General features: G+C 38.6%; 2 long non-coding RNA genes across 3 annotated transcripts; one reads left to right on the plus strand and one right to left on the minus strand.

The window, feature by feature from the left end:
* Nucleotides 1-29,270: 29,270 nt before the first annotated feature.
* Nucleotides 29,271-73,645, minus strand: LOC112656042 (uncharacterized). Of its 2 annotated transcripts, XR_004808302.2 has the most exons (5): nt 73,321-73,645; nt 70,347-70,475; nt 45,099-45,209; nt 32,939-33,157; nt 29,271-31,137 (listed from the first exon to the last, which is right to left on the minus strand). It is a non-coding gene; the product is annotated as an uncharacterized LOC112656042 (long non-coding RNA). The 2 variants fall into 2 exon arrangements; XR_003134058.3 differs by lacking the exon at nt 29,271-31,137 and having other exon boundaries at nt 31,654-33,157; nt 73,321-73,644.
* Nucleotides 73,646-74,212: 567 nt separating this feature from the next.
* LOC112655757 (uncharacterized) lies at nt 74,213-101,966 on the plus strand. Its single transcript, XR_003133866.3, has 6 exons — nt 74,213-75,128; nt 78,526-78,621; nt 78,830-78,996; nt 81,910-84,943; nt 95,827-95,902; nt 96,550-101,966. It is a non-coding gene; the product is annotated as an uncharacterized LOC112655757 (long non-coding RNA).
* The last annotated feature ends 42,213 nt before the right edge of the window (nt 101,967-144,179 follow it).

Raw genomic sequence — 144,179 nt, forward strand, 5'->3', positions numbered from 1 at the left:
GATGGAAGGCACCATCACATCTTACTGGGATAACTAAAATAGGTTTTCAGATAGTATCCTTATACCTACTCTTGTCCCCATCCGATTATTTTCTATTTATTTATTTATTTTTATTTATTTATTTATTTATTTATTTATTTATTTATTTATTTAAGATTTTATTTATTCACTCATAAGAGAGAGAAAGGCAGAGACACAGGCAGAGGGAGAAGCAGGCTCCATGCAGTGGACTCGATCCTGGGTCTCCAGGATCAGACCCTGGGCTGAAGGCAGTGCCAAACCGTGAGCCACCAGGGCTGCCCTGTATTTTCTACTTAGCAGCTAATGTGATTTCTTAGTATATAACTATATTTTTCTTAAAACTTTTCACTGGGTTCCCTGTGTTCTTAGAATAAAAGTCCAAAAAGCTCTGCAGCATCATTGCTATGAGTTCAGAGTCAACATTTCTATAAAAGACGTAGTAGAGGGGTACCAATGTCAGGGAAGGGGTTTGCTTCTCCAAAGCTATACTTGTCCCATATCCTTATCTGGCTAAGTCCTACTGATTATTCAGGAGCCACTTCATAAACATTTTTCCTGCTCTCTCCACCCCTCCCCTTGTCACCTCACACATATACTACTGGTTTCTGTCTGGTATGGGGGGAGAGGCTACTGACTTCTTTCTTGGTTAAGAACCTGAGTTTGAATGTGCCTCTATCTCTTACTAGCTGTGTGATCATAAGCAAGCAACTTGGCATCTCTGAGTCTGCTTCCTCGTAAGTTGTTCTGAGAATTATTATAGTTATATATATTATTATAGTTATAATAAATTTAAAGCACTTAGAACATCACCTGGCAACAGAATGGAATTCAGAAATAGCCATCACTATGCTTTAGTCTGTTCTTTGTCTTTATAGCCCTGGACACAAATATAATTAATGCATTGTATCGACACCACTGAATTTCTAGTGTCTAACCAAAGTATTTTTTGGGAAACTGTTGTTTCCTTTGTCTGGAATGCCCTTCAACTCTTTATTCTCACCCTTCTCTGTGTTGTCAATCCATGTACACTCCTTATTCCCACCTCTACTTGGGTCCACTTCCACCAAAAGCCTCTCCTGCTCATGACACTCTCCTGTGAAACAGAGATTCCTCCTCTGGCACCATAGCTCCTATTGTACCTACTTTGTTAGAACTGCCTGTCTCTCCCATTAGACTGTCAACCTTGTGAAAACTATAAGCTCAGGGAAAACAAAACAAAACACTCCTGATGATTTTGAATTAATGTATGAATGAATGAAGATACATAATTCCAGAATCACCATGCTGTTGTGAGGAGCAGATGATAAATTCTCAGGAGTTTTCCTACCTAAAAAGTCAGTCTAAAGTGTCTCAAGAACAGTGAAAAAATCAGCATATTCTGATATAATATTGGCAGTCAGTAAAGACTTACAAGTCAGTGATATCAGGGCTTTTGGCAAAGGAAAATGGAAACACATTTGCTAACTTATAGGTGAAGTATGGACAGGTCATAAAGCTGGGGTAATTTAGGAGGCACATAGGTTGTCTATATAGGAGTAAAACTGTAGATAAAGAGAAGCTTCTTGGGCAGCCTGGGTGGCTCTGCAGTTTAGCACTGCCTTCAGCCCTGGGCATGATCCTGGAAATGCGAGATTGAGTCCCATGTCAGGCTCCCTGCATGGAACCTGCTTCTCCCTCTGCCTGTGTCTCTGCCTTTCTCTCTCTCTCTCTCTCTCTATCTCTCATGAATAAATTTTTTTTTTGAACTCACATCATAGAAGACTAGAGCAAGAAAGAATCTTAGAGGCATCAGGTCCACCTTCATGATGAATGAAACAACAATTCTTAGAAGGTTTCCAAATGAAAGAGAAAAATGTTCATGTTTCAGAGATATTGTTAAAAAACTAACTAGGACTTCTCTAGACCATGAGCAGTAATCGTTTCCTGAGCTCAGAACTTGAAGGACAGAGAAAGGTCAATTTTTGGGTTTTCCTCATAAATGGAGGATGGTATTTTTGTATTCCAAGGACCTTGTTCTTTGAATTTTTTAAAAAAGATTTTTATTTATTTATTAATGAGAGACACACAGAGAGAGAGAGAGAGAGAGAGAGAGAGAGAGAGAGGCAGAGACACAGGCAGAGGGAGAAGCGGGTTCCATGCAGGGAGCCCGATGTGGGACCCAAATCCAGGACCCCAGGACCATGACCTGAGCTGAAGGCAGATGCTCAACCGCGGAGCCACCCGGGCCTCCCAGTTCTTTGAATTTTTGTATTGCTCCGAAATGGTCAGCTAATCCTAGATAACAAGAGGAAATTAAGCTCACATCTTTACCGATTGTGGCTAATTGTCAACATCCTATGAAGAAGTCTTTAAACACTGAATAGTTCTGGTCTATTGGGATTGCTCCAGTGTGAACTTTTCTGCCTATGGGGCAGTTTTGGAGTGACCTGTGATTTACTTCTGTTTTTGTTTTCACTCAACAGTAGAGAATAAAATTCAAGCCATATGACCATGTGAGGCCAAAACGATTTAGAACCATTTTAATTTGGTGGCTAATTCTAGCATACAACATATAAGTCTAAAAAAACAACATATGAACAAACCAACCACATTTTTGGCTCTGGTATACCAAAGGAAGATTAAAAGAATAGATTACTTACTTATTAACAATATGAATGTATGTCTTGCAACTAAGTCACTTATGAGTAAACATTGTTTCTTGAGAAAATTTTTAAAAATTCAATATAAAAAATCTATCTCAGATGGGCAAATATCCAGCACTGAAATTTTGGTTTTTATTCCTCTCTATCCCCTTTATGAAGGAACAATCAGTTGATTGGAACTTTGATTAACTTCCTATTTGCAGTATGAGCAATAATGTCTACATCACAAATACCAGCACAGTATGGTTGTTGTCCATCCATCTGTGTGCTAAGCACACAATTGAAAGTGGACCGTATTTAGGGGAAGAAGAGTTAAGGTGCTAGCGGGCAACCTCAGCCAAGTTATAGAGAACTTTCTTTAAAAGTGAGATCAATCTAATCACAAAAGATTATGTTACTCTGAGATTTAAAAATACTTTTCATGGAAAGAGACTGAGAAACTGAAATCCGAGAGTGCCAGCTCTCCCAGCAGGACAAGCATGAGGCCATATGGAGGCTTAATTTTCTTTTGAATACTTTAAATGAGAATTCGGATTTACCTGAGAGATTTAAATCTGATTGACAAAGCCCTTGAGGCATTCTCAGCTGCAGAAACAAGAAGAGTTAATTGGGCAAGATAATGGAGTCAATTTTGTTAATTCTTCAAGTAGTACAGTTTCTTTTCTTTTTCAGTCAGTTTGGGAGGTAATTATAAAAGCAAGAAAAATCAGATTTATAGGCTATAAGTCTTACCAAGTGATTTTTAAGTGATGACTGGGCAGCATAATGAACCCCAAGATTTAGAGACTCAGGAGTCCATTGAAATGTCTAAATTCTCTTACATACTTTTTGTAAAAAATAGTAGCATGTTAAGTTTTGCACAGTATTTAATAAGTATGTGCTATTCCTGAGCATGACATGAAATTATTTGGTAAATTATTGTTACTGTGGAATATTGTTTACATGATAAAATAGGAAGTTGATTTATTTTTCATGTTTATAGTAGAGAGAGTTCTTCTATTTTATTCACTGTAGTTATTAGTAGGAGATTTTACACAAGGAATGTAGAGGGGAAGATCTACAAATCTAGAAAAACAACAACAAACCAACCATATATTTGGCCCTGATAATACTGGAGGAAGATTAAAAGAAGAACGATATTGCTTATTTGGTAGTAATATCAAAATGCAAAACCTGCATTATTACTGACCCTATAGAAATATTTGCACAATGACACAAGGGTATCAGAACAAAGCTGTTTGTTTCTGTGTGGTTTACAATAGCAAAAAATATCACAAATGCCCCAATTGTCCCTCAGTAGGGAATTAATAAGATGTATTATTTGTTTCCATAAAATTGGATAGATCCATAGTATAGATATAAAAAAAAGCCAACCATGTATTATTCATTAATTCATTCACAAGATTTTCTTGGCTATCAACTATGTACTAGTTAAGATGATAGGGATAAAGGATATTAGGGATCAGGATACCCAAGGTAACAGTTCTTATAGAGCAAGTGTGTGGAAAGAAAAAAAGAGAAACAAGTAAGATTACTTCAAATAGTTATGGTACCAAGAAATAAAACCAGCCGCTATGGTAATAGACAGTGATTAGACAGGCTATTAAAGAAGGCCCAGGAAGTGATGTGGGAAATGGACCTGGAGACCAATATTCTAGGCTAACCGAAGAATATATTCAAGGGCTTTTTGATGGAATGGGTTTGGTGTGCTCCCAGAGAGGGCCCGTGAGGCTGGACCATCTTGCAGTTGGGGAGGTGCTGAGGAGATAAATCATGGAGGATTTCATAGAGCACAGAAAGGACTTACAGATTCATTCTCCATGCAACAAGAAGGAAGCCATTGAGGATTCCGAGCAGCGGGTGACAGGATCTGATAAATGATATGAAAAGTTCAGCTGGAGGTGCATGCTGGAAGGGTAGAATGGGGTGTGGGATGGGGAGATCACATCATATCAGACCTGCAAAATGATGTGAATGATGACAATGACATGGGCCATTAATGCCAGCCATATGGAGATGATAAATAAATGGATTCATTTGGGTTTTCTTTTGGAGAATGATATTTTATTTATTTTTTATTTTTTAAGTTTTTAAAAAGATTTATTTATTTATTCATGAGAGACACAGACTGAGAGAGAAGCAGAGACACAGGCGAGGGGAGCAGCAGGCTCCTCTCAGGGAGCCCAATGCAGGACTTGATCCCAGATCCTGGGATCACGACCTGAGCCGAAGGCAGATACTCAACCACTGAGCCACCCAAGTGTCCTGGAGAATGACATTTTAGTCCTCCTGCTTTATCACATACTGCCTCAAGTCTCTTGAAACAAGATCTGGGTTCTTACACAGCATCTCTCTAAAGTCTCATTTTTCTCCTCTGAATATGGGAATGAATCATGTCTGTGGTATCTCTTTCAGGGGGCCATTGTCAAGATTAAATAAGACAAAACCTGTGAAAGCATTTGGTAAACAGTAAGAGTGTTTTGTAAATTTCAGGTATTATTGTTATTATTTCAGAGAGATTCCAGATGGAAAGCACAACCTTCTGGAATCAGGGTTGTGTTCTTCCCCAGCATCACAGAGCTCACACTGAGGACTTCAGTGAAGTCTTCTAGATCCAATTTTCTATGTAAAATGGATAAAATACATCTCAGAACCTCAGTAAAGGCATAGCAAGGAGATGAAGCTGAAGGAGGACAAACTCATTAGTAATTACAAAATAATTGGCTGCTATATAAGTGATAAAAATAATAAAATATTTTCCAAAGTTTTTCTGGCATGCTGGAGTGATTTCATTAAACCAAGTTTCTCCCAGGGATTAAATTCTTCCTACTTGTCAATCAATCCTTTTGGGGACAACTTTCTCTCTCAGGTATTAGGGGAAAGTTCAGAAAGTTCTGGAGGTCCAGGATTTTAGTAACTTCTAAGTTTCTTCATTGATGAATGGGGAAGGGCTAGAACCTTCAAGGGATAGAGTATCATTCCTTTCACACTTTAGGAACTACAACTTCAGGGAAACAAGAACTTCAGTCTGAGGCAAAATTGTTGTTACCATAGACATATGAAATATGGACATTAATGAAGACATCCTGTCAATTCACTTAATATATTTTTTGACTGCCTTGAAGCAGTAGATATTAAAGGACATTCAGTTCACATTTTATAACTGATATAGAGAAGTATTTGAAAGCACTTTCTTTTTTCTTTTTCTTTTTCCTTTTTTTGGAGGAGAGGGCAACTCAAGTCACTCAGGGTAACTTTTACCAGAAAGGTCAGATGAAGGGAAGAGGAAGGAAGACCTCTGTGATCAATAATGATTTATTAATCCTAAAGCCACAACTATAGTAATTTCTTCTGTAAAAGTCTAATTGACGTCAATGACTTTGAACATTCATACTCATTGCTTTTGAGTTCAATCTTATCTTGGTTTCATCACACCACCCACCAGCTGCCTCTACCTTCAAACAATGGCCCTATCAAGCCAGTTCTGAGCATGCCCCAGGCTTACTTTCCTAGGAGAAAATTGAGCATTACCTCACTTCCTGAAAATGTGTCCAAAAGTAACAAAACACTTTTCCCTATGAAAAGCAGACAGCAATATTAACATTTGCTAGTTTGGTTGGTGATTTGCTCAATTCAAGGACCATAGATTGCTTGTAGTAGGACTAAATGTGTACCAGTATAGCCTTTGGAAGGCTTTTTTTTTTTTTTTCCTGTTGTATATATTTTTAGCAAGTGAGAAATAGTGATCTTCTATAATAAAACAGATGTGTGGTTTGCACAAAATTAACATGATTTGGCCTTCGCTAGGCAAAATGAAAGTCATGAGTGATGCAATATTTCAACTCCAAGATATTTTATGGAACATTAACATATCAAGTTAGAAGAATGTTCTTTGTAACCAAAAATATTGATTCATTAAAAAAAAAAAAACTTGGTGAAATAGAATTGTTCATAAGTTATTATTGCTGTTCCCATAAAAATATTTTCTGTTTAAATTCATAACAAACGTTCTGAGGAGGAGAAATGTCTTTTCTATGTCCCATTTAACAATATAATAACTTTGTTTTCAAAGTCTCATTTTATTCCAGCTGGAAGATATATGATCTTGTTATAAAAAACAACCACTTCATCTCTACAGAAACTTATTATTAAAATATATGATTATAATGTTCTACAGAGGATGTAAGCCATAACCTTTGTCAAGTTGAGGCTACATGCCATGCAGCTGAAACCTCATCTTCAGGAGGATTAAATACAAATTACTTCAATAAAGTAATAAACACAGTTTGAATGTTAACCTATCTGCAACGTTTGATAGAAATGTGATCATTTGTATTATTTTGTAAAGAGACTACTAAATAATATTAATAAGTGATCCATCCTCATGGCATCTGTTTAATAAAGAAATGGGAAGACATAGAATGTGGGATAAAGTTGTGAGCATATGCTTTACAAAGGGAAAATGTGATTAAAGTGCAAATGCTGAAGGTTGAATGTATGACCTTTACAAAATCATGTGACAGGTGATTCCATGGAGACATTCCCTGAGATTCTGCTAATATTATCACATATGAATATTCCCAACCCACCATCCTCCTGCCTCTAGGTCTTTGAGTTGCCCTTCTCTCTGACCACAATTCTTTTTTTTTTTTTTTTTAAAATGGTCTTTTTTTTTTTTTTTTTTTTATGATAGTCACAGAGAGAGAGAGAGAGGCAGAGACACAGGCAGAGGGAGAAAGCAAGCTCCATGCACCAGGAGCCCGACGTGGGATTCAATCCCGGGTCTCCAGGATCGCGCCCTGGGCCAAAGGCAGGCGCCAAACCGCTGCGCCACCCAGGGATCCCTGACCACAATTCTTTTTCTTCCCTTTCTTCTGCCTTCCTCTGACAAAATCCTAGTATTATTTTGGGTCTTGATTTAGCATCTTTTCCTTTGAGGTCTGCCCGGAGTATCCCACGCCTCCCCTCCTGGTGACTTGATTGGGGTTTCTACTTTGAACTTCTGTTACACTCCAGCCTCTCCATTTGCATTACCTTACAGGGAATTTATTACTGTTTATATCCTCCAAACAAGGACAAAGATTTGATTGTCACGTCAACATTCTATCACTAGCTCTTAGCACAGAATCTGGAGTATGGTAAATGTTCACTATATGTTTTATTAATTGAATGAACATTTGTATAGAATTAATTATGGTCCCATTATCATTAGGCCATTAGATATTAATGCAACACTAAATCTGTTTGGTTGGAAGATGGATAGTTTAAAGGAAAAAAACCCTGCTAGTTTCCTGATTGCATTCCTTTAAACTTTGCTGGGCAGATATATTAAGTAAAGACTTTAGGTTGTGAATGACAGAAAAAAGTCACTTGAAATTAATTTTTGTGTGCATGTGTGTGTGCCTCACTTAATTGGAAACTCAATGCATGAACTTGGCTTTAAATGAATGCATCTAAGAGTTTCTATTATGCACTTATAAAGCCATTTCTACTTATCCTCTTTTATCACTACTTTCTTTGCATTGACTTCATTCTTGGGCAGGATCTCTGTAACATAGGGAAGCTTACACTGTTTGTACAGAGCAACAAAATCAACAATGCCTGAAGGCCCTGATTGGCACTGTTTGAGTCACACATCCATCCCAGGGTTTATTGTGTAGCCACAGCAATGACTATCTGCAGATGTGCTCACCTGGGAGGAGTGAGGATTCCCACAATAAAGAGGAGTTTATTACCAGAGAAATGGGGAAGGAGACTGTGTAGTGGGTAGACAAGAACCTTAGCTATCATGGTTCTCTGCCAAAAAAATGCTGGATATCTTGGAAAATCATCAACATTGGCTAAGATCAGATATCCCAACTTTACTTGATTGGTATGGAAGTTGATAGGAGAGCCCTTTAAACATTTGCTTCCTTTCATGTGTTGACTCATCACACAAAATATCTGTGCGAAGGTCTAAGGATGCAAGAATGAACAGGACAGACAAGAGTCCTTGCTCTGATGGAACTTACATTCTAAGCAAAGAAGCAAATATAATTAAAAATTGTAATAAAGGCTATAAGGGAAACATACTTGGAGGCCTCCATGGGACAATTCACTTTCTTTGTCTTCGCCCAGTGTCATTTACTCCCTCCTGCCACTCCCTCCTGCCCCATTCACTTCCCATTTCTCCTCCTTTTTTTCATAACTCTTCTGATTTTTTTTTTACTCCTCTGATGTTTTAACATGATATTCTGACCTAACATACTCTGTATTTACATAAGACTTATGTGTAAGTTTGCATATTTTGTTATTATCTGCCATTCTCCTCCACTAGAATGCCCCCTAAGGATAGAGAGGGTTTTTCCTCCATTTTTTCCACCAATCATTCAGTGCTTCACACACAGTAGATGCTTGCTACAAATTTATTAAATGACTGACTGAATAAGAGAATATTGAAAGCGTTAGGGATTTACTTGAGAGATGGAAGTTAACAATGGCTTCCTTGATGACATGAAATCAAAGCTGAGATGTGAATAATGAGGAACTAGCCATGGGATATGGAACACAAGTGCTTTAGTCAGAAGAAGCAGCAGATACAAAGAAAGGAGCTTGGAGAGTTCAAGAAACAAAACACAGATTGGTCGGCTATATCATAGTGAGCTGAGGGTTGAGCAGAGTTGGCAATGTTGGAGGGGTATGTGGTGGCCAAATTATCTGAGGCCTTGGAGCCCATGCCTCCAGTTTCGATTTTTACAGAACCATTGAATGGTTCTATAAACATGATTTGAATTACATTTCTATGTAGTATTGCTTGAATCTGTTCAATTATATTCCTTATCCAAACCACCTTCACCTCTTACCTGAATTCCATTTTATGGGTTTTTCCTCATCCACCAAGTTCCTTTCTAATCTTTTCCCCACACAACAGCTCTAATGGTCAAAGCTGAAGCCTATTTTCTGCTAAAACCTGAATAGCTTCCCATTACTTTAAGACAGAGACTAAGTCTTCTTGAATATTATAAGCCCTGATTATCTGCTTCTCCTGCTCTTCTTACCCCCAGCTCGGTCTCTTTGCTCATTTTTCCACAGCCACATTGGCCTTGGTGTAATTCTGGAACTCACCAAGCTGTTTGCTTTTGAGAACACCCCTGAGAGCTCCTCTCCTGCCCCTTCCATGTCTGGTTACTGCTTCTTCCCACTCCTGGTTTGTCACTTCCTCTCAGAGATCTTCCTGGAGCACTCCCCATCCCATTAACTCTGGTTTTATGCTGTCATTGCATCTTGGGCTTTTCTTTGCTAATATTATATAGGTACTTGGATAATTATTTTCTAATGTCTCTTTCTCTCAAGACTATAATCTCCTTGAAGGTGGAAACTGTGTTTGATTTGCTGTCCGGGAGAGAAGCCGATTATTGATTGTTGGAGCTTAATGTGTATATACTGATTGATACCATGAATGAAATAGAATAGCTTAAACAAAATGCAATTAGATTTGGCTTTCAGTCGATCTAATGGACCAACTTTTATAATTAGGCCCGTTAGATCCTGTTCTTTCTACTCCTTTCTTTTAGCATCTTTATTTTCAGTTTTATAATACTTTTTCTTGTTTGGTCAAGCGGCCTCTCTTTTTCTATTGTCTTTCACAATAACATAATATCCTCTGTTAGGAATTCTCAGGATCACCTCTCTTCACAGGAGGTGACAGTGCAATCATCTCCACTTCCTCCCTGCCTTGGGAGTAGGCTCATTCACTGGGTCTGAGCCACTTCCTCTGCCACACACTGCATGCCTCCTATTCTGGAAAAGACTGATGACTTTACAATGGCAAAAAAAAAAAAAAGTGACTCCCTCTGACATTCTTGATTTTTAACAAAAATTTCCCCATCCCTGCAGTTAAGGGAGAAACTCGACGGTGGGAAGATGTTATGTGACCTTAGTGTCTCTCACTGGGATGGTTCAGACAGAGATGGTGTGAGATTCTCTTTAATGAAAGAACCAGGCCAGGAAAATGGTGAGTGCAGTGTAGCATGACAAGGCCAGATTACCTTTTTCCAAGGAGAAAAGTGGAAGTCATTTTAATAGGAGGAGTAAGTAGTCCTCACAGAAACTAGATTAGGAGTGGCTCTAGCTTCAGGAGCTTTGGTGAATGGATATTGAAGCACCACCAGCCTTTCCCCTTAGTGGGACCTTGACCTGCAAGGTCCTTTTCTGAGGAGTCACCAGGAACTCCATTGGCATCCAGCTGAGGTAAAAGAACTGGCTAGCCGAATGAGACCAGGACGATGAAGAGAGGTGACGTGTCCCTCAGCAGGGGGCTATCAAATATGTCCTACTAGAGAGGATTGTAGGGGGCCACAGAGAGGTTGGAAAAGGAGATAGGCTCCTGTGGATTAGTTGAGTTAGTTACACAGGCTCAGCCATCACTTGAGAGACTTGGCTACACAACTACCCCACCCAGCAGGGGATGGGGCTCCTAATAAAGTTTCATGTGATTTTCTCTTTACCCTCAGAACAAGGTTACACATGAAACTTGCATGGCAGAAAGGGCCAGCTGGTTTTTAGTGAAGAGCTTTTGACAAAGCCATAAATAGGATGAATCAGCCCTCCTCAGCTTCTCTTTTCTTCCCCTGTGTAATTTTAATCCTCTTGTTTGTTTCTGAGCTAATTTTATCATTTTTAGCTATTTGTCCAAATTAACCCAAACCCCTCAAAAATTTCAAATTAGTTTTGTTAATATTCAATGTTTCATGTCGGGTATGAAATGAAATACCATTTCATTTGATTCAGGTATGTTGCAAACAACAGCAACAACATGGCCAATGGTGTGAGCCATCTAAAGCTGCTCTTTCTCAGGAAGGAAGGCATGTGGGGCAGGGTCCCTGGAGATCAGTGGGTAATTCTTCTATTTTAGGGGCTTCCTCATTGTGACACTTGAACTTTTAAATAGAAACTTTGTCTACGAGAAGGTGATATAGTAAGAAACTTAAAATGATTAAATGTTTCAACCTAAGTGTGTTTATTGTAGGACCTGAAAAACTGAAGAAAGAAAAGCTAATTGGAGTTCACTGTTAAGAGGAAAAATAGGATAAAACCATTACCAACAAAAGGCTCTTAATCCACTTATCACTTATCTATTACCTATTTACTTACTTTACTTACTTTCTCTGTGGGAAGTAGATGATTATTTTAAAATACGGTTACCCTTGAACAATGCAGGCGCTAGGGGGACTGACCTGTGCAGTCAAAATCCACATAGAATTTTTACTCCCCCCAAACTTAACTACTCCTAGCCTACCATTGACCAAAGGCCTTATGAATAATTTAAACAGTCGATTAACACATATTTTGTGTATGCATTATATACTGTCTTGCTACAATAATGTAAGCTGGAAAAAATAAAGTGCTATTAAGAAGATCATAAGGGGGGATCCCTGGGTGGCGCAGCGGTTTGGCGCCTGCCTTTGGCCCAGGGCACGATCCTGGAGACCCGGGATCGAATCCCACATCGGGCTCCCGGTGCATGGAGCCTGCTTCTCCCTCTGCCTGTGTCTCTGCCTCTCTCTCTCTCTCTGTGACTATCATAAATAAATAAAAATTAAAAAAAAAAAAAAAAGAAGATCATAAGGAGGAGAAAATACATTTGTATTTGTATTGTACTGTATTGTATTTTTTGAAAAAAATCTGCATATAAAATGGACCCATGTATTCAAAACTGTGTTGTTCAAGGGTCAACTGTATCTTTGATATAAGTGACTTTTATTTAGCCAAGGGTATTGCATCCCTTATTTCCATGTTTGAACATATGTTTAAAACTTGGTTTGTAGTAAAACAGAACATTTCTCCCTAGTGTGATTTTACACGGTGGCAGTTGGGCAAAAAAGTGAAATTTGGTATTATGTTTTAATAGAGGACAAAGAAAGATGACTAACTCTCCTTATTTGGAGAACAGGAAGTGGTCTAGGATTGAGATCCAAAAAAATCAAATTTTGTTTGATGTTACTAGTAGTGACCGGCCTTGATGTGGCTACTTCAGATGCAACTAGAACTAAAAATTGTGACATCCAGAAGGGGTGGGAGAGTTTGAAAAACATTAGTCAGCACCTGTTACCTGAATTTCAGCCTCTGAAGTCACTATTCCCAGGGTGAATGAATGGTCTTACAGAATATCTGCAATTATGGTTACCTGGAATGGACTGAGAAAAAGGTTGTCTGAGAAGAACCAAGAAGTTCTTGAAATGGCATTTTGAGGATTGCTTCTAAGCCATGTGAAGTTCTTTGTTTGATTTCTATAGCTACCTCAACACATTTGGGCAGTGGTTCTCATCTTTCTACTCTTTGACTGAATAAGAGAAACACCATTTGTGTCTCACTGGTGCCTGCATCAAGATTATTTGATGTTTGCTAAAGAGAGAAGTCCTGGACTCTATCCTGACCAATAGATTCTAAGTCTTAGAGACTGTGTTTTTAACACATTCCCCATGTGATTTTTTTGGCATCCTAAAATTTGGGAACCACTGGTCTCGAGTATAGGATCCAATAATATAGGAACCAATATAATGATGCTTTAGTTGATACTGATGTTATTACCTGAATTAGTTTAAATAGGAACTAAAGTTGATCATTTAAGATATTGTTACTGTCTGTTTCTACCTCTTTAGAGAATTCTTTTTAAGAATACGACAAATGGGGCACCTGGGTAGTTCAGTCGGTCAAGTGTTTACCTTCAGCTCAGGTCATGATCGCAGGGTCCTGGGATGGAGCCCCGCATCGTGCTCTCCCTGCTCATCGAGGAACCTGCCTCTTTCTCTCCCTCTGCTGCCCCCCTGCCACTCATGTTCTCACTCTTTTTCTCTCAAATAAATGAATAAAATCTAAAAAAAAAAAAAAAAAAAAGGAATATGACATCACTGGATAAAAGAGAAAATGTCACTTAGTGGCCTCCTCTGTTCTTGAGCTAGAATATTCTAGACCAGCAGTTCCCAAACTAAGCAGTACATCGAATCATCCAGAGATTTTGTTAAAAGACAGATTGCTGGGCCTCATCCCCACAGTTTCTAGGTAGGGTAGGGTTGGCCCTGAGGGTTTATATTTCTTGCAAGTTCTCATATATATTAGACCACTAGGGCTATTGTAGCAAAATCACCACCTCCTGGATGGCTTAGACAACAGAAAGTTATTTCTCAAAGCCCTGGAGACTGGAAATCCAATAGGAAGGTGCTGGCAGGCTTGATTTCTCTGAGGCCTCTCTCCTTGGCTCCCAGATGGCTACCTTCTTGCTGCCTCTTCATGGGGCTTTTTCTCCATGTGCATGTATCTTTGGTGTCTCTGTGTGTTCAAATTTCTCTTCTTGGGTTGCCTGAGGGGCTCAGTGGTTGAGTATCTGCCTTTGGTTCAAGTCATGATCCTGGGATCTGGGGATCGAGTGCCACATTGGGTTCCCAACAGGGAGCTTGCTTCTTCCTCTACCTATATCTCTGCCTCTCTCTGTGTGTCTCTCATGAATAAATAAATAAAAAATTTTAAAAAAATGTCCTTATAAGAGGAAAGGTTGGAGTAAGGCCTTAATGGACTCAGTTTAATTATCTCTTTAAAGGCCGTATCTCCAAATATAGTCACATTCTGAGAGGCTGGCAGCTAGGGCTGCAACATATGAATTCTGATGGGTACACAGCTCAGTCCATAGCACCATATAATGTTCAGGCTTGACCACTGGACTTGACTGGCAAGACCGGGAAATGCCCTCTGTGTAAACATTTCCCAATCTTGTTAGACAGTTCTTGGCTTTCTACTCCTTCTACAGACTTTCTCTTGACAATCTTTTTTATGTCTCTGTTTTAATTGTTGGCGGATAATTTTCCAGTCTGCAGTCTACCTCTCTCTGTTCTTAATGACTTCAAGTCTGTGTCAGACACCACCCTGGCTGTCTTGCCAGCAATGTGCTTATATATTCAGACCTAGACCAGAGTGTATCTTAGTTGTTACAGTTGTGCTCTTCCTCCTGCTTCCCCTGTTTCTGTTCCTGGTGTGACCACTCTCTATGCCATATACTCTAAATGGACCACGGAGTCATGTCTTTTGCTCTACTTCTCATGCCTCATCATTAAATTGAGCAGCATTTACCTGTGCATTTGTCTGTCCCCATCTTCTCTCATTTTCCCAGCTTCCAGCTTTATTTAGGTTTCATTAATTCTTCCTTGATTATGGCAGTAGCCTTTTAGCCAGAATCCCTTCTTTTAATCTCTTTTTCCTTTAATGAATACTATCTACTGTTTTAGAGTAATCTTCCTAAAAGCATAATTCCAACAAAAAACATCAAGTGTTTCCCACTGCCTGTTCGATAAACAACATGGCTAGCTAAATAAAATTCAGGGTTCTGTTACAAAAAGGAAGGGGGAGGTAAAGCTAGCACCCTCTATCAATCTGCTCTGCTTCCCAAATATGCATATATGTCTCTTCCCTCTCATATGTAGACCTCTTCCTCAGCAGAGACACCCCCAAAAGTGACACAGTTATAACCTCCAGCTCAAGGTTAGAGATCTCTGCCTGTGTGTAATCAGCTCCCTCAGAACCCAAGGTGGAGGATCCCTGGGTGGCGCAGCGGTTTGGCGCCTGCCTTTGGCCCAGGGCGCGATCCTGGAGACCCGGGATCGAATCCCACATCGGGCTCCCAGTGCATGGAGCCTGCTTCTCCCTCTGCCTGTGTCTCTGTGCCTCTCTCTCTCTCTGTGACTATCATAAATAAATAAAAAAAATTAAAAAAAAAAAGATTTAAAAAAAAAAAGATTTAAAAAAAAAAAAAAAAAAAAAAAAAGGAACCCAAGGTGGATCGTTATGGTCTGACAAAAAGTTTCTGCTCATGATACCCAATATTTAACAGTGCAGTAGGAACATAATGACTGCAATATAGCTTCTATACAGAAAAGGAGAAAATCAGACAGTAGGTTGCAACAACTTTTAAATCATGTTGGGCCAGAATAGTGACAACTCTAGCCTAGGCCGTGGAGTGATGTCCATGGTTATTGTCTGTAATGCCTGATGGCCTTGTGCTCTGGGATGCTTTTCCTGGTTCATTCTCTTCAATAGTCTTTCCAAGGTAGACATTAGAGGTAGACTTTTCTTGGGGGCTGCATTCCTATCCCACCTTTTTTTGAGGGTTAAGTTTGAGGACTCAAATTGTTTGGGAGATTGGATTGTGATGTTACTGGCTAGGCTTGGAGTTTTATTAGCAATACAATTCCCCAAAAACCCAAGAGGGCTTCCAATTTACTTGCTGCTATTCCATTCCACGTGTGAGTAACCAGAATCAGAGATCTTGTCTTGATAAGGTTCCTGAGCCTAAAGATTTATTACCTATAGGCCTCTGTGCTTTACCAACCTTCCCTCCCCTAAATTAACTTGATACTATTTGATAAAGTAGGCTAGTGGCCTTTATAATTAACTGCTTCCACATTTGACAGAAAAAAACTCCTAAAGGAAGTATTTGAAAAAGGCACAGGACATAGTCTTATCTCCTATGAGGGCTGCTTTTGCTCCTGCTTCTGGCCACTGCTTACAATAACTTCACTTTGAAATAGGAAGTAGTAAGATTTTCCAGCCTGAAAAGGCTCTAAATTAGGCTCACTGTTAACTTAGTGAGCTACTGACTCTTAACAAAGCTATATCCCTTCCCACCCTGCTGGCAGAGAGGCCAGATCTAGCCTGGGTCCACTTCTTTTGTAGGATATTGTTGACAGTGTCAGGAGTCAGCCGACACACATCACATTCTAAAAATCTCCCACAATTTTCATTAATGCCACAACTCTTTGTACCTTCCAATGCTTTTCTAGTCACTGTTTTACCAGGATTGCCAGCTCTCCAGCCTGCAGTAGTTTTGTCCTGGCTGATGCCACTCAATCATCTCCTTTCATCCTACATTTTAGCTAATGCAGCAGCCCCCTTTTGGTGTCAACATCTATATTTGTTACAATCTCATTTGGGTGCATGTGTCAGTGACTCAAATGATGCATCAATTTACTTCTCTTCCTGTAAAAGAGTTTGAGGGAGGCAGTCTAGAGCTGGTACAGAAGCTCTGCAGTGTCATTAGTGTTTTAGGATCTTCTAGCTTTCCTCTTCACTTGCCTGGAATGAGGAGGGAATTGACTGCAGGGATTCAAGACTACTGCTGGAATTCCAGCCGCCACATCCATTTTTCATACACCAAGATATAGGAAAGGGGAGAAGAAATGGGTACCTTTTCTCTTTCACTGAGACTCTCTATACTATGTTTTAGCTAGATCTCTAAATCTTGACCATTTAGAGATTTAGCTTCAAGAGAGGCTGGGAAATATGACCTTCCAGCTGGGTAAGATGTATCAGGGCATTTACCAAGGTTCTGTTCTTTAAGTAGAGGGGAGACTGGATATTGGTTTGAGTAGGAGACTAGCCATCCTCTGTCACTAGTAAGTGTGTGAGTAATTGGGGGAAGCCTGGGTGGCTCATCGGTTGAGCGCCTGCCTTTGGCCCAGGGTCGAGTCCCACGTCGAGCTCTCTGCATGATGGAGCCTGCTTCTTCTGCCTATGTCTCTGCTGTGCTCTCTCTCTCTCTCTCTCTCTCTCTGTGTTTCTCATGAATAAATAAATAAAAATCTTTTAAAGAAAAAAAAGTGTGCGAGTAATTATAAAACAGTGTAAACAGTGTTTCACGTGCCTTAAGGGAGCTTCAGGTAGATTTCAATGTGCATTCAGTGGGGAGCGGTGGCCTCCAGCTACAGAGGCAGTGGAAGGCTTTTGAAAGAAGATAGTACTTGAACTCATTCTTTGAGTAGGAGACAAGTGGGAAGTTCATGCCGGAGAGCCCGAGGCACTCAGTTTCAGGATCTGGCAAATGTGGGATGAGTGCAGAAATTTTGTGCTCTAGCACCTTGTTTGCTTAATCCTAGTCCCAGCCCTAGACTAGCATAAAAGTTGTGGTAAGGAGACTGGTAGTAAGCAAGGGTGGGATGTTGGGCTTACTAATTTCACGTAAAGAAACAGAAGGCTGCTCCCACACATGCCAGGAAGAAAGCATCGTAGGCCAGTTCCACATGACAATCTGGCAATCCTTCAACCAAAGGAGGAGTTTTATTGTTGTTAACTAGCAGAATTATTTCTTAGGAACCACACACCAAAAACAAATTACATTCATTTGGCATGATCATTCTGAGATTCTGAGTAGAGTTTTAGCCATTTTGTGATTAGATCCTTATCAGATTCTGACAAGACAAGCCTTTAAGACACTTGCTATGACGTTAATATAACCAACACTGGCTGTAGAGCCACACACCATGAGAATTGTGGGAAGGACCCAGAATTTTCCCTGTGTGGAGCTGTGGATCACACCCTCACACCAGTTAGCAGGAGTGATGCTTCATTTTCCCATCTAACCAGGCAGGGAGGACGCAGGGCGAGTGCTGCGTTCTGAATTACTCTAGTCTGAGAGTAGCTTGCCTCACTTGCATTAGGTAGGAAAACAAGTGATTACAAAAGCCTTTAATAAAAAAGGTAAGTTGAGAAATGTGAGAAGTTGGTTATGCTGCGTGGTTACAATATCGTGAAAGCAGTAAATGCCACGTCACCTCTTTCCTAACCCCTGTAATTGAGAAATTGGAGTTCTAGGCTTTGAATTCCTGTAATCACAAATTTTAGGTCCTGATTCTCCTTCCAATAACAGTTAAAGATATTGGAAACTCCATATGTTAGTTGATCCACCTGCAGCTTTCTGGTAGAGGGGGGCTGATTACAGAAAAATGAAAAGTAATGGATGTAATTTTTTGACATACTTTCTAAATGCCAACCTCTTGCCATATATTATCTCATAAAGCTCTTTGTTCTTACCTCTAATTATAGATAGAAGAAGTGGAAGTTTATAGAGGTGTTAATTTTCCTGTTCAGTTGTCATCCTGCTTACGTTGGAAAATGTTCTCACAGAGGGTAACTCACTTCCTCTTAAAAGTAACATCTTCAGATAACTTTGAGAGAAGGAAAATTATTTTTTATGTTTGATCCAAAAGTTAGTTCCTTATAACTTCTACTTACTGGTCCTAATTCTATCCCTACCACTAAGGGCCTTAAAATATGCAAAAATAGCTATCATGTTTGCAGGATTTTCTTGTCTCCTGATTAAAAATTCAAATTCCTTATATGATCTGATTTCAAACTTCTTTCTCACTGGGCTTGCTGTTCTTTGAATATGTTCCAGTTTATCTATAAGCTTTAAAGAACTGAACACACTAATCCACCTGTGGATTTCTAAATGCATATGCAAAAGGGAACTGTCACCTCTCCCATTCTAGATAATATACTTCTATTAATAGAAGCTAGGATTTTATTACATTTTGAGGATGTCAGGGAGGGGACATTAATATCTTATAGTTGATTTCCATTAAACACACTTACGACAAAATCCAGAATTCTTTTTTTTAATATTTACTTTTGCTACACCTTGTTACCTCTGTACTCTGTTTCTGCAGTTGGTTTTATTATATGCAAACACAAACTTTACATTTGTCATGGTGAAATAACATTTTATTAAGTTCAGTCCACTGCTCCAGGTGCTTTAGATCTTTTCGAAAGTTGATCTTGCCATCCATTGTACTCACTATTATTTCTAGCTTCATTTCATCAACTGACTTGAAAGCCTGCCTTCTGTGTCTTCTAAGAGAGCAGGGCAGAGATCTGACTGGTTATTGGCACTGCCCTCTGGCTGACATCGATCCAGCACTAGGAAACTGCCCCCCAGCACCCCCTACTCAGGCAATCCATTCTTCCTGTGCTCCTTTTTGTATGCAGATCCATATTTATAATGGTTTCCCTTCAGCAATGCCAGAAAGTCTTTCATCACTGAATGCTTCAAGGTCTACACTCTTCCCAAGGTCTATTTCAAACCCCCCACCCCCCACCCCCTGCATGAAGTCTGCTCTGACCCACTGTGATTCTCCTATCTCAAATTACCTTTGCCCAGTTTGACTCTTCATATCCAGCCTCTAGTGATTTCCAGTGAACGTAAACTCCATCTTTACCTCCATCCTGGGAAGGCAAAACCACGTTATTTATTATCCTCTAGCATCTGGTTAATACAGTGCCAGACTGGGAGTAGTGCTCAACTGTTACCTGCTTTTGATTGATTAAAACCAACACTTCTCTTTACGATGGTTTTGTCCACCTCCTTCTCTCTCCAGGGAACATTCAGCAATGTCCGGGGACATTTTTGGTTGTCCCAACTGGGGAAGGTACTACTGGCATCCAGTGGGTAGAAGCCAGGGATGCTGCTGAATATCCTAGGATACACTGGACAGCCCCCCACACCAAAGAATTAAGAATTACCCCAAATGTCAATAGTGCTGATGTTGAGTAACCCTGTATTAGACAGATGATTGTGGGTGAGTTAGCAGGTGTCACTATGGGCATAATGAAACTGATCCCACAAACTACGCCTAAAAATTAGTTTTATTAGTTTCTGGCTATGCTCTGTTTGAATCTAGGTTTTTGCTTCCATTTATGTATATATTAGAATGAGATAATAATAGCTTTCTCCAGCTATTTCATAAGCATATTTGGAAGAAAAAGGAGATAATGTAGGTGAGAAGTTTTGAACTCTCTGTATGGGAAAATTACTATTAAAGCATTATGATGATAATTAGTGGTGGTGATCTGGGGGATGGGGGAACAAAGTGTTTTATATATAGTGTGTTGTACTCCAAAGAAAAGAACTAATTAAGGCAAACACGTTGCTCTGGTTTTAACTCATATTTCTGTGGCTGGGGTTGATCTCCTGAACTATAAATATGCCTTCTGACTATGACCTTGGGATACCCTACTGGGTACTCTCTCCCTGACCCATGGAGCATGGCCAGGCCAAAAATAGTGGATGAGAAACAATAAGAAAATGTTTGTGGATCTTAGTATGCATGAGTGCTTTTATTATTATTTAAAATTAAGAACTTACTGGATGCAGAAGTTCATCTCTTGATGAACTCAGCTTGTTTCTGTGTTGTGTCAAGTAGCCCAGGAGGATTTTTCAACACACACAGGAATTAAGGGACATCTGAGTGGTGACAGTATGGCTGGTCCCAAGCATGTGTCCCTTTGGCATGTAGTCTCTAGTCTCTACGACGCCTGCCCGCCTCACCTACTATTTGTCTGTGACTCTGTGGCTGCTGTGTGGTTGGCATCCACCCCCACACTGGCATGCCAAAGGAGTGAATGAACAATGGGATACCCTGGCACTGATGGGTGTTTTAATAGCTGTGGAAAATGAGGAATTTACAGATGCATGATTCAAGCTCCCACTTCAAAGGTCCTCAACCGAAATCCTCCCAAAATTAGAAGCAATACTACTGAACACAATGCAACCTTTTGCATGGCTGCCCAATGTTACTATAAATCTGTGTGTGCAGTGTTTGGGAAAGTTACATTACTGTGAAACAGATGCCCTGCTTTCATCTGGAATTTATGTGTAATGTTCAGTAGGTAGGTCCTGCCTGGGAAATATGAGGTATGCAATGGGAAGCAATTTGCTTTTCATGGGCATCCAAGTACTAATGTGGGCCTGGGCTCTTTGACCAGGAGCTTTACCAGTAACCCTACATGGTTAGATGGTCCCATGTCTGAACTGCCTTTACTCTGAGGAGAGATCATTCTCTCCCACCTGGACCTGGTCTGAAACTCCACTGGGAAGGAGGTGAAATAAGTCATCTGTGTCCCACTCTTGTCTCAGTGTACCCCTGCTTCTTGCTACTTCTCAATAGATAGCCCAAACTCTTATGATGTATTTAACATGCACCATTTCTCCCACAATGGTTCCCTATTCAGGCCTATCCTACCAGCCAAACCCGCCTCCACACCCACTCTTTTTCCTTTCCTGAGTAATGACTACCACTCACCCAATGCTTAGCGTGTGCCACATGACATAAGTGTTCATTAAACCTCACCTCACCTGTGCAAGGTACCTATTTTTTATCCTTACTTTGTACATAAGGGAACAGCCTCGAAAGACGTAATAACTTGCCCAAGGTCATGCAACCAGTAGAAATTCTCACTCAGGTCCAAAGCCTAAACTCATATATTAGATGACATTTCTCTCGCTTCTCACCTTAAAATTTAATTTTACCTTTCACATTCTTTCAGATTAGTAGCAATTAACCTACTGAACATTACACAAAATTTGGGCACAACCATTTAACTTGAACCTATTTCACAAATAGCATTTCTATCTTAGCAGGGTCTTCTTGGACACAATGCCTGAATGCAAGGCCCAGTTGTTATTGCTAGATTTTTCCCACACTCTGACAATTGTTGAGGGGAGGGTGGAGTCTTTCGATGCTCTACCAAAAATGCCACCCAAATGGGGAAGCCTGTGGTTGGTTAGCCTGATTCATCCACGGTAGAGTTCTGTAGCTATTACTACTAGGACAAGAGAAGTCCTGTACAGTGTTCTTATGGGCACTGTTGATCTTTGCCCTGATGACTTTCATTTTTAACCACTGATTTCAAGGCTGATCCAACATTTCAGCTGATGTCTCTTTCTGATACACAAAAACCTTAATCCAGGTTGATGTCAATGTTTTCTAGATATTTCCTTTACAAGGCATCTCTCCGAGGCAGACATTGGCTGAGGAATAGGTATAACTGGAACTGTTAGCAGTAGCCACAGATTTTATGCTATATTTTTTTTATCAGCTCATCCTCACCAGAAAACATTTGAGAAATGAATGCAATTTTAATTTTGAAGGAATTAAATGAAGAAACGGAAATATTTGAAGTGATTTTTTCCAAGACTCATTGCTTAGCGACTTTACATTAACAAGGAAATTGAGGCAATGTTAGGAGTTTAGTTATGGCTGATGTGACATACAATTCATTATGTTCTTACTAGCTCCAAAATTATAAACTGGATGGTTATGCATGGTTGACTGTGGTGGAGATTAATGATAGTTCAGTTAAGGATCAAAGAAAAATCATTTTCCTAGTTCTCTACCTATTCATATTGTTTTTTTAAAAAATCCTTCCTAGTTTTCCCTCTTTCTTCTCTCCCAGATTAAGCGCAAGCCAAGAAACCTTTGGAGTGTAACTTCAGGGCCAGGCTGTGTCAGCGTCACATGACATCACACGTCAGCAACTGCTATTTCTGAGTCTCCTTTGGTGATTGGGGCATTCTTACTGGAAGTTGGAATCAGGGAGAGGGAGCCTAGAGCATGGATGAAGCTAATAGTAGTATTCTATCAAGTTGATACAGAACTTCTTAAAGCTCATTTATTTTCTGCCTTTCTTCCTGTGTATTGAAAATATTCTCAGACCTTGTATTTCCTCATGAGTTTTTGCTTTGTTAACAATATCTTTTTCTTCTTCCAAGTATTTTTAAAAATTCTGATATAATTTCTTCTTTGTCCTATGAATTATTTGAAGGGGCATGAATTTCCAATCACATGGATTTTTAACTTGTTTATTTTTGTGTTTAACTGATTATAGTATGGTCTGAGAAGAAGGCCTGTAGGTGCCGATCCTCTGAAGTACATTGAAACAAGTTTTATGACATAGTTTTTGGTCAACTTCTCACATGAGTTTCAGAAAAATATGTATTCATTAACAGTTTGGTACAGAGTTCTATATCTGCCTCTTAATTCAATCTTATTGATTTTGTTGTTGAAATCTTTTTTTTTTTTTAATTTCTGTTTGATTTGTCAATAAATGAGTTAGGTATGTTGAAAGCTTTAACTGCAATGATAGAAACGTTTTGCAATTTATTTTTACCTTATTTTGTACACAACAAATACATACTTATAATGCCATACTGGTTCATTTAATGTTTTAAAAAATATTTCGTAATAATGTATTAAAAATTATTATGTAATAAGACCCTTTTTATCTTCAATACAGCTTCCTGCTTTTTTTTTTTTTTTTAAAGATTTTATTTATTCATTCATGAGAGACACACACAGAGAAAGAGGCAGAGACACAGGCAGAGGGAGAAGCAAGTTCCATGCAAGGAGCCCGATGTGGGACTCGAAACTGGGACTCCAGGATCACGCTCTGGGCAGAAGGCGGGTGCTAAACCGCTGAGCCACCCAGGGTGCCCCCTGCTTCCTGCTTTAACGTCTGTTATTTTGTCTCAGTTGTTGTTATTTTGTTAGTTTTTGTCTGTATAGCTTTTCTTTCTCTGCCTTTGACCTGCCCATGTGTATGTATTTACAGATGAATCTCTTGTGAAGAACACATATCTTTAAAGAAATAGCAATCAATGTTTGTCTTTCTACTGGATAGTTCAGTTCACTTACATTAATTGTGATTTGGGATATATTTTGACTTGTTTCTACCATCTTATTTTAACTTACAATTTGTGTCATTTGTCATTTCATTTCTATTCTTTAAAAAAAATCATTTTTTTAATCATGATAAATGTATTCTTTAATCCCCATCACTTTTGCTCCCATGTTTCCACCCTCCTCCTCTCTAGTAAACATCAGCTTATTTTCTATTGTTAAGAGTCTGTTTCTTGGTTTGTCTGTCTCTCCCTCTATTTTACTACTTTGCCTGTTTGCTTAAATTCCACATATGAGTGAGAGCATATGGATTTGACTGACTTATTTTGTTTAACATTATACTCTTTAGCTCTATCCATGTTGGTGCAAATGGCAAGATTTCACTCTTTTCTTATGCCTGAGTAATATCCCATTGTGTATGTATACTACATCTCTTTTATCCATTCATCTGTCTTTGGACACTTTGACTGTTCCCATAGTTTGGTTATTGTAAATAATGCTGCTGTAAACATAAAGATGCCTGTGTCCCTTTTAATTAGTATTCTTGTGGTTTTTAGCTAAATACCCAGTAGTGTGATTCCTAACTCATTAGGGTAGTTTTATTTTTATTTTTTTAAGGAACCTCCATATTGTTTTCCACTATAGCTGCACCAGTTTGCATTCCCACCAACGGTGCTCAAGGGTTCCTTTTGCTCCATATCCTCCCCAACACTTCTTTCTTGTGTTTGGATTTTAGCCATTTTGACAGGTGTGAGGTGATATTTCATTGTAGTTTTGATTTGCATTTCCCTGATGATAAGTGATGTTGAGCATCTTTTCATGTATCTGTTGATCATCTCTATGATGTCTGTTCATGTCTTCTTCCCATTTTTAATTGGATTATTTGTTTTTAGGGTATTAAGTTGTATCAGTTCTTTATATTTTTGATATTAGCCCTTTATTGGATATGTCATTTGCAAATATCTTCTCCCATTCATGGGTTCACTTTTAGTTTTGTTGATTGTTTCCTTCATTGTGCAGAAACTTGTTATTTTGATGTAGTCCCAATACTTTATTTTTGCTTTTATTTCCCTTGTGTCAGGAGACATATCTAGAGGAATGTTGCTAAACCTGATATCAGAGATTATTGCCTCTTCTCTCTTCAAAGATTTTTAGGGTGTCAGGTCTCACTTTTAGGTCTTTAATCCAATTTGAGTTTACTTTTGATAGTTTAAGAAAGTGGTTTAGTTTCATTCTTTTGCAAGTGGCTATCCAGTTTTCCAACATCATTTGTTGAAGAGGCTCTTTTTCCCATTGGATATTCATTTCTCCTTTGTCAAAGATTAATTGACCATTAATTGACCATTATTTTTGAGTTTTCCATTCTATTTCATTGATCTATGTGTCTATCTATTTTTATGCCAGTACCACACTTTTAATTACCAATGCTTTGTAATATAACTTGAAATCTGAAATTGTGATAGCTCCTGTTTTGTTTTTCTTGGTCAAGATTGCTTTGGCTATTCGAGATCTATTGTGGTTGCATACAAATTTTAGAATTGTTTGTTCCATTCTTATTCTTTAGTGATAATACTTGAAATTTTTCTGTCTTTTCAGAAGATATAATCTTTAGCCATTAATAAGGCATAATGTGCCACTCTGTTCATATAGCCAAAGCTCATTTGTGAATCTAACAACAACAAAAATATGAAAAAGCTAGAATCCTGACTCCCAACATTGCCAAAATATATCGATCATTTGTTGGGAATAATTATCTCATGGTTGAAAGAACTCCTAAACTTTGCTTTTATATGTCTTTGCCTTGAGATATGCTTGGTAAGTAGTGAAAACATATAACTTCTCATCACCAATTGATTTAATAACAATTTCCCTTTCTTCTCTATTCTTTTTCCTGTTTGCGCACTCTCACCTTGTCTGACTTTGTCTCTGGCCATTTGGTTCCTAGAGCTCGGGGGCCATGCACCCCAAGACTGCAGCCCTTTCTTCAGTTCTCTACCTTAACCATTGCTCATCCTCTTGCCAGCAGTGACGTGGCAGCTCGCAGCCACTCACAACTCACAGACTCTAGCAATTAACATGAAGAAACAAGTGCACTTCTATGTTATAAACATTTAATAAACAAAAAGAAAGAAAGCTCAGACTTAGTTGGAGGTGGAAGGTCAGAGAGACAGGGACATTTTTCAGTTCACAGAACTTTTCTTAAACAATCAAAGAGGCCAATATCAATACTGTTTTATTTGTCTGTTTTGCCACATGTCCCTGTACTTTTTGATTCCCTGTTTATTTACCTGATTTTCACATCCCATCAGTTATCCCTGGCCTAAAGAATTCTGTGTTGCAGCTTATTCAAGAGCTCATTCTGTTCAGTGATGTTATAAGATAGCTCACACTTTCCATTGCTCAAGAGAAACATTTTTGAAAAGTCACTATGAGAATTAAAAATTGAAGTTGTGGATGGAGAGGAGGCATGGGAAAAGAGGCTTCTTTTTAGATATTCCTTATGGTATTCAGAGGTCTAAAAAGAATGGCACCTGAGCTTAAAATACCATCAAGGGTTTCTTTTTAAATTAATTACTTCATAAGATGATATTGTCCTTTCTTGGTAAATTTTAGTGCCAGCGCTTCACGCGATCTATCTGTCCAGACTTTTTACCTGTCATTGGCTTTTCTCATCTGTCAGCTGGTGTGTGCTCAAGAAATGTAAACTGACATTTTGTATGCATCTACACAGATTATTATAAGGGAAGTAAGTTTGTTGAGGAAAAATACAATGGGGATGACTACTGATCTTCCTTATGGTGAACAGTATATGGACTTCGGAACCATCTCCAATTACTCCATTGGTTTTGCTGGTTTTGGAACTCAAGTCCATTGGAGATCTTTTATTTTATTTTTAAAAAATAGTTTGAGGAGATAGGGATCGCAATTAAATATCCATAACAGGTGCTTGTCTGCAAATGTGTGCCTGCATTGGCACATAGCTATGTGAACGTGCAGTGTTTGCTAGCTTGGTAATTGTGAGTGGAATTTGGGCATCAGTTCTGGAAAACACAACCTGTAATGTTTTTATTTTTCTCAGCCAAACAAAAGCATCCAAAACTGTATGTTTTCTGTGTGAGCAAAAATCAGAAATGAGCATGGAGAAATGAATAGTTTCATGTGAGATAAATGTGTTAACTTCTCTCAAGTGCCTCTTTCAAATACAAATCTTTTTAAAACTATATCACACATCTTGCAACCTTCCATCGTGGAATAAACTCATCTAGATGGGTAAGGTCATTATTAGAAAACTGTTATTTTTCAGTGCAAGAATACAGGATACCTGTGGGGTTATTGAGTTAAATAGAGATGTGGGTCCCTCAGCCTATAGTTTTTTAGTTTTTCTTATCTGCTCTCCATTCTTTTTCTGTTTCTGTCTTATGGTAAAACTGACGTTCCTATTGTTAATTCCTGCCCTGTTGGCCATTGTTGACATTTATTGTTTGGATTGACAGATTGTTGGTTATTACTGAAAGTGTGCAATGTCTACACAATGCTTACTATATTCTCTCTACTTGGGAAATGTTTGAATAGTCCCAAAGTGGATTGGATAGGACAAAGGAGAAATCAAACTTCAGGTGAGGGCTGGTGGCAGGTTGCACCTCCCAAAGATGGCTGCCAACAATCTTCCATACCACATCTGCTTCTACACTGTGACCTTGACCTCAATTAAGAGATGGGCTTGATATATCCTACCTCTTCATATTTGAGTAGGTTTGTGCTGAATATGGCAGAAGTGAAATTATTGTCTTCTATGACAAAAATCATAGAAAATAGTGCATTTTTTGGTTTTATCACTCACTTTTGGAGTCTCGAGTCATCATATAAGAGATCTGACTTCTATGCTATGAAGAAGCCTAAGTCACATAAAGAGGCTATGTGAAGGTCGTGCAGTTGTCAGCTCCAGCCAAGGTCCCCATGACAGGCGTCAACCTCCAGGCACATGAGAGATTGTAATGCACACCTCCAAATGATTCCAGCCTTCACCAGCTGCATCCTTCTGAATCCCTCTTGCCCTAGCTGTTGAGTCTTCCTAGCTGAGGCCTGAAGCACCAAGGAGTAAACAGAGACAAAGAGTTCCTGCTGTGCCTTTTCCAAATTCTTGAACTACAGAATCTAGAGTGGTTTGTTATACAGCAGTAGTAACTAGAACAAAGCCCCAGGGGTTCTTGCATAAGTGGAGATTAAGAAAGTAAGTACCCAATCTTTGCAAAAACACTAAGTCATTAAGATGCTGGACTCTGGAGTTGGACAGGTCTGGATTCAAATCTTGACTCTATGAGCTGTAATAATTGTACCTGGGAAAGGTACAATTCTTATCCTCTTTGAGCTCTAATTTCCTCATTTATAAAAAGGGGACAATACTAGAATCCCACCATGGAGTTTTATGATAATGAGGTATTTGATATAAAGCATTTAGCAAAGTGAATAGCACAGAATAAATACTGTGACTTTTAGGATTGTATGTGTGTGTATGTGTGTGTGAAATGTTTAAATTCTCAAAGATTCCTGTTAGTGTTTTCTGATTCTCAGCTGGAATCCAAGCAATTGAGCTTTCCAGATAAATTAGGTTCACTATATTGGTATTAAGATTGTCAATGTTATTTTCATAACTCAAAACTTGGAGAGAAAATAGCAGAATATGTACCCTGAAGCAGTTGTTGCTAGATCATAAGTGTGAGGAAGGCAGAGACCATCTCTCTCTTTTTCATCATTGTATATCACCAGAGCAAATAGATTGAACACATAGAAAATAATACATACTGTTTGTATGAATCTCCATAAAATCCTATTTGTGTAGCTTTTGGATTACACAAAAGATAGAATTACTTCATCATCTGCTTATTTTCAGAATGGTCAAAAAGGAATTTTCTGAAAAAAAAATTTACTCAGAGGCCAAAATTTTAATATCTATTACAACTATTCTTTTATGTCTTATCTTACGTAGGGCCATTAGAAGCACATAAAATACTAAGATAATCCACTTTTCATATTTGTAGATAGAAAATATTTTCTCCATATTCTTGGAATATTATGATGGGTATTAAACAATTTGTTAAGTATGTAGCTTAATGCATTTTTTGCATAAATTCTTACAGTTTTAGCTTTAATGATTCAGAGGCCAAACTGATCATGTTGAGGCAGTTCTGTGATTTAAATTAATTATAACCTTAAACTTACTTCATAATTGCAATCAGACTAGGCAAAAGCTTGATTTTCTTGAAACAACATAGAGTTAATTAGAGTGAAAATAATGAACTATATAGCAAGGGATTTCACTATAGTCTCATAACTCAATTTTTTTCTCTTCAAGTTTTTATTTAAATTCCAGTTAGTTTACATACAGTATAATATTAATTTCAGATATAAAATTCAGTGATTCATCGATTACATACAATACCCAGTGCTCATCACAACAAATGCCCCCACCCTTAACCCATCACCCATTTAAAACATCCTTGAGTTATTTCACTTAGCATAATGCTCTCTAGTTCCATCCATGTTGTTGCAAATAACAAGATTTCTTTTTTTTCTTTTTATGGCTGAGTAATATTCTGATGTGTGTGTGTGTGTGTGTGTGTACCACAATTTCGTTATCCATTCAATGGTCAATGGACATTTGGGCTCTTTCTATAATTGGGCTATTGTTGATAATGCTGCTATAAACATTGGTGCGTGTATCCCTGCAAATCAGTGTTTTCATGCCATTTCAGTAAACAGTAATGCAATTATTCATGTCTTCAGCCCACTTTTAACTGGATTATTTGTTTTTAAGGTATTGAGTCTTATAAATTCTTTACATATTTTGGATAGTAACCATTTATCAGATATGTCATTTGCAAATAATCTTCTTTCATTCTGTAGGTTACCTTTTAGTTTTTTAAATTTTCCCTCACAGTGCAGAAGTTTTTTATTTTGATGAAGTCCCAATAACTTATTTTTATTGTTGTTTCACTTGCCTTAGGAGACACATCTAGTAAGAAGTTGTTCTGGCCAATGTCAGAGAGGTTACTGTCTGTGTTCTCCTCTAGGATTTTGATGGTTTCCTGTCCCACATGTAGGTCTTTCATTCTTTTTGAATTAATTTTCATATATGGTATAAGAAAGTGATTCCAGTTTCATCTCACAATTAAATTTTAATGGGAACACTAGCTTCTGATTTTTGTTAAATGAAACAGAATATAAGCTTCTATCTGGGAGTTAGATAACCTTGAAAACTTTAGCATTTTATTGATGACTAGTATAGAAGCTACAAAAGCAAATTCTGTTCTTTGGGATCTAAAGTTACTGTGTTATTCTTTTTTTTTTTTAATTTTTTTATTTATTTATGATAGTCATACAGAGAGAGAGAGAGAGAGAGGCAGAGACAGAGGCAGAGGGAGAAGCAGGCTCCATGCACAGGGAGCCCGACGTGGGATTCGATCCCGGGTCTCCAGGATCGTGCCCTGGGCCAAAGGCAGGCGCCAAACCGCTGCGCCACCCAGGGATCCCCCTACTGTGTTATTCTAATATAGGTTAGGTTATGCTATGGTGACAAACAATAGACATTTTTTTGTTATACCAAGACCACTTTAGGTTCCGGTGATTCACCAGATGGTGGCCCAACCTTATAGGTCCTTTAATCTCAGGGTACTTGCAATCTCAGTATTTGTGTCCACCATCTCTATCGCTGGGGAAAAGAGCACAGGGAATCTCATCCTGACGCAGGATTCTTTTACTCAGAAGAGATGCATGTCGCTTCCATTTCACAATTCATTGACCATGACAAGTCAAATGGTCATGTTCAATTTCACTGTGTGGGAAAGAGTCATTCTCCTATACGACCGGAGACAGTAACATAATGGGAAACATTGGTGAGTTCCAGGAATACTCCAGGAAGTGATGTAGTGGTTGTAAGAATCTGGTCCAACACCTTTTTTTTTTTTTTTTTAGGCAGAATCCTTTTTACTTCTCCATCTGATGATCATTGCATTGAATATAAATGGAATCTTTCTTCTGTAATTTAATCAGTACAAGCTAAAGTACAACAAAGTATGGCATAATTTACTGCAGTGGAATTTGGTAGGACAAGGTTCTGTCTTGGATTCCTTCCAAGGGGTGTGGGTACTTAGTTCTTAAGTGCCAGAGGGACTTGGTTACAATATTGCCTTGTTGAGAAAGCAGTTCTGAGACTGGACCTGGAAGATGATACCATAGTGAGGCTCTCACTTAATTATCTCCCTCTGGTGTGCGGCCCTGAGATAAGACACACAGTTGGAAAAGTAATCACAAGCTACTATAGTAGAATATCATTACATTTCAGATAGTTACTAGATGGATTTAAATATCCACCTTTTTTTCTATGAATCAGTGTGACACCACTTGTATCCCCTACTAGTTACTGACCTGACCTGTTGTTAACGAAAAGAATATATACACATAGTGAAGGTCTGATAAGATGCAGTAGGCAAGATGCGTTAGCTGTGATCTTTTTTTTCCCCCTCTAAACCAACCAGGGTATATTATCCATTTGCTGCTTTTAAGGCTAGATAGGATTTTCTGTCATGATTTTTTATTGCTGCATATAGATTCCTAGTTTGTGCAAGGAAAGTGTCAATAATTTGAACCTATTGTCACTTTCTTTAATGACCTTTGGCCATTATGAACTGAGAAAACTTTGTTCCAGCATGTTGGTAGTCCACTTCTAGACCTACTTTTTTTTTTTTTTTTGAAGATTTATATTTTTATTTGAGAGAAAGAGAGAGAGAGAATGAGCAGGGGGAAGGACAGAGGGCGAGGGAGAGAGAGAATCTTAAGCAGAATCCTTGCTGAACACAGAGGCCGACTGGGGGCTCGATCTCCCAACCCCAAGATTGTGATCTGAGCCGTTATCAAAAGTCAGAGGCCTAACTGACTGAGCCACCCAGGTGCCCCTTGGACTAACTTTTTAACTGAAATGTATCATGGTCAACTGTGAATAAAAAGATGTCAAACATGTATTGCCCTGTGTATTTCTCCCATGCCACAGAAGAATCCTTAAGTGTAGCTAATAAATGAACTGCTCTGGTACACTGTCTTTGTCCTCTTAACACAGGATTTGCCTGGGGAGCACACATGGGACTCAGGGTGGGGCAGACACTGTGTTGAAAGTCCGTGAAAGTGCTTCTACAATGTGCCTTTCACAGTAAGTGCCAGCCATTTAAGCAGCAATCTGAATCAGAGAACGCACTTGAGGTTTGCCACTTGTCCACATTTTCCATTATTTTATTATTACCACATATGCAATTTTTATTCCTAACCACATTTCCATAGTTTGTCGCCTTTTCAGCAAAAACAGGGCAGTACATTAAAAGATGTTGTCTTGCAAAGGAACAAGAATAATATCCATTTATCGGGTACCCATACAGGATATTGGTGTCAATATTTTTAAAAGGAGCATCAGTCCCCTGGCCCGAGGGCATTAGAACATCCATTCTTTACTAGAGTTGTAGCCCCTTTTAGGAAAAGGAAACAGAAGAAAGGCATATTGCAGGGAAAAAGAGTTGATCTTTGCAGCTAATGAGAAAGATGTACACGGATTTTTAATTTTATTTTGTAATTGGATTTTTTTCTTCTATATTATTCTCCCTCATGACCTTCCCCCCAATCTATTGTTGTATACAATGCCGTGCGTGTGGTCACCTCTATTCTTTCCTTCATCTAACAATCATGTATTGATGATCTACTATGTGACAAGAAAAAGCTGGTATTGGGGATAAGGAAATATGATTTTAAAACATTCACTGTTAACTAGGGGGAGATAACTAGATTAGGAATTATAAGAACTAGAGTAGAAATAGAAACAAGGTGATATATAGGGCCAGCAAGAAGGGCCAGTATAAGTATCTCTGGGGAAGGCGCAAAGGGAGAAGAATCCTCACAGCTTTCTGAGTGTGAAGGATAGGGACGAGTAGCTCAAAGGGGAATGACTGGCCCAGGCAGAGGGAAGAGCCCAGAGACCTTAATCAGCTGAAGTGGCAAGCATCCTGTCAAGGTAGTGCTTCAGGTGAGGAGGGATGTGGCAGAAAGAAGAATGATCAACCTCTGGAAGCTGCCTCATGACTCAGGACCTTGGTGCCATATTATGGATTTTGGGCTTCATCGTGTAGGTGGTGGGAGCCACTGAGCAATTGGAAACAGAGAGGGCGATGATCTGACTTCCATGTTGGAAAGATGACTCTAAAGGCAAAGAAAGCAAAGTTTTAATGAGAGGGCGCTGGGTTGCAGGCCTGAGGTGATGGCCGGAGTGGCAGCGGGCATGGCAAGAAGAGGAGGGACGCTGAGGGAAATTCAAACCACAAAAGTAAGAAAACTTGTGAAGTGATGGGATGCAGAGGGTTATGGAGAAGAAAGAATCAGTGATGACTTCCATATTTCTGGCTTGTGTTACTGGCATGAAACAAGAAAAGAAATACAAAAAATGAGCATTTTTGGAGGGAACATGAGTTTGAGATGCCTAAAAATTGAAAAGGATATAGCCGTGAATGCAATAGTACTGACTAACATTTATCGAAAACCCAGTATATGCCAGATATTGTTGTAAAATGTATATTTTATCTAATATAATTCTCACAACAGCCCAAGTAGCTATGGCTAGTATATTTCATCAAATCTAACATGTCATCAATTATAAAACACATCCTGATATCAAAGATGTTAAATGTCCTTTCTAGAATTGATAAAAATATGATATTATCCCCATTTTATGGATGAAGACACTGAGGCAGAGAGATTAAGTTATTTATGTAAAGTAATATAGTTAGGTTCATAGAGGAGTGGGATCCGATGGTAAACAGTCTGGCTTCAGAAACTGTTCATTTACTCACTGAGCTATGTCACTGCTTGGTACATGTGGCTTTCAGGAAAGAGGAGCGGGGATGGAGATTGAGTTCTGAGCGTTATCCGTAAAAAACTCTCATATGGCCAAGGTGGGGATGGGGTGTATGATACAGGATTCATGAATTTGTGATAAAAAAAATTAAATTAAAATGGAAATAACATCGATAATTACAACCAATGCTTTTTTTGCTACATTAACTCTTCTTAGAACATCAGAGTACACCTATTTTAGGCAAACGTCCTACAAGAGAAACAAAAGATGCAGTATTAGAGCAGTTGCGTATCAGAATCACCCAAAGAAAAATTGGAAGTTTTCAGAAGGGAGGCAATGGAGCAGTTGATTTTCTTGACCTGTCAGCTCTGAACTTCCCTGTGCACACTGCCATTTCCTCACATGTTCCGGGCGACGACAGCCAAGAGGAAGAGGAGGACGGAAACCAACCTGAGATGATTGCCAGGCAAGTGTGCAAAATCAAGGCTGTGGATTTGCACGTTATCTAACAATCCTGGGAATAATTAAATTTCTTACCTGTGGGCAGGTGTGTACTTGGCCATTTGCCTTTACTTATTAGGAAGACAATGTCACTTGGCGCATGCAGTGAGTCACTTTTTGGATGCGATCCTTCTGACTCAGTAGGAGCAAATTTGTTTTGCAGGCACAGTTTTTTTTCCCCCTTCTTTTCTCCCACTCTTGTCTTCTGTCTTCCATTTCCTCCTTGGATTATCAGCTCCCAAAAGCGGGAAGCCGAAGGGTGAACGTAAGGTTGCAAACAACAGCGACTTGGTTTTATGGAATTGCACGGGAAATGGAAAAGAAAGATTTGGAGCCCACTCCTCAGGTTGGTCTAAACCTTATCCAGACCAAAATGATCAACAGAAATCAGTGCTGATGAGGAGGGTTGCAGGAAAGCAGTGTCTCCGGGTCCTCAGCAGGCTCGGGTGCACATAGGTGTAATTTGCCTTTGAAAAGAAGACAGTAGAGTAGCCCAGCAAAGAGCGCTGCTTGGGGAGCCGGCCCTCCAGATGGGGTCAGTGTGAACAGTCAGTGTGAACAGTGTAAGCAGCTGCAGCTTAACCCAAACAAAAGCACGTGTTTGTAAATGCCTTTGGTCCCACTCTTCCTGACAATAAACAGAGCAAATGGAGAAGCCACTTCGGCAAGGAATGGGTTTCCAAGAGAAGAGAGCTGTGCTTTGGAGAAGGATTCTAAACTTTTGATTTGCTGTGTTTTGGCTTCTGAAGAAATGGCTGGTTTCTTTAATTGGTTGTGGTTATTTAATCCCACTCTAGTTAAACCATCCTCACCAAGTGTTTTTGTTATTTTTTTAACTCCAAAAATAACCCCCCAAAAACAAAACACATGGCGTATTTGTTTCAGGAAGGGTATTTGGATAGGAAAGAATTCTATTTATATCTCTTTGGCTATCACTGGCATAATGCAACCATCTCTGTATTTTTACTTTATATTTATTTTGTACCATAACTTCTCTATCAGCCCAACAACCCATATTAAGTAATCAGATCAGCTAGGTGATAAACTGCCTTATGTAAATCTTTTGAAAAGGAGGTGGCTTATAAATACATCCAAGATAAATACAAAATAGCGAAAGTACCAAAGTCATCTCCAAGAGGATAAAAACAATTTCTTTGCTAGAGAAAAGTTTGGCAAAGATATGATCTGAGACTCAGGGGGAAAGTATAATAATTCTCTGAAAGGTAGAAGTAGGTAATGAGCTGTCTTGTCTGCTGGGTGCCTGCATGGGTGGAACCCAGGCAAGGCTCAGGCTGAAACTTTTCAGAGAATGTATCAGAAATTATATTCTGCAGCTGCTAGCAGGGACTGTGAAGTGGTGTCCTCCACAGGAGGAAGACTTATGGTTGTCTCATTTAATGACAAGTCCAGAGGCAGGCAAGCTGATCTGTTACATGGCAGCTCCCTGATGTCATCAGGCCTGGGCTCTCTGTACTCAATCTTGGGCTTATAAAATGGTTGTTGGGGATCCCTGGGTGGCGCAGCGGTTTGGCGCCTGCCTTTGGCCTAGGGCGTCATCCTGGAGACCCAGGATCGAATCCCACGTCGGGCTCCCGGTGCATGGAGCCTGCTTCTCCCTCTCTCCCTGTGTCTCTGCCTCTCTCTCTCTCTCTCTCTGTGATGACTATCATAAAAATAAATAAATAAATAAAAAATAAAAAAATAATAAAAAATAATAAAAAAATAAAATAAAATAAAATGGTTGTTAGAGTTCCAGCAATCACATCCATGAGCAAGGGAGCTCCGCTTATTGAGATGGTCCCCTTTAAAGAGCTTTGCCTGAAGCCCTACCTACTAACATGCCTATCTTTGAAAGACCTAAGGAAGGTAGCTTTCCTCCCCGGGTCATTCTGCTAATAAGGAAGTGGGGGAGACTGATTATTGGGTAGATTCTGGTAATCATTGCCATAACCGGGCCCTGGATAGTGTCCAAACAATAGCTTAACAGCATTGAGGGCAAACCATGCTTATTTTATTTTAGCTAGGTCAAAGTTTTCAGAAGCTGAAATGCAGATGTTGCCTTTTTGTTAATACAGTTTACCGCCGAATATCATGTAGTCACTACTATGACATTTCACTACATCCAGGTATGGCTGAGCAATTGGGACCAGCAATTATAGAAAACCTGGCACCGAGAATTGAGTACTGATACCAACTGATCACATAATTCTATAGGACCATACTTCCTGCAAGAAGGTTACTATTATTATTATTATTTGGAATGGCATTTGAGGAGATGAATGTGGAGCTGGTTCATTTTATTTAAAGCTGTTTTTCCAAGGGCTTCTAAGTAGCTGACTCCGCCTTCTTGGATCCCATATGATAGAGATGGAATGGCCCCAGGGGTTTCAGAATAAAACTCTAGTCATTAGAACTTTTCTAATTGATGTCAATGGTGTAATAAACAGTTTTGCCATTGGTTTGGTATTTATACTCTAAGGACATGCAAACCACTGATATCTATCTTGCAACCCTCGGTCCATCAACAGCCATATGACTCTTCTCACAAAATCCCTGGTGGTCAACGTGGCCCTCACCCCCACCCAGCATATACTAATAGGATCTCAGTAACAAGTTCATTTCTGAAAAGAAAGGGTTAAAACACAAAAAAATCTTTATTTAACTCTAACAATTTTTTTAAAGATTTTATTTATTTATTAATGAGAGACATATATATAGAGAGAGGCAGAGATGCAGGCAGAGGAAGAAGCAGGCTCCAGGCATAGAGCCTGACGTGGGACTCGATCCCAGGACTCCAGGATCAGGCCCTGGGCTGAAGGCGGTGCTAAATTGCTGAGCCACCCGGGCTGCCCTAACAACAATTTTAAAATTGCATCAAATGAAGGTAAGTAGAAGTTGTTGGTAATGTAGGTTCTACCATATTTGAAATGATTATTTTGTTTTATAACTGGGGCAACCTCATGGAAACAAAGAGAGGGTTTCATGATGGCAATTACTATATATGGCAAAAGTAATCTAGACTACATCCCAGAACATTCGGCTGGATTGTGGATCACCAACTGACTCCAGAGAGCCTCTGTGCTTGGATTAGCTCCACTGGGCATGAAACAAGGCACAAAATGGGCTGTTCTTTTCTTTTTCTAGAGAATTTCATACGTAGCTACACCCCCGTGTGAAAAATAGAAATGATTTTTGTTTTTAAATTGGAACCAACTGAACCAACTCAAAAAAAAAAAATGTGGAAGGAATAAATTCAAGTGTGTGAAAGCATAAAGAGGCAAAAGGAAATAATTCTATTATAATTATTTTTCAACAAGGGCTTACATCTGTTTCTAATTTATACAGATTATTGACACATCTGGATGTTTGGCCTTAGGAATTGTAAGTTGCTGTGGTGGCATTTATTTTTTGAATCAACTCTTCAGACCACCCTGGAACTCAGGCAACTAGTTTGGAGAGAAGGTTGTGATATTTTAAATAAAGTTACCTTCTGGCATTTCAAAACCAGTGCAAATGGGATTCTATAAATTGTGGTTTTGCATATTTGACACCTGCAGGAAAAATAAGACCAAAGCCAAAGGCCTAATGGCTTGACAATGACAAATTATAACAGCCAGATAAAGCTATCAAAGGGACACTGGAGATGGGTGTAAGGTCAGCCATTCACATTAACCGTGGGGGACCCTAGATTTCAGCAGAAACCAAATAGTAACGGAGCAAATGACTGATGAAAATGTTGTTTTAACGTGGCCTGACAAAAGTATGCGTTCTAACAATGAAAATGGGATTGTTAAGAAGTAACGTTGATTAATACTTTACCTCTTGGACTGATTCCTTTTGTAATCAGGAGCTAACTTTTCTCCCTATGTGGTCTGATTGTAGTAATTTATTCCAAGGGTATGAATAATGGGAATCATGGAGCAGACCCTTAAGATTTTAGAAAACAAGAACATGATGAAACACTTATTTCATGGCAAATATTTCTTAAATGGAGTAGCATGATTTTATTAAAGGGAACAGAAGACCATACATCAAAATCCTAACGTAAATCGGCAAAAACAAAACAAAATTCTCTGATCTAGTTCTTTAGTCTAAAGGTATAACAGAAATCATTAAGCATACAATATGCTTTGATTACTTTTGGGAAGAAAGCTCTGGAGCTCCTGGAGTAGTTTGGGTTTTTTGTTTAGCTGTCACAGCAAACCTTAAAATTCTCTCCTGTTGGAGGTGAAGTTTCGCTAGACAGGGTGATGTTGCATGGCAGATTGACATTAAAAAAAGGACATCTGGCTTTAGCATTCTTTGGAGCAATTATTGTGTTCCATTTTAAAAGGAAATGATCACACTTATAGAATATCTGATATGTTCTAGAAACAAGCTTATCTGTTGTGCTGACATTCCTGTGTCTTTATGTACCATTTTATTGAGTGTTCATAAAACGAGAACACCAAATGCATACCAATGCCTGAGATAAATGATAAAATGTTCCCAAGTATCAACCTCAAGTCAATTCATGATGTGTAATGGAGGCCTACTTCTTAAGGCCTTTTTAGTAGAGATGGCAATGAAGGAATCAGAATCAGTAGGCCCAAATCCAAAGACCTCACCTTGTATAAGATAGCTATGTAGTTAGCAATGCTCCTTTCTGCATTTCAGTACAGTCTTCTATTTTAAAAGGCTAATGGGTGTCCACTGGGATCAATTAATAGCCTCTGAGAATGGTTTCCTTGCAACTCAGTAGGGCGGCATGGTAATATGTACAATATTGACTTGAAGGGTTTAAAAACCAATATTGCTTAAAGTATCACCTACAGTGTTGTCATTTTCAAGCCTCAGGTTTCATGAGTGTGTGATTCACAAAGCTAGTTTAGAATATTTCTAGTTAGTTTTGAGTTTCTAACTCTTGATTAAGCACAAATGGCCCTCTAATAGATGCTTTAACAAGGGAAGACAGGAGTGAACATGAATACTGACTTCTACAGGTACACGAGCATTTCATGAAGTGAAACTTTGCCTTGAAATCACTGCTCTGCTACTGGAAATAATAGTAGGCTGGCTTGAGCTTTGACCCATCCTCTCTTTTTCTCTGTGCATAGCAAGTGACACTGGCTATTTACCCAGAGCAGGGCTAGGAGGAAAAATTTTAAAAATGTTTTTAGTTTTTTAAATAACAGACCTTTGGAATGCTCATGCACACTGACAGGGGGTCCGGTCAAGTGTAGAAGTGGTTCTCTTCCAGGTAGATCACCAGACTGGGCTGGGATGCCCAGAAGACAATCATTCCTTGGTTTACAACTAAGAGAATCCATTTCTCTCCCAACAAACTTTTCCTTGGCCTCTCTTGAAGCTACAAATCAAAAGACAGGAAGGAACAGGACCCGGAGGAAATCAGATGTAGAAAGTGCCAGTTCAGAGAGAAAAGAAAAGCAAGAGGGAAGAAAGAGAGAAGCAAAAAGGCAGCACTAGGGCTGGACCTGATCTTCAAGATTCAATTTCTCTGATGTGCCGCACCTCCACACCTCATGCCTCTTCTTTTGCTTCTGACTGGAGGTTGGGAGCTGACGAAATAGGTCTTGGGGCAAATGCTATTGCATGCTTAAGGCGAGGCAGTCCCAGAATGCCGAAGGTGGAAGGTGACACTGGAGGTCACTGGTCAAACTCCCTTCTCATAAGACGAGGGATCATGGCTCAGAAAGGTGAAGGGACGAGTGGAAATCTCTAAGCATGAGCCAGAACAAACCAACATCTTTGGCTGGTTTTTGGGTCTAGAGTAAGAGGAAATAATTATTAAAAACATTCCGAACAGGGATACCTGGGTGGCTCAGTGGTTGAACATCTGCCTTTGGCTCAGGTTGTGATCTTGGGGGCTCAGGGATTGAGTCCTGCATCGGGCTCTGCATCGGGAAGCCTGCTTCTCCCTCTGCCTATGTCTCTGCCTCTCTCTCTGTGTCTCTCATGAATAAATAAATAAAACCTTAAAAAAATATATGTAAATAGCTGTCTCTTAGTATTTACTGAGTATGTAGGGTACATTCCATATTGAGCCTGATGTAATGGGGAAGAGAAAAGGATGACTTAACACATTTCACTGACAAATTTGATGCATACAAAGTAGATATGCAGTGGTATTAGCACCACGCTCTAACCAACTGAGCTAACCGGCCACTTATGCAGTGGTATTATAAGCCGGATGAACACAGATGGCCACACTATGAAGGTGATAGTTCACCATTCAGAGAAAGAAAAGGAACTTTCTCTCCAGGCCTCTGGGACTAACAGGTTGGATGGAATTCTCAGAGGAATCATGTCAAGGCTTTGCCCGTGATGACGGTTTGGCCTGTCACATTCCGATGGAAGGAATCCTTGAGATTTTTCGGTTTGTGGAGGTGGGAGCATTTCTCCCTTCAGCCATTCCAGAGGGCCTATTGCTTAGTGGGAGTTGGAATCTTGAAGTGGTTTCTAATCATTACCTGAATCATCAGGAAGGACTCTTACTATTCTCTTTTCCTTCTTCCTTTTTTGTTTTTTTCTTCATCACGCTGTGGCTCAAGGCTTTTTAGGAGATCTGCTCTGATTTCAGAACCCGTATACAATCTTTCTCAATATTTGTTTTTCTCTTTTGACTGGTTGAATCACATTCATCTTTGATCTCTCACCAACCAGAAATTCCTATTCTTTTGACTCATTCATTTTCTTTACCAGGAAATATGGAAATGAACCTCTGTGTTATCATGTCTAAACCTTACATGATTTTCTGTTTTCTTTTCATCTAACCTTTAAGTTGGTCTCAACTATGTTTTCAATTTACAATGCTTGTTTTAAAACTATTTCTAACAGAAAATGATATTTTACTTATTAATTAGTAAGACCTTTCATTCTATATCCTAACTTTAACTTGGTAGGCCTAATATCCTTTTTGTTTTTCTGGATTGAGGACTCAGTACCTTATGGTTATCCAGAAATCTATAATTCTTTTTTTTATACACTTATTTTGTTACACAAACTCATACAACCATTTCTGATACTTTCTTTTTTCACTTAAATAGTCGTTGGGATCTTTATGTTTCATAGAGTAACATTAATTTTGCTATTATTACAGAACAATCTCTAAAGTCCCAATTTTGGACTTTTAAGCTTTGACCTCCAGTTTTCCTGATGAGGGAATGTACATTCTGTGTCTAAAATGTCACTTCACAGATCCTGGGTGGCTCAGTGGGTTGAGCCACTGAGAGTGGGTCTCTCTCAGGTAGTGAAATCACAGGTTGGGTTGTGGGATAGATAGAGCTCCTCATGCAGCTCTCTTCTCAGCAAGGAATCTGCTTGAAGATTCTCTCCCTCTGCACCTCCCCCTACTCATGCATTCTCTTTCTCTTTCTCTATCTCCCCTCCAACATTAAAAAAAATAAATACATCTTTAAAAAATAAAATGAAATGTCACTCCAGGTAAACTTGTCCTTTGAGGTTTGGCTCAAATCCTTTGTCCTTCTGAATGTCTTAGGTAATCCTGAGACAGGGCATTTCCATTTCTCCTGGCCTCTCCTGGCCCTGGATTCCTGCTTCCCCTGACTAGCTCAGCTCATGGCTAACCCACTTCTGTATACTTTTGCCATTGCATACTCTGTACCCCACAAAGGGCACTGTCTGGGTCTTTCTTCTCTACATTCCAAGGCTCTGAGTTTAGCAGATGTTCACTGAAGTTCAGGGTCAAGGAGTTGTTTCATTAATTAAAAGAAATTTAAATAATAGAACCATTAAAATTTAATATGTAATATTGCAGTGCTCAAAAATCTTTGGTCTTTGGGAACTTTTTACTCTCTACCTTTACCTATTTTATTCTCTGCCTGGCTTGTGATCCTCCTTTCTCTACTCTGCATCTTCCCTCTGGTCATAACTCCATCCCAAGTCTTGAGAGTTTAATTATCTCAGTAAGTCCTGCCTTTCACCAGGGCATCTCTTCAGGATCTCAGCTTACACCGAATGTTTCAGTCAGGTCTCTTCCAACTGGGACTTTTTTTTTTCCTATAAAGAACTCTGGCACCTGTCGTCAATCTTCCCTGGCAGCACATCCCTTGTCCCTCCTTCCAAATCAGATGAGTTTACACCAGAGAAAGCTGTACCTTTTTTGCAATAAACCTTTTGGTATTCTTGTTATTTTAAACATCTTATCTCATTTTATTTAAAAATATTTTTAGTGTTCTAATTTATCTTACATTGAAAATTCTCATGAGGAAATTATGAAAGCTACAGTGTTGTCAAATTTAATACAAGTGAATATAAGTGAAAGTTATAAATTGAACATGCATTATTTCAGAAGGCTTTACCCCAATGTTGCATTAAACTTTGTTCTTTTTTCTCCTCTCTAGTGACTCAAAGTTATACATTCTATTCTATTCTATTTTTTATGGTTAGTGTCAATTTAAGGGGAAATATATATATATATATATATATATATATACACCTAGTTCTTGATCATCATCGAGAATGAAAAAGTATGGATTGTCCTTGGGCTAAATGAGAAATTTAACACATCTTTGGAATTACTAGAAACTGTTGAAATAATCTGAAGTTTTCATTCCAGATTATTTTATTATGTATTCTGCACTTTCAATTTCAAGAAGCCCCTTTATCTTTTCAAACAAATGTTTTAAGTCTCACCATTTCATGAACAATTGTTTAGACTTAGCTATTTTACCAAATCTATTAGTTACTACTCTTACAGAGCATCTTTTCCTTTCTTTGGATTCCCTGTTTGAAGGGGAGAAGCCCTCCATTCTATGTCTTCTCTGGACGTCCAAAGCACCTAAGTTAGCTTCTTCGGCCTTTGCCAGTCCTCTTCTCTACACCCAGAAATCACAAACCATAAATGATGCCAAACCTTCCCTGGTCCTCATGAACTTTGACACTGGTCTGAAGCTGAAACAGTTCCTGAATTTGTTTCATTGATTTTTGTGGCCTGTCCTTGTCTATCAGTCTGTTCTGATCTAGAGGGTCCAGGGCAGAATCTTAGGGGAAGGCATACCTGGTAGACTTCTCCTCCACTGGTTGGTTGGTATGCTAACACTTGTCATCACCTGTGCTGTTTCTTGTGCACATTGTGAAACCCTAGTTTTTTATTGTATTATTTCAGGAGAAGTAGAAAGTAACATTGATGTGTGTAGGAATCCAGTAGCTCGAGGTTTGTACATTTCCCAAAAGGGAAAGGACATAGTGTGGTAAATAAAATAATATAAAGACTAGTATCCAGAAATCTATATCAGAACAGTCAAAGCAACTACTTAACAAGAACTGTATTTCTTATTTCCTGTGCTAAATCAGCCATGGTCTCTGCCCTCCAGGAGCTCATAGTTTTGTCAGGGAGATCTGAGGGAAAGAAGAGAAGATGTAGAAAAGCTGAGTTCAAATCCCCATTCCATCACTAGTAGTTGTGTGGGGTTGAGTAAGTCACTTAATTTCTCAGAGCCTTTATTTCTGATTTCTTCTGACAAAAACAGATCTTTTCATTAAGAGCCACATTAAGAGCCCATTCCATCACTAGTAGTTGTGTGGGGTTGAGTAAGTCACTTAATTTCTCAGAGGCTTTATTTCTGATTTCTTCTGACAAAAACAGATCTTTTCATTAAAAGCCCCATAGTTTGACAGCAAGAAAAACAGAAAAGGATAAGAAAATTGCTCTCAAGGGCCATGACCCATTAGGGAGTCAGGACAAGAACATAAGATAATGTAAAAACATTGGTGTCCTGTGTGACAAATGATCCTCTATGGCACTCCTGTGAAGTCAGAAGAGACACAAGATAGTGGGAGAGGAGAGAGATGTTATTTAACATCAACTGAACTAAAGAATACACTGTTTAGTGCTTGTTTTGATCTCTGATCTCAGTTTTAATACAGCAGGTGGGACACAAAATTGGCAAGAGAGAGAAAGGAAAGTTCTGGGACAGGTGGGGTGGCCGCCTGGGCAGCTGGCCAGTGTCTAGTAGCCGCACTCATCCCCACATAGAACATTCTACTATCAGATAGGATATGTTCCACCTCATACAGTGTCTTCCATATGTCTCAAAATATTGACAGCCTTAAGAAATGATGTAGAAGAGCAAATAAAAAGTGAGGAAGAGAGCGATTACCCAGGACAAACAAGAAGGATGGAGGCCAGCTGTTCTCCATTCTTCCCAAGGACAAAGAGTTCCGTCCTCTGATCTGTCCCAGGGCATTATCTTATTGCACTTAGCACTTTCTACCTTGGATCGCAGTTATTTATGTACAAAGCTTATCTTCCCTACTGAACTGCAAGCGTGTGGAGCCCAGAGCCTGCCTCTTTTGCCTTTGGATCCCCTTGGTGCGGGCCTCCCACCTACTAGGAATCCAGTGTGTTAAAGGCACAGAAGGGCTGGAAACAGCAGTGGTAGGGATTTAAATCACATCAACTTAAGGACCATTTTCATGAGAGCTGTTGAGTCAGGGAATACTTTGCTGAGGGAATGTTATCTGCTTCTCTAGAGGTCTTAAAAAAAAAAATAACATAGTCTCATCCATTTGAAATGATTTAAATATGGTCTTGCATATGGCCAGAGGGAGAGAGCAGCTGAGCTCTCAGGATTCCTTCCAGAGCTCAGAGCTCTGATTCTGTGATGGGAAACAACAGCTTCTTCTTTTCTCTCCTTCATTCTCTCTTCTCCAACTTCCTGGTCAACCACTTGAGAGTGATAAATGATTGATAGAATTTGTGTGTCTTATCCCTTCATGGAAGTTTCCTCTTACCTAAAAGAGAGATCTGGGCTTGGGATGACTCACCTGAACAAGGTCCAGCTCTTATCTGAGGCCGTGGCAGGTCTCTTTCTGCCTACTGTAATGACTGTGCGTGTAAGAGGCAATCAGATGGCGGGGCTGCTTCCCTCATCTGGCCTGAAAGGAATGGAGGTTGTTAGTAATTTGAATGTTTTTTGGATAGGTTGTCTTCTGGAAACCTTCCATATGGGGTCTCGAACCTTGGCATGCAGACTTTTTTGAAAGCATCTAAGATCTCTCTGATTGGCCTTGGATGTAGCCCTGCATGCCAGTGATCATATATGGCGGCCAGGAGAGCTTTTCCCTTCTCCTGTTTCTCACCTGTGGCACTAAGTGAGAATAAAGGGATTTCTGAGAAGAGAACTGCATTCTTCCATTTGACAGTGAAATCATGTTACTCTACCTGAAAGGAACTCTACCTCCTAAGTCTAATTTTCAAGCAGTTTTGGAATTAGATGTTCAAGGACCACTGAGAATGCATCTTTCTATTTTTGATTTCTCATTTCACTTGGGCTCTAGAGATTCCTTGTTTGCTTCTATTTCTTGGAATTTCCTTTTGAAAAATGAAAGTAAATGGTAGAGAACTGCTGGTGGTTTGATGAGACCAGGTTTTTCAGGAAAGGGGAGAGTAGTAGTTCAACATTGGTATTGAGCCCTTACTCTGGGTTATTAGAAGCTAGGAATAGCACCTGCATCTCATTGCTTATCTGTTAGCTCCAGGTCTCCACTGGTGAAAAAGCAGCAGGTTTTTTAGAGGTGGGCCTTCAGATTTTGGTAAGCTACTTGGGGTAGTCATTTTGGGTCATAGAAAGATGAGATATTCAATAAACATATTCTGGAAGTTAATTGTATTGACCTCTGCTCTCCAGTATGGTGTCACTAGCTCCATATGGCTACTGAACATTTGAAGTGGGGCTAGTCTCAACTGAGATGGCCTGTGAGTGTAAAATACACACCACAATTCCAAAGGCTCAATACAAATAAAGGATGTAAAAAAGCTCAATGATATGCTTCATTGATTATAACAATGAAATGATTGTACTTTGGATATACTGGATCAAATAAAATATACTACTAAACTTAATTTTGCCTGTTGCTTTTTAGTTTTCTTAATATGGCTACTAGAACATTTAAAAATATGTATGCAGCTTAGGACACTTGGGTGGCACAGTGGGTTAAAGATCAGACTCTTTGTTTTGGCTTAGGCCCTGATCTCAGGGTCATAAGATTGAGCCCCATGTTATACTCTGCGCTCAGCATGGACTCTGCTTGAGAACCTGTCTTCCTCTCCCTCTCCCTCTGCCTCTTGTGCTCATGCACTCATGCTCTCTCTCTCTATCTCTCAAATAAATAAATCTTTTTTTAAAAAATTTTTTAAAAATAAATCTTTTAAAAAATAAAATAAATCTTTAAAAAAATACATACGTGGCTCAAATTATATTTCTATTGGATGCTACTTTAGATGTAGCATTGGAAAGCAATGGGAATAATTCTTCTCACCAGACTTTCTCCTTTACTCTATTTTCTCTAAGTACTAAAATTGTCCAGTTTTGGCAAAGATGCTGTGTCATCTTAAAAGGAGTACATACCCTTCTCCACATTTCTTGTTTTTCCAATTAGATTGTAAGTATCTTGGGTGGCTTTAACTCATAAACTCAACAAAACCGTAATGTTAAGTATGGTGCTGGGTTCTGGGATTGCAACATTGAATAAGAGCTGGCCACTGCCCTAAGAACTTGCTGTCTGGATATTGGATAGGAAAGTACATACGTGCTAGAATCAAATTCAAGCAGTGCTGTGGTAGAAGCTAGCTCAGGGATTCCATCGAATCACCTATTTCTATAATTGCCTTAGCTCTACTCAAACATCTTTATGTATTACTTGTTTTTATCACATAGATAAAAGATAGTCATTGCAAAAAAGAGAGAGAGAGAAAGAAAAAAGAACAAGGAAGTAAAGATAAAGCAAAAACACAAAGTTCCTGATTGCTCCTGTTACCATTTGGATATAATCCTTTCCAGTAATAAGGCTGTAAAGTGTCAGAACTCAAACTCAGATTAGGCATAGCAGAAAGGGAGTTCATGGATTTTCAATCACTGGATTCAGAGAGTCAAGCAATTATCAACTGTCTATCTGTCCATCCCTCTCTCTTCATTCTCAGGCAGACTTTCTGCTTATCCTGGAAAGACAGACCCTGACAGTTCAGGCTTATATGATCTTTAGTACGTGAAATTTCAGTTGGGGAGAGAGAGAGAAAGAGGGAGAGACTGGATCAATCATTGTGTCAAGAAAGATGAATCTAATTGGTTGACCCAACAAAACCCATGGGCTGAGAACAGGAAAAGAACATTTTCCCACAGACAAAGAAGCAGAAAAAAACATGTCTGTCTATGGCTTGTCTACCTACTTACCAACCTACTTTTTTTAATTGTAATAAACTACTGTAGGGAGGAATGAGAGAAATAGAAAGTGCCTAACACTTCTTAATTTAACAATACAGACTCATTTTATTAAAAGGGGCAAGACCAAAACCAAGTTAATAGAAGAGATAGCCTTACTTCAATGTAACATTAGACTGCTTTGTCCAAGAAAAATTTTATCCCCTTTGTTGAGGTGCTTATCTCTTCTTCATTGACATTTCTGGTAAGGGAATCAGTTGTGGCTCCTTCTGGTTGGGAGACCAAACTGGACATTCAGGCTCCTCATTCACTTCTGACCATAGTATGAGGGCCCATCTTACACCACCCCAACCTCATCTGACATAAGAGACCTGAGCCCCAGGTTTGAGACAGGGTAAGTGGTGCTGCTCAATTTTGCTGGATGCAGAAAGGGATTTAGAGGCAGAACCTCTTCTTTCTGATGTAAGGTGGAGCATTGCTTCTTTCCACGGGAGGAATTGGGATTGGGTGGGGGCATAGGGCTGATAGACTTGAAGAATGGGCTAGAGTTGGGGAGGGGGAAATCAGAAGAAACTATTCAGGAGGAAGAGAGAATTTCCAGGGGGCACTCTTGTTGCAAAGACCTAAGTCTAGCAAAGCCTCTGTTTTGGTACAAGGGAACAATGACATTAGGTAGCATTCTGCTTTTGTTCCTCCTGTACTTTTCTATGATTTTAAGGTGGACCTGATCCTACAGTAGCTCCATTCTTACCTGACTAGGCAGGGTCTGGGCCAGATCTGGGGGATCTGATGGAGAAGGGATGTCAGTCATAAGAGAAAGGAAGTTTAGAGACCCATGTGGCAGCGATGGCTGAGAAGACTTCCTAGGTTGGAGAGACAATAAGAGAAGAATGAATTCCTTGATCTGCACCCCTTTTCTGCTGAAATGATTAGTGAGATATGTCTTGGGACCAATAAAAGAGAGGTTCTGACATTTCCATACAGATAATCTCTGCCACTCAGAAACTCAGTAGATCTCCTTGTAGATACTTGACTTGAACTTGGGTTTATTTCATGCTTTTATGATAATTGGGGGGCTTCTTTTTTTTTTTAAGGATTTTATTTATTTATTCATGAGACACAGAGAGAGAGAGAGAGAGAGAGAGAGAGAGGCAGAGACATAGGCAGAGAGATAAGCAGGCTCCATGCAGGGAGCCTGACGTGGGACTTGATCCCTGGTCTCCAGGATCACACCCTGGGCTAAAGGCGGCACTAAACCACTAAGCCACCTGGGCTGCCCAATTGTGGGGGTTTCTAACAGAGAAGAGCCAGAGTGGCAAATACTGATGCTCGAGTGCTCTGAATGGTAAAAGGTCTTATACCTATTCACGGGGCTCCACAAAGTTGTCTCTGTGGTACCTTGAAAAGGCACCTCTCTTGATCTACTTTAGGATTCTTTTGGCTCCAGATAAAGGCAACATGTTTAGGCTGCAGAAAGGTCAAAGGACACAAATAAATAACGGGTATGCATATTGAATGAAGAGCAGCAACGTTTGCTTCTAAAATCGATATATCGCCTATTAATCTGATCATATAGAACATGGTTCTCAGACTAACATAGGACATGATAAAATTTGATTTACAGAACAATGTACTTTGCAAAATAAATGATTGCAAAACACTTTGAATGTGTAAAGTATTATATGGACGCTTAATGATCATGGCAATTATTTTACAACTTAATTGTAGGAAAATGAAAGCATGGTAGCTTAACGAATTCAAACATTTGTCAGACTACGTACTATGAGGGAGATAAAAAGGAGAGTGTGTAGCTTAATGTCACAGTCTGCGATTGTTAAACCTATAGTCAGACTTCTCAGCATTTTTTAAGATGGAGAGAGCTATAAAATGACTTTGATTATGCAGATCATTAGCTTTAAGTGAATTATATTTTGCATTCCATAAGAATAATCTTTTAAAGAAACAACAAATGTTACAGTCTGGCATGGCACTAGATATGACAGAGCTGATAAAATACATACATGGGGACTTGTGTGATTGTGATGTGACTTTTCCCACGAGTGGAACCTCGAAACCTGTGCCCCAACTCAGCCCTGAGCACCTGAAATTAGGTGCATCTCTTTAAAAAAAAAATCCATATATTGCAATAATAAGATGATGTAGGTTGGGCTTTGGAGTGGATTTACTAAAGGCAGTAATGCATGCTGTACATTTTGTCAAGGATTACGAAACACTGGACACTGTTCCATCCACAGAATTTCCCTGCTGATCCTGAGAGTTGCATGGAGTAAGTTGAATGTAAATGGGAATTCGAGTTTTATTGTATTTGGCTACCAAGTCTATTGAAGAAATAGCTTACTTTGCCAGTTCACTAGACATGCTTTTGGCCTTGGGATTTTTATACCTTTGGTCCTTGGTTACAGTAGTTCATACATAATAAAAAGAGATTAAAGTTATTTCCTATCATGAGATGAATAATATTTAACATAGCTATTCAACGTATCTAACTTGTAACCTTTGACCAAATAACTGAAATAATTCGATTTTTAAAATCAGATTTCAGTCTGCTTTGACGTGAATTGATTCACTGCTTCCAACTAAAGTTTTGAAATAGGCATTTAAGCGTACGTGGCTTTCCTAACATATAAGGAAGGTCAGTGCCCAAATAATCTTTCATATTTGCAGTTCAGATTTACTCTCTCACAATCGTTTTGCAACCCATCTGCACAGGTTTTACACCTTTGAGGTATAATCCCAAGTAATTTATCACTTTTTCTGTACACTAAAATTAAATGGTTTAATTCTTAGGGGATTAGTTGAGAAAACATTTGCTGTTTCGGTCAAGCCTCTATAATCTATATTTCTCCAAGTTGTTAAAATGTCAGATTGAAAGAGGGTCATGCAAAGTAACAATAAAGTTCAAAGAGAGTAAACTATATTCTCTCCAGTTATTGCAATTTTTTATCAGTCTCATTGATCCTGGATAATAAATGCACATTGCTGTAAGTTTCTGAAACTCAAGAAGATGTTAAGACGATCAATTTTATGAATAAATGTATCACTAAAAAGAGGATTTTGCTGCAAGGTCAAGAGCTGGCTCCTTCTGAAAAAAAATCCTGGGCTTGCGTTTTCACACAGATCTTTGACAATTTCCGAACATTTAAAATAATGTAGTTAAAAGTATGTGTGAAAGGCTAATGTCTGTAGTTCAGCTGCACAATTAACAAATTAATGAACTCAGTTTCCGCTTACCCTTGAATTATAATTGCTAATTGGTTAATCTAAGTAAAGCTTCAGGCCTTTATTGGAAGTGTTCGAATTTGAAAGCCCTGGTGGCTTGAATGTCCTCAACTAATACTCAAGACTTGTGAAATTTAAACATACTTGTAAAATCTAGGCGTCTATTGATGCCCATCAATAGGCTGTCATCAAAGCCCAAATCTATTAGCAAAACAAATAAGCAGCCTTTGGAACTGAAAGGTAAATATAAGAATCTATGAATACACTGATTGCTCTTTCATGTTACAGCTGTTAGCTCAAATTTGGACCCCAGCAATGAAGAGAAACTCCTGCGTGTGTGTGCACGCGTGTGTGTGGGGGGGGGACGTGCAAGTGCACACAGGCACACTTGTAGATATTGCCTCCGGGGAATTCAGTCTTAATTCTGAAAAAATTCTATGTTAACAATTTTATGTGTAATTGGCGCATGGACACGGGTCCTTTCCCACCCTTACTTCTTCCTTCTCGGTCATCTCCCCTTCCCTGGAGCCTGACCTTGCATGCCCGGGCGTTTCCCCGTCTCCCGGCGGGGCCTGCGCATCCCACGGGGCAGAGTCTGGGCCCCGCCGCCGCCCGGCAGCTGCTGCCCGAGGAGCAGCGGTGGGTGCTCCCTGGCAGGGAGGACCGGGCTGCGTTAGGGATGTCCTGCTGGGGACCGAGAAACCGTGTCCCCCGACAGCCAGTCGGTAGGAGGCCCTGTGTTTCCATTCTCTTTGACCAGATACCAGCCTTGAGCCACCGGTGCCCGTAAAAGGCTGACTTGCAAAAACGCCGCAGCCGCTTCGGGGAGCGGCCGGGAAGCTGCAGGACTGGCAGGACAGCGAGATTCGAGGGCTAACGTGCAGTACGCGCTTATGATTTTCCAGGTCTCCCAAATGCATGAAGTAGGACCCCCCCCCCCCTGCCCCAGCTGTTGCCAGAGCTCCGAGACAGGTACCGCGGTGGGTGCATAAGACAGGGGTCTCCTGTGGGTCCGGGACTCCACAGACTGGGAGGGAGGGCAGTCGCCAAGCCTAGCACCAAGGCCGGGGGCTGTGGGGGGGGGGGGGAGTGGATGCGCACCTGTCAAGGGAGCACCCTGTCCAGGACCCTTTCTCTGTCCGTGGTGGTGTGGTGTGCTCACAGCAGCACTTTGTGAAGGTTCAGCGCACCGGGACTGTTAGGATGGAAGTGCTTGAGGGCATGGATTCTGGGGTCAGGACTGCCAGCCTGAGGCTACTACAAGAGTGAGGGTGACAAGGACTTGGTCAGTGAGTTTGATGGAAAAGAAAGAAAAGAAAAAAGAAAAGAAAGAAAAGAAAGAAAGAAAGAAAGAAAGAAAGAAAGAAAGAAAGAAAGAAAGAAAAGGGAAAAGGAAAGAAAAGAAAGGAAAAAGAAGAGAAAAAAGAAAAAGAGAAGAGAAAAGAAAAGGAAAAGAAAAAAGAAAAGAAAAAGGAAAAGAAAAGAAAAAAAGAAAAGAAAGGAATGGAGGGGAGAGGAGAGGAAAAGAAAAGAGGTTAGTTACATACATTTTGCAGACACCAAGGCCGGATTTTCTCACCAAAATAAATTCTTTTCAAACACAAACTATACAGCCCAGGGTGATTTTGTGGGATCTAAAGCTTTTGCACAGCATAAAGGGTTAAGTGGGGGTTCTCTGTTAATAGCTCTCTTCCTGTTACAGGGTCTCCTTTCCGATGTAAATTTAGGCAGTTGAGGGGGAGGCTGAGCTTTCCTGCATCTGCTGTGTTTTGATTACTTTTAACTTGAAATAATCTTATGCCACAGTGGCCCGTCTTGGAGCAGCCTGCCCTTGGCTCCTACACTTAGAACATCTTAGGGCGCACTTTCACTTTTATAGAGCAAAACAACCTTTGGTCTTGTTCCTCTGTATCACGACACAGGGTTTGGTAGGTACAGTGGATGTAACGAGCATTTTTTCTACACAAGGAGGGAAGGGATACATACCCACCAAATCCAAACTAAACATATTCTCTACTCCAGCTCCCCTTAGCCCAGACTGTCCAAATGTGACATACAGACATTTTGGACTGGGTAATTCTGTGTTGTGGGGCCTGTCCTGTGCATTGCAGGGTGTTTTGCAGCATCTGTGGCCTTTACTCTGTAGATTCCAATACTGTGTGCCCAGGGGTGACAACCAAAAAGATCTCCAGACATTGCCAAACATGCCTTGGAGAGCAAAGTCACTCCCACTCCGCTTGCCTTTGAGAACCACTGTCCTGGACAGATTCCTCCAAATGTCTATGGCTGCCCTAATGCCATCTAGCAAGAGGGAAGAGTCACAAAGCAGAAGTTGCAAGGGGAATGGCTCACAGCATTAAAGTAGGGCCATGCTAACCCAACTGCAAAATTCCTCCTTATGGAAGTTACTCATTTTAATCTTGTGCCATTCCTTATTCCTGCAAAACAATCCTCTCCATATCTCCATCTACATGATCCCGATCCTCAAAATCAGACATGCCAGAAGGTCTCTTATGATGGAATTTACCAGATCCTGAATACTTCCCTAAGCCCATACATAATTAGTTCATTCAGCAAAACTTTACCGAGTGCCTACTATGTACTAGTCTCTACAAATATCTCTGAACAAAACTGACAACTTTCTCTATCCTTATGGTCTTAATGTTATAGTTGACTGATACAGTATTTATTAGGATGAACTTATCACTGTAGTGTTTTTATATTTTGAGACACATGGTCATTTTTGTCAGGGGACGTATACATTTCCTTACATAACTTGTGACTACAGGAAGCATAGACTCAGTCCCAAGTAAGCCTAGGTTAAGTACTTTCTTCCCTATTTTAGTCAGCTTCCATTTGAGACAATTATCCTTTTCTCCTTGAGAGAGAGCCCATTTTTGCTCAAGAGGCCTTCATCCTCAAAGATTGTACCATCACTAAGGAATTTTAAGTGTTCTGTTGGATACTACTTGAAGAGACACATGCTCATTTCCCCAATGCACCTGTTCCTACGGTGGCCTTCTTCTCCACTCAACTCAGTTAAGAGCACTACCTAAGCACTGGTCCTCTCTCTGGCTTCTTCAGAATAACAAAAATAGCTTGTATGTACTAAGGGCTTATCAAGTGCCCACACTGTCCTAAGCATTTTTATGTGCATTGTCTCATTTCATGCATAAAGCAGTCCTGGGAGATAGACAAAATTGAGGCTAGAGAAATGGAGGCACTTGCCCAAGGTCACCCAGTTGAGAAATAGGACTGAGATTCAAGCCCAGGCAATCTAACTGCAGGGTCTGAATGCTTAGGGTCCATTATGAACACTGTGACTTGCAATGATTTCTGTGTGAGGTCCATATGAAAGCAAAGTAGGTCCAGTGATTGAACTAAAAAGGCCTTGATAAATTACCGTACAACAGGCAGCTGCACTTCACTGGGACGTCTTCAATTCTAATTAAACAATGGTAGCCCCATGATGATTATGGTAGAAAATATTGTAGGATTTTAAAATTGGAAAAAATGATTGGGTAATCTATATGCCATACATGTATTTCTCTGTGTCATATAGACAGATGTACCTGTACATATGTATGTATGCAGGAGTGGCGAAGACTCGTGATTCAAGAATATACTTTACTATACATGAATAGCATTCTTCGAAGGTGCCATCTTCCTGATAAGACACTTAAAGGGTGCTCTCAGTTTTGCATTTGGAAACCTTTTGGAGACTTGTATATGTACCCATGAGTGCATGCACACTTCCACGAGGCTAATTCTTTTTCTTGCCGCTGTGGTACCGTCCTCACAAACCTATGATTCACAACAGGAATGTAGCTTGGAACTTCTGCTATGTAAGCAGCTGCAGATACTTCAAATACCATTGTACATGTGATCCAGGACTTGCTATAAATTTGCCCCTAAAAATAAAGTAACAAGTGACTGAGCAGCAATAGGAATTAATCACTGCAGTGCGTGAATGGAATGTGCTAGGCTCTACCTCAAAATCCTTTTATAAAAAGATTGATATAATTAAAACCCCAAAGAAACAACCAAGGATGCTATATTTGAACAAATGTGTTGCAAAATTTTAGAAAGAAGACTTTCTTTTCTTTTCTTTTTTTTAAAGGAGAGATGTAGTGAAAAAGGATTTCCACACCTTCTACATCATTGGAAGTAAGATAATATTATTACATCACTGAAGAATTTATCATGCAAAGGAATTTAAATTGGATTCAATCTTGGGACACTGGGATTTTCTGAAGGCTGAAGGGATAATCAAGCTTCTCAATTAAGCTGTTTGCCATGATGGGAAATAACAGTTAAAACTTTTACTATAATTTGTAGCAAAGTTTACCTTGGTGATTCAGAAATGTGAATAGCCATTTGAAAAACCCAGACATCTCAAGTGTTCAAAATTAGACTTGAATGGTGAAATTCTTTAAAAAACAATAAACCAACCAACTAAAGAAAAAACCCAAAGAACTGTAACTTCTCAAAATCTGCCTTTTTCCTGTGACTATAATACAGTATCTAAATTCAACAGCCCCTATTCCTCTTACCCTTAATACCATCTCAAAAAGAAAGAGAACAGGAAGGAAGGAAGGAAGGAAGGAAGGAAGGAAGGAAGGAAGGAAATAAGGAACGAAGGGAGGAACGAAGGGAGGAAAGAAAGGCAGAAAATACTAACCAGACAAAGAAAAAAGAAAAACCATAACAATAACCAGCACTTTAAAAAAGGTCACTAAGCAGACAGTTCATAAAGGCCTCTATGATTCTGAGTACACCACAGGTAACAAAGTGTTTAGATCATCTGAAAGAGATTTTGATTGAAAATCAATTTTTGGACATGGGAAAGTGAAAGAGATTTCTTAAACCCACTTGAATTACCGAAGATGAAAGGTTAAAAGCTTTAAAGACCAAAAACTACATTAGCAACTGAACAGTAAATACCATCAACAGAGACACAGAAGAATTAGCAAAACAAATATTAAATGAAGAGGGAAAAAAGAATTCATTTCAAAAGCCAAAAAAATTTCTTTTCTTTGTATTCCAAAATTGATTTTGCAGTTTTAGATGAAAGGACTAATGGGTAATTTCTATTTAATGCTTTCTGAACAAGTGCACAAAATCACTCCCTGCTCCAAAGGGACAAGGATCAAAACAGGTAGATTTCCTTGAACAGCTTTGCCGCTGCTCTTCACTGTGTTAGGAGCTATGTTTCCACAGTGAAAGATGATGTGTTATGGTTTGTAGCTCTCTTAATCTTACATGAATTAGGCTTAAAACCACATACTATACGCTTGGTTTCTGTGGCATTCTTTGGTTTCTAGACTTGCAGAGGAAAACTACTATGGGGTTGAGAAGCACAGGTGGTTATAGCTTATTAATCTAACATTAAGAAGACCTTTTCAGGTAGGTGACAAATATTCCTTTTAATAATAAACCTTAAAAAAAATTAACCACTATTGTTAGAAGCAATAATACATTTTTCTGCCTTCTTAAAGAGGCACTTAAACATGGTTTCTCTCTCTCTCTCTTTTAATAATTCAGGATCAATACTATAAACTTCATTTATTACTGGTATAGTAACATAATACTATCATGGGCTGAAGTATGTTTTCCCTTACAACAAAATACATTTGGTTCTCCTGACAAAAATGCTATGAAAAAAGAAACTACAGAACATTATTGGTACAAAAATTTTCTTTTTAAAAACACTTTATTAAAAAAAAATGTATTTCTTTTAGAAAGAGAGAGTACATGCATGTGAGTGTGGAGGGTGGGGGAGGTAAGACGGGGAGGAGGAGAGGGAGGGTGTTAAACAGACTCTGTGCTGAGTGGGGACCCCAACTTGGCACTTGATCTCACGACCTGGAGATCAGGACCCAAGCAGAAACCAAGAGTCAGATGCTTAACCAACTGTGCCATCCAGGCACCCCAGCACAAAAATTTTCAACAAAACGTTTAAAAGCCAAGTTTGACAGCACATTTAAAGGATTATATACCATGACCAACTAGGATTTATCCCTGGGATGAAAGGCTGGTTCAACATGCAAAAACTAATCAATGTGATAAACCACATGAACAGAATGAAGGACAAAAATAACATGATTATCTCAATTGATGCAGAAAAAAAAATTTGACAAAATTCAATGCTTTTCAAGATTAAAATGCTCAACAAACTAAGGGAGAAAATTACCTCAACATATTATGTTAAGATTAGCATAATATGATGCTAACATTATACTCAATGGTGAGTAACTGAAAGCTTTTCCAAAATGAGGAACAAGACAAGGATTATTACTCTCTCCACTTCTATTCAATATTGTTTTGGAAATCTAGTCATTGCAGTTAGGTAAGAAAAAAGAAAAATAAAAACAGCATCCAAGTTGGAAAGGAAGAAGTAAAATGATCTGTGTTTACAGATCACATTTCTTACATATAGGAAACTAAAGGTTCTACAAGAAAACTGTTAGAACGAAAGATGAATCACCAAAATTGCATTATACAAAATCAATGCCAAGAAGCAGTCATGTTTTTGTATACAAATAGTAAACAATTCAAAATCCCTTCAAAAAGGAAATTAGGAAAACAATTTCTTTTATGGTAGTATCAAAAAGAATGAAATATTAGGGACAAACTTACTCAAGAGGCAAAGATTTGTACATTGAAAACTACAAAACATTACCGAAAGAAATGAAAGAAGACACAAATAAGTAGAAAGACATCCCATGTGTATGAATTTGAACAATTAATATCGCTGACATGTCCATACTGCTCAAGGTAATCTACAGATCCAAAGAAATCCCTATTAAAATATCAATGAAATTTTTTGCAGAAATAGAAAAAAATCTGAAATCTGTAATCTCAAAAGACTAGGAATATCCAAAATAATCTTGAGAGAGAACTGAGCTGAAGGTTTCACGTTTCTTGATTTCAAAACACATGACAGACAAAGCTACAGTAAACAAAACTGTGTGCTCCTGGCATAAAGACAAACAAGACCAAGGGAAGCAGGGTCGTGAAGAGAGATTTGCAGCCATGCTCTTTGCAGCATTATTCTCAGTAGCCAAGACGTGGAAGTGACCTAAATGTCCATCAGTGGATGAATGGAAACACACACACACACACACAATGAAATATTATTCAACTATAAAAAAAGAGGGAAATTCTGGCCTGTGCTACATACAACATGGACCTTGTGAGGACATGACCTTGAAGATATGATGTTAAGTGAGATAAGCCAGTCACAAAAAGACAAATATAGCATGATTCCACTTATATGAGCCAAACATTGTTTTGACAATCACATATAAACTTCTAGGGATGCATAACTTAAAAAAACACACGAATGGCAGAATTCTATAAACCTATTCTGCATTTCATTTTTTTCATTAAACGATAGATCTTGGAGATGTATTTATTATCTCATATTTGGATTGATCTCATTATTTTTAATGTCATAATAGACTTAGTAGACAGCCTGAATTAATTTAATTAGTTCTCTGTGATGGATACCAAAGTTGTCTTCGTATTTCCCTATCACAAACTCTAAGACTGCTATTTAAAAAAACCTGAAATCTCATGTACAACCCCAATGTATAAAGCAGGTAATAGAGATAGTGTGTAAGGCTATCATAGATATAAGGCAGATAAATTAAAACCATTCAAACCCACCATAGGAGCAAAAAACCTTCTATCATAAAGTATTTATGTGACATGGGACATCACTGAATACTGGTGCCAAGATCAGCACAGAAGCTGATGGGTGACACCCATGACACCTGTTCAAGGATGGTTGACTCAGGAACACAACAGCTATGGTGCCATGTTTGTACATGAAGAGGTATCTGAAAGGATGGATTATAAAAATGAACAATTTGTGGATACATTTATAAGTTCAAATACATGCACAAAATGTCAGGGAAAGCTTCATTTGTAGGTTTGTGCAGAATAAATTAACATATTTGAGATGTCTAATGTGTTAAAATTTGGTATTTAGCTTTTTTTTTTTTTTGCTGTGTATTGGTTCTACTATAATTTAAAAATATTTAAAAGAATGTAACTTTAAAACCAAATCTCATTTCTCATTTCTGAGATTGGCATTATGATAAAAGTTGATAACTCAAGGTTTGGCAACGATGTGGGAAATTGGCACTGACATGCATTGTTTTTGAGAACATACTCTTGTAGAAATTTTGAAGAGAAATTTGACACTTTTTTTTTTTAAAGATTTTATTTATTTATTCATGAGAGACACAGGGAGAGAGAGAGAGAGAGAGAGGCAGAGACACAGGCAGAGGGAGAAGCAGGCTCCATGCAGGGACCCCAATATGGGACTCAATCCCAGGACTCCAAGATCATGCCCTGGGCAGAAGGCAGGCACTAAACTGCTGAGCCACTCAGGGATCCCCTGGCACTTTTAATAAAAAAGTTTAAATATGCATATCCTTTGATCTGTCAACTACATGTGTTGGGACTTTCCCCAGATACACATAAAAATACATATGTAAAATGATTTTAATTATAGCACTGCATGTACTCACAAAAATTAGAAACTCTTTAAGTGTCCAAAACCATGGGTGGGGTTATTTAAATAATTTACAATATGCATATGGTTTATATTAATATGTAGACGATTAAAAGAATGAATATATCTGTATGTGTTGATTGGAAAGATTCCTAAGATATTCCATTAAGTGAACAGGACAAGGTAGAGAATAGTTATGTATAAAACCCTCTTTTTTTATGTGAGAGATGAAAAAAGGTATATATCTTTATGCATTCATCTGTATGAAAAATGTCGCAGCAAACTATTGACAGAATTGACTTCTGGGAGGTGGGTTGGTGGATCTGAGGTGGAAGGCAGACTTACACGTAAAATTTTTCTTGTAGTTAATGAATTTTCTTTATAATCACAAATACATATTTCAAAATGTAAATTAAAATAAAATATTTACAGAAGCACTACAGTTTTTGTGAAATAAAATTTGAAAAACATTTTTCAAAGTATTTTCACTCTTAGAAGACAGTGGTAATGATTTGGGGCAAGGAAGAGCACTTTCAGTTTCCTTGCTTTCCAAACCAAAAGATTTTGAAATAGATGAATTTCATACAATGAATTCAAAGATTTCTTCTGAGAAGATATCATCAAGAAAAATAAAGAGAAGAAGTTAATTTCAGAAGGGCTTACGGTGGCTGGGAATTGGGTGCATGGAACATCTAACTGTCTTAGAATGGTTGCTAAGACTTGGTTTTCATGGGTGGAGCAGGGAATTTTGCAGTTTTTTGACCAGCTCTCACAGAAACACTTGGACCCCCATCTTTGTAGGCAGGAAATTTCTTTCTTTCTTTCTTTCTTTCTTTCTTTCTTTCTTTCTTTCTTTCTTTCTTTCAGGAAATTTCTAACATAAAATGTACAGTTTCTCCCAGATTTGTAGCACCAGTGTACAAATTTTGTACATTTTTGTACTTGAGATGGGAGGAAAATTCCTGTTTTAATTATTTATTATTATTTTCTTAGCTTTAAAAGATTATTTTAGACATGCCTGGGTGGCATTGGACTTTTGATTTTGGCTCAGATTGCAATCTCAGGGTTGTGAGATCAAGGCCCACATTAGGGTCCACACTGGATGTGGAGCCTGCTTAGGATTCTCTTTCTCCCTCTGCCCCTCCTACCCTCTCCTCTTAAAAAAAATTATTTTATTTTATTTTTGTCCTTTGTGAAAAAGCATGAACAATATAGATAGCTCGAGAAAAATAGAAAGGAAGTAAAATTTCCATCGTCCAAAAGAGAAGTAACCTTAATATTCTGGTAAATTTTTCTTCCGTGGTTTCTCATTTGTTCACTCATTTAATTTGAGCTTTTATATGGATGTCATCATACTGTATATACAATTTTATTTCCTGTTCAGACAGGCCAGGGGAGTACTCTTCAGGACCCTGTGCTATAATAAAGATGTAAGGAGACCTGGATTATTATTATGATTAAATAGCTACAGCCCACCAAAACAGTCATAAAACTCATCTGGAAAATATGGTAACAGATTATTGAAAGTAGGTTGGAGGGTTGGACTGACCGGGGTATGGATACAAACATTAAGTTCAGGGATCAGAAGGGTTTTTGGTTTATAATATGTGACAGTTTTTCAACTTGCAAGAAGGAAGACTGATCATTTGCTTCCTTGTGGCACAGATGCTCAGATACATCTCTTCCTGGTCTAGCAGAGCCACCCCAGTGAGGGGAAGAACATCTGCTAAGCCAGCCATGGTAGGGTCAAACCAGAAAGGCTTTAACGTCGAGTCACAGAGAGCCCGACTATAGTAGATTAAACAAGTAGGAGTTTAATTTCCTCACCTGCTAAGACTTCTGGAGGCAAGCCGTTACTGGCTTCCATTCAATGAATGGATGATACCAGGGCTGGCACTCTGTGATTCTAGATGCCTTCACTTTATCCTAGCAAGATGGCTGCTATTGCTCAGACACAATGGCTCCTTCTGAGGTGGAAAAATAGGAAGGGTAAGGCACCAGCTCAAAGTGCTTCCTTTTATCAGAAATCAAAAGCTATCTCAGAATTCCCACCTCTGCTTATTTTTCATTGGCCAAAACTGTGTCAGATGGCCACCCCAAGCTGTTGAGGAGGCTGGGGAGAAGAGTGATTAGTTGGTCACATTGCTACATCACACAAACTTGGTGTTCTGTTATCATGGAAGAAGTGGGACATAGGCCTCATGTACATGCAGACAGTTCATTTTGTCTGCCATGGGGGACAGTTTATCCACTTCAAGCTCCTTATTTCCAAAATATATGCAGAATAAATCTTTCCTTTGCCTGCTTGCTGCTCCAGAGGTGGAGGCTGTAGAACATGGATGAGATGGGACTCCAGGCTTGCTGAGGACCCCCTCAACACTGGGCACTGAAACATGGCAGCAAAACAGTGTGTATTGTGGGTCAGCAGAGGGTCACCCTGAAGATGGAGGCCACCACTGTCTAGAAGAATGGCCACCTCATGTCTACCTTGAGCCCATGTGGGGCTCCTGTGAGAAAGCCTGTTCATAAGCTTGATCATTCAAGGAGACCACCCCATTTCATCATGTGCAGTCATATAAGAGGGCAACAGAGATTTACCTCTCCCTCCATTTTAACCCAACATTGGAGGGATAAGCTCTAGGGAAAGGAGAGGGTGTAAGAGAAAAGAGATTGCTCTTCTGCCCTAGACGGTGGAAGCTGCAGAATAGACTGTGGTTTGGGGTGGGAGAGTGAGCCTTAGGTGACAGACAACGACATGAGCTGGACTGGATCTTCCAACCCTAAATGGAAGGGGATTGATAAACATGAGTGCTTGATAATACCAGGATCAGACTGAAATGTTGTGAGGGAGCTGCTATCCAGTAGGAAAGGAGGATTTGTTTTCTTTTTCTTTTTTAAAGGATTTTATTTATTTATTTATGAGAGACACACAGAGAAAGATAGAGATAGAGACATAGGCAGAGGGAGAAGCAGGCTCCCTGCAAGGAGCCCGATGTGGGACTCGATCCCAGGCCCCCAGGATCATGACCTGAGCCAAAGGCAGAGGCTCAACCACTGAGCCACCTAGGCATCCTGGAAAGCAGAATTTGATGGACTACAGTAACATCAACCATATGGATTGAATTGTGTTGAAATCGTAAGCCTTAGGTCCTGTGAATGTGACCTTATTTGGAAACAAGGTCTTTGCAATCAAATTAAATGAAGTCATACTGAATTAAGGTGGGCCCTAATTCAATATGAAGATGAAAAATAGGACCCAGAGACAGAGGAATAATCCCATGTGAAGACAGCAGCAGAGGTTGGAGGGACTGCTGCAAGCAAAGGAAAGCCAAAGGGTTGACAACCACCATCACCAGCTAGTAAGAGGCGAGGAAGGTCTCTACCCAATCTCGAGACAACATAGCCCTGCGGACACCATGATTTTGGACTTCAATCCTCCAGAACTGTGAGAGAACAAATGTCTGTTGTCTTAAGCCACCCATTTTGTGATACTTTGTGATACGATAGCAGCCCTCAGCAACGAAGACAACAGTCTTTAGAGTAGGAGAAAAAATTGTTTCATATGTTGACCCCTATTCACAAGAGACTTCACGAAACCAGTAAGACACTTTGGTGTGGATCAACACCTTTGCCACGATACTATTTTCAAGGACTACTTAACTTTAATGCTGTCCTCCTTGCCCAGGCTAAATAAAAAACATTCTTCAGGAGCCTTGAATTTTTTCCCAACATGGAAACTTGTCAATCTGTTCATGCTTGGAAAATGCATGATGTTTTTGCTTTGGTTCTTAAGCATGTTTCTTGGGACCACAGAGCTTATCAGAGAGAAGGCTTTAATAGCTTCTCCCTCTTAATATTATCTGAAAGAGGGTATCTTTAACTCCGTTTTTTCTGTACCTTTCTCCTTCTTGCTTGTTTTTTCTCTCTTTTGGCAAAAATAAAAAAAATGTTTTATTTTCCAGACCTTGACATCCTTATATCCTTTTGCTCTTATTGCAAAACTGTATATGAGGCAAAATGAAGGAGAAGCTCCAATTATTCTAGTTGTGCATGGTGGGCTTAGTCTAAGACTCTTGGCTACCATGGCAACAGGGCTTGGCCTTTAGCTATTCTTCTATCTCACCTGACTAGTAAATATATTTGCATATCTGGATGGGTAGGGAGAAGTGGGTAAGAAGCTATTATTTACAGAGGGCTTAGGGTATTCTTCATTCATGGAGTATCTGTGCTACATGCTCTATTTTATTTGGAGTTTCTTGGCTAACCTCTTTCAGTATTTTGCAACTTGCCTCACACTTCTTACACAACTTTAAATTTTTTCCTAAACATTTAAAATCATATTTTGACACAATAGAACTTGGCATTTTTAAGTTTACTATGATTTCCTCACATCTTCTTTTTTTACTTTAGAGGATACTAAATCAAATTTTAGCAAATTGCATTTTGAGCTCCCTGACAAATAGTAATTTTTTTCAATGGAAGTTTGACATGGTGAATTCTTATATAACGGCACCCCAAATTTCTGGTTTAACATTTTAAAAAAAATTTGGACATTTGATTTGTTTAAAAGTAGAATACCCATATAATTATGGCACACTAATTCTATTGGGATATTTCTTCATGTCCTAAAATCTATGTCATGGAAATATATTTGTCATTTTGAGGATGTTTGAGATGTTTGTTACTGTAGACACATTTTTAATGGGCCATCATAAATACTTCTTGTTAAAACTTTTAATTCTTTCAAAATTCAAGTTAATATTTAACACATGAAACAAGAAATAAACCGTTAGTGCCAAAGTTTCACCATTAAGGAGTGTTTTTAAGTTTTTTGAACTTAATTTGGACCTTTATTTTCATTTAGGCACCATTAAGGAATCTGAAAAGGGGAGTGACAGAAACATTGTTTGAAATTTGCCTCTGAAATGACCTTAACCTTTTGAATGCATATTCCAGGGTAGCATTAGCAAGCAATAAACCCAGGAGAGAATTAGGAGACAGAATGATTTCTGGAGCCTCCTGTTCATGTCTGGTGCTTCTTCTCTTCCTGCAAGAGATGTCATTGAGGTGCACGGGTATCTTGGGGAGAGGATGAGTGAGTGGTGAGGCCAGTCACCAAGATCAGGAATCCACAAGAAGAAAAATGGAAAATTTGCCCCGCTTGCTTTTCTTCTTCTCTCACCTCTCTCGAGGCTACTGACTCTGCCCCCCCCCAAGTCATGAACCTGAATGACTTTCATGATACTTCCTTTTCTCCGTCTCTACTCTTAGCAGTATCTAAGTCTGATGTGTCCTCCTATGTTCTTTCTCCCCTATCCCTTGGAATCCCTCAGAAGAATAATGATGGCAGGTTCCTAACTGGCCTTCTACCCCTGACTTCTTTCTAATCCAGATTTCATGATCATCTCAGAACCATAGATATGACCATGTTACTTACAAGCTTAAAAAACAAAAACAAAAACAAAAAGACCACAACACTTTAAAGGGTTCTCAATGCCTCTAGGATAAATCTTAAATCCTAGAGCTGGTCCTTATCATTAATTTACCTTTTGTTATGGGTGCCTTAAATTTTTGCTCATATCCAGGGTCACTGCATCTGCAGTGGTCACTGATCCAACTCTAAGGGGATGCTATTCATGGGTAGTCGGTGTTAACAATGACATTCCCTCTGCCAGAAATGGCTTTCCCTGCCTTATTCTTCTTGTAAGACACATCTTTCTTGGATTTCTCCAAGTACTCCCCTTCCCTGGAAATAGAGCCCTTTAGCCTCTTTAGTCCTCTCTCTACCATGTATTTTATATTCCCTACAACTCATAATATTAAGTATTAGTGTACATGCTTTTCTACCTCCTTCTCTTCTCTACCCCAGGTTAGGAGTAAGCTTCTTGAAAACAGAGGTTCATCTATTTCCCAGCACTAAACACTTTGCCTGGCATATGGAGGTGCTTAATATTTGGAATAAGCATACGAGCAAACAAATGAACACAATACGATTAATTTCAGGTTGATGTGGGCACCTCTGAGTTATCTCTTTAAATTTTTTTCTGAGTGCATTTGGAGTGTTTCTTTTCTTTTTTTTTTTAGGATTTTATTTATTCATTCATGGGAGACACAGAGAGAGGCAGAGACAGGAAGAGGGAGGAGAAGCAGGCCCCATGCAGGAAGCCCCAGGTGAGACTCGATCCTGGGACTCCAGGATCAGGCCCTGAGCCAAAGGCAGACGCTCAACCACTGAGCCACCCAGGCGTCCCTGGAGTGTTTCTTTCTATACTAGCTCTGGTCCCATTCTAACAGTACCTGTCCTTCCCGATTGTTTTCTAGTTCCTTTGCGTACAGCTTCTGTCTCTCGCAGGATTTGGCTTTCTTCTGGAGCGGGTATTATCCACCACCATACACTATCTGCTCCCTTGTACCATATTTTCCTTTGTGGGGTTGAGCAAAGGTTTACTGTGGTTGCACCACAACTGGCAGCTGTCAGAATCAAAACTCATTAATAAAAAAAATGATAATGCTTCAAAGTACATCACATTTTTCCTTCAAAGTCCTTTGTGAACATTATCTTATTAATCATCATAATAGCTCAGAGGAAGATAAACATTGTTGGTTATCTTACCTAGATCATATTTTGAAGGAACGTCTTTTTCTTGTTATTGTTTGATTATGCTATGAAATCTGGATAGTGATTTTCATATTGGCTATTTGGATATAATTTGATATGCTGATGTAAAAATTTCCCTGGATCGGTAACGTGGTTTTTATTTTTATTTTAGATGTCTCACCCTGACTCTTGTCAAATCTTTTCAGAGAGCTGAGCAAAGAATAACAAGCAAAAGACTCAGATATTTCTACTCAAGGACTGGGATTTTTCTGGGTAGTGTGAGACTCATTAAACCATCATTGGCTTATGTTCTAGAAATCAAAAGATGAACTAACTGCATTCATAGTGCTCAAATGATTGTTGACTGACTGATATACTGAATCTGAATGTTTAGAGGAAGGGTTTATGTAGGAAATTAGGATTCTAGTCAGAAATTCCACTAGTAACTGGTATCAAATAGCTGAAAGAGAATTCTTTTAGGAAAGGAATTTTACTTAGAAAACTGGTTGAAAAAGTTTACTCAATAGTTCTGTCCCCAACTCACCTCTGTCATCCTATGTTTCTTTTTCTCATAATACTTTAAAAAAATTTATTTATTTATTCATGAGAGACAGAGAGAGAAGCAGAGACATAGGCAGAGGGAGAAGCAGGCTCCCTGTGGGGAGCCTGATGTGGGACTTGATCTCAGGACCCTGGGATCACGACCTGAGCCAGAGGCAGACACTCAACCACTGAGCCATCCAGGTGCCCCTCTCATAATACTTTTCACACAGTTTGTAATACATTTATTTACAGTTTTAGTTTCCCTTTTGTGGCAGGGACCATATGTCCCTATGTACCTGACAAATATGGTCAGTTGAATTGACTATTGAGTTGAAAAAGTTAACTAGCAAAATCTTTTCTGTAGAAAAATCGAAAGAAGGATAGATTCCATTTCAAAATTATAGAGAGGGACTGTCTGATAGTTGGCACTGTATTCAAATTGGGCATCAGCTGTTATCAGTGATCCTTCTGTGAAGAGTTTGAAATCTTCCAATAATTCAACTAACTGTATGGTCTCTGGAAATTGTTTTATTTATTTATTTATTTTTTATTTTTTTAAGAGATGAGAAATGTCACAGTTGATTTTGGCATTTTCTACCTGCTAGGATGGAGTCTTATTTTGTATGAGTGTCCATCTGGGTGGAGTGGCCATTGGAGCCAATAAAGCTCCATTATCTATGGTGCTGGAAAGTGTGTTGGAGTGAGGCTTCATGGGATTTATTCTCAGGTTTCTTCCTAGTTTAGGCAAACATTTCTGACATCATAGATTCTGTCAGCTGTGCCTACCTCATTGACATAGACTGAAATCAGCAAGCTAGAGTCAGGCTACAGTGGTGAGCAAACATCTGCCTTTTCTCAACACAAAGGTTTGTGGCGGTGGGGTGTGGAGATGAGTAGAAGGGTGGAACATTTCTCTATCGTGTAGTTCCACTTCCTGCTTGAGCACACATAGGCTTTCCACTGGCACCCCTTCTTCCCACTCTTTTTAAAATTCTTTTTGTTGTTTAGTAACCTGTATATCCAATACGGAACTTGAACTCCTGACCCTGAGATCAAGAGTTGCATGCTCCTCTGACTGAGCCAACCAGGTGCCCCCTTCTCTTTTTATTTTCATTTTTAATTTTTTTTGGAAAGAGACCGTGTGAAGAGGAGGGGAAACACCAGAGGAAGAGGGAGATAGAGAATCTTAGGATCTCAGGATCATGAGATCATGACCTAACTGAAATCAAGAGTTGAACGCTTAACCACCTGAAACACCCATGCACCCTCAGATACCCCCTTCTTAATGGCACTCCAGGCAGTGCTGGCACCTAGGACAAAGACGGAAGCTTTCTGGAAACCTCCTCGGTTTGAACATACTCTCAAAAACTTTTTCCAACCCCTAGGTAATTGTGACCCATTATTGAAAAGTGCCTGAGTAGAACATACAGGCTTCTATATGCCACTTTTTGAGATTGGGAGATAAAACATCTTTATATCTTTCTAAAATCTTGTTCATACTTGCCTTTTTGTCTTTCAAGAAGGTTGGTATTGACATCCTATAGAAGGAGCGTAGCAAAGAGGATTAAAAGTGATTCTAGACTCTAATTAGTAATGTGTACGTTCCACAGCTCTGTGCTGTAGAGGACAGAATCTTAGCCAATAGCCTCCCAGAAAAATAATGCTTTAAAAGCAAAATCCAAATTCTGTTTAAAAAAAAAAATTCTTGGGGTGCCTGGGTGGCTCAGTGGTTGAGCATTTGCCTTTGGCTCGGGTCATGATCCCAGGGTCCCAGGATTGTGTCCTGCATTGGGCTCCCTGCAGGAGGCCTGCTTCTCCCTCTGCCTGTGTCTCTGCCTCTGTTTGTATCTCTCATGAGTAAATAAATAAAATCTAAAAAAAAAAAAAAAATCTTAATAAATCTAAGTTCCTCAGCTTCATCTCTTAAGCTTTTCACTTAGTAGAGCTCATATCAGCATCTATTTCATTCTTTTAACAAAATACTATTGTTTTGATGAAGTTCTAGTGTCTCAATCGTCCGTGTTTTGCCAGCAGTTTGTAGGTGGGTATTCAAAGCAATTATGACAGTGATTACTATCCTGAGCAGTCTGCTAAATCTCCAATGCTGAAACATCTCTCAGGGAGATTTCTGTAGCTTTTGGGAGCTACAGAACTCTTCATGTAACTTGATATTCAAAAGACTCTTTTCTAAAACAGTGGAACCCTATTTTGAAGGTAAACCTCAGAGCTGGGTCATAGTTTGGGTGGAGGAGCCCAAGAAGTTGACAATAAGCAAGTCAGATAACTAGTCTCCAACTCCTTTTCAATCATGTTGGCTCCCCTGGTGATTTAGCCTCTCCTGTCCTGAGCTCTGTCATCTGGTAATCAGCAAATCAAATGTTTTTTGGAACTCTTGAATCTCTTCCTTGCAAGCCAAGCAGTCACAGTTTGAAAGCCACTACAGCAAAATTTTAGCCAGAACTTTGCAATTAGAAGACTGAGCAGAATTTCCAAACTGTTTACTTTCCTTCTAAAAGGTACAAATTACTTTTAATCTAAAGGAATAATTGAACCCATGAAGCTTGGAAGATTATCTTAGAGTTGTAATATCCGTGACCATTTCTGAGACAGAAAACTTGTAACTGGATTGCCATTCTGCCCTAGTCTTCAAGGTAAACTTAATTTGACCTATAGGGGTCAATCCTTAACCTTTTGAGTTGCCAAATTAGTTGCAAAGTGGAGGTAGGGGAGTAGATGGGGTTAATTTTTTTCAAGCATTGTGACCTGTAAGATCCAAATGAAAGTCTAACAAACTTGTCTCTTTCATGCCCTGGTCCCCCGCCCCTCCGCCCGCCATCTTCCTTCCCCCATATCTATAATTCCAGTCCTGATATAAATAGAGCAGTTACTTAGCCTCTTAGAGTTCAGTTTTCTATTCTGTAAAATAAGCAGATGTTGGCTAAAATGATGTTACCTTTAGTTGCTAGCAGTTGATAATTACATGGGGTCTGGTCCCCCACGGCCATGCCAGCAGTGCCCTAGGCAACTCCAAAAGCCTCCATCCTCTTAGATGCCCATGCACCTGACTCTGGAGTTGTGCAACACAGTGGCCCCATGTGGGGTGGTTTGAAAGGTGCGACCAAGTTTCACCTCAGCCTTAAAAAATCTGTTCGTTCCAGATGCTTTGAAATGTTGCCACTAGAGACCCAAGTTTAAATATTATTCTCTCCAGTATGATTCTTGGACAGATAACACATTAAATCATTAACAAGTTATGTGAATTGTTTTTGTTTCCTCCATGACAGGAAGACCCTGAAGAAGTATGAGAACTCTGGGTAGATGGTGTAAGGGAGGAAAAACTTCCTTTTACCTTTTATGTTCTGTGGTCTGAGAATTAACCTGACATAAAACAGATTAACAGGGGATAAACATACACTTTTTATTTAGTATTTTGTGTACACATAAGAGTCTTTAAAAGGAAAATGAAGACCCAAAGGAGCCATTAGGCCTTGAAGCTTAATACCTTTTTTTAAAAAAAGATTTTATTTATTTATTTGAGAGAGAGAGTGTGTGAGCTGGAGGGAGAGGGAGGGGGAGAGAGACTCTGAAGCAGACTCCGCACTGAGCACAAAGCCGGACATGGGGCTCAATCTCATGACCTTGAGATCATGACCTGAGCCAAAACCAACAGCCATGTAACTGACTGAGCCACCTAGGTGCCCCTTACGTTTGTTTTTAAACCAAGAATGATACACTGTGTAGATGTGACAAGACAAAGGGGCTTGTACTCAGGGCAGTAGATTATGGGACAGAGACTAAGAAATACATGAGGGAAGTAAATGGAAGATGGGGCTTGTTTCAGTAGGTCTGTTTGGACAGGGCTGTGTTGGCATTGACTCCCAGTCTTCAGGGATAAGAATGTTCTTTTCCTGGCACAGGAAGGGCACCTTTCTCATGGGAAGTCTCCTTACCTGCTTTTAGGTAGAAAGGGAGAGGTCAGAAAGTGCTTCCCATATCTGCTGTTTCTCAAGTGCCTTCAGCTCATAAGATCAAGACATCAAAGTGGCATATTTTCCAGAGGCAGGTTCTGGACCCCTTCACTGAGAGATGGTGATGACAAGGAAGGGGTGCTTAGATGAAGGTAAACAAGCTGGCAATAACTAAATTCAAATCTTGGCTCCATTGAGAAGTTGAGAAGTTGTGTGACCATGAGCAATTAATTAATTAATCAAAATATTGTGAGCCTCAGTTTCCAAATATGTAAGATTGTAGTATCTCTCCTTAGAGAACCACTGTGAAGATTCAACAGTGTCTCATGTAAAGTCCCTGGTATACAGTAGGTGCTCACTAAATATGACTATTACCTATTACTTCATAATTTTACCCAAAGCTAGATCTGATATTAGACATTTCAATCACCCAGTGGAAAACAAATAGAAGTCTTGGTATTCAAGGGAAAAACAGACACACCTTCCCACTTGAGGAATGATTTTTTGTTTCATAATCTTCTGTGCCTGTGGCACAGCTGGAGAGGGATGCCAAGAAGTACTTGTACTCTGACTTTCCTCACACATCCTCCAATACCTCTGAGTTGTTTGGCACATGTGAAAATGGGATGGTGCTCTCTAAACAGCAAAATCATTATGTTAAAAGCTCATCTTATTTTCTTCCATTTAAATATCAATGATAATGCTGGAGATATTCTTTGTTTTTGTTAGGCAGCAGGTTTTCTCTCGTTTTTAGCTGTCTTCCATTAAAGAAGTATTTTTTGATTGCTTACTCCATTTATTTTGTGGAAATAAGAATCTATTGTTCTATCAGGAAAAAGAAAAAACCCACCTCACTGCAATAACCATTTAGAATGAGAAGAAGGGAAAGTATTTTGGAAAAAAATAATTCCTTTCCCATATTTCTCTTAAGTTGTATATCTTGGAACTAGTTTTCCATTATAAGGACCTTCTCTTTTGTTTATGAAAAAAAATTGAAAACTCTAATAAGACAAAACCCATAGGATTTATCCATTTTCCTAACTAATTTTCAGGCACAATGCAAAGCTGCCATTAAGAATCTCTGTTCTTTGTCCAGTCCGATTTAAAAATATTTCTTTAGAGATTACAAAAGATTTCAAAAACATGTTAAAGGACTCTTCTTAAAAAGTTGACTCCCCTTGGGAACTTGGAAATCAGATTTTCGAACCGTTCTTCTTAGCTGCCTCTGAAATTTAATCTTGAATAGCATTATATTGTCTTCCTAGCAATGGTTCGCTCGATCTAGCTTTCAGGCAGTGTGAGCATGGAGATGGGAGCTGGCCACACAGTGTACCCCTTTGGAGGATTTATTCCCATTTTTAAAAATCTCAGTTTACCATGTAGATTGTAGAGGTGGATTCTTTTTTATGGGGACTAGTTCCTTTTCTCTATCTAGAAATATTTGTACTGAGGCATATTTGTTCACAATTTTTCTTAGTCTGTCTTAGGGGTGTTAGTGTTTTCCCTTAGCAAATAGATGATAAATTCTGTGAAGCTGGGGGACCCTGTATAATACTGGAGTTCTCTACAGTGCTTAGCCCAGTTCTTTGCAGCTGCATCCATAAATACTGTTCTTATCCATTTATTGGTTGATTATCTGTTTGTCAATCTCTAATCCAGTAGAAAATTAGAAAGAGGCTCGAAGTTCTCTCCTTGTGTGCAATTCAGCTAACAGGAAAGAATTTCCAAAGCAAAATACCCAATTATTTCTCTGCCCTCACAGTGCACCCCTTCCCTCCTGATTAGGTATGAGCTGTAAAAGGTAAACCAAGGCGGTAGAGCTCACTTCATCTTTATGCTCTGAATGCTGGAAAGATGGAGCAAGTTCTCAGAACCTTTGGTATTAGATCTGCCGATTGTAGGCAGACAAACACAGCTGTTGGATGATTTGGAGAGAAGCTTCCTTCTCTTAGAAGGGATAATCAAGAATTGGCTGCGTTTCTATTTCACTGTTTTGTTGAACTCCTTCTTTAAGGAGCGATGAGGATCACACAGATTTATCAATGTATTAGTTTGGGAGAGGGCATTATTGTTCATCTGATTCAAGTCTGCCATTTGATTCAAGAGAGGCCCAGAGAGTGCAAGTGGTTAATAAGGCCAAACAGCAGTCAGGGGCATGATCAGTATGAGATTCATTTTTTTTTAAATTTAATTTTATTTATTCATGAGAGGTACAGAGAGAGAGGCAGAGACATAGGCAGAGGGAGAAGCAGGCTCCCTGCAGGGAGCCGAATGCGGGACTCGATCCCAGACTCCAGAATCACGCTCTGAGCTGAGGGCAGATGCTCAACCAGTTAAGCCACCCAGGCATCCCAGGATGAGATTCTTCATCTAGTTCCCCTTCCACTTTGTTTCACTACTTCTCTTTGATAAATAAAGGGATTGACCCAGATTCTTAATCTTTTCCTTTTCTGATTTACCTTGCTTACTAATGAAATGCAGAGATCACGATAATGAAAATGTTTGCAATTTCCACCTGTAACTCTTATGGAATTTACTGTTGAAAATTAGATCAGAATGCGAGGCACTGTAAGCCACCTGGCAGAAACTTGACACAAAAGGTCTATAGGAGTATTTTTTAGGTTTAAATTTCTTAAAAAAGGACAGCCATGGAAAAAGGCCAAAGAGTAAATATCTACCATTGTTTTTCCAGTCACATCATGCTGATAAATTTAAATTGGTATGACAATGAATACAAGATTTTTAGAAGATATATAAAAAGTAGCTTGGATGGAACCAAATAACACAGACTTGTTATTGTTCCCATCACCACAGTTTGAAAGGTGTGGCAGGAGAAAGTGAACAGAGAATCTTAGATGAAACACAATATTGATATTTGGCAGGCTCAGATGAATTTCCACCCAAAGATATGAAATCCCTTTACCCACACTAATTATGCCTCCTTGCCAGGACCAACCTGTGGTACAGCCAGGAAGTCGGCAGAGGTGGACTTTGGCTTCTTCTCTTGCAGTACCCCCTTTTCTTTTTGGTGCTGCTCCCACAGTTCCTGAAAGGTGGCTCCTCAAAGGTTTAATGACCACCTGCAATAGTGCACTTGTCCTTGATCGTTAAGAAAACAGAATTCTGGCTTCAGCTGATCTACTGAATCAGAATGCCTGTAAGTGGAGTCCAGGAATCTGCATTTTTACCACAGGCCTCCAGTACCAGCCCCATGATCTTCTGCACACTGGGCTTTGAAACCTACTGAGCTAATAACCTCTCCCGACTGCCAGAGGTTTATGTTCTTTTATTGACAAACCTGCTCTTCTGAACTGTAAGTGACAGATATGATTTAATGTGAGTGTTCACCAATGATCTTGGAAATGCTTTTCTTTGTTTTAGGACAGAGAAAGAACAACCTCTTTGTGGAATACTGTGCATTTGGAATTGAGCGAGGCAAGTGATTTTTAAAGTCTTTAAAATCTTAATTTATTTTTAATATTTGATTTTATCTTGCACAGCGATTTTTTATTTTTAAGGAGGCTAGGGCAGTTGAACAGGCTTGGTGTTAGAAATCAGAGGATGTTGGGTTTGAATCCTGACTCCATTCCTTATTAACTAGGTGATTTAACCAATTTCCTTAATTGCTCTTAGCTTCACTTTTCTCATTTATAGAATGGAGATAATTATAACAACAACAACAAAATATATATATATATATATATATATATATATATATATTATTCTAATCAGATGGCTGTGTTTAGAAGCTTGCCTATGATACATTAGCTGCCCCAAACATATTCAATGCATACAAACCACTCAGGGCCTTATATTAATTGGTCATGGTGGGAAGTAAAGTGATGAATAAAGACATAGCTTCCATCTAGCAAAGACCCTAAGTGAAATCAATGAGAAAGTCCTATAAATTGTTTCCATAGGATGTAAGTGTTAAAAAAACATTCATGCATTTGACAAGTTTTAATTCAATGTTTACTACATGTAGATACTCGTCCAAGTTAGGCATAGGTAACATAGCTAGGCATAGATATGACAAATAAACTTCCTCGTGGAGCCTACATGTGTGGGGTGGAGGACAGAATAAAAACGAGTGCACAAATAATTAAATGGATGACATCCAAGTGTTATGAAAGGAGAAAAGCAGGGTTATGCTGGAGAGGTAGTTTAGTTTTGTAGGGCTGCTGTGACAAATTACCATGGACTGGGAGGCTTAAAAACAACACAAATTTATTCCTTCACAGTTCTATAGGCCAGAAATCTCAATCAAGGTGTTGGCAGGGTTGATTCATTCTGGAGTTGCTAAGGGAAATTTGATTCATGCTTCTTTTCTAGCTTCTGATGGTCGCTGGCAATCCTTAGTATTCCATGGCTTGTAGGAACATTGTTACCACTCTGCCTCTGTTTCTCAAAACCTTTTCTCTTTGTGTCTTCTCTTCTTATAAGTACACCTGCCATTGAATTTCAGGACCATTCTAAATCTAGGGTGATCTCATCTCAGGATCCTTAACTTAATTACATTTGCAAGGCACTTTTTTTTTTCTCCTAAATAAGGTCAACTTCATAGACTTGAACATAATTTTGAGGATGTCATGACTCAACCCACCACAAGAAGGATTGTTACTGAATGAGAGGTGGGCAGGCTACTTTAGAATGATTGGAGAAGGCCTTTTAAGGAGGAGACACTGAGCCCAGATTTGGATCATGAGAAAGAACAAGCCATTTGAAGAGTTCATGTGTGAAGGTCCTGTGCTAGAAATGAACACGGTAAGCTCAAGTAAAGGAAGGAAGGCCAGTATGGATGGAGCAGTCAGGGTAAAGGGAACACAGGTAAAGATATGGGATGAGATCAGAGAGGTAAGAGAGGGGCCAAATCATATAGGGTCTTATCGTCAATAATTTTGTGCTTGGTTTTATTATTATTGCACTAGAAAGGCTTTATTGGAGAGGTACAGTAGGCAGATATGCAATTCTGGTGCTCAGGGGAAAGATCTAGATCAGATACACGTTCGCTAGCCATCCAAATATAGATGGTATTTTATGCAATGGGACAGGATGTGGTCACCTAAGGAAAGAATGGCAAAAAAAAAAAAAAACAAAAACAAAAACAAAAAGACAGAGTTTTGGGTCATCTCAATATTTAGAGTCCAGGAAGAAGATTGAGCAAAAGAGAATAAGAAAGAGTGGTTTGTAGATGAGAGGTAAACCAGAGTCCTGTTGTATTGTGGAAGCTAACAGAGGTTGGAGGGAGGATTTGGTCAACTATGTTGAATACTGGAGAAAGGTTAAATAAAATGACTACACCACCAACTTGGCAAAATACACATCAGTAGTGTCTTGAAAAAAGTGGCTATAGTAAAGTTATGGAGTTGAAAGTCCAATTGAAGTGAATTAAAGAGAAAATGGGACATGGGGAAATGAAGGCAGTAAGTTTAGGTAAAATCTCTGTTAAAATTTTTGTTATGAATATGTAGACAAATAATTTATTATTCAAACCAGGACAATTTTGAGGGTTAAGCGTGAGGAGGGAGGCATGTTAAGAATAAATAAAACCACATAATTAAAAAAATCAGGTTTTCAGAGCATAATTTATATTCTACATAATTTATCCTTTCAGGTATACAGTTTGATGAATAAATTTCGTTACTTTGAAAAAGATTATTTGTTAGCAAATTGGTTTTAATAAACCTGGTGGATTTGTAAAAGTTTTTTCAAAAGCCATTTTCAAAAAGAAAATTCTCTCTAAAAATAAATGTATTCACTATGTGTAATAAGGAAAAAATGTATCCTCACTATATTGATTTTCTGAACAATAAAAACAACATAAGCACAATAATTATTCTTGTCATATTGTTCACAAATTTGTAGTCCTTCATTATATTTTTCTCCATTTTTTTTCTAAAGAATGTACTTTTTCCAGTGTGGTCTTATTATCAGGAATTTTTTCATAAAACTGTCTGCAATCTTTTAGTGTTGATTTTATGATTTAAAATCTGAAATTGTGACACCTTATTTATTCTTTGTAAAACACAATATTTAAAATGAAGAATATCTTAACTAGCGCTGGGATATGTGGTAAGCTCAGAGCAAATCCTGTTAATTGAGGACATCCTCAATTTTCATTTTTTCTTTTTGGCAAGAGATAATAGACTGTTTAAATATTTGAGCTCATTTTTTGGTACACTTACTGTCTTTTTTCCTTCATTCAAATTATCTTCTCAAATATTTTTGTAAGACAAAGCTCTCTAATACACTCATCTCCATTTATAATTCTTTTGATTATTATACAAATTTTGATGCTATAAAATAATACTCTTTCTCAACTTCCTTTTATTTCTGTATAAAATATGATTTTTTTCAATAACAAAAGCTCTATCAAAATATGTTTCCCATGAGTGAAGAAGAGATTCTAAAATATGGTTTTGGAGACACCTGGATAGCTCAGTTGGTTAAGTGTCTGATTCTTGATCTCAGCTCAGGTCATGTCATGAGTTCAAGCCCTGTGTTGGAGCTATTCTCCAGCACGGAGCATACTTAAAAAAAATTTAATAAAATACCATACATTCATACATATGATTATGGAATCTCACAATCAAATCTTGGATAAAGAGTGAGCTCTTATCACTTAATATATTTAGTTACTTTTTGCTTTTGTAAGGATCAATTTCAATGCCTTCATATCTGTAAGCTTTATTTCTAATCATTGCAATTTGTGAGAATTCAAAATTTGAAAAATTTTTTAATGCTCCATCTATCAGTTGCTTTGATTACAGACTTACAGCTGATTCTAAACAAAATGCAACCAAAATTTAGAGGACTTGTTTACAGAAAGCACATTACCATTGCAGGATTCTTTGGTTGATTTACAAAGTAATAGTTCAAAAAGAGAATTTTTTTTTTTTAAAGATTCACTTATTTATTTATTTTGGAGAGAGAGAGAGAGAGAGCATGCACACATGGCAGAAGGGACTGAGGGAGAGGGAGAGAGAATCTCAATCAGACTACCGGTTGAGCACCCGATGCTGAGCTCCATCTCCTCACCTTGAGATAATGACCTGAGTCGAAACCAAGAGTTGGGTGCTCAACTGACTGAGCCCCCGAGATGTCCCTCAAAAAGACACTTCTAAACTCTGATGTCAGGCATTAATGTAAGAAAGAATTCACTGTTACACTGAAATAATTTTTATATTCAATATTTAATAGTCCAGTTGCTTTGTGTAAATATAAAAAGATATTTCTATTATGGTCAGTATGGTACCACAAGCTTTTGCATGCAGTTGTGAACTATGGGCACACCAGAATCAATCCCTGGAATATATCTGCTCCAAAGTTCCTTTGTTTAGTAGCAACACTATGTTGAATCATGACACTGTGTTCTACCACAGTTGTTTTCATATTAGTACCACATACACAAAAATTTTACCTTCTGTGTTGAATTTTGGTGGATTCGCAATAGTGTGCACTATGAAGTGACATATTTCAGTATTTCCAGAATGAACCACTAAAAACTTTATTATATTCCATGAAATAAATTAAATAACCAATTATTGGAATTAACTTAATTGCTTTTTTATTTGGAATATTGAATACTACTGACAAAAAACAGGCATTAATGTTTGCAAAAATCTTTTGTTAATGAAATCATCACATTAGCAGTCATCACTTCACTTTTTGTACATGTAAAAGAAAATCTAGAATAAAAATGGAGAAAATTAATTTACAAGAACAGCCATTTGATCTAAATGAAAAGTCATGCCTCATAGAATGAAATGCACATACGTTTGTAGCTGCACATGTGAAATGACCATCTTTGGGCGTGGTCCTTTTAAATTCACTATTAAATTTTCAATAGATGTTGATGTGCTTTCAACATACAGGAGTCTTCTGGTTTTGGCCCTTATGGCAGATACTAATGTCAACAAACATTTTGTGCAATTAAAATTCTGTGTTAATGTCAACAAACACATGTCACCAACTGTTTTCTGAGAAATTTTGAACTTAATTTTGAACGTGCATTTTTACTTTTGAGTTCATTGTTACCAGGTCATTGAAAATAAAAATGCTTTATCAAACAAACAATAAATAATTTAAAAATGATTTATATGCTTTAAGGTAGGACTATTCAGGGTACATTCTTTTATATATTTCTTGTTATCTAACTCAGGATTTCTCACCGACACCATTTGGGGACTTGGCAACCTTGTGCTACTTGTAGTTCATGGCATGGGCAATAGATCGACTGGCTGGTGCATCAGACCTGGTAAGGTTGGTCTCCTGGGCCCAGAAGGAATTAATTATCCCCATCTGCTCCTGTCAGCCAGTAAATGCCATGTTACCCTGTAGCAAGGTGGTAGTTAGACTGTATCACAAAAAGGTGAGGCCAAAAGGGAAGGGTTACCACTGCTGCCTTTCAGACTTAACCAAGTGTTAAAGTACAATTGTTGTTTGTGCCTGTGGCTTAAATACAGGAGCTGCAACAGAGGCAGATACTTGAAGTACAAAGCAAGAACTCTATCACACCCCTTCCAACTTATTTTGAAGCAAAGATCAGTAATATTGCCTCGTTTTAAAAAATGAAAAAAATCTGGAACAAATGGTAACCAGACAATACACCAGGACAGCAGGTGTAAAAAAGGTATGTCCTAGGGAAACAAGTACTAATGGGTCACCTTAGTTATAAGGAGCAAAGAAATGGGGCTATAGACAGAGGGAGATATAAGGTCAAAGGGATGTGTTTGTCACTTGTTTTTAAGATAGAAGAAACTAAGAAATGCTCTGAATGTTATAGGGTATGGGTTAAAAGGCTTATAATGTAAACTGGAACCTTCAAAAGGAACTTTTCTGGAAGAGACCATCCTTGAGCTAGTTTTGACTAGACTAGTATTGAGGAGAAAGGTTTGGGGATGGCTCATCATGATGGAGGGACCAGCATAATAAAGACAGGTTAAATAAAGTGAAACTCTAAGAATAGAAGCAAATTTCTTTTTTTTTTTTTTTTAAGATTTTATTTATTTATTCATGATAGTCACACAGAGAGAGACAGAGAGGCAGAGACACAGGCAGAGGGAGAAGCAGGCTCCATGCACCGGGAGCCCGATGTGGGATTTAATCCCGGGTCTCCAGGATCGCGCCCCGGGCCAAAGGCAGGCGCCAAACCGCTGCGCCACCCAGGGATCCCTAGAAGCAAATTTCTTAGGAGAATATATATAAAGGAATAGAGAAATGAATCAAGGAAAGAATCCTAAGAAATGAAGAGATAGGATGAGAAAAAGCAGCTAGACAGAGAAAGGTCAAAGTCAGAAGAGCACAGGGTCATTAAAGCCAAAGGAAGAATTTTGAATGTGAGTGAATGTCCCACAGAATCAAGTGCAAAAGAAGACCAGTAACGTTAGATTTGATCATTGAGAGGTCACCTGGCAACTTTCAGAGAGGCAGGGTAGAGGCAGCAGCAGCAGTGATGGAGGTCATTGCCGGCTGGCAATGTTGTTACCTGCAGTGGACAGGACACTGTCTGAGACAGAAGAGCAAAACACAAGGAGAAAAGAAAGCTTCCATCAGAAAGGGGCACGTGGTCCCAGATGGTGTCATGGTGTGTGTTTATGTTTCGGGAAGGGATTAAGTAGAATTGGTCGGGTTCGAGGAAAAGGAAAGATGTTAATAGAGGAAGGCCCCATAGGAACCCCGTCTGGTTCTTATCAACCAGAAAGGATGACAGGAGCAGATGAAGAGGGGCTGTTTTTGAACTGATGACCAAAAATTACAATATGTACTTAGAAGTTTATTTCACTAAGACCATGGGAGCTGCTGAATGCCCCTGATCACTAGACCTTTTGGTAGAAAAACAGTTTTCCCTCCCAACATTAGCATATTATCGCCTAGCAATTCACAGTTTATTTTATTTATTTATTTTTTAAAGATATTATTTATTTATTCAAGAAAGATACACACAGAGAGACAGAGACATAGGCAGAGGGAGAAGTAGACTACCTGCGGGGAGCCGGACGCAGAACTCATCCCAGGACCCCGGGATTAGGACCTGAGCCAAAGGCAGACCCTCAACCACTGAGCCACCCAGGTGTCCTGCAATTCACAGTCTAACCGTGGGTTTTTAACAATGCAGTATAGTAAATTCAAGTTATGCTTAACATTTATAACTTTCACCAGTACTTGTAGACAAAAGCACATCTGGGGACATAGTGTTTAATGCTATCTATAATTGAATACTGACTGGTCCACTGCTAACTGTGTGACCTTGAGGAAACAAATTAATTTCTCTGTACCTCAGTTTTCTTACATACAAAATGGGAATAAAAATAATACCTCATGAGGTGGCTTTGAGAATAAAATGAGTTAACAGATGGCAGCTCTTAGACTAGGGAGGGTGTAGAGTTAGTTAGGACTCAGATAGTATTACTCCAAGGTCTCCACAGCAGTGGTGGTGGTGGTGGGTGGGGGGTCTTGGCCACATCCCTCACAGATACTCCTTTTTTTTTAAAAAAAAGATTTTATTTATTCATTCATGAGAGACACAGAGAGGCAGAGACAGGCAGAGGGAGAAGCAGGCTCCCTGTGGGGAGCCTGATTGGGGACTTGATCCCCAGACCTCAGGATCAATAGCTGACCCAAGGGCAGATGCTCAACCACTGAGCCACCCAGGCGCCCTCCTCACCCTCCTCACAGATACTCTTTATGCTTTATAGTTTCTGAATATCTTGGGCTCATTATAGAAACTTGCAAGGCTTTAAGCATTCAAAACCAATCCAAATGTCACTATACTTTGAAAGCTCTATTAGCCATGCAAATGTGAAGCTGCCAGTACTGTAAATAATTACAATAAAGAAAGTAATTACATCCACTAACTGGTACTTTGCAGGCCATTCAGGTTTCCAGAAGTTGACTTTGATGAGTTAGTAAAACAAAAGGAAAGAAAGACAGAATAATCTGTTTCTGAGTATATAGAATTTTGCTAATCTTGTTTATCTGAAGTCCAAGTCAATACTCCTACAGTTTAAATAGCAGTAAGAATGACTACCATTTATTGATACTTCCCAAGTGTCGGGATCCCTGCTAATCTTTTCATAAACATTATCTCATCTGACCTTTAATGAAATCCAAAATGATAGATATTATTATTTCTGATAGACAAATGAGGAAATAGAAAATTGTAAGCTTTAAATAACATGTCTAAATTCACATGTCTAGGAAGTAGGTAGAGGTTCTATCTGAAGCCACTTAGGAGTCCTATTTTTAACGCCAGGCTTCTAAACCACCGCATTGAGCAGCTCCCATGGTCTTGGTATTCGTTCTGCATTTGGACGGCTTCTGTAGTTGGTTTGCAGACGGGCTACACTTGGAGTCATCTTTTATCCAATACAAATCTTAAAAATGGGCGTAAGTGTGTATCTATATATGGAATATAAACATACAGTACCCCCAAATCCTTTATTTTTGTGAATGCAAAGGACATTAACTTCTCTTCCTTGTTCTCATTTCCCTCCTCCTCTTTATGCCTCCTCTTCTAATTCCTCCTCCTCCTTCTCCACAAAAGACTAGAGAAGCATGAAGACTGACTATCACCCTGGTTGCAGAGATTGACCTGACCACATGGAAAGGAATAACTTCTGAACCCAGAGATGTTCTCAGTTCCCCTGTTGTCCTCCTGCTTTGCTTAGCATTCGTATTTACAATGCATCTTTCTTCTGAAGATCTAAAGGCTCTGAAACTCATGTTATTGTCATAGGGCTGTGACTCAAATATATGCAAATTTAAATTTAAATTTAAAAAGAGAATGATTAATTTAGAGGAAGCCTTGCTTACTTGGTGCTGACTTGCTTCTTTTTCCTGTGTTGAGCATGAATTTTCTGAATCAGCAAGTGTATCCCTCTGCAGTGGAATGGTGACCCAGCATCTCTCTTTGTTGAATCAGAGGGTGCTGTATATTCGCATTTCCTTTGGGTTGACTGTCTACATGAAGCTCTGTCATACGTACTTTTTATTCATGCAACGCATCAGGTAACCAGCAGCAGCAAAGGTTAACTCCTAGGGATGCCAGCAGGACTTCTTATTCAGAGGAAATGGTTTGTGATAAAGAATCATCTGCAGCTAAAGGCTTTTATTCCCCTTCCAAGCTTGTTTTCACGTTTAAATATTGCTTATATGGAAAAAAGCCAGTGATATTTTGAGTGTGTGTGCATTATTTTTTAAGTCGAGGTGATTCTAATATGATCAGCAGAAATCATGAATGACTAATTTGGGCTCTGCTTGTTACAAAAACATCTGTGTGATTTCTTTTTCTGATAAGTACATTTGATTGAGGGTATTCCAGAAAATTCTGCTTTTCACATTTTAATACTCTTGGGAAATATTTATTTATGCTTATTGTGTGCACAGCTCTGTACTAGACACTGGGGAGGGAGGTTATTGGAAGGAGAGAGGAATGAGACATCCAGAAAGCCGCAACAGACTCAGCCCTCAGAAGGGCTTATTATCTGGAGGAGGAGGCATCGCATATACACACCGGACAGCCGGGAAAATGATTGGCCTCTTTTGTTGACTATGTGATGTGAGATCTCCAGTTTCCAAACCGGGACCTTAAAGTTGGAATTACTGCTGCTAATACATCTGGTTCTAGCAATGGCCTTTCAGATCTTTTGATTTCAAATATTCATGCAAACATCACACTTCATTAATCAGCCCATGCTGGATTAATAATATCCAAGTTAACTGGAAGTAATAGAAAATATGAAGAAGAGGGGGAAACATTCTCCAAACAATTTAAATCTCTTTTATTTTCTAGCTTTAGTGCTAACTTAATGTGCTTTCTGTTCTGAGCAACACTTTCCTAACTTTTGTCTTTCCTGTTCGTCCCTACCCCAATCATAAAACTACTGAGTAGCTCTTTAAAAATAACCATTACCCAGGGGAAGAAAAAAAAATGAAAGGATGGTGTTAAAGTCTTTTCACTGTGAAGGAGAAGGGAAGAACGTTCTAGGGGAATGCTAAATACATTTTCATAGAATATTAGGCTCAGGAAGCCTCTCAGAGATTGAGTTGAATATTCCTCCAGCAGAAAGTTCCGGTTTTCCAATCTCTGACTTGCTCAAGTAGTTCCAAAGGCTTCACGTGCTTCAGATGACTTCGAGATGACTCCTTTGTGTGTCCCACTCACAAGGATTAGTCAGAGTTTTCTCCTTTGCAGGTGACAGAAAGCTGATTCAGTGTAGCTGATGCAAAAATAGGAATCTTTTGCTCTAGGTAAGTGGGTAGACATAGCTGAACCCAGGAATTTGTGGGCTGTCATTAATGATCTTGTCTCCTTTCTCTGTGTGGGTTCAATATCAGGCATCCTCTTCTCATGTTGTGGCAATGATAGCTACTAGCAGCGATCAACTTATATTATCCTTTTACCTAGGGATTATAGTGAAAAGCCCAAGCCTCTTTCTTTCTTTCTTTCCTTTCCTTTTTTTTTTTTTTAAAGATGTTTTATTTATTTATTCGTGAGAGACACACACACACAGAGAGAGAGAGAGAGAGAGGCAGAGACATAGGGCAGAGGGAGAAGAAGCAGGCTCCCTGGAGGAAGCCTGATGCAGAACTTAATCCCAGGACCCTGGGATCATGACCTGAGCCAAAGGCAGATGATCAACCACTGAGCCACCCAGGTGCTCCTGAAGCCTCTTTCCTCAAAGAATTTTGGGGTAAAAAAAAAAAATCTCAACAAGAGCACTGATTGGGCCAGCTTGGATCACATGTCTACTCCTGAAACTGAGGGGTACAGCCTCTCCCACTCAAACTGTGTGGATTTAAGATGGGGCAGGGTGATTTCCCAAGAATTCTTAGGTATCTAAACATGTATCTGTGTACTATAAACCTATAATTCAGCCTGTTCCAAACATAATTCTTTACCTCTTTTTCCTAAATCAGCTCCTCCATCTTTAGTCTAGTCTCAGAGAATGATGGCACTGTGTTTTACCAAGTTGGCTACACCAGAAAACTCAGAAACATCCTAGACTTTCCCTTTCTTTGAAGCCCTGTAACCAATCACTGCATCTCTTCATTTTGAAGGTAATATTTCTCAAACCTGTCGACTTCTATCCAATCTGATTCTATAATCCATTATCTCTGGATTTCTTCTGTAAGCTCCCTGACTGGTCTCTGTGCTTTCACTCTAAAGGAATACTCTACAGTCTAAACACATTTCTCAGTGGCAACACAGAGTGAACTTATAATGTCGAATTCTGATCATTTTAGAGCCCAGTTTAAATTACTTCAATAGCTTTCATTGCCCTCAGGATAAACACAAAACTCTTGGCAGGATTGAAAAGGTCTGTCATGATTGGACCATTGTGAATACCAGTGCCATAGAATAAAAATGTATTTTGGGGGTCAATTTTGCTTGCTGGTCATTAAAGACTTTCTTTTTATAATAATGGACTTAGCATGAAGCAGAATGCAAAATTCAAATAATTTGAAGATAAAATACTTAGGGTAGATGTGCAGCACTGGTGAAATCTGGCTCTCCTCTCCAGGTATGCAATTGGATTACCCTTCTTGGCCCTTCAAGGTTGGATGTCTAATTCTAGGTAAGAATTTGTGAGTAGATTATTTAATTGCTGATGGGAGGCCTTCTAGACCTCTCTTTCCTTTTGACAAAATGATTTGTAATATTTCAGATAGTAGCTTCTTCATCCACTTATATCTTGATGTCAGAATGATGTTAAGAAGATTCTTCAGTCAGCTTGTGATATAGGTGAAGTGGGAGTAAGAAGCAAACCTTCTTGTTTGTTTGTTTATTTATTTATTTATTTATTTATTTATTTATTTCTTATTGGTGTTCAATTTGCCAACATATAGAATAACACCCAGTGCTCATCCCAACCTTCCTGTTTTAAATGAATGTTAGGGATATTTGTGACTACCGCACAACATAGCCTGTTTGTCCTGCCTGAGGCAGTAAGTCCTGTCTGCTCCAACTCCACAGGGGTAATTTTTCTTACTTTTCTGCTGTTAGAAATTCAGGTGCAGTTTGAAATGTACTGCTTTATGGCATCTAGCCTAATGCCTTATGTATACTAGATGCTCAGCAGGGAGTCTGCTTCTCCCTCTGCCCTTACCCCTGCTTGTGCTTGATCTCTCTCTCTCTGTCTCCAAAAGATAAATAAAATCTTAAAAAAAAATCTTGAAGGTTTAACTTGTGATCTTTTTTGAAGTTAAGAGAATATATTTTTTGGCTTTTCTATATAATGATCATAGAGAAGTAATTATTGAATTGATCTGTGACACATTTTATTTCTATTTTTTCCTTCACAAAGGGTGAATGCTATTTTTGGAAAACATATAATCATAATTCTAACACATGTCCCAGTACTATTTATTTATTTATTTTTATTATTTTTTTTAGAAAGGGAGAGAGATAGAGAGGTGGGTGAGTGGGTGAGGGGCAGACATAGAGGGGAGAAAGAATCTTAAGCAGGCTCTGTACTGGGTGTGGAGGCTGATCCAGTGCTTGAACTCATGACCATGAGATCATGAGCTGAGCCAAAAATCAAGAGTTGGACACTTAACGGACTAAGTCACCCAGGTGCTCCATCCTTTACTATTTAGAAGTCATATACTAGAGCCTTCTTCTGAGTTTATTTGATAAATACCTGAGGAATTTTTAGGACAATTAAATGTATTTTCTTCATCATGATAAAAATGTGATGCTCTCAACTCTGTAAGAAACACACAAAAGTAACTCTCTGTGGATGTGTGTGTTACACATATATTACAATGTCTGTTTTTGAAGTTAATCTTTTCTTGAACAGGCTTAAGAGAGGTCTCAGTGAATGCTTGTAAAGTTGAGTCAGTGTTGAGAGCAGTAAAAAACAAGGAATGAGCAGATTTCAACAAGATAGTCCTTTATTGCTATAAAAGTACACTATGCCCACCCCACCCTAAAAGTCATTGCAATAGGCAGCTATGGGTCTCATAAAGAACTAAAAACATTTACGTTGAACTGCAGCAAACCCTGCGATTAGCAATGCTGAGAAAGGTCCTCAGATTTCCTAGGGTTGGCCAAATTCTCTTTTGATCTAGGTAAAGATTGTTTTCCTGTTTAGGTATATGTGTTTATCTCCAAATGTTGCATATCCTCTACTGATTTTGCTTGCTGGTCATTGTTTCATTCATTCATGGAGCACAAATTCAAGTTTTTAAAGCTAGGTATTTCCACAACTCTAAGTATGACAAGAATTTCTAACCTGGGGTAAAGTGTAAACTCTGTTAAGGTATTCATGTATGTATTTCCCATACTGTTTAAATAGTCACATTTTTATAAATGCTTTTGGAAAGAATTTGCAGTTACAAAGGTAAGTTTATATAGAAACATATTTTGCTTTACCTTCAAATTCAACTTTTATGTACAGTTTTGATTACAGGTATGTCTGTGATGAGGAATTTGATTCAGGAGAAAATGTCCATTTTTATATATTTGCAGTGTTATTCAATAGATTCAACTACTACTTTCTTCAAGAAGCCTTTTGTGTTTCATCATATCCAAATTCTAATTAATCAGAGAAATTTTATATACACACTGCCTTTTTATCTCTTTTTATTTCCTTCCACATATATACATACCTAGTCCATGTTACAGAGTGGAAATGATTTAAACCTAACTGTGTAAGTGGTAAATTATATATGTATTAAGAGATTTTCATACTCGTATCTTTTCAGAAAACTTTCAGATTTTCTCAAATGTTTAAATCATCTATCTTTTGTGGTATAGTAAGCCTAAATATAATAAGTATCTCTTTCATCAGAAAGGTATTATAAAGCCCTCTAAAGACAGGGACTGCATGTTTTTCAACTTATCTGTTTCATAGACTCTAATATAGAAATTTCAAACACTTTCATAAATATAGTTTTCATTAAATTATTTCACTTTTTTTTCTCATGAAGCTCATATAGGTGACATGGAATTTGCTAATTTTGAAATTAAACTGTTGTGCATTCTATCTCACAAAGCTGGGATAAAAAAATTGAACTTTTATTATCTTAAATCTCATAACACTTCTATTTTCTTTTATTTTTATATTTTTTTATTTTTATAAATTTATTTTCCATTAGTGTTCAATTTGCTGACATATAGAATAACACCCAGTGCTCATCCCGTCAAGTGCCCACCTCAGTGCCTGTCACCCAGTCACCCCATCCCCCCACCCACCTCCCCTTCCACCACCCCTAGTTCATTTCCCAGAGTTAGGAGTCTTTCATGTTCTGTCTCCCTTTCTGATATTTCCCACTCATTTTTTCTCCTTTCCCCTTTATTCCCTTTCACTATTTTTTATATTCCCGAAATGAATGAGACCATATAATGTTTGTCCTTCTCCAACTGACTTATTTCACTCAACATAATACCCTCCAGTTCCATCCACGTCGAAGCAAATGGTGGGTATTTGTTGTTTCTAATAGCTGAGTAATATTCCATTGTATACATAGCCACATCTTCTTTATCCATTCATCTTTCGATGGACGTGGAGGCTCCTTCCGCAATGTGGCTATTGTGGACATTGCTGCTATAAACATCGGGGTGCAGGTGTCCCAGCGTTTCACTGCATCCGTATCTTTGGGGTTAATCCCCAGCAGTGCAATTGCTGGGTCGTAGGGCAGATCTATTTTTAACTCTTTGAGGAACCTCCACACAGTTTTCCAGAGTGGCTGTACCAGTTCACATTCCCACCAACAGTGCAGGAGGGTTCCCCTTTCTCTACATCCTCTCCAACATTTGATAAAACTTCTATTTTCATTGATAGTGTCATCATTATTATAGAGAACCTGAGGTGCTGCTGCTCATAGAGTGTAGAATTTAATCAATGGTGTGCATGGGAGTGGGTAGGTGCAGGTGGCTCACCTTGGATGCAGGCAATGGGCAGTTGCAATGTTTGTGGAGAGCTGAAAAATAACTTCAAGCCAACTAAATGTCAGTATGCTCTTATTAGGACCACGCATTGCGTTACTAAACAATGCCAGTGATCACGACTCCTCTCCATCAGGTTGCACGGTTTCAAAGCCTTTCTCTCTTGTCCTCTCAGTATGCCAATGCTTTGGACCACAATTTTTTCAAGTTAAGTTGCTCATTATTTCATAAAGTTTAGTTATTTCAAAACTCTAATATTTTATAAAAAGATTTTTTCAGACCCTTGAGTAATATATATTTTCAAAGAATTCAGTCATCTCCAGGCAAGGAGCAATTTTGTTTTCATTTGGTCATGATAAAGCAGTCATTGACTAGGACTCTGGGCTCAAAAAATTGAGTTTTTCTTTGGCTAGAGGCAGGGTGGGAAGTGGGGGGAGTAGACAAGTGGGCGACCTCTCAAAACCTCATCTAGCCCTACGTATTCTAAAAGAACTTTTTTGGTGTCTTTCTTATTCCCTGCCATGATCTTCTCTTCTATCTGCCTTACTGTAAATGTGGGCAACTGTACCTGGCAATTAAAGATAAGCAAGGGGAGCTGGCTAGAATTGAGAAACTGTCCACAAAGAATACATGCTTGAGTAATTAAGATATCAATACATCATTTTTATAGTTCTCGTAATGTGTTTACCTAGGACATCACCACAAATTATTCACAGCATGTGATTTCACTTCATCAAAAACATTAAGGGAACAATCATAATAATGCTCTTTTGCTCTCACAATTCCTCGATTATCTATTATTATAACTTTTAATATTCTAACAAGTATGTATGAAAACTTAAAGCAACAAGGTAACTGGAATTCATTTACACTGCATCTGTTTAGAAAGGTAGTATTTTGCGATAAAAAAAAAGAATTGACTCTAGATCCACTTTTTTTTTTAAGATACACCATTTATTAATTGCATGGTAACTTTCAACATGCCAGTTAACCCCTTACAGCCCACATTTTCTGTTCTAAAAAACAGAGAACATAGTAGCTAACATATCCCTCCTCTGGGGTTGTTATGAAAACAAGGGACACAATGTATGTGAAATGACGTTGAAAACTTGAAAGCAAACTCAAGAGTCTACAGGAGCCAGCAGACAACACAAATGTGTGAATCAGACTCCATGTAATAATAAGGGCTCTGTGGTGTATGGCTGGGCTGGAGACTATGACCCATGGCTAAAGCCATTCAACTGTAATTATTTATTTTGTAAAATGTATCAATCAAACAAAGCAGTTTGAGTATCACTGTTTGTAATCTAACTCAAAAAGTGAATACAAATGTAAGGGGCATATTTATAGGGAGGTGTAGCATAACTTAACTCCTATAATAAAAGAAAAATAATTAGCTCTTGAATATGTTTATATATCAGCAGAAAGAATTTAGATGAAATGAGAGGGAAAATTTCCCAAATACTTCCAAAGTATATTATTTATGTATCAGCTTGGAAGACAAATATGGCGAACTGAACTGTCCAAAGTTCAGAGTGATGTCCCATTCTTGGTGGACAGGTTAGAGCTGCCTTGACTCTTGCTGATAAGCTCAGCTATTTTCCTTCCCATGTACAGTTCTGTGTTGGGTGTAAAGATTCAAAGAATTGACTGAAACAAACAAACAAACAAACAAACAAACAAAAAACTGTGGGTGAAAATGAAAACATCATGTGTAAAGATAAGGGAGAACAAAATTGGAGAGGAAGAGGACAGATAAAGTGATGGCAGAAAATATGATTAATACTTCAGTTACATCGTAGTTACTTTGGGGGGGGGGTTGGAATAATTTGAGCAAAAACCAGTAACTAAAGATGCAATAAAGAAAAGTTTTTCAGCTAAAAATAAATATGAGTATAGAAATTAAAATCTTTTACAGCATTCTATACACATGATGCAAAAGAGGTGATAACCTAAAAACTCTTGTAACATTTAAAATAATCATTTTTAAACTAAGTAAAATCATTATGTAATCAAAATGCAAAATATACAGAATTGTTTATGGAGGAAAGTCTGTATCCCATCTCTGTCTCTTGTCTTTTTTATATAAATGGTGGCATTCTATACATAATTTTTTCTGTGCCTTTATGTTTTTCTTTTATTTAATGGTATATACAAAAGACTGTTCTATATCTTCTAATTAATGAACTTTTCCCTTCTTTTTCTTCTTTTTTCCAATTACTATAAAATGGGCTTTTATCTTTCCTGAAAAATAGTACTGCCAGCTCAAAGTCAATAACCCTAATCCATGTGTTCAGAACTTTTAGTCCCTCTTAATTGTAAGCGGACAATCAAGGATTACTACATATTTTTAAAAAAGATTTATTTATTTATCTATTTTAGAGAGAGGGGGTGGAGCGACAGAGGGATAGAATCTTTAAGTAGACTCCCTAATGAATGCGGAGCCTGATTCAAAGCTTGAGCCCATGACCCATGAGATCATGACCTGCCTGAACTCGAACCAACAGTGGGTAGCTCCACTGACTGAGTCACCTGGCGCCCCTGACATGAGAGAAAGAGATCAGACAAATAGAGCAATAGAAAAAAGCAACTTTGAGAAAATGAGATTATTCATCAAGAAGAAAACTTTCAAAAATATATAACACTTATAACCTTAGGAAGATAAAGGAAGTGTGCATCCATGAAACAATAACTGCGTGACATAGAAATGGAACATTCAGAGAACAAAAGGGGTTATTAGATATTATAAATATGTTAATAGAAATGAAAATCTCTCTAAGTATTGGAAAATAAACTCGAGCTTATAGTCTAGAACAAAAGACAAAGATTTGGAAAACAGAGAAACAAAAATAAGAAAAAAATGATATAGCACCATCTCAGAAAAACCAATATCTGAATAGTAAAAGTTACAGAAATAGAAAACAGAAAACCCAGAAAAGATGAGATCATTAATGATATGATTCAAGAAAATTTCCTACAATTCTGTTTCCCCAATCAAGAGTTTCTATCAATGGGTGAAAATAGGTCCATAACAAGATTTTTAGGAGCATTGCCTGAATTATGAACCAACTGAGAAATAAGGCAACAGAGGGCAGGGGGAATAGCAAAATTATCTTCATTACTGAAAAAGTCTAACCTGAAGAACATAACTGTATTGATTTCCCTAGGCTGATGTAACATAGTATCACAAATTGAGCGACCTAAAATAACAGAAATTTATGATCTCACAGTTCTAGAGGCTGGAAGTCTGAAATCAAGTTGTTAAGCAAGGCCACTCTAAGAATCCTTCCTCACCTCTTCTAGTTTCTGGTGTTTGTTGATAGTCTTTGGCATTCCTAGGCTTATAGATGCATTACTCCACTCTCTGTCTGCATTGTCACATGGCCATCTCTCCCTGTGTGTCTTTCTTCATCTCTTATAAGGTCATCAGTTATCCTGGGTTCAGTACCATGCAAATGACTCTTATAAGGTCATATTAATGGAACCTGAGGGTTAGGACTTCAAAATATCTTTTGGGGATACAAAATTCAACCCATAATAATGTTAGGATGAGAGCCAAATGGACCAGCTACTGAAACTTAAAATATAACAGACTCACTTTTATAGTCATGGTGCTCTATTTTAGGATGGGACTTTCCACTCAAGTAAAACTTATGGCATGGAGAGCAGAGAGGAGCTCTCACTCCCTGCAGTAAGTTAACTCTCAAGAAGAAAAAGCAGAGCTAAGCATGCCCAGTTTTTTCATAATAGATTAGCTTAAGCCACTCTTCCTTTCCAGGGAGATGTTAGTAAAGAGAGAAGAGTGACAAGTGTGTCTGGGTGATTCAGTTGGCTAAGCACCCAACTCTTGATTTTGGCTCAGGTCATGATGTCAGAGTTGTGGAGTCTGCTTAAAATTCTCTCTCCTTCTACCCCATCCCCACCCCTCTCCCTGTCTAAAAAAAAAAAAAAAAAAAAGTGGTGAGTGACAGGAGAGTTTCCTGTAAGGAAACATTAGGAGTGGAGTGGGGGAAAGCCTTTCCTCAACACAAACATAAAGAAATAAATTTGAAAAGAAAATCCATAAAATGTAAAAAAAATAATAATAATTTCATAATAATAATGTAACTCTGAAACTCCAAATTATATTAACAAGACTAGACATTCAGGGATAAATTTCTCATCTTGTATGGGTACACTCAAAGTTAACATCATTCTTGACTTTGAAAACCAGGGAAATATTATATGTTATATATTACATATTATATATTATAAAATATATGTATTTCTTAAAACCAAAATGTAATCATTATAAGCATTAGAACATTGGACATATACCTTCTAAAAAAAACTCTAGAGAAGATAAAAGTAAACAAAACACAGTTCATATATTATAGAATAAAAACAAAACATCCAAGATGAAGCACGGAAGCATAAAAGTTTTTACAAATAAGATTTTAAAAGATTAAACATACTTGTTTTAACAGTAAATAAAAACAACATAAAGACTCCGTTAGGTGTCCAAGATATTCAGTTAATTAAATCATAAAATAATAACGGTCAAAAGCTGATCAACAAGTATAACAAAAAAGGAAGCAAGGATAACAATATTTTACATAACAAATACATTCTTAAGATTAAATTTATATTGCTGAATAACAACAGAGAAAGTTATATGAAAAGAAACTTGACAAATAAGAGGAAAAATTGACAGAAACAATAACAATCTCTCAATCTCTCCAGAACCTTCTTCCTGCCCCTAGTCTCAGGTAAGGCATACAGGATATGAATAATGAATTAATGAGGATGAATTGATAATTAAATAGTAACTAAACTAAACTATAAATCTTTTCAAGTGTTGATGGGATATTTCCAGAATTTGATCAGATATGCAGACAGAAAATGCCCTAAGAAATGAACCACATTCTCTGACTGCAAGATAAAACACCAGAAATAAATAAAATTTAAAACAAAATCAAATCTGTTCCAAATATTGAAAAATGTCTCTCAAATCACCGCTCATTCAAATTATTGAGTTAAAAATAATCCATATGAACCTTTTGGGGAAAATTGGATGGTGCCAAATTCCTACTCTGGCACAAATCCATAGTCCTACATTACATGCAAGAATAAAGGGAACTATATTAAGCATTCAAATCAAGGCAGGAGAAAAAGAACTATGAACTAAAACTAAAGAAACAAAGTCAAAATACTCTAGAGAAGATTATAATTTTGACACTGAACATATCTAGTTACTAAAAATAATTACGTCTACAACTCAGTGGGATCAACCAGCAATTTTATTTACTATTCCTCTTAATTCTACTCCTATTTTATAAGATGCTGTTGGGTGCACTCTAGGAGTGTTTACTTACAAGATGGGTTCCAGAGCAATTGGAGAAAGGGCAAATGAGAAAACATGCAAAGTAGTAAATGTGGGCAGGCCAATTCCAATTCTGGATAAGAGAGTTGTTTAGGTTTTCTTGATGTCTTAAAAAAAAGTATTTGTGGACAGCCCAGGTGGCTCAGCGGTTTAGTGCCGCCTTCAGCCCAGGGCCTGATCCTGGAGACCTGGGTTGAGTCCCACGTCGGCCTCCCTGCATGGAGCCTGCTTCTCCCTCTGCCTGTGTCTCTGACTCTCTCTCTCTCTGTGTCTCTCATGAATAAATAAATAAAACCTTTAAAAAAAAGTATTTGCAAATGACAAACCCTGCACATTTAAAAGAAAAAAAAAAAAAGAGGCAATTTCCTTTCAGGGGTAGATGGAGCCATTTGTGGGGTAGATAATATCATTTCTGGTGGCTAGTAGAATACCTGATACAGGAAATCTGTTCATTGCTGAAAGGTGTGCTTCCCCCTGCCCCCAGCTTTATTGAGATATAATTGACAAAATTGTATACATTTAGTGTGTACACCATGATGATTTGATATGTATACATTGAAAAATATACATCATTATCAAGTTAATACATCCATCACCACACATTGTTATTTATCTTTCTCTCTTTTATTTATTTATTTTTTTTTGTAGTAAGAATGCTTAGGATTTACTCTCTTAGCAAATTTCAAGTATACAATACGGTATTGTTCACCAAGTCACCATGCTGTACATTCAGTCCTTAGAATTTTCTTATCTTATAATTAAAAGTTGGTATCTTGGGACGTCTGGGTGGCTCAGCAGTTGAGCATCGGCCTTTGGCTCAGATCGTCATCCCGGGGTCCTGAGATCCAGTCCTGCTTGGTCTCCCTGCATGGAGCCTGCTTCTCCCTCTGCTTGTGTCTCTGCCTCTCTCTCTGTGTATCTCATGAATAAATAAATAAAATCTTAAAAAAAAATATTGAAATTCTAAAATCAAGAAAACTGAGAAGACTTGTAGACAAGAGTTTTTACGTTTATATTCCTGGTGATTAGCACTCTGAATCTGTGCTATAATTAATTGTTGAATGAAGCATCTTTAGTGTATCTACATTTATTATTCCTTAAACGAAGGAATAAATGAAAAGTATGGAGAATAGTCTAGTTACATAAAGAACTAGGAAAAAGTTCCTTGGGAAGGAGTGATCTTTCTGAGATGATAACAATTTTCCATATTTTTATCTGGCTGGTGGTTATAGATTATATACATAAGTAAAAATTTCTTGATCTGCCCACTAAACGTTTGTACCTTTTACTGTATATAAATTATACCTCAAAAGCCAAAACTAAAACCAAACAGATTAAAAGAGCTTATTCTTTGGAACGTTTGACCAATTCTTGCTGCTTGTTTCTTTTCTCCTGTTAAGCAAACCACTTAAATTTGATTCAGTTTTGGTGTGGAATACAGAGTACCTTTGTGAAATTTGTTAATACAGTTGTCTATTTCCAAATAGTACATAACTGTTACTGCTGGCAGTTCTGACAGTAAGTGCAGGGTAAATATTTAAGACCATGCTCACTTTTTCAACTTTACAAATTATTTTCTATACAACACATACTATCAAGATATGTGTTGAAAATGGAAGACTTATCTAATCAATTTTCTAGACACTTTGTTTTATTTAAACTTATAATTCGCTTAATGCTAGCTATCTTCTTGAGTCACAGCCGTGAGTAAAGTATAAAGAGCACAAATGAAGGCTGTTCAAGTGATTTGAACAGGGTGATAAGTTTTTCTCTAGAGATGGCCACTTTAGTCCCTTTCTCAAATGAGTGTACACCTAAACTTAAGTTCATTTTCTCTGGGGCCCCTGGCTGGCTCAGTCGGTGGAGCATGTCTCTCGATTGAGGGGTGGTGCATGCGAGCCCCATGTCAGGCATGGAGCTTACTTTAAAAAAAAGAGAAAGAAAAGAAATCCATATTCTGAAAATGATGTAACAAATTCACAATTTCAGATGGCTCAGATTTTTCACCTATTTCTAGCAAGTGAGGTCCAGTTACCATTTGTTGACATTCGTGTAATCTCAGAAGCATTTTTCCCATAGTCAAGTTGGGTTTCAAAGGTCACATTTATCAAGTCTTAGAAATTGACAAGCATTTTGAGTGGGAGATGTGTGTAACTGTCTGTGGCCTTGACTCAGCCTTTTGGTATGGTGTTTTCATTTGAATACAGGGGCCTGATTGAGTTGTACCAGCACAGAACGTCTGCTGAGATTGTTTTTTAACTATGGATGTGATCCTACTGAAAGGTAAATTTTCTAACCTTTGAATGGTATGTTGGGTAGAGCAGGAGGACAGGAATAGCACTAAATAATTTCTTTTTTAAGATTTTATTATTTATTCATGAGAGAGAGAAAGAGGCAGAGACACAGGCAGAGGGAGAAGCAGGCTCCACGCAGGGAGCCCGACGTGAGACTCCATCCCGGGATCTCCAGGATCAGGCCCTGGGCTGAAGGTGGCACTAAACCACTGAGCCACCCAAGCTGCCCCTAATTTCTTAAAAATTAAGTAACAAAAACAATCTTTAAATATTTAACCATTTCCCCCCATATTTAGGACTCATTTATCCAGTAAGTATAAAAAGAAAACCTATAAGTTTATCACCTCAAATTGTGAACAAAATATTTGCAGGACAGCTAAACACATGTGAATTGAATTGTGGCATTAATGTACAACTTTATGAGTGGAAAAGGATTTTTCTTTCAAGAAATTTAATGCACTTCAGGCCCAAAGTGGTCACCCTTAACCCTTTACTAACTCATTTGTTCTACCTTGCTCAAAACTCAGCTGTACTACATTTCTTACCATACGAATCTATTTGAATAACCTCAGTTGATAGTTTTTTAAATTCTCCAAATAGATAAATTTTAATTAATTCATTATTTTTTCTTTACAGATCCATTACTGGGCCGAGATGCCCTCTCAAAGCAGAAAGTAGTCAAACTGATTCTATCAAGTATGTTAAGATATTTCTACCTGGGGAAAGCTGTTGCAGTAGACTTCCAAGAACCGTCAGATTCTAAGATTTTAGTCCTGGGTACTGTTTAGGGCTAAAATAACCAACCAAGACTCTTGCCTGAGTATCTTCCAGGTATTTCACTTCTTTTATCTCTAATCCTCTAAACAATGTGGTAAGGTTGGTGTTATTATCCCTGTGTTACAAATGAGGTCATGGACACTCAGAGAGGTTCATTTAACTGGTGAGTTGTTTATCTGAAATGCAGAACTAGGTCAGTCTCATTCCAGCATTTATACTCTTTTCATTGAACTTGCCCTGGGTGCTGGAAAGATTCTGGGAAAGCACAGTGGTGTGGAGGGATATATCTTTCCATTACTGTGTTATCCTCTTTGATGACATAGTTTATCACATGGTTAAAACAAAAAGCAAGACCAGCCTGTGTCTAAGGACTTCCTCTCTCCTCACCTGGAAGCTGTTCCTACGTGTCCTCTCGTGGCCTATGATCTAACGAGGCTCCCATATGTTCCGACGGTGATATCTCAGTTTCTAGTGTCACTGGCTTTCTGAGCAGCAACCAGAGTCAGGAAATAGTCAAAGTGCATTGAAATGTCTGTGGGTAAGTGGGATTCTGTGGAATATGAAGGGACCATATACCTTCAGACACTAATCCAGGCAGCACCATCCTGTACTTCTCTAATGAGCTTGACCCATGCCTTCTTTGTCTATATATGTCCAAATGCCTCATCAATCCTGCATGTGTGTTAGTTGGGATTGCTCTGTTTTCTGCCTCATGAATGGGAGTGATTGGCCTCAGTAGATGACTGATTATCATAACCCAACTTTTCGCTGGCAAGAATACTGGACTTGAGGGTGCCACAGTTCCACGGTTCTAATTCTCTCTCCTTTGTGTTGGCAAACAGATAATGCAGGATGCAAACAAATAAACCCAGTCAACAAATGCACAAACAAAAGAACCCATTGACCATGGAAACAACCCATGATATTGCAAGAAAAAAAAAAAAAGTATTTATTTTTGAACAGTACAGAGAGAACACATGGCCAGCCTATGTTTGAATCTGTATTTTCCCTTTATTGTTTTATAACCTTGGGTAAGTCACTTAACCTCTTTGAGTCTTTGTTCTTTATTTGTTAAGAGGGGATAATAATTTTGACCTTATAAGGTTGTTATGAGGAAAAAGGAAATCTGTGCAGACATGCACCTAACTCAAGGTATGGCAGTGAACCCTTGGTAGACATCCCTGGCTTCTCTTTCTCCCCCTCCCTCCTGGGTCTACTGGCTTCTCTAGGCAAAGGTTGTTTTAGAAGGTGAAAGGACCCTTTCTTCCCATTCATTTAGAGGCATCAAATAGCCTTTGTCTTTTAAGAATCTTGAATTGTTTATTTTGTATGAGCTTTTAAAAATAGCTTAGTTAGCAATTCAGGAAACACAATTACAAAAGGATAATCTAGACTCAACAATGATTGTAGTGGAAAAAAGAATGAAATGAAAAACAAAAGAGAAAGAAACAAGGAGAGTGGCGTATACATTATTTACAAACAGGAACACTTTCTACGCACAAATTCCAGGCACCTCATTATTTTGTAAACTATATATTCTTCTCAAGTATGGGGCAGTTTAAGTTAATGATGTGATCCATTCATCCTGCCATGTTTTATTTATGTTTTCTTCAACAGTGAAATGAATAGTCAGAAACAATGCCCTGCTTATTCTGTGAACAAGAAGAGGAAAGGGAAGTGTGTGTGTGTGTGTGTGTGTATGCATGTGTGTGTGTGTGTGTGTGTGTGTGTGTGTCTGTGTTTCTCCCCGTGATTTACGACTCAGGATGATTTAAACCAATTCTACCACAGGTTTATTTTTTAAAACCTCTTAATAATGTTTAGAAATGGAGCCTAATACTGAGGACAGCAAATGGCAAAAACTCTGCAGACCTCTCTGTTGAAGACCAACCCTGTTTCTCTCCTGCTTCAGTCTGATTACCTCTGGGGAATGTGCTGTTCCTTGGAACGAGTCAGCCCTGCACAAAATAAGAGAGGTTGAAAAGTTTAGGACGTGGAAAATATGTGGAATTTGCTCTTGAATAGTGATTTGTATTTTTCTTTTGCAATAAATATGACCAATGACCCAGATAGGAGGATGGTAATTACTTAATGAATCAAGCTTCAGCAATGTAAAAATGCTTCATAATAAAAATGAAAGCAGTAATAGTAGGAAACCAAGTGAAGTAAACAAGTACAACGCTCCTTGTATTTGTAGATGTACATTTACAAATTCCAAAGTGATGACTGTGGAAAGGATTAATCTCATGACACTGGCACTGTCTACTTCCATTGTTGAATTGGTTCTTTTGAATTTGTGAACAGATAATGTTCTGTGTTGAATTTCTTCACCTACCTGGGAATCAGTTAGCTGGGACGATGTGTCACTCACTTAGGACTGTGATGTAGCAGCCCACGGCACTGACAATCATTTACCTGTACATGAGTCCCCAAACTCTAACAGGCTCAGGTTTTTCAAAGTAAATCATTTCCAAGTCTGTTACAGCCTGTGTAGAAATTGCTTTTTGCTCAGTTATGTACTTAAAATCTGCTGTCCATGTGAAGCTGTCCTTTACTACCTACCATTCCCTTAATTTGTGAAGTGGGATATGCTTCCAAACCTTAAAGAGAAAAAGAAACTGTTTTTATAAAGGGGTGGATGAAGGGGAGGAGTCAAAGCTGTGAATGCACAAATTCTGGCCAGTGCAGAGCCAGATATTCACGGAGCCATTTTTGCCTTTTGAAAGGAAAGTTGGCAGCTCTTTACCTTAAGTACATGGTACCACTAGGTTAGCGGGTTTGGGAAAGTCCCAGTCTTTCTTGTAAGACAAAGGATTGAATTAGATGATCTTTAAGAGCATTTCCAGCCCTAAGACGCAGTGGGAGCAAAATAACATTTTCGAGGTCAAGAAAATCTTTTAGAGAAAAGTAGAAAGCTCCTTAGATGTTAAAAAAACAACAATAGGCTTGAGCAGCTTTACTTTCCTCCCTGTTCTACGTCTGAGTGGATTTTAGTAGGTAAATTAATCTGAGTTACTTGATGCTGTATCTATGGTTGTTGCTTTCTCTAGACCAATGTTTCTCAAGTATTAGCATAAGAATCACCTGAGATGGGGCCCCTGGGTGGCTCAGTGGACTAAGCCTAAGCATCTGCCTTCTGTTCTGGTCATGATCTCAGGGTCCTGAGAGCCCCATGTCAAGCTCCCTGTTTGGTGGAGACTCTGCTTCTCGCTCTCCCTCTGCCTCTACCCACACCTTGTGCGCGCTCTCTCTCTCTCTCTCTTATGAGAGACACACAGAGAGAGGCAGACATAGGCAGAGAGAGAAGCAGAGTCCCCATGGGGAACCTGATGTGGGACTCAATCCCAAGACCTCAGATCATGACCTTAGCCAAAGGCAGATGCTCAACCATTGAGCTTCCCAGGTACCCCAAATAAATAAAATATTTATAAAAAAAATCACCAGAGAAGCTGTTAAAAACATAGTTGTATCTCGAGAAATTGGTTCAGTAGATCGAGGGAAAAGCCCATGAATCCGCATTTTAAAGACATTCCAGGACATTCTAATCCAGTAATCACTAAAAGTTACAGTATCCTCAAGAGAGAGGGGATGTTTTCCTGGGAGATGTTGGGAGTTATCCAGCTAGTGGGAGCAAGGGGTATGTTGTAGTCGTCTATCTCTGCTTAGGAAAACTTGGGTACTAGTGTTGGAGCTAGGGGAATGTACAGTATTCCTCATGTGGGTTGAGGTTGAATCATTTCCAGAAGCTAATGGTTCCATTCAACTAAAAGCAACAAATAAGAAACCTACTGAAAAAAACACTATTTGAGAAGAAAACAGTTCTAGCATCCAAGCGATTAGTAGAAAGTAAGGGAATTAAAGAAGTATAATGATAAGAAAGAATTCTTATCAAGTTTCTAAAATGTGCCAGGTACTTTATATACATTTTTTCTTTTAATCCTTACAACAATTTATAGCAAAGAATTAGTCCTATTTCACAAATAAAGAACCCTAGACTGATAGACCCAGTAATTCTCAACCTGACAGCATATTAGAATCACCTGGGGGGAGAGGGGGGAACTTTGAAAAATTATCTGTGCCTGGCCCACACCCCCAAAATTTCCAGTGTCATTGGCCAGGCACTGATACCTTTATAAATGCCATGGAAATGTTGATATGCAACGAGGGGTCAGCATCACTGATATTAGCCCAGGTTAATAGTATTAAAATGATTCCTAAAGGAGCACTCACAATGGACCTCCTTCGACCTATTCTGAGCCTCCTTCGACCAATTCATCACTCCAGCCCAAACCTCCAAGGTAAGATTGTTGAATGAAAATCTGACTTCATTAAAAATGTCCTCAGGTCATAGAAACAAAATTTAAGAGGGAATTTTTAAAAATATTTTATTTATTTATTTATGAGAGACAGAGAGAGAGAGGGGCAGAGACACAGGCAGAGGGAGAAGCAGGCTCCATGCAGGGAGCCGGATGTGGGACTTGATCCTGGGTCTCCAGGATCACGCCCTAGGCCGAAGGTGGCGCTAAACCACTGAGCCACCCGGGCTGCCCTAAGAGGAAAATTTTGGATAACGTGATTTACGTTATTTGGTTACTACTATGATCTTGAAAGGTCAATATTATTGTTATGATCTTTCTTACAGATGAGGAAATTGGGGTCTGGGTTATTTTTAATTTTCTTGCCCATTCAGGATAAAAAATTGTAATCATTAACTGATGAATTCTTCAATATTTAAAATTAGGAATCTGAAATAACATTGGCACTCAGGTGGCATTATGTGTTTTTTTCATAAGTTTCTAGTGTCTTCTTAATGCATGTAATGCTATTGTAATTGAGCCAATTTAAAGAAAGGGTGAATCAAGTGTTGAGGATGGAGACAGATAAAATGAGGACATTCTAATTAGAGAGGACAATATATTCAAGAAACGACACTAGTGTAGTGTGACAAGAGCATCAAGTGTACATAGTTAATAGGTAGGAGGGAAGGTTAGCAGGGGAAGATCATACATCACATCATATGCTGAAGAAATAATTTTGAACTTTTTCTTCTAGATCTGCACTGTCCTGTACCGTAGTGAGTAGCCATATGTGGCTATTAAGTGTTGGAAATGTGGTTAGTCCCAGTCAAACTATGTTCTAAATGTAAAATACATATTGATTTTCAAAGACTTAGTCTGAAAAAAAGTAAAACACTGAATAAATAATGTTTATATTCATTGCATGTTGAAAAATATAATTTTTGGTATTTTGGATTAAATAAAACACCATTAAAATTAGTTTCACCTGTTCCTTTTTACTTTTTTCACTTTTTCCTTTTTTTAAAAAAATGTGGGTACTTGAAAATTTAAAATTATGTAAGTGGCTTGCATCATATTCCTATTGGCCAGGGCTGCTCTAGATCAGCATCATCAAACTATAACCTGTAGGTCACTATCCAGTTTTGCAGGGCCAATGAGGTAAGAAAGATTTTTACATTTATTTATTTTTAAAGGATTTTATTTATTTCAGAGAGAGAGAGAGAGAACATGCACAAGCGGGGCGAGGGGCAGAGAGAGAAGTAGACTTCCCACTGAGCAGGGAGCCAGGTGTGGGGCTAGATCACAGGGCCCTGGGATCATGACCTAAGCCGAAGGTAGGAAGGCAGTCGCTTAACTGACTGAGCCACCCAGGTGCCCCCAAGGAGCTACATTTAAAAGAAATTACTTTAGAAGAAGGAAGAGGAAAAAGAGGAAGAGAGACAAAAACTGCATGTGTCGTAAAGGCCTCAAGTATTTGCAATTTGGCTCTCTACAAAAAGAGTTTACTGGCTTCTGCTCCAGATTCTTGCCACTTGATTTTCTGTGGAACAGAAGCATTAGCATCACCCAGGAGCTTGTCAGAAATGCAGAACCTCAAGCTTTACTGTGGACTTATTGAATCAGAATCTTCATTTCAACAGGATTCCCAAGAGATTCATATGCTTGTTAAAATGTAAGAGGCACAAGTGTAGAATGATAATCTTTAAAATATATTTTTTAAAAAAGAGAGTGGTAGGTTTATTCTCCCACGTAAAAGTCCTTCCTTTTAAATAAGTCAATTTATCTAAGTATTTTGTAATATTTCTGTTGAGAGTATGGATAAATATTTCATTTTCCTGAATTGACAGTGTGTCTGAAATGAATTCAACTCGACATGAAAGACATCAAGGTCGTGGACTTCGATCCAGTTCAACGACTTTCAAAATTTTTTTGACTATGAACCACAATAAGAAATACTTTTTAAAAAAATTTTTGACTGAATGTTAAAGTATACCTATATGTTTATAGACATAGATATATATTTAACTGAAAACAGTTTCACAAAACATTATTTGCCTTTACTAGAGACATGCTGCTGTATCATCTTCTATTGTATTGTATTCTCTTACTTTCAGTCCATTCCATTCTGTAATATTCCATTTCCTTTCATTCCATTCCATTAAAATCAGTGCTATTTCTAGTCAAGACAGAGTACCTGGTACTGAACTAGCCTTCCCGCTAGAAACAACTGGAAAATTGGGTTAAACATATGAGATGATTTATTTTAGGCAGTCAACTCATAGGGAAGAAAACTTAAGAGATAGACCTCACAGTCACCCATTCTGCTGGGGATAATTTCCTTTCTGTGTTGCAGAGAGTTGGTGTCTGAGCTGAGCATGGTGATTCCATTGAGCTAAAGACACAGAGATCAGAGTTTAGAAAACCTGAAATGGCTGGAATCCATGTCAGGCTAACAGAGATGAGAGAGCAAGGGGATCCCAGGAGTCCATGGTGGCATCACCCAGGAGTCCATGGCTGAGGGCTGAGCTATTCATCACGATGAGCTGTTCAGCATGTAGTATCACCTGACGCTTGAGTGCAGCTGCTAAAGGATTAGGAGCAGACTGGACTAGGATGAAGCAGGCTGAGGGAAGGTGTGCAGGGAAGAGCTTGGAGTTCCAGCCCTGTCAGAAAAGAGAGATCACAACACCAACCCTGGAAGCCAGAGAAGGCAGCACCCAGATGAAGACCAACTCTAGATCTGCCCTAACAAAGCCAATACCCCAAAATTTCCAGAGGAGACAAAGTTTGTAAGGTCTAGCCTGGTTAGCATTGGCCACAAATTGCAGCCCAGTCTTATCTGGTCAACTTGACAAGCACAGCCTTGGTAGAAGAGTATAGCTGGAACTGGCTAAATCAGCTACTATACCTGAGGTTGAAAGAGAACATCAGAGTGTATAGTTTATATGCTACTGCAGCATTTTCATAAATGAAGGATATTATTTTAGTTGCCCCCTAAATCATTTATTCATTTAATACTTCATTATTAAATAATTTCTGAAGAGCTAATATGTGTCTGAGATGAGCTGGCACTAGGGATACAAAGATTTAAAAAGAGAATTCCAACTTTTATGGTGCATACAGCTAGTGGGAAAGATCATGTTTATCTATGAGCTATTCCAGTTGATAAGTACTGTAGTCACCCCATACGTATGGGGGATACATTCCAATACCCCCAGGGATACATTGCCTGAAACTGTGAATAGTCCCGAGCCCTATATACCTATTTTTTTTCCTGTATGTACACTTCTATGATAAAGTGTAATTTATAAATTAGGCACATGAGAGGTTAACAACAATAACTAGTAATAAACAATGATAATAATACACTGTAGTAAAAGTTATGTGCATGTGGTCTGTCTGTCAAAATATCTTCTACTATATTCATTCTGATGATGATGGTAATGTGAGATGATAAGATGCCTGCGTGATGAGACGAGGTGAGGGGAATCACGTAGGCACTGTGACATAGCATTAGGCTACTACTGACATTCTGAATATATGTCAGAAGAAAGATCATCTGTTTCCAGGCTGTGGTTTCCCACAGGTAACCGAAACCATGGAGAAGAGGGGACTACTGTACTTTGATACATGGTCATTTTCTTATATTTCTAAAACGTAGTTCAGAATCCTATTCTTGACATTTTAGATAGAATAATGTTAATGTTACCCTCTCCTCCATAATTTTAAGTTTTTCTGAAATAATAATTTATGAAATATCTATTTTGCTGCTCAAACATTTGTTGCTCTATTATTTTGGTAATATCTGAAATAATTATGCAAGTTCGCTTCCACAAGATCCTTGTTGAATGTTGAATCTGCATTACTATATATGCATTTAGAGATTGGAGATTCAACTGGAGTGTAATTCTAACATTTCATTAGAACACAAAAGTTGAGACAGCTTATGTTATTGTTTTTTTGATGTTGGAGATTTTTTGGTCAAGGTCGTTTTCATAGTGATTCAGTTAAGGATTCATCTTGTGTTCTATCAGAAGGTGGTCATTTCCTTATGTTTGAAAGTAACTCAAAATAAGAGAGCCTTATTGATTGATGTGCTGCTCCTATGACATGTACCTGTAGACTACATGGTAGGAGAGTCCAGGTGTATTACTAATTGTTGAAGCTCTGCTGTTGGGAGTTGTGGTCCATCAGAAACAAGCTCTGCTCTCTCTGATCTCTTGTTCAAGGTATATATGAAATAGATACACATTCCAGCCCTGAGAAGTATTGGGAAACAACTCTTTAGCAATAACATTACTTATTCACCGTGTATCTTTCTGACAGACTCAGTTTAATCTTAACAGCCATTTGTCTTCATGTGCTTGAACTGTGTGAATGTCTACGAGTCAGCTCTTGTAAGGAAGCTGAATACAAAACTAAAAAAAAAAAAAAAAAGGTCTGCTGGGAAATAATCTCAGATGAAGGCCTCTTCTGGGGCCTCCTTGAATTCCTTCATGTTATTAATTTTTTCTCTCTCTCCCATGTTCATAATTTTGGTTGGAAGCATAACTTCGAATAAAACGCTAAGAAGGAAGATGATCATAGTTTAAAAAATTCAGTGGGGTTGGTTTTTGCCTACTTCTGCCTCAGTATGCAGCAGTGTTGCTTGCCACAAACAGGCATGGGTATAGAAATAACATGGTGTCCTCAGATCCTACCACTTTTGGGTGAAAAACTCAAAGGGAATATAAATCACCTAAATGAAGAGTCCTAATCCTTTCGACAGCTTTCTTACTTATGAAAAGGCTGTCGATTTGTAGCATGTAAGAGAGAAGATGATTTTACTTTGTTGGAATAATTCAAACATCTGCTCCTTACTTTGAATAGATTCTGATTTATGTGCCTGTACCAACTTGATATCTATAAAACCGACTAGCAATGTAATATTTTGAAATTTTATTCTGTCTTTGCTTTGGGGAGCTCCTGAACCTAGGAAGTGACTAATGATCTTGCATGAGATAGATTAACTTAATTCTTTCATCATCAATTTTTGTTTGTGACTACATGGTAACAACCATAAAAATAGAGACTAAGTGTTCATTGCTTGGAGCAGTTCTACTTTTCTGTTGTGCTGCAGTAAGATGTAGCTCTGTTCCATGATTTAAAGATTGCCTGTATACACCATGAACATCACGATGATTCAGCAATTCAACTTTATGCAACGAAAGCAAAAAGCAGAAAAGTAGAATATTCAGATTCTGACTTAATACGGTGTGGTTGGAGGACTCCCCAGCGAAGCAAGCTCAAGCTTTAAACTCAATAGGATACCTTAAGAAAGAACTGCATGATATCGGAAATATGTGTTTCGGCACGATTAGGTACTATATTCTCTCAACAGTGCAAACCTTAAAAGAGAAATTCTTCACTCTTTCTTCTCGCCTGACGCCTGATTTCCCTTAAACTCTTTCCCCTAGGAGAAGGATATTGTTTATTTTCCCCTCATGTTGATGACTTCAATAACCTGTGTTGAAAGTTTGTAGAATGACATTCCCACTTTAGACCTATTTCTCATGTTATCTTTCAAATCTAATGTTCTGTGATATCCAAAAGAAACAGGGTTTGCAAGTCATTGTTTTCTTTTTCTTTTTTTTTTTAAATCAGAGTGTTCACTGTTTCTTCCATTCTTTCTCCCATTTATCACTATTTCCTCGTTTTTTTTTTTGTTTGTTTTTTTTTGCCTTCTCATCCTGAGGAGCCTTGTATGAACTATCTTTAGTTAGGGTCTAATTTAAGTCTGATTTCATAAGCCAAATACTGTGGAACCAAATGACAGAAGAACCTCCCAAAAGAGCACACTTAGTACAGGAAGTGAGGTTAATGATTCAGTGGGTGAAACTCTTATTTCTGACTCATCGTGCCACCTAATAAGATGCTATATTCACAATGGAGATTTAGTAAATGTTTGTTGACTGATTGTTATACCACTGATAAATCCTGACTGTAAAGGAAACGTCGTGGAGAAATCATCGATTTCAGTTCAAAAGATCAGGAAATAGGAGCACCAAGAAATCAAATGACATGTCTGACATGATATGTGAAGGAGTTTGTCATAGAAACATTTCTATTATTGGCTGCATTTTATGTCCTGGCATGTTTTCCCTTTGCCCCTATCTTTCTCATCTCTTAAAAATTTACATTATGTCACTGTACAAACTTACCTTTGAAAGTCTTCTTAGGCAGTTTTTTGGAACAAGGCAGTAAAAAAGAAGTACTAAACAGGTATCAAGACCGTAGATTCAGAAATGTGCCTTTGCCATCTGACCAAATTGAGTGTGACACAAATCAGAGGCCCAGTTTCACATAGTTGATCAGAAACTATGTGGTGATCTGTAGCAACCAGTTCAGTCTGTCAAAGACGCACAACCCATTCTGCTATTGTGCAGTGATTTGCAATTACGCTGGCAGCCTCAGAGAAGTAGTCCATTCTTGAAAACATTCTTTCTGCATTACCTTGCATGATTTAGCTGTGGATCTTAAATTTTCAAAAGGTCTAGGACGTCATGAGAATGCACATATATCCATACTCACAATAATTTACACAGAGTTTCAGCCAACTTAGACCCTGAATCTATTTGAGGAACTTTCCACAGCACCATGACCTACAGAATAAGAATCTCTGATTTAGAGAACCAGTGCACAGATCTACTCTTGTGTGTTCATTTGCCAATTTTAGGGAATGGGGGAAGGGTGGTGGGAGTGGGGCCCAGGTCATCTAATTTTTAAATCTGTTTTATGAAATCAGTGGAAAAGTTATTTTCTTTCAAAGTAGAGAGCCAATTTTTAAAAAATTGTAACTGCCAGGGTGCAGATTTAATTTTGCTGCTAGAATTAGAGATTTCATCTCATATTGAAAGTGATTCCTAAACTCCTGCTATCGAAAACTCATCCTGATGATTGGAATTCTTTCCAATTCCAGAAATAAAATTTAGAGGATTCTATGAGGGAGAAAGGATTTATAGCAGGAGTCAGCAAACTAAGATAGGAGGGTAAAATGGATCTATCCTACCACCTAGTTTTTATAAATAAAATTTTATTAGCACCCATTTGTTCTTGCCTGTAGCTGCTTTTGTGCTGTAGGAGCAGTTGGATAGATGTGACAGAGACTATGAAGGCAGCAAAGCCTGAAATCTGTATTATCTGGTCCTTTACAGAAAAGTTCCCTCACTCCTGTCCTATTCCTATAACAGCCTAAGGAAAAGCCTCTCAACCTCAGTGCTTTGATATTTGAGACTGGATACCCTTTCTTGTGCATTGTAGGGTGTTTAGCAGCATCACTGTCTTCTCCCCACTAGATAGAGACAAGGAGACCCAGACCACCCTGTCCCTGTGGTGACAGTCACAAAGGCCTCCAGATATTTCCAAATGTCCTGATTGAGAACCAGTATTCTGGCTAGATAGATTCTCTCTTCTTGGCTACAGGAGAGAGTCCATTCCGTCTCTGTGACTTAAGGATCTCTTCCATTATGAAGTTTTCCACTAGAGCATCCTTTTCAAGAAGAGATCTATTCTGCTCTTGTATCTGTTTGTCTCTCTTTTCATATTTTTTTAAAAGATTTAATTAATTAATTTGTTTAGAGAGTGCACACACGGGTGGGGAGAGGCGCAGAGGGAGAGAATCTCAAGCAGACTCTCTGCTCCCTCCCAATGCAGAGCTCAATCTTAAGACCCTGAGATCATGACCTGAGCTGAAATCAATAATTGGACACAACTGACTGAGCCACACACCCTTTGAGTCTTTAAAAGAAGTAGAATACTAGTAATCTCTGCCTCTTAACTGAAAATACCTTAAAAAATATTGCACTTGTTAAGAAGTCACCACTTCCCTCATTATTATTATTATTGGTCCTTCCTTCCTTCCTTCCTTCCTTCCTTCCTTCCTTCCTTCCTTCCTTCCTTCCTTCCTTCCTTCTTCCTTTCTTTGAAGTATAGTTGACATACAATATTACATCAGTGTCAGGTGTATGACACAGTAATTTGACAACTCTATATACTGTGTCCTCATTAGTATTATTATTAGGTGCTACAGTCACATCAAGTCCAAATAAATGAAAGAATTTTTATTTTCTACTATAGGAAAATAGTAGTTATGTAAATGCAAGATATTATCACTATGACTAATTTTATTATTAGTTTCTTCTCTGATATGTAGCTTGAGGTCAGTGTGTAGAACTATCTCCATTAAGAAATTTAGGGAATGAGGGCAGCCTGGGTGGCTCAGCGGTTTAGCACCACCTTTGGCCCAGCGTGTGATCCTGGGGACCCGGAATCGAGTCAGGCTCCCGGCATGGAGCCTGCTTCTCCCTCTGCCTGTCTCTCTCTCTCTCTCTCTCTCTCTCTGTCTATCATGAATAAATAAATAAGATCTTAAAAAAAAAGAAATTTAGGGAATGAGAAAGATTTATAATGAGTATCCCAATCAGAGCATCACATTCTGAGAGCGTGAATCTGCTTCCCTTTCTAAACGCTTCAGTTAACGGATTCTACTCTTCTTTATGTATTGTCTTAAGAATATAACTATATTACAAGTATTTTTCTTTTCACATCTTATCTTCACTTAATAACAAAGTCTACACATATATATAAAATCCTGAATGTTTCTTCCATCTTTTTGTTAAAATAAAAGAGTTGTGTAGCAGAGACTACTTTTCTTTAAGAATTTTCTTTTAAAAGCTGCCATCTAAAAAACAAGTCTTTGTCTTTAGTTTTTGATAGGTAAGCAGGGTTATAATTTTAGCCATTTAAACAATATTGTTGAACCTGATGGTATGTGTACTTTCTGATCAAAGTAGATATTACTTTTTAGTATTTATCTTGAGCAGCTATGGGTGAATTGGTTTTGTGAAAAAATCTTGTAGAAATCAGGCAAGAAATATGTATTTCCTCCACAGTCTAATCTAAGGTAGATAACATTTCCACAGAGAAAATGAAGCCATTTCATTACTTCAGAATGAACTGACATGATCTATCCTGCAAATATATTTGAAAAAAAAAAAAAAAACCCACACACAGATTATTGAGAAAATGTAATTTAGTAGTCAGAACTACATGAAATATTTAGAGGAGTGACAAATGAGTTAAAAATAAATTCATTTACTCCCATGCTGTAATGACCTGCACTTATCCTCTCTGACTTTTACCTGATGAGGTAAATATGACCTAATGTTCCAGAGGCTTGTTCCATACGTGTGACGACTGTGACATTGCCATGGATCCTAGCAAAATATTGTTTCCTCAGTACTGCTCAGATTGCTGTTACCATTATGCAACCTTCATTTTCATATAGCTTAAGTTATAGAGCCATCAGAGTTTAGTCGAGTCACTGTAAAACAATCCAACAGATTGTTTATCTTTGATTTAATAATTCTTTTCAGGAGAGAATTGCTCTGGTCTTATTTGGATATAAGAACTAACTTTTAAAGTACCAGGAAAACAAAAAACCATTAACAACGTTTTATCCAACACTAGTGCCAAAGTGATCAAAATTCCTTATGACAATACAAGTTGGAAACATGTAATGTTTTCTTTATTTTGTCTTCAGTGAAACAAGGTGGTCTCTTTTTCTCTTTTGTTTAACAATCAAACTTCCAGAGCCGGAAAACTATTACCCTTTCATACTTGGAGTTGATAGTTACTCTGACCTTTTTACACAAAGAGTGGAAAAAAAAAATCACTGCAAAACCACAGACCAGTGTTTGTATTTTGAAGAAAAACCAACCTTTTTTTTTTTTTTTTTGTCCAGGCAAAGGGAAAAAAAAGAAAGAAAGAAAAGAAAAAAGAAAGAAAAAAGAAACCATAGCAAACAAATGTTTTGTGATTCACAATTGCATGCTATTCGCAATTGTGGTGGTGATTATCCAATTATATGTGGTTTCTCCTGTATCATCTTGTCTGTGTATTTTATGGGTGTCATTTTGTTTATTTTTGCTTTGATTATTTTAGAATTAGTACAACATATAGTATGTCTGAGTGCATCAGTTCACTTCAGGCCCAATCTTGTAAATCTCCACACCCATTTTGCATAAAAGCTCCCACAGATCAGATAAATCATGTGTTGATGACTTGCATGGATATGGTTACTTGAAGAAAGTCCTAATGTTCCTCTTTCCCTATTTTTTTTCCAGTTGCTTCACTTATATTCACTCATTCACGGAATCAAAAGTCATTGAGATCCTTTTAATGTGCCAAAGGTGACGTTTTCACATTTTCTCATTTCATCCTTAGGCTGATTCTGTGATGTCAACGTACTTATTTCCATCGTACAGATTAGATACCAAGGTTTTAGGGAGGTGGATTTATCCAAGACTATGTAGCTAGTACATATGGCTCTATGATCTGTTAATTTTCTGCAAAATGCATTTGTTTATCAGTGTGGATGGTTGCATGTTTATGGGATGAAAAGAAAAGAGTTTAGTAAATGGATTATAATGTTCCCTAACTGAATCACTGTGAGAGAAAAAGATAAGGTGAAATAATTTATGTCCTAGAGCAACAGCATACGTTTCTTAATTCTTGGGTTGTATATTCAGGATGATGCAACAATTGCCTGGAAAGTGAAATATTGGTTAATCAAAAAATGTTTTTCCTACATGACCTTGTTGTGGTTTTGACTGACCTGAGGAAGTGTATTGGCCTTATGGAGCCCATGGCATAGGCTTGCCTGTCTCAAACGGTGAGATTCTCCAGCCTTCTTTGTGTCCTTTTTCTATGCAACAGAGGAAGAGATTAGCTATGTGTGTGGCATTTTACTTAATTTTGAATAAAAGACATTTAATTTTTTTGATTGTGTAAAATATACATGACTTAAAATTTACCACCGGAACCACCTTTAAGTGTACAATCCGATGGCATTAAATATGTTCTCAATGCTGTGCAACTCTCTTGCCACTATTCAGTTCCAGAACCTTTTCTCCTCTCAGAAACTCTGTATTCATTAAAGAGTAACTCCTCATTCCTCCCTAGCCCTAGCTTCTGGTAACCTGCAATCTATTTTCTGACTCTATGAATTTAACTTATGGATATCTCACATAAACAGAATCATATAATAATTGCCTTTTCGTGGCTGATTTGTTTCACTTCTCTTAATGTTTTTAGGATTTATCTCCATGGGAGGCATATACCAGAATTCTATTACTTTTTCAGGCTGAATAATATTTCACTGTGTATAGATGCCATAATTTGTTTATTCGTTCATTTATTGATGAACTTTTGGGTTGTTTCCACCTTCTGATTATGGTTCATGAATAATGCTGCTATGAACAGTAGTGTTCATCTGAGTTCCTGCTTTCAATTCTTTTGAGTATATACCCAGAAGTGGAATTGCTGGATCATATGGTAATTCTATATTTAACTTTCTGAGGAGTCTCCAAACTGTTTTCCATAGCAGCTGCACCATTTTACATTCCTGCCAACAATGGACAAGTGTTCTAATTTCTCCACATCCTCGCCAATACTTCTTTTCTTTCTTTCTTCCTTTAAAAAATAATAGCCTTTCTAATGAGTGTATCTTTAAATTTTTTAATAAAAGATTTTCCATGAATTATAATTGAATATGCCCATAGATTTTCAGACTTATTTATTTTAAATAATGCACTCTCTCTATTTGCATCTTTTATTTCTGAGTATATGGTAAGGGCTTATTGTTGGGAGGATTTTCAGTGGGAAGGGTGTCCATGTTTTGAAGTGCCAAGCCTATCCAATAGGACTCTTAATCAAATACAACCCTGAACCTCCTGAAATTAATATATGCAGCTTATGACAATGTAATCTTTGTCTGGGTATTAGGCATAAACTATGCACGCTATTAGAACACATTCTGGGACTCAAAACAGCAGTAGCTTTTGCAGTGTAAAATTCTGGGGTACATCAAAGACATGTACACTCTTGATTCTTCCAGGTGAACCAAATCTTCCTGTCCTTGTGCTTAAAAAACCAAGTAGATATGTGAGATCATAAGAAAAATTAGCAACAGCCTTTATAATTATGCACAAATGTGAAGATTGTCATCCATCCTCACCCAGCGGCAGGCATGAAATCAGATAAGTGCTTAAGGAATTGTTACTCTACTCCCCCTCACCCGCTGCCCTGCCTCCCATGTAAACTGTGAATGGGGAAAAGAAAACAAGGCTTTTGGTAAAATGTCCAAAGAAAATCTAATGAATAATACTTCTTTCTCATTATACCTGGGTTTTAGGAAAAGAAAAAAGTTGCTGAGAAAAATGTTCTGAGGCCTAACTACAATGACATTGTTTTCATCATAGTTATGAGAAAATGGAGTTTTCTGCAAAAGATGTTTCTGGCCTTTTATCTTATTCATCTAAATTGAATTGAAAAACACTTCTTTAAAAGCATCAAAAGTTGGAGTGAAAATAAGTTCCTGTTTGACTTACTTGTAAGAAGATACTAAAGCTAAGACCTGGAGTTTGCTTGGATTCTTAAGTGGATGGCCACATGTTAATAGATGTTGGGCCAAGGTTGTTTTCTTTTAGGAAATTTCTAATCTTTTATGATTTATGATGATTTTGAATTTTCTGAAGTACTGCTTTTGCCATCTTAGCAAGAAATCTGCAATAGAGACAGAACTTTAAATTGTAAGATATGTATTTGCATTCTCCAATAATTGAAATTTAAATATTGATTTTTCTGGTCATTGTACATCGACATCAGGTAAGTCCTTGCTAGGATTTTATCATAATCCCCGCTAACCCAGAGCCTGGCATGTGATCATCGTGCACATGGTACAGAGAAACTTCTTAATTCAGGCCTAGAAGTTTAGGAGGGGAAACAATATTTTCCAGGCTGTCATGATAGTTAGAGGGCAGCATCTGGGGGGTTCTGGGAATGGAGAAATCCCCAGAGTCTAGGCAGAAGGGAGGGTATTAAGTGAAGCAATCTGTGGGTCAGGATTAGAGTTGGTAGTTTAGCATGGATTTTTTTTTTCCTCATAAATTTTCTTAGGACCCATCCCACTACCCAAATTTCTTCTAGCCTGATATATGTGCTCCACCCCTTGCTCGTCTGTCATACCTGTATGTTCCCTGTCACAACACTCAGCCTACTGTCCTCTGGATGAAAGTCCTGGCAGAGCAAAGATAACCTCTTGAAGTCATGATGTCTCTCCTCCAGAGCATTCTAAGACACCCCTTCTCAGTAATCTCTGCTCGGTGGCTAGACTGATTGATTTTGAGGTAGGTGTATATGTTAAAGACATATAAGGATAGATTGGTCATTATGGACCCGCCATATTGAAGATTGTGGCTAGCCATAAGCATTTCATCACAGACACTGAACCCATTGCCTTTGGTTGGTGTGGAATATTTTTAAAAAGCACAACACATCTCTCAAGTGATGGGAATGCACAGATAGAAAATCAGGAAGTCATGTGTTAGAACGCATATGTTTCAAATTACAGTTTAGTATTTATGTCAGGAAGAGGGTCTATCGATAGGTAAAAGTTTGATTCTTGAAAAATCTTTGAAAACTTCAGACATTTTGGGTGTCTTCTCTCTGTGTATATATATTACATATGTGTGTATATATTCATATATAGATTTATATTTACATTTATATTCATAATCTGTCTCCTTTCCTCAACTCTCTTGACTTCTTACTCCCAGTGGGGTCAGGACCAGACTGAATTCACATGCTTATTTATTTTTTATTTCAATTTTTTATTTAAATTCCAGTTCATGAACATACAGTATAATATTAGCTTCAGGAGTAGAACCTAGTGATTCATCACTTACATACAACACCCAGTACTCATCGTAACAAGTGCCCTCCTTAATGCCCATCACCCAATTATCCCATCCCTCCCACTCACTCCTCCTCCAGCAACCCTGTTTGTCTATAGTTAAGAGTCTGTTTTATGGCTTGCCTCTTTCTCTCCCCCCCATTCATCTGTTTTTGTTTCTTAAATTCCACATGTGAGTGAAATTATATGGTATTTGTCTTCCTCTGACTGATTTATTTTGCTTAGCATAATACACTCTAGCTCCATCACGTACTTGCAGATCGAAGTCCTGTGTTTAGGAAGAGTTCTCTGCCAGGGTGTTCCAGCCCCCTCCACCCCCTCTGCCCCCTCCGCCTGCAGGGGTTAGCTGTTCTTATGGAGAAGTGTGTATTGTGGTGGTGGGGGTGGGGGGAAGAGGTGCTTTCTCTATTGTAGGGAGGAAGGACTTTTCCATCGTGGATTACTGTTGCCTCTATAGTTGATTAGCTTTATCATCTGCATTTCCTCATACAGATTTTGCTCTTGCTGAAACTTTATTTTGGAATTCTTTGCAGTTCTGTACTGTATCTAGTCAAGGCTATCAGGCAAGATGCACTTTACTGTTTATACTTGGGTGCCCATGTAAATGTCCCAGCTGACCCTCGCAGTTGTGAACCAGGGGGTGCCCTCAGCAGAAGGATACTGTTTTGGGCACAGCAGGTGTCAAATAACAGGCTTCCCTCAGAAAACCATCTTCTAGACCAGCTTATACTAAAAGAAATTGTAACTCTTCACAATGAAAAGTTTTTACAGAAAGAATGTCATGAAAAATACACTGGACACATAGTGCTTAAGGTACATCTATGTGGCCATTTTAATCAAATATAGCCAGTGATACTGGGCATGTGTTGTATAGAACATGAGAGACACAGCTAATCAGATATGACCCATTTCTGTAGTATTCACCATGTGACCATCTGCCAGGTTCAGACTGCTTTACAAGGTGGTTCTGATAAAATTAATAATAATAATGGCAGATATTTATTGTGTTCACCATATTACACATTATGCTAAAAGATTTACACGTCCACCTCAGTTGGGTCCTCCAAATTTGTGCAATAGGTACTGTTTTGTTCTCATTTTATAGATGTGGAAACTGAGGCAAAGTAAGGTTAAGGAGTTTGTCCATGGTTAAGCATCTAATAAGAAGCAGAGCTGGTCATTGAACACTGAGTCCAGGACATGTTCTTATAGGACTCTGTGTCTCCAGGCACAGCTGTGCTGTGACCTCTTTAACCCCACTTGCCTCCATGCTGTGTTCACCTTAATCTATGAACCGACCCAAATGTGGTCTTGTTTATATCAAACACCCCAGAAACCGCCCACAAAGCCCCCATGGTTACAAGTGGCAGCATTTCATCTGAAAGGAAGATTAAATGTTTGCCAAAATGAATGTGTATAAACTTGTAAAATAAGTTCATTAAGTGAAAGGCTCTGTGTAAACTCACTGTCTTTTTTTTTCTTCTTCAATTTTCAATATTTAAGGCTTATTAGAGTTTTTACAAAAGACTTAATCATGTATTTTTTTTTCAAATGAATAATGTGTTTTTAACCTAATAAAAAGTTAACCAAGCAGCCTCACAATACTTTGTTTGGAAGGAAGTACAGTTTAAATAGTGACCTATTTTTCCAGCCAAGAGTAGATGTAAACTGAGCTGTAATGTTAACCATTTCCATTAGAAAAGAATCATGTTAATTATAAATTCATTTTGGCTTAAAAGTATAGTTGTCAAATGAGGAAAAAAAAAAGACATAAAAAATGGACATAGTGAACAAAATAAATCCCACTCATTACCAATCTCCAGCTCTATTTCTATCTTGTATGTCTGTAAGTAGAATAATGGCCATCATATAATGTTGCCACCTCACACAATCTGCTAACTCTTAAGAGAAGGGCATTTTTTCCCCTTGGTTTTCTTTTTGGCAGTTATGCCATCAATAAGAATAGGAAAAGGTTGAGTTTGCTCTTGAGAAAAAAGTACTAGCTGTTGGAGGGTGCCCACTGACCATTGCTGTGATCTATAGGAATTCTGCTCAAATTTGCTTGCAGAGAAATCTGATGATCTGGCTTTTGGTTCTCTGGTTAAATAAGCTATGAAAATAAGCTATGTCATCTTGTCATGGGCATTTGAACGGAGATGTAGTATCTCAAACTCTTTTGCTTCCCAGTTGCTTTTGGGATCCTTTAGGGTTAAAATGATCATAAAATTGTCTCATATTCTATATTAAAACTTTCTACTTCATCTTTAATAATATTCCTCCTCCATTTCTCATATTGTTTATTTATACTTTCATTTTTCAAGCTCAATCTGAGATTGTTAATTTTACTTATTTTGTTCGAAGAATTTTGGATTTGTTGATCCTTCCTATTAACTTTTAATTTATTTTAAACCTACTACTTTATTATTATCATTAATTTCTTACTTCCTAAATTTTACTTCCTTTAGGTTTATTTTATTGCTATTTTTATCATTTCTTTTGTTGTATACTTAGCCCTTTAATTTTTAACTCATGTTAATTCATATAAACATTTAATATAAGAAAGAAAACATTTAGCTCATGTTTTCTAATATAAGCATTTAAGGTTAGAGTATTATTTTAGCTATATCGAATAGGATTTCATAGAAAGTGTTTTTAGATCATTCAGTTCTAAATGTTTTCTAATTCCCATATTGTTTTTAAACCCATGCCATTTTAAAACTTGATCTTAGCCAAAAGGCTGGGAAGCGATCCCATGCCATTTTAAAAAATTGAAGTATAGTTAACATACAGTATATTACTTTAGTTTCAGGGCACAATGTACTGACTCAGCAATTCCTTTTTTTTTTTTTTAAGATTTTATTTATTTATTCATGAGAGACACAGAGTCACAAGCAGAGGGAGAAGCAGGCTCCATGCAGGGAGCCCGACATGGGACTCCATCCCAGCTCCCCAGGATCACACCCTGGGCTGAAGGCAGGTGCTAAATCACTGAGCCGCCCAGGTGTCCCTGATTCAACAATTCTATACATTACTCAGTGCTCATCAGGACAAGTGTACTCCTTAATCTCCATCATCTATGTCACCCATCTCTACACCTACCTCCTCTAGTAGCCATCAATTTGTTCTCTATAGGTAAGAGTCTGGTTTTTTCTTTATTTCTTTTTCTCCTTCATGTATTTGTTTCTTAAATTCCACATATGAAACCATATGGTATTTGTCTTTCTCTGACTGACTTACTGAACTTAGCATTATATTCTCTAGCTTAATCCATGTTGTTACAAGTGGCAAAATTTCATTTTTTATAGTTGAATAATATTCCATTATATATAATATATTGAATATGCTAATATTCCACATATATGATATAATATTTCATATATTATAATATATAATATGATACATTATATTATTAATATATTGTATATTATATATAATTAACATATTATATAACATAATATATTATTTTATCATTTACTATTATTTTATTTATCATAAATATATTAATCATACAATTATATGATATACAATCTTACACTATATATTAATTATATAATCATACAAAATAAATATACTAATAAAATACATCAATAATTAATATATTATTTTATTATAATATATCATTTATATAACATAAATATAGTAATTATATAATCATATATTAATAATAGTTTTATAGAATGCCTATATTAATTAATACATTAATAATATATCATTTTATTATTCATTTCATATTATATATTCTATAATAAAATAATTTTATTATTAATTATTTTATTTATTATAAAATGTTATATATAATTATTATATTATAAATAATGTTCCATCACATATATATTATATGCATAATATATATTATATACATAATATTCCATCAGATATATATATATAATATATGCTACCTCATATTTATCCATTCATCTATCAGTGAGCACTTGGGGGTTCTATAATTTGGCTGTTGTAAATAATGCTGCAATAAACATGGGGGTGCATATATCTCTTTGAATTAGTGTTTTCATATTCTTTGGGTAAATATGCAGTAGTGGGATTACTGGATCATCTGGTAATTCTCTTTTAATTTTTAGTGGGATCTTCATACTGTTCTCCACAGTGGCAACACCAGTTTGCATTTTCACAGACAGTGCATGAGGGTTCCTTTTTCTCCACATCCTTGCCAATGCTCGTTGTTTTTTGTTTTTGATTTTAGTCATTCTGACAGGTGTGGGGTGAGATTTCATTGTGTTTTTGACTTGCATTTCCCTGATGGTAAGTGATGTTGAACATCTTTTCATGTGTTTGTTGGCCACCTGTATGACTTCTTTGGAGAAATGTCTATTCATGCCTTCTGCTCATCTTTTTAATTGGATTATTTATGGGGGTTTTTTGGTGTCAATTGTATAAATTCTTTATGTATTTTGGATAGTAACTCCTTTGGATATATCATTTGCAAATATCTTTTCCCAGTTAGTAGGCTGGCTTCCTATTTTGTTGATTGCTGCCTACACTATGCAAAAGCTTTTTATTTTGGTATAATCCTAATAATTTAATTTGGCTTTTGTTTCTCTTATCTAAAGAGATATATCTAGAAAAATGTTTCTATGGCTGATATCAAAGAAATGTCTGCCTATGTTTTCTTCTAGGAGTTTTATGGTTTCAGGTTTCACATTTAGACCTTTAATCCACGTTGAGTTTGTTTTTATGTAGGCTGTAAGAAAGTGGCCCAGTTTCATTCTTTTGTATATAGCTGTCCAGCTTTCCCAGCACCATTTGTAGAAGAGACTGTCTTTTCCTCATTGCATATTCTTGCCTCCTTTGTTATAGATTAATTGACGTTACAAGCATGGGTTCATTTCTGGGCTCTCTATCTGTTCTATTTTATCTATGTGTCTATTTCTGTGCCAGCACCATACTCTTGATTACTACAGTTTTGTAGCATATCTTGAAATTTGGAAGTATGATAACTCAAGCTTTGTTTTTTTTTTCTCAAGATTGTGTTAGTCTTTTGGGGTTCCATACAAATTTTACTATGATTTGTTCTAGTCCTAAGCAAAATGTTGTTGATATTTTCAAAGGAATTGCATGACTTATTTGAAAAATTGGTTTTAAATTCTTAAATATTTTTTTTCTTTTGTTTTACTAGTTCTTTGAAATTCAATGAGATTTACTTTATGGTCAGTTTTTGGAAATATTCCATATGTGTTTGAAGGTAATGTATTATCAACTTAATGGACACAAAGACCTTTATAAGTGCATTAAATCAAACTTAAGAATGCAACTGTGTACTGACCAGGAAATGACTTGAAGCTGGGGAAAGAACCACCTGAAAGGATTAGAGGTGACAGTGTATGGAGCTTCCATGAGACTGAGAATAGAGACTATTCCCACTAGCCAGACTGGAAAAACCTCATGATTCATGCAAGATTAAGTAGAGTACATGGGAATAATATTGAGGAGTAATTAGCCCTAGCCTGAGCATTGCTTCAAGCCTACATACCAAATCTTAAAAGAAAATCTGATAGGAGCAAACTGTCCCAGAAAAAAGATCAGGAATATTTATGGAAAAACGAAAATGTCAAGCCCGGTATAACTAACAATATCTGCCAACAACAATTAGAAAGCTATCCAGAAAACACTCAAATATTCAGAAACTAAATAACAAGCTTGTAAATATGGGTCTAAGAAGAAATCAAAGAGGAAATTACAAAGTGTTTTGAGCTGAGTGAAAATGCAAACCCAGCATATCGAAATTCAGGGGATAACATTAAAACAGAATTTAGAGGGAAATTATAGTGCTAAATGCCTATTTGAGATAAAAAGATTGATCTTAAGTCAGTGACCTCAGCTTCCACCTTAAGAGCCTAGACAAACAAGAGCGAATTATACCTAAAATAAGGAGAAGAGAGAACATACTAAAGATCAGAGTGGAAATAAATGATCTAGAAAACAGAAAAACAACAGAGAGAGTCAATTAAACCAAGAGGTTTTTTTGAGATTAAAAAAATTTACAAAAAAATAAAAATAAAAATAAATAAAATAATTTATAAATTTTTAACTATGCTGGTCATAGATGGCACACATCACCAATATCAAGAATGAGAAAGGGGGATCCCTGGGTGGCCCAGCGATTTGGCGCCTGCCTTTGGCCCAGGGTGCAATCCTGGAGACCCAGGATCAAATCCCACGTCGGGCTCCCGGTGCATGGAGCCTGCTTCTCCCTCTGCCTATGTCTCTGCCTCTCTCTCTCTCTCTCTCTCTCTCTCTCTCTCTGTGTGACTATCATAAATAAATAAAAATTAAAAAAAAAAAGAATGAGAAAGGTAACATCAATACAGACTTCACAGATATTAGTTTTTAGGTTTTTTTTTAATATTTTATTTATTTATTCATGAGAGACACAGTGAGAGAGGCAGAGACACAAGCAGAAGGAGAAGAAGGCTCCATGCAGGAAGCCTGACGTGGGACTCGATCTTGGGTCTCCAGGATCAGGCCCTGGGCCAAAGGCAGACGCTAAACCGCTGAGCCACCGGGGCTGCCCCTTCACAGATATTAGTAACAATACAATCACTTTATGCCAATAAATTTGACAATTTGATCAAATATACTAATTTTTTTAAAGACAGAAACAACAACAAAAAAATAAAGACAGAAACAATACTCAAATAGTTAAACTGAATAACTTAAAAATCAATTTAAACACTGATTTAGTAGTTAAAAACCTCCCTGCAAAGAAAACTACAGATCTGAACAGCTTCATTTAGTGTATCCCACCAAATATTTATGAAAGAATGCCAATTCAACACAAATTTTTCAGAGAATTGCAGAGGAGTGAATATTTTCCAATCCATTTCATAAGGCCAAGCTATTCTGATTCTAAAAACCACACATTTTATAAAAAGAAAACTGCAGACCACAATCTCTCATGAAGATAGATACAAAAATTCTAAATAAAATTTTAGCAAATCAAATCTATTCTTTCTTTTAGGGAAGCCTGGAAGAAAGATTAACAGTATGTGTTTGGATCTGTAAACTGGCTCAATCTGGGAATTGATTGAAAGGCCATGACTCTGTTTTTATGATTTAGGTTAGACTTTTGTTCACGTGATCTGGGAACATTTCTGCTTATACAGATCAAGGAAGAATTTGGTAGGTTTCCAATCTATTTCACTTCCAGAAATGCAATGATCAAATAGTCAATACCATAGTTAACGCACAGGTCAGACTATCCTGATTGCTGCTTTTCTTCTGCTGACCATTATGGTTACCACACTCACCTTGCCTCTAGAGGTTGAATGCTGCCATTTGGCCCTGCCAGTCTGGGATCCAATTACTTCCATTGCATTTAGGTTTCCCAATTCAGTGACTTAGTTCCTACTAAGATCTGGCCTACAAAAGGGTGATCAAGAATGCTGGGTCTCGCCTCACATATGTATTTTTCATAGTTGTGATAAAAAGATATGCTTTCCAGGCTCTCCAGTCTGGGAGAGTAGGCCTTAAATGATCAATCCACTCTAATGTTCCAACCTCCCCATGTCTTTGAAACCCTTCCTCTACATTAAGCCAGGGGAGATCTGGCATTTCTAAATCATTCACTGTGGGCCACTTCTTGGTCCATGTTTCAGCCAACCAACCAAGTTGTCAGAACCCTTCCTGACTCCGTGAGCTGCAACATTAATTGCAGAATCTTAGCTTAGGGAGTCTGTATCACTAAATTTGGCTCAGTCTCCACGATTATTCCATATCATCAGCATCTATTCCCACATATGTCCCTCAGCCTTCTATCTGTATAAATGAGAATACTCAAGTACTTCTTTTGGAGTATAGCATACCTCCTCATGGGTCACACTTTTTATCTAACATCCAGGGGCCTGCTGAGAGTTGAGTCTGGTTATAAGTCTAGAAACAACAAGGAGTGGTAAGGGTGGGTTCTGAGGAGAGACAGGATTGTCTTTTATAGCACCTGCCTCGGGGGAGATCATTACAGTTCTCTCAGACAATACAGGGTTAATCCCCTCAAAGAAAACTCAACAGAATTTGAGGACTCAATGTCTCCAGCTTCATTAGGGTCTTCTCACACATCCCCAATCCAATTTACAGAATCCCATTCAGTCTCCCTACTTGAATAGTATACACTCTATGAGGCTGGGACTTCAACTTGCATTGTAATTCAGCCAGTCACAGGATAAGATTCTGCATTTGATTTTCAGCAATCTTCACCTCGAGGCTATGGAAGATACAGTTCTCTCTAGGACACACATAGAAGCTCTCAAGCAATTTATACAGCACTTGAGCTGGGAATTCAAATCCCTGAGCTCATCCTTTTATTTTACCACTTTGTCTGGTGACAGTGGGAGCCATCAGGCCATCTCATGAAACTTATTAGTTCTCCACAAAGTTCAAAGGTATCATATACACAGTCACCCAGCTCCTGGCTTCTCATCATCGTTGATTAGAAGTATCCAATGGAGATATTTTGTGTATCTCTTTTGCTAAATCAATCCATGGACTATCAGTGCCTTCTTTACTACTAGAAATAGATTAGTTAGCATCATTAAATCTAATCAGATTAGAGAGTCCATTCCAGAAACTCCAGAAACAATTCAGAAAACTCATCCTTAAAATTCTGTTCCTTGAAAACCAGTCATAGTATCAAAGTCTGTGTTAGTCAGGTTCTCCAGAGAAATAGAACCCAAAGGGTGTGTGTGTGTGTGTGTGTGTGTGTGTGTGTGTGTATGGAGAGAGAGAGAGGGAGAGAGAGAGAGAGAGAGAGAGAGAGACTTATTATAAGTAATTGGATTGTGGAGACTGAGATGTGTCAGGTTCTGCAGTTGGCAAGCTGCAGACCTGGAGTGCTGCTAGTGAATATCCAGTTCGAGTCTGAAGACCTGAGAACCAGGATTGCCAAGAGTGTGATTTCCAATCTGAGTCCGAGTCAGAAGGCAGGAGCACATTGTTGTCCCAGTCTGAAGACAACTACGTAGAGAGGAATTCTTTCTTTCTTTCTTTCTTTCTTCTTTCTTTCTTTCTTTCTTTCTTTCTTTCTTTCTTTCTTTCTTCTTTCTTTCTTTCTTTCTTTCTTCTTTCTTTCTTTCTTTCTTTCTTTCTTTCTTTCTTTCTTTCTTTTTCTTCTTCTTCCTTCCTTCCTTTCTTTCTTTCTTTCTTTCTTTCTTTCTTTCTTTCTTTCTTTCTTTCTTTCTTAGATTTTATTTATTTATTCATGAGAGACAAAGAGAGAGAGAGAAAGGCAGAGACACAGGCAGAGAGATTAGCAGGCTCCATGCAGGGAGCCTGACGTGGGACTCGATCCTTGGACTCCAGGATCATGCCCTGAGCCAAAGACAGATGCTCAACCGCTGAGCCACCTAGGCATCCCAGGAATTCTTTCTTATTTGAGGCAGCCATTTTGTCCTTTTCAAGCCTTCCATGATTGGGCAAGGGCCACTCACATTAGAGGGGGCAGCCTTGCTTTATCAGTGTGCTGATTTAAATGTTAATCTTTTTCAATCCCCCCTCACAGACATCCTCAGAATAATGTTTGACCAAATATCTGGGTAGCCTGTAGCACAGTCAAGTTAATACATAAAAATTAACCATCACAGATGGTAACAGTTAAAGTTGCTGTTGGACCAAGAGAGAGAAGTTGTCAGATGAAGTTGGAAGAACCCATAGATGAAAAATCCTGGATTTTCAGCACTCTGGAGTACCCATGCATATCTGACCTGGAAGTTTCCATGGGGATTCCTACACGAAGAAAGTCAATAAACTAGAGCTTATTTAAGCCATTCTTATTTGAGTTTTTGTTACAGCCTTTTAACCAATGTCACAAATATATTTTGCCTTTTGGGTTCTTGAGTATATTTGGTTTTATTTGGAGGAATTCAGAGTGAAGGAAAAATGTTAAGTTCTTTTGAAGATATTGTAGATATTTTCCTATATGTGTGACAATTTCAGGGTTGACAATGTGGGTAAAAAATAAATTTGTGAGAAAAAGGTCCTGTGTTTTCTTTTTGGCCTTAAGACAGTCTACAGCAGTATTTTGCCAAATACATAATAGGATGTAATGTAGGGATGAAATTCTGTCTGTAATTCCTAGTTCTTTCTTAATAATTCCTAGTTCTTTCTTAAACTGGTGGAAAGGCAGGTAGGGGGACACCATGTTATGGTCCTTGATCTAGCCCTAGCTCTGTCTTAGAGATGAAATATTTGTCTGGCTAATCTGACCTAACAGTGTTGAGGTTTACATGTGTGCTTGCTTTTTATTAGGCATGTACTGATCTGGCTTGTTTGAATTTTATTGGCACTTATAACCATGAGAGGATTCATAACAGCAGAATTTTAGGTGATTCATTCAATTCATTAATCAAAATGGTTATTTCAGCAATGATGTACATTTGAGAATCAGTAACTAACTTATCTTCTCTCGTTTAAAGATTATTCCATATAAAAACAGGGAGATATTTGTATTTGTTGATGTACAATTTACATAAAAGAGAAGGTACACATCTTGGATGTTTTGGTGCCATTATCCTCTGTCTATGTCATGGAGATATTTCATAAGTACTCACATCAGGCTTTTATGAATGAGTATTGGTGGTGATGGAGAAAATAACTCAAAGAGTTCTTCCAGATTTTTCATTTAAGCAACTGGCCATATGGTAACACTAGTTCTTGAGATTGTGAGTACTCAAGAGAAGGCCATCTGTGAAGGTGAAGTGAGGGTCAGTGTGTGTAGGTGTGTGTGTTTGGTAGATAAAAGCATAGATGGAAATGTTGATTCCAATTTTTGACATATATTTTTCAGTGCTTGTAGGGCATTGAAATGGTGATGTCTACAAGACACTTGTCTGAAGCCAAGAGATAAAAGAACTTGATTAGAGATATAAATTTGCTCATAATCAACAAATAGATGGCTATTGAAAGTTGGCAGTGGATGAAATTGCCTACAGAGAGATGTATAGCTCTTGGAAGTAACTAGTGGTTTGTTTCCTAATATGGGTTCCACGGTGGGCTAGTTCTATTGAATACTTTGTAAAAAATTCCTTTGTGGTCAGATAAGTTTAGAAAATGCATCCAAGAGTACCTTTCCCTTGAAAAGGTACAAGGTACACTGGTTGGATTAAAGACCGGGAAATCCACGAGTATCAAAAATATGTTTCATGTTTCATAATGCTGTGTTTCCCAAAAACTCCCAATTGAAGAAGGAAACCAAATCCTACCAGTCTTCTGCCTTGTGGTTTTACCTTGTGGATGCCCCACACCCAATCAACTTGGCCCTGGGCAAGTGAAGCTCTGATGCAGTTTCCAATAACAGTAGGATGGGGTAAGTCTTCGTGCATAGAGACGCAATACAATTAGTATTTTTTATTTGTTTCTGTTTGCTGAACGTTTAAAATAATAGTTAAAGCAAATTTTAGGTTCCATGACCCATATACACTCATTTTCTTTTTTTTTAAGTTTAATATTTGATGTTGATGTTATTGTTTGAATACTAAGATGACTATAATTTTGCTTTATTGTAGCCTATTATAGCAGAAGACATTAAATCACTGAAAGATGTTTTTGAATATAGTTAATATCCTTCTTTCTAATATATTTATGGCTTTGAATACGCTGCACAGCAGGGTGGTTGCTTAATCTTTCCAGTGGGCAATAATCCCAGGCTGTGAAGATATGCAATATCTATTCAATTAAACTGGATTATCTTATAGTTTAAGAAGGTAAAAGGCATTTGGGTTATGGATTCTAAAAAGTTAACTGCAATACTCTTATCCACTCCATGGATTCACCCAGTGCCAGTATGCTACTGACCTTCAAAGGTCATCAAGTTCTCTTAGCTATATTCCAAAAGTGCCTTCCGGGACCACACTACCTGGATGTCCACAGGCACCTCAAGCCTGATGTATTCAAAATAGAGCTTGTTATCTTACTCTTACTGAAAGGGGATGTGGGAACGCTCTGATCATTTCTATCAGAGCTACTTTTCCTCTTGGTTTCTTATCTTGCTTCATGTCATTCATTGATTGGTTTTTCTCAGCTCAGAAATTCAGTCAAGTATCATGTCATCTTGACATTTTTCTCTCTTTTTTTCAAATCCAGTTAGTCACCAATTCAGTTGGTCTGAAATGCTTTTGCACCTCTGGACTCCACCCTGCCCTCTCATGCTAGACTGTCTCGAGTCAGATCATCATCTCTCACCTGGGTTGTTGCAATACCCCTTATCTGGTTTCTCAGCCTCTACTCTCTCCTTCTTCCAGTCCCTCTTCTGCCTCCACCCTTCTGCTAGAGTCATCTGTCTAAAACACAGATCTGATCAGGTACTTCTGCTTTTACAATCTTTAATGACCATCTACAGGAGACACTTCATCTTTGAGTGGATTAGAAATTCTAATCTGATTTCAGGTACTTTCCTAATCTCATCTCTCACTTCTTTCTACACTTCTTACACAACTTCTAGACACAATATGGGTTTGTTCTTCTCTGTCCCTCTGCTATGTTCCCACTCTCCATGTGCTTGCCCTTTTATCACCTTCACTGCCTTCATTATTATTAAATCTACTCATTAAATTCAGACTCCTACAGGTAAAAGGAATTTCCCACTATCTATCACAGCAGTAATCGTGTTCTGAAAACTAAGTGTATATGTGGACCTCTGTCCCACTATGGATGGTGGGCTTCTCAAGCAGGATTGGCAACCTTTTTCTTTCTTTTTTTTTTTTTTCTTTTTTTCTTTTTTCTTTTTCTTTTTTTTTATTTTTTTGGCAACCTTTTTCTGTAGAAGACTTTGCAGGCCACATGGGCTCTGTGTTAAGCACTCAACACAGCCATCTTATTGTGAAAGCATCTGCGGGTAAAATAAAAGCAATGAGTGTGGCTCAATTTCTATACAACTTTATTTACAAATAGAAATTTGAATTGCATGTACTTTTCACATGTCACAAGTATTTTTCTTCTTTTGATTAAACATTAAAATATCTGACAACTATTCTTAGCTCATGGCCCATGCAAACACAGGCTTGGACTGTGGACTGTAGTTTGCTAACCCTGTTCTAAACGGTAGGGCTATTTCATATTTATTTCCATACACTGCCGGCAGGTAACAAGATACCTGGCACTGAATGAATGTTTGCTGAAATGAATCATATAGCTACAAATGGTTTTCATTTTATGTTCTATTCCATTACGAACTGCAGTGGTGTGACAAAGTAACATTTTTTTTTTAATTAACTGAAGATTAACTAGAAAACCATTTTTAAATTTCAGCCTTTGTTTAAAAATCTTTCAGAGGTATGTTTTTCCAATTTTCTGCCCTAGTAAGTACAGTTTAGTGAATACATTTAATGATTATCTTGCAGTGCCCCCAGGTCATGATTGAAGATAAGAATCTCTTTGTGCAGCCAACTAAATGTAGATAGAGAAGGTATAGCTAATTGAACCCCAAATGCATATAGGCTGGGATTTACTCCAGGTATTGCTTTTTTGATGAGGAGTTTAAATTTCTGCTATGCACTTGTTTTCTAGTGATCTCTTTTCTCTAAAAAGTGGGGCATGGGAGCCAAAATCAAACCAAAGGAAACTAATTACTTAAAGGTTCTCATTCATTGGGTTCGAGTTCTAATGCTCCCTGTACAGGGAACTCGGAATGTTGGTGTCATTGATTGCTTCTGTCTCTCTTCTTAACCCCTCACACGAGGGGGTTAAAAGTGCAATGTCGCTTAAAGAGAAAACATTGAAAGCAAGCAAGTTTGAAACACTGACCTAAGGAAAAAAGTCACAAGTATCTATCTATAGCATGAATACCTGGTTTTAATAATCCCATTGAAGTTTTATTTTAAATTAGAGTGTCAAAATGGAAATTCAGAATAGTATAATACTAGAACCATCTAGGGGTCCCTCCAGGAGGCAACAGCACAGAGGCTTGTGATTTTTTTTTTTCCTCAAAGTTTAACTGAGCATTTTCCTCTCTTCTACTCATGGTAGATTGTCTACTTATTTTTTAGCATGGGGCAGTGGAAAAAGCACTCATTTAGATCACAAGGACTTGAATCCTTATCTTTGTTCCATAAGTTCTTAAGTATGTTCTAATATTGATCCTCACTTATTTGAATAAATGTGACGTGGGATCCTGGAATAGATCCTGGAACAGAAAAAAAGGCATTGGGAGAGGGATGCCTTGGTGGTTCAGCGGATGCCTGGGTGGTTCAGTAGTTGAGCATCTCCCTTTGGCTCAGGGCGTGATCCAGGAGTCCCAGGATCAAGTCCCACATCGGGCTTCCTGCAAGGAGCCTGCTTCTCCCTCTGCCTATGTCTCTGCCTCTGAGTCTCTCATGAATAAATAAATAAAATCTAAAAAAAAAAAAAAAAAAGACATTGGGAGAGAGTTGGAGAAAGTTGAATAAAGTTGTACTTTAGTTAATGTGCTTTAGTTAATGGTACTGTATTATTATTATATAATGTCAATTATACAATATGGTTTATCACATTGCTATTATACAAATTATAAACATCTGGGGAAGCTGAGTGAAGGATATTTGCAAGCTCTATATTTTGGGGGTATTTCTGCAAATCTAAAATTATTTTAAAATTAAAAGAAGAATAAGACCAAAAGGAAAAAAAAGCCTAGATGGACCTTCCTTCATACTTTATGTTGAATCTGTTAACTTATAACCTCCATTTAAGCCACTCTGATTCAAGAGATCATTCTTTCTCCCTTGGATTATTGTAATAACCTCTTAATAGGTCTTTTTGCTTCTTTCTTGGTCCTTCAGAGTCATTTTCCATGCAGTAGCCAGAATAATTATAAGTAAAAAACAAAACCCTACACTACCCTGCCATCATTTTTTTTTTTTTTTTTAAGATTTATTTATTCGTGAGAGACACAGAGAGAGAGGCAGAGATACAGGCAGAGGGAGAAGCAAGCTCCTTGCAAGGAGCCCGATGTGGGACTCAATCCCGGGACTCCAGGATCACGCCGTGAGCTGAAGGCAGACGCTCAACCACTGAGCCACCCAGGCATTCCCCCTGCCATCAGTCTTAGGGTGAAGCCCCAAGTTTTACACTGATGAAGACCAGCCACCATCTGGCCTTTGGTTCTCCAAGAGCCCTTCTCTTGCACACTTTCCCAATGCTCACTTGCTTCAGCCATGTGGGCCTCCATCTGTCCCCTGAAAGTGTCAGGAACACTCCCATGGTAGCAACTGTGCACTGGCTAGGAACCTGTGCACCTCTGCTAGGACCACTCTTCCTCCAGATACCATTATGCTTGAATCATTTCAATGAGGCTGACTTGCTGTCTTTAAACATTTTACCCCCCACTGCCCACCGCTCATCTGCACAGGCATGTCCCACCCTCTTGGCTCTGTTCTATCTAATAGAATTTTTCCGTTGCACTGCTGTCTTCTAAGACACTGTTTCAGTTTATGTGTTTATCATCTTCATCATCACCATTATTATTAGTGGCATAGTTTCCCCAGACTCAAATGTAAACTCCAGGAGGGCAGGAATCTTTTCCCATTTTGTTTGCTGATAGAGCCCAAGAGCCTAAGAAAATTCCTGGCACCAAGTAGATGCTCCATAAACACTTGTTAATGAATTGACTAAAAGGTAGGATAGACAGAAGTTGAAAATTACTTAGTTGGTAAAGAAAAAAGATAGGATGTAGTACAACATTATGGCTATTGATTTGGGTCTTGGGAAGGAAAGATACTCCCTTAATCAATACAGAAAAATACATTTATAAGGGAAGATATCTGTTGGATGTTCCTGTGAAAATGTCCAATAAACTCTTTAATATGTAGCTCTGCAACTCAGGGTTAAAGGTCTAGGGTGAGGAGAGAAATTCAGAAGTTTCCACTTGTAATTGTAGGCATGAGAGGAATGAGAAAAAGAAGGTCTCTTAAAGTTTAGAATTTACTTGTTTATCATACCTCTGTCCTAAGAGGGGTAGCCTGAGTGGCATGGAGCTCTGGAAGCCTGGGGGTGGGTAGGGATGGAGAAGAGCTCACAAGTGACCCTGACAGGGTGACAGAAGCATATTTTCCTAACTTCACAATTTGGCATAAGGCTAAACTGTTTATGGTTGAGGAAGGGGAAGGATTAGAGAGAATGCAGCCGGGCAGCTTCTTGTCATTTGAAGTGAAACAGAACCAAAGGGTGATGGAACAGAGCTCCTATTGCTCTACCCAAAATGAATCAAATCCATCTTAACCTATATGCAGGGTTTGTTTTGTTTTACTGTAACTGGGCTGGAGTTGGGACAGGGTAGGGGACAGAACTGGGGTGTGGAGGGAGGATCATGGCCTAGTTCTTACTTTTCTAAACTCTGACAGCTGAAGGAACACTCAGTGGAATTCCTTTCTGTCTTTTAGACTATCACCTTGTCCTTTCCTTGGAGCATAATTTTGTCATTAAAGCTTTCACTTGGCAAAGAATCTGATTCATCAAGGAAGATAGAACTCTGTGTTTGCCTGCTTGAAGGCAGAGTTAAAGTCTACTTTGGCAAGCCTTACAAGGAAAGAGAGAAAAGAAAATAAGAGCCATAAATCATTGGAGGCCAGAATACAGGATTAAAGATACTCAATCCATTTCAGAAAGGACTTCTGCTAGCATGTGTTTACCTAATGACCCTTTATTCCTATCAGCTTTTGGATCCTCTCACATTGAGCTGAGGAAGTGACATCTTTGCGAGAGGCAGCCGAGGGGAAGGACAAAACTTTGCAAGACTGGTGTAAAGGCTTACTTCTTCGTCACCCTTCTGAGGGTCATTGTTCTTCGGCAGTGTCCACTTGGAGAATTTCACGTTCATGTTTATGTAACAGTACATCTTCAGAAATAATAAACACTTGTAACTCAACCCCTGTTGGTCTGTGGTAAACAGAGGAGAATGGCAGGGTTCCCATCTTGTAACTAATCTGCTCCCCTTCACATAACTAATTTAAGTTGTGCCTTTGCAAAGTCCTGATGAGAATCGGATTTTAAGGGAAACAATGCTTCATGAAATTGGGCAATTTTAAAAAAACCTAGGCTTTTAGTTTTCTGTTCTGTACACCTGAACTTTAATGAACTTTTCTTCCTTTTCAGATAGGCTAAGAAGAGCTCGACACCTCATCATGAGTCACCTAGGTAATTATTACCTGTTGATTTTATAATAAAATGCTACTTATCAAATCCATCATGTCACTCTTTACATTATTAAGAAAAAACAATTTATATGTGCCAAATTACACTTGAGGACTGAGGAGAAAAAAAATTTGTTATGATTTTTTTTTAATTTAATGATATTCTGTGTCAAGAAATCCAGTAAGGAAACTTCAGATAGTACAAGGAGCTTTACTTCTCACGTACGGAAGGCTGTCCTGCCTTAACTCTGGTTATCAGTATCCACTTGGAAATGAGGTAATTTGAACAAGGAATCAACACTTTGGAGCCTCCCATAACCCTTCATGTTATAGCTTGAATTGAGTTAAAGGCAGTGAGTCCTCAAAGGATCACTTCTCAGTTCCTTGTTTTCAATTAGAACGTATTTACCCTGAGAAAAGAAAGAAGGAAACTGGCATTTATTTCACTAGGGTTTCCTGCTATAGTGTGTTTCCAGTGTAATGATGCATGTACCCCAGAACTCAGTATACTGTGAATAAATATTTGTTGAATGAATAAATAAGTAATTAGCCAATGGCAAAGTGTTCTCTTTGATTCCCAGGACAAGGGGAGCCTTTCAAGAGCAGTCACCTATTGTTTCCTGGAGCTGAGGTAATATTAATAGAGGAAGTACTCATGGACCTTCCACTCGTGGCTTTTCTGCCTCAGAAATAGCAGGAGAAAAGCACCCTGACATTTTCCTGCACGCTGTGGTGCACTCATTGTCCTCTAGCTGGGAAGAGAAGGTCAAGGGTCGGAGGTGTAATCTCTCTGGGACACTCAGCTTCCCCTGCAGGCCCCCAGGCCACACCTGGAGATCCTCACCAACTTCAGAATGGACCAATCTCTGGTTCCTCCTGTCCCTCCCCCAAACTTTCACTAATCAATTGGCAGTTTGGTTTTTAGAGCTGTACTTTAGAGCATCTGACTTAGTTTGGAAAGATAAATATAGCAATAACTATTTCAGATCCTTTTTTTTTCACCTTATGTGATCAGAACAGCCTAGGTCAGAACCATAACCATGAAGCAGCCAAATAGTCTTCACGTCACAGGAGCAGAATGCTTAGATTTGTCGCCTTCTTTACTTGTATAAGCCACAGAGACAAAAGCTAAACCTGTAGCACAGCCATGGCTCACTTCATTCATGATTGGGCCTAAGAAGTTAGCCTTGGTTTCAGAGCCCTGTGAGTAAGCCATGGTGATTTGAAGTTGGGGAGAATGAGATGTGGTTGGTGACATTTACTGAGGATCTATTGAGTAAGCGGGAGGCTCAATTTTCTAAGGTGCATTCGGTTACTTCAGGTCAAATAGATTTGCATGAGAAATTTGGGCACCTGGAAATATAAATTACCTGCTTAATAATTGCATGTGCGGTACGGAGGTTTTATTAGGGCCTCTAGGAAGAGTGGACTTACGGGCCATACGTGCTAAGCAGCAGTGTGGGGAAGGCACAGGGTCTAGTTGAAAGGGACTATGATCTGGGTTCAGAGCAGGTGGGCACCCAGATGCAGAAAAATACTTTGATGATGAGACCAGGACGCAGAGCTGGGAAATGCCTCTGGGCTAAATGAGCAGCAGCAGAAATCTCGTGCTTTTTTTTTTTTTTTTTTTTTTTTTTTATGAAATACTCAAGTTTTGTGGGGGAAGATTAAGCTTGAAAAAAAAAATCTCAGAACAGTTTGACTGGTTACACTCTGGAAATCTGGCAAGATGAAAGGTGAGTGATTAAGGCGGTTTCGGTCTAAACCATAGTGAGTGCTCAGCACTCTTTGGCACAGCTCGGTTTGGCAAAATTGCTACACCCTCCGCAGGAGAGAAGCTTGGGGCTGCGAGATGAAGGGCACTACAGGTCAAAGGTTAATTGTGTTAATGTATTTATTTAGGAAAGCGTACAAAAGCCCTTATTAACCTTGGCTTTTGAAGAGCGAGTTGTCAATCCCTCACTTTCATGATCACATTTTCACCTAAAAATGTTCTTAAGCAGCCCAGTATCAAAACAGAATCTATGTACCTCAGGTAGAAACATGTTGAACTGCGTGGTACCTGTAATGCTATGTACACTGGCAGCTTCCTTGGCTAGATACCTATCATGTGAGCTATTCTTTTGTTCCTATAAATTTAGTTACTATTTCAGGAGAGAAGGTAATTTATTTTTAAAAAATAGCGTGGAGGGAATGTTCCCTATTATTTAAAAAAAAAATCCTCTTTCAAAATTAAGCTTTCAGCTCCCTAATCTTTTGGGGGGAACACTTACTACCTGAAAAAAAATGTGAGGTGTCTCTTAGTCTTCGGGGGGTTTTAGCAACAAACCATTATTGTTTGCAGACTGATTCTTCTGTGAGAAGGCAAGCTGCCTTAATGACAGCTTATGCAATAACAATCCATGATATAGTACTTACTTGGATGTAGCAACAACAGTGCTCTAAGCCAAGAAGAAGGAGGAAAAAAAGTCAGTATCTTGTGCGTGAGAAGCTTGTAGATACCCTGAGGTGACTTCATATAATTCTAAAATAGCAGGTAGCTTCTTGCATAGCTAATCGAGGCATCAGCGCCCGGAGCAAGTGGAGGTGGCTGACAGTGTACTTTGGTTTCAGATGCATTCAGCTCTTTTTGAGTGATATGAGCTTAATTCATATTCTGGTTTCTATACTAAAAGTTTATGTGCTCTGATTTGGCAAATATCCTCCCCGATGACCTGACAGCTCGTGCTTTGATAAAGCTGCTGATCTTAACATCTTACTTGCATTTGTTCATTTGTTCATTATATGTGCTGAGAAAGTTCCTGCAGCTGAATAAAGGGAAGCGAGGGTTTTTTTTTTTTTGGGGGGGGGGGGAGCACTGAGTTATACCCCACCCTTCACTTCCATTCATTGCTCAACAAGGGACAAAGGTCTTCAGGCTCACCTGAAAAACTTGAAATACACACGGTAGAGGAGTGGAAAGAGCTTACAGAGAAAGGAGTCATCCTGGCTTTGTCAAGTAGGTAGGTCACTTTGGGAGAGAAGAGTCCTTTCGTCAGAGTGAAGGTCACAAAGTGACATGCTTGGATAGTTTTAATTGCCACTATTTTGAGGTTTTCCAAAGAGAAGTCTAATGTTAGTGGATGGCTTTGGTCTGTCATTACGTCCATCCAAGATGTGGGCAACATTTTGGTTCTATGGATCCCTCTTCTTGAGCACATCGAGGCGAGTTTCTTGCAGGGACCATTGGCCACTTGCTAGGCAATCGCTGTCGGGAGGCTGATCTGCCTTCCAAAACAGAGGGCTCAGTTTCAGGGATCCCTGGGTGGCGCAGCGGTTTGGCGCCTGCCTTTGGCCCAGGGCGCGATCCTGGAGACCCGGGATCGAATCCCACATCGGGCTCCTGGTGCATGGAGCCTGCTTCTCCCTCTGCCTGTGTCTCTGCCTCTCTCTCTCTGTGTGACTATCATAAATAAATAAAAATTAAAAAAAAAAAAAAAAAAACAGAGGGCTCAGTTTCAGCGCTCAGGAAGCTACAAGTGGAAACTCCACATGCAAAGAGCCCATAATTTTACTCTAATAGATATTTAGCAGCTTAAATGAAATAACAAGGAATACATTCACTCAGGCGCCATCCAGGAGGATTTGGTGGGTATTTTACATTCCACTCTTTGAAAGGAAAAACATAATTTTTTATACTTTCCCAAGATATATGAAGATTTTGGTATGCAAAGAGATAATGCATAGCATACCTTTAAGATTGAATCAAGTTCTGTTTGGCCAAAGGGATTTGCTGCTATCAGTATAATGCAGGCCAGTCAATCAAGTTGAATTTTTCTTCCAAATCAGTGCATTTGAGTTTACCCAGGCAGCCACTTGCTTTTTTTGGGCTGGCTTGCTCACAGGCTGTTCGATTTTCTGGTGCACAGTATCAACAAATATGAATGCCATAACTTGCTACCCTGTGCCTGTTTCTCCTTACTCCCCTGGCCCTGGCTCTGCGAGGTTTTTTGTCATCTCCATAATTTTTCCTTTTGGCCACTCAGAACTCTATGTGTCTAAGCAGAGTTTATTATCCCTCCCCTCTTCCAGTCATACTCCCTCAAACCACAGTCCTGATTCTTCTTCTGATTCCCCCCTGACATCCATCCAGTGCCTTCCCTTCGTGTCCTGAGGCTAGACTTCTGTCACATTGACAAGACTGAGTGTAGTGATTACCTTGGCTAAGCACTCAGGCTCAGCATTTAGAATAGACTTGGGGCTAACCTGCCTTTGCACTTCATATATGACCTCTGTTATTACCCAGTTGTGGTATGGGGAAAAGAATAGGACTTGCCTCTTCAGTAGGATCAGGCAAGTAAAATGCTTTGCTTAGCACGTTGTTTGTATAGTTAGTGCTCAATAAAATGTTAGTTATTAGGAATGTCGCTGGTCTTCCTCACCTTGCTACCTCATCTTGCCACAAGCAACAGAGTTATCTTCCTTCCACTTGACCTCAGTTTAAGCTGCTACACTTCTCAGGAAATTCCCAGTCACTGCTAGTCCTACTGGCTCGGGTTTGCACGCATTTCAGAGCCATCCCTCCACACCTACTTCATGCTCAAGTTTTCTCTGCTCCCTTCTGGCCCCATGGAGTGAACAGCGCTGCATAGTCCACACTTGCACCCATGTGTCTTTCAGCGTGCTCCATCTGGCATGTCGCCCTCTTTCTCTGCCACTTGTTAACATTCTACTCATCCCTTGAGGCCCTGTTCAAGTGCCACCTACCTCAGGAAACCTTTTTATGTAAATATATTTTGAAGTCTAGTTTGGCCATCTAGTTAGAATTGATTACTCTTTTGGCCACAGTCTCATAGCACTTTGCTTGTACCTCTAGTTAGACTTGCCCAATTGTGTTTTGTAATACAGTTAGTTGCTCCTATCTGACTCCTTCAGGGGATTCTAAACAACCTCAGGGCAGGAGTTGTGGCTCTAAAAAAAAATCTCAGTATCTACATAATGCTTTGTTTATAATACATGATCAATAAATGTTTTAGAATTGATTTAAAATTAGGTATGATGTGGATAGTCTCTAAGTATCTGTAAGTGGGCTGGAGCCTCTGCTCTGGGCACATTTATTAGAAAACTTTGTAGGTACACATGGCTCTGGTGATGAGTGGACCCTCCAATCTCTTTGCAAGTCAGCAGCAGGGGGCGTCCTCACTCATCCAGAGTCTTGAATGAGATGCTAGGTGGAATGTGAGCTACTGGTGGGAGTCATCTTTCACTTGACTCATAATGAAGAGGTTAAAGGACAGGGTTTCTCTTCTACTAAGAGGGTTGAGAGAGAGTTACTCTTGCTTGGTGCTTAGTCCCAAAATGTGTCCATCGTGAGATCTGGCTGGGGAGAGTTGAGCTCTATCCCTGGATGACAGGAGGTTGACATTTCATAGAAAGCCCTATTCCAGCATAGAGGACACTCTTTGTCATTGGATAAAGGTTTACTAGCGTGCAGATGGGCAAGGCAGCCAGAGGATCTGTGTCAAGGCTGCTGCTCACCCATGGAAGCCTCTTCTCTCCTTCCTTTCCGGTGACCGAGCAGCAGCTGGGATGTGGCTGTCCAGCTCAGGACTGCAGTTCCGGCTGAAGTTGGCAGCTAGGTTTTAGGCAAAGAAATGTACTTAAAATTTATGTGTGCAACTTCTCACTCATTTCCTGAGGGAAAGTCTCTGGCACCAGATCTCCACTTTTTCTTCTGCTCCTACTGGCTGGGATGGGAGCCATTGACCTGACCTTGGAAGCCATTTGTTGAAGATGGCAGAGTCACATCAGCCTGGCTCAAGGACCGCCTGTGTGAAGGGGAGCCTCTGCCCTGCATTCGTTAGGGTGGTTGCCTATCCCCAACACAGGGTCTTCTCTTTTTCCAAAGCTGTCCCCAAATATTTGTTGAATGCTGACTATGTGTTTGGTCTTCACTGTGTGAGGGAATAAAAACAAGAATGAAAGCTTCTCAGCCTCTGTCTTTAAGGAGACTCTAGCCAGATCCAACAGATAAGACACATAATGATCCAAGTAACCGTACAGCCACACTCTTGCCAGACCACAGACAAGGTACACTAGGCACTCTGGGAGGAAAGAGAGATTCCTATAAGCCATAGTGAGCCGAGAGTTCCATGAAAGGAACTGGTTTGGAAAGATGGAGAGATGCAAGGAAGACACATCCTGGATGGGCAAGTGCAATGTGTGTCTTGAGATTAGAGGAGGTGACCGTGAATTCACAGGTTTGGACATACTCAAGAGATTTGTTCTGCGCCAGGGAGTAGCTGTGGTTACCTCTGGAAAAGTTGGAAAAGTTGTTGGGGTGTGACTGGGGAGTCTTCAATCCTGGACCACCTTGGGAATTGGTTTCTCCCCTGGCAGCCAATGGGGAACTGTCTACGGCAGCATCATTGCACATTGCATGAACCTGCCAGTTTGCATGTAGTAACCCAAGCAACATTTTGTTTGTTCACAGATCTGTTGTCCTGGCACCTTGTAGGAAGCTGTGAGAAATCTGCTTTGGTCTCCAAAGTACAGTTTTCTACAAATAGCTGGTTTGTGTACCAAGGGCCTAAGGCCATTCCACAGAGCAAACTGCAGAGGAACAAATACATGGATGGTTGTGTCAGTGGTTCAACCCTTTTCTTTAAACTCCACCTTGAAAGCAAACTTCCTCTCATCTTCCTAGGCTCCCATTTTCTACACCAGTGACTTCTCACTGCACCTGTCTTTATGTAATTACTTCTTTAAAAAAAAATGCGAGTAAACTTTGCATGTTTAATCTCATTCTTCTTACCTCACTAACTGGCATTTTATTGATTTACCTGTTCAAGAAGTCATGTTCAGACTCGGCTCCTCTGCAGTTACTCTTGTTTGTTTTTATTTATTAACTACCTAGCAACACAGTCTTTAAGGGAGCCCTCCTTCACAATTGGTATCCTACATGCGTGTCTACAGGATTGTGTAGATTTTTCCAGCTATACATAAATGTCTCTTCCTTTTGAACCACTGGCAATTATCTTGAAACTTGGGAAAGTCAGGCTTGGCGAAAGTTGACTTCTAGGTGTTTTTCCTTGTCTTATCTCCAAAGAGTTAGATGTCTGTGGTCTTGAAATGGCAAAAGTTGAGATGAAGGAGAGTTTGATTGCAGCTGGCAAAATTTGAGTCATAGCTTTCAACTTGGGCGGGCTAACATTAACTTCAAGGTGTTCCCTAAACATGTGAGGGTGGGAGGCCAAGATGCCGGAACAGTATTCAGTGACCCTTTGTCCAACGGTGACCTTTCTGAAATTACTGAATCAGATGTGGGAGAAGACGGTGTAAAAATTAGAAGATTTCTCAGATGTTTGAATTGTACAAGACATTATTCCTGCCAATACGATGGAAAATGTTGTATAATTTATTCTAACATTGCAGAAAATCAGTAATGGAAGCTTCTTTTGTGCTGTGGAGAAAAAAAAAAATCTCAATTTGTAAGTGTTTCTATCTCTGTAACATTTATTTATTTATTTATTTATTTATTTATTTATTTATTTTAGTCACAGAGAGAGAGAGAGGCAGAGACACAGGCAGAGGGAGAAGCAGGCTCCATGCACCGGGAGCCCGATGTGGGATTCGATCCCGGGTCTCCAGGATCACACCCTGGGCCAAAGGCAGGCGCCAAACCGCTGCGCCACCCGGGGATCCCTATCTCTGTAACTTCTTAAGTTATAGAATATTCTATAACTCTAATCAACAGAATTGTGATCAACAGTGTGGTGATTTAGCTTCATTTTATCACATTCTTGCAAGTTGTGTTTAAACAGGTCTCAGATATCTTGCTATTTAACTACCATCTCTATGTTTGCTCTTCTTAGAGGAACAGGACTATCATTTAGAGAAGTGAGCCTATATTGGTGCTAGCATCACAAGGATATTTGCTACAATATGGATCTGGAGTGAACAGCATGACTATTTATCTCCATCCACATATGGATTAGCTCATGTTTTCCTACCTCTCCCTGGCAGTCTCTATTTCTTCCTTTAGTTTCTACCTTTTGTTCCCCCTACACATTACTTTTCTTAGTTTCTACATACCATTGTTTTTTGTTTTTAAAGTTTATAGCTGGGGAAAAAAATAAAGTTTATAGCTGGGGATAGAAGGACAATGGGGAGTGACAGTTAGTGGGTGTAGGATTTCTTTTTGGGATGATGAAAATGTTCTAAAATTAATTATGGTGATGACTATATGACTCTGAATAAACAAAAAAAAAGTCATTGAATTATATACAGTAAATATGTGAATTTCTTGAGCACTTTTTAGAGTCAGAGTCTGTGTGGGCCCTGGAATCAGTGGTAAATAAAACCAGTAAGTTCCCTCTTCTCAAGGGATTGCCATTCAAGGGATGGAAATAAATACTAAATAATGAAAAAATTATTTCATATAGTGATAAATGCTCTAAAGAATAAAGATGAAAATATTGTAGAGAGTTTATTTTAATTTAAGATGAAGAGACACCTGGGCGGCTCAGAGGTTGAGCGTCTGCCTTTGGCTAGGGGTATGGTCCTGGAGTCCTGGGATCGAGTCTGACATTGGGCTCCCTGCATGGAGCCTGTTTCTCCCTCTGCCTGTGTCTCCCTCTGCCTCTCTCTGTGTGTGTCTCTCGTAAATAAGTAAATAAAATCTTAAAAAAAAAAAAAAAGATGAAATCATCAGAAGAGTTTCTCTGAGAGGTAACATTTTAGGTGAACTTGAATGATGGAAGAACAACCCAGACATGTGCATATTTGGGACAAGAGCACTCCAGGCAAAGGAAACATACAGGATAAAGTCCCACTGTGGCTGGAGCAGAGTAGAGGGTACATTATGCAGGTTTTGTAGGGCAAAAAACCCTTGATTTGTGTTGTGATTATAATGGGCATTCATTGGAAGATCATAAGTAGGGGCAGGCTGCCATTTGATTTCCATTTTCTAAAGAGTTCAGAGACCAGTCAGAAGGCTGTTACAGTGTTCCACATGTGCTTATGTTGTAGTGAGAGGAGTGGAGATGTAGAGGTGGTTGATTTTGGAGGCACAGCCCAGTGTATGTGTTTTTTATATTTCCCAGCATAGTGTGGCATATACAATGGATATTTTGTTGATAAATGTTCAGAGAGGGCTATTTGGGGAGAAGTATCTAAACAACAACAGAAGGCCAATGATACATTGACCTTTGGTGCCATGAAATATTGACTTTTGAATTTATTGGTAGTTGTTGAGTTGATGGATGCTACTTTGGATTGTAGTCTAAACTTGCAATATCAATAGAGATAATACCAGACTAATTCCTTTGCATGTTACTGTCCATTGCAATACAATGTGGAAAAAGTGGATTTAATTTGAGGTTAAAGATATTGTGCAATGGAGAAGCAAGGGTGACTTTACTTTCAGGGTAATCTCTTTTCCATACCTTGATTTCTTCCTGTCATTGCCTCCACCTGTCCTGGTGACATTTGTTGAGTTATAAATACCTTTAAAAAAACCCTGAAGTCTAGAATTTAGAGGGTCACTATCTTTGTAGTAATGTTCATTAGGGAATAGAAATGGAAACCATGAAATATGGAATCTATTCTCCGCATGATCCATCTCACTGTTTAAGATACAAGGACACCATAGCAGTTGCTGAGAATCAGTTTCCATATTTAGAGTTCTGGTTTGCTAGAAACTAACTGCATCACAATAGGTCCATGCTTAGTTTCTGGGAAGCAGCTGGCATGGAAGGGAAAGAACGTATTCTTTGAATATCGGTTTATATTCTGGTTCTGTTGCTTACTGCAAGGGCTTGGGCAAAACACTTCATTTCTCAGTTCAGTGTGCTACGCTATAATACAATGGTAGTAATCCATTGCTTTTAAAAATAACTGCTTTTGAGTATTATTTATATGTGAGATTACCTATATAAAATAACTCAAAGCATGGTCTTTTTACTTCCTTTCCCTTTTCTTTCCTGAGGAAGCCGTTATCAGATGTAATTTTATTGTTTATCAATATTGCAATTGTCATGAGAACACAGAAGGGCTATGGCTCTGTGGAAGAGGCTCACCATGGTGCTAAATAGGGGGCAGAGTCCTGGCTTCCCTTTAGGACATGCGGGGCTAGCCAAAATCACCAAGGATTAAGTGATTAGATGGTTTTCTGGGACTGTGTCAGAATCTCAACCAGTGGTAAAGATGTACAACTGGGAGAGGTGAAGCTAAAAGCTGACTATAAGTACGTTTGGAAGAAGGCTACAGAGAATGGAAAAGGACTGACCTTCCATTCAGATGTAAGCGTTTGACTTGGTTACACTTTGTTTCCTCTCCAAACTGGCACTTTATTTTCAGCCCTCAAATAAAGAGCAACTATCTGATTTTGTAATGTAAAAACTACTATTGCCCTTAGGAAAAGGATTACTGAACTTTCTGTACCTAGTGTTTATGCCTTTAATAAGCACAGTGTTTCTAAGAGAATTGAAAGCCTTTTTGTACTGTGATGTTTTTCTACCACTACATCTGAGTTTTTGTACCTTAATGTCTGGGAAACTTGTTTTTATAAATTCACAGAAACCTGACAAACAGTAGGAATTTGTTCTCTGTCCTGTAGGGATGGGCAAATCCCTAAAGAGCTTGTCGATTTCATGCTAGCCATTTTGCTCTGAGCCAGGCGCCTTTCTTTTCTCAGGAAAAGATTTATAGAGAGGGAATAAGGTTCATGGGAAATATCAGACCTAGATAACTGCAGCTTTAGCAAGCAGCACCACTTGCTGTGGGTTCATCCACCCCCCTATGAAAACTCTTACAGGCTCTAAGATTGGTTTGAGCTTCAGACTTTGCATCTAGTACTGCATTTTGATTCCAACTATGGTGTCACGAAGGATACAAAGATCGGATATTCTTTCGAGTATTAAAAGCTAAAGCACAAAGAGGAACAATTTAAGTGTGGGGCAATGAGACTCGGGAGAAAAGCAAGAGTCAGATGGCAAAGTGCTTTGTGTGCCACCTCTAGGAGTTTAAACTTCAGGAAGATAAGGAAAAATCATGGGACATTTGTAAGTCAAGACATGAGATTTTCAGACATGTATTTTGGAAAGATTTTTCTAAAATAAAGGGCTGTGTTGAGATTTGATTTGAATAGTGAAGCAGGGAGGCAGGGAGACCAGATGGATAGTTGTGGAGAAATTCAAGTGAGGTAAGAGAAAGTCTTGAAGTCACTCCATGGTCGTGGGGAAGGAGAAATTGGAGCAGATTTGGGTAAATGAATCAATGAAGAAACAGTGGTAATTGGAAGACATGATTAATTCACTCTTTTGGCTAGACAATTTCTTAGCCAATCAATAGATTAAACTGTGTCAAAAGACACATTTTTGTCATTGGTGTCAGCAGGCAGGAGATACCAGCCTTCATCCCCTCTTCCTGCCCTGCCTACCCCTCACCTCTCACAACATTAGGCAGCTATCTAAAAAAGAAAATAGCCTTGAGAGGACTAAAGAACCAACTCCAACTGAGAACCTATAGCAACACAATGGAGAAAAAAAGAAGTATAATAACTGCACAGAAAGGATCACTGGGAGTTCAGACTAGGTGAGATATCTGGAGATGGCTCAGCACAAAGGAGGGGCAATCAGTATTTGCTCACAGCAGGTGCCATCATGGTCCCAGTGGCCTGCTCTGCAGAGAATTCCAGCAGCCTTGCCACTGAGGACCTCAACAATCCCCCCAGCAGCCAGACTCCCACAGCTTTCACAGAGAAGAACCTGGTAGTATTAGTTGACACAGACCCAGTGGCCTGTTCTTCAAAGGCTTTTGCCACTGAGGTAACCAATGACACCACTGTTGAAAATTCCCCAGAGAAGGAGTTGCTGCTCTATGTCTTCCAGAAGGAATTGCTGTTTTGTCATTCTAGGGCCAGGGTTGCCCCTTAAAACCCTATGCACACATTGGACCTCAAATGCAGTTGCACATGCACCCTCATTTCAGACTCTGGTTCTGTGTCTGCTCTTTGTGCTCAGGCACTCCAGTTAATGGCTACATGGCTGCTCTACACTTGCCCATGTTTCAGGCATCAAAGTTACTGCTGCTGCAGGCCAGCCAGAGCCCCAGAGCCTGGAGTTGCTGTCGCTCCACAGTGCACTTGCATTCCAAACCCCAGCTCTGTGGGTGCTCCATGGGTACCCAAGCATCAGATACCAATGCCACCACCATGGCTACAGGGTCTGTGAGACAGACCTAGCACCTGGAGGGATTCCCCTAGGCCATGACATCCACTGTGGGAGAAAGAGAGATCAGATGGTACCCAGC

The sequence above is a fragment of the Canis lupus genome, chromosome 22, assembly GCF_003254725.2.
Source record: "Canis lupus dingo isolate Sandy chromosome 22, ASM325472v2, whole genome shotgun sequence".
NCBI lineage: Eukaryota > Metazoa > Chordata > Mammalia > Carnivora > Canidae > Canis > Canis lupus.